Below are 143,728 nucleotides of genomic sequence, written 5' to 3'. Positions count from 1 at the left end.
CAGGAGGAGCATCAAATGGTGTTCAAAGACGTGAAGAGCATGAAAAGGTGTGCAATATAATAAGAGCTTCAAAAGGTGTCAAAAATATGAGGAACATGAAACGGTCTGAAAAATAGGAGGAGCATGATTTGGTATTGAAAAACAGAAAGAGCCTGAAAAGGTGTGAAAAATATGAAGAGCTTCAAAAGGTGTCAAAAATATGTGGAGCATGAAACGGTTTAAAAAATAGGTGGAGCATGAAACGGACTTCAAAAACATGAAGAGCCTGAAAAGGTGTGAAAAATATGAAGAGCTTCAAAAGGTGTCAAAAATATGAGGAGCATGAAACGGTCTGAAAAATAGGAGGAGCATGAAGTGGTATTGAAAAACAGAAAGAGCCTGAAAAGGTGTGAAAAATATGAAGAGCTTCAAAAGGTGTCAAAAATATGAGGAGCATGAAAGGGTTTAAAAAATAGAAGGAGCACGAAACGGTCTTCAAAAATATGAAGTGCCTGAAAAGGTGTGAAAAATATGAAGAGCTTCAAAAGGTGTCAAACATATGAGGAGCATGAAACAGTGTTCAAAAACATGAAAAGCCTGAAAAGTTGTGAAATATATGAAGAGCTTCAAAAGGTGTCAAAAATGTGAGGAGCATGAAACGGTCTGAAAAATAGGAGGAACATGAAGCGGTGTTGAAAAACATGAAGAACCTGAAAAGGTGTGAAAAAATATGAAGAGCTTCAAAAGGTGTCAAAATATGAGGAGCATGAAACAGTCCGAAAAATAGGAGCAGCATGAAGCGGATTTGAAAAACATGAAGAGCCTTAAAAGATGTCAAAAATATGAAGCACTTCAAAAGGTTTCAAAAATATAAGGAGCATGAAACGGTCTGAAAAATAGGAGGAGCATGAAACGCTTTTCAAATCGTGAAGAGCCGGAAAAGGTGTGAAAAATATGAAGAACTTCAAAAGCTGTCAAAAATATGAGGAGTATGAAACGGTGTTCAAAAACATGAAAAGCCTGAAAATGTGTGAAATATATGAAGAGCTCCAAAAGGTGTCAAAAATAGGAGGAGCATGAAGCGGTGTAGAAAAACCTGAAGAGCCTGAAAAGGTGTGAAAAATATGAAGATCTTCAAAAGGTGTCAAAAATATGAGGAGCATGAAACAGTCTGAAAGAGAGGAGGAGCATGAAACGGTGTTGAAAAACATGAGGAGCATGGAAAGGTGTGAAAAATATGAAGAGCTTCAAAAGGTGTCAAAAATATGAGGAGCATGAAACTGTCTGAAAAATACGAGGAGCATGAAACCGTGTTGAAAAATATGAAGACCATGAAAGGGTGTGAAAAACATGAAGAGCTTCAAAAGGTGTCAAAAATATGAGGAGCATGAAACGGTCTGAAAAATAGGAGGAACATGAAACGGTTTGACAAATAGGAGGAGCATGAAACGGTGTTGAAAAACATGAAGAACCTGAAAGGTGTCGAAAATATGAAGAGCTTCAAAATGTGTCAAAAATATGAGGAGCATGAAACGGTTTGAAAAATAGGAGGAGCATGAAACGGTGTTGAAAAACATGAAGAACCTGAAAGGTGTCGAAAATATGAAGAGCTTCAAAATGTGTCAAAAATATGAGGAGCATGAAACGATCTGAATAATCGGAGGAGCATGAAAGCGTGTTGAAAAACATGAAGAGCACGGAAAGGTGTGAAAAATATGAAGAGCTTCAAAAGGTGTCAAAAATATGAGGACCATGAAACGGTCTGAAAAATAGGAGGAGCATGAAGCGGTGTTGAAAAACATGAAGAGCCTGAAAAGTTGTGAAATATATGAAGAGCTTCAAAAGGTGTAAAAAATATGAGGAGTTTGAAACGGTCTGAAAAATAAGAGGATCTGGTTTCCTCAGTGTGTATGCCCAGAAGTGGAATTGCTGGGTCATATGGCAGTTCTATTTCCAGTTTTTTAAGAAATCTCTACACCGTTTTCCATAGCGGCAGTACTAGTGTGCATTCCCACCAACAGTATAAGAGGGTTCCCTTTTCTCCACTCCCTCTCCAGCATTTATTGCTTGTAGACTTTTGGATAGCAGCCATCCTGACTGGCATGTAATGGTACCTCATTGTGGTTTTGATTTGTATTTCTCTAATAATGAGTGATGCTGAGCATCTTTTCATGTGTTTGTTATCCATCTGTATGTCTTCTTTGGAGAAATGTCTGTTTAGTTCTTTGGCTCATTTTTTATTGGGTCATTTATTTTTCTGGAATTGAGCTGCAGGATTTGCTTGTATATTTTTGAGATTAATCCTTTGTCTGTTTCTTCATTTGCTATTATTTTCTCCCAATCTGAGGGCTGTCTTTTCACCTTACTTATAGTTTCCTTTGTAGTGCAAAAGCTTTTAAGTTTCATTAGGTCCCATTTGTTTAGTTTTGCTTTTATTTCCAATATTCTGGGAGGTGGGTCATAGAGGATCTTGCTTTGATTTATGTCGGAGAGTGTTTTGCCTATCTTCTCCTCTAGGAGTTTTAGTTTCTGGTCTTACATTTAGATCTTTAATCCATTTTGAGTTTATTTTTGTGTATGGTGTTAGAAAGTGTCCTATTTTCATTCTTTTACAAGTGGTTGACCAGTTTTCCCAGCACCACTTGTTAAAGAGGTTGTCTTTTTTCCATTGTATATCCTTGCCTCCTTTGTCAAAGATAAGGTGTCCATAGGTTCGTCTAAAAGAGACACGTGCACCCCAATGTTCATCGCAGCACTGTTTATAATGGCCAGGACATGGAAGCAACCTAGATGCCCGTCAGCAGATGAATGGATAAGAAAGCTGTGGTACATATACACCATGGAATATTACTCAGCCATTAAAAAGAATTCATTTGAATCAGTCCTAATGAGATGGATGAAGCTGGAGCCCATTATACAGAGTGAAGGAAGCCAGAAAGATAAAGAACATTACAGCATACTGACACATGTATATGGAATTTAGAAAGGTGACAACGATAACCCTATATGCAGAACAGAAAAAGAGACACAGAAATACAGAACAGACTTTTAAACTTTGTGGGAGAATGTGAGGGTGGGATATTTCAAAAGAACAGCATGTATGCTATCTATGGTGAAACAGATTACCAGCCCAGGTAGGATGCACGAGACAAGTGCTCCGGCTTGGTGCACTGGGAAGACCCAGAGGAATCGGGTGGAGAGGGAGGTGGGAGGGGGAATCGGGACTGGGAATACATGTAAATCCATGGCTGATTCATATCAAAGCATGACAAAACCCACTGGAAAAAAAATAAAAAAAATAAAAAAAAATAAAAAAAAATAACAATAAAAAAAAAATAAGGGGAGCATGAAACGGTGTTCAAAAACATGAAGAGCCTGAAAAGGTGTGGAAATTATGAAGAGCTTCAAAAGGTGTCAAATATATGAGGAGCATAAAACGGTCTGAAAAAAAGGAGGAGCATGAAATGGTGTTGAAAAACATGAAGAGCCTGAAAAGGTGTGAAAAATATGAAGAGCTTCAAAAGGTTTCAAAAATATGAGAGGCATGAATGGTCTGAAATATAGGGGGAGCATGAAGCGGTGTAGAAAAACAAAAGGTGTCAAATATATGAGGAGCATGAAACGGTCTGAAAAAAAGGAGGAGCATGAAATGGTGTTGAAAAACATGAAGAGCCTGAAAAGGTGTGATAAATATGAAGAGTTTCAAAACGTGTCAAAAAGATGAGGAGCATGAAACGGTCTGAAAAATAGGAGAAGCATAAAGCGGTGTTGAAAAATATGAAGAGCCTGAAAAGGTGTGATAAATATGAAGAGTTTCAAAACGTGTCAAAAAGATGTGGAGCATGAAATGGTTTGAAAAATAGGAGGAGCATGAAACGATGTTGAAAAAAAATGAAGAGCTTGAAAAAGTGAGAAAAATATAAAGAGCTTCAAAAAGTGTGAAAAATATGAAGAGCGTCAAAAGGTGTCAAAAATGAGATGAGCATGAAACGGTCTGAAAGTAGGAGGAGCATGAAGTGGTGTTGACAAACATGAAGAGCCTGAAAACGTGTGAAAAATATGAAGGGCTTTAACAGGTGTGAAAAATATGAAGAGCTTCCAAAGGTGTCAAAAATATGAGGAGCATGAATCGGTCTCAAAAAATAGGAGAGAGCATGAAGCGGATTTGAAAAACATGAAGAGCCTGAAATGGTGTGATAATTATGAAGCACTTCAAAAGGTGTCAAAATTATGGGGAGCATTAAACGGTATGAAAAATAGGAGGAGCTTGAAACCTTGTTGAAAAATATGAAGAGCATGAAAAGGTGTGAAAAATATGAAGAGCTTCAAAAGGTGTCTAAATATGAGGAGAAGGAAACGGTCTGAAAAATAGGAGGAGCATGAAACGGTGTTCAAAAACAGGAGGAACATGACAAATTGTGAAAAATATGAAGAGTTTCAAAAGGTGTCAAAAATATGAGGAGCATGAGACGGTCTGAAAAATAGGAGGAGCAAGAAACGGTGTTCAAAAATATGAAGAGCCTGAAAAGTTGTGAAAAATATGAAGAGCTTCAAAAGGTGTCAAAAATATGAGGAGCATGAAACGGTCTGAAAAATATGAGGAGCATGAAACGGTGTTCAAAATCATGCAAACCCTGAAAAGGAGTGAAAAATATGAAGAGCTTCAAAAGGTGTCAAAAATATGAGGAGCAAGTAACGGTCTGAAAATTAGGAGGAGCAAGAAACGGTGTTCAAAAATATGAAGAGCCTGAAAAGTTGTGAAAAATATGAAGAGCTTCACAAGGTGTCAAAAATATGAGGAGCATGAGACGGTCTGAAAAAAAGGAGGAACATGAAACGGTGTTCCAAAACATGAAGAGCCTGAAAAGGTGTGAAAAATATGAAGAGCTTCAAAGGTGTCAAAAATATGAGGAGCATGATACGGTCTGAAAAATAGGAGGAGCAAGAAACGGTGTTCAAAAATATGAAGAGCCTGAAAAGTTGTGAAAAATATGAAGAGCTTCAAAAGGTGTCAAAAATATGAGGAGCATGAGACGGTCTGAAAAAAAGGAGGAACATGAAACGGTGTTCCAAAACATGAAGAGCCTGAAAAGGTGTGAAAAATATGAAGAGCTTCAAAAGGTGTCAAAAATATGAGGAGCAAGTAACGTTCTGAAAATTAGGAGGAGCATGAAGCCGTGTTCAACATCTTGAAGAGCGTGAAATGGTGTGAAAAATATGAAGAGCTTCAAAAGGTGTCAAAGATATGAGGAGCATGAAACGGTCTGAAAAATAGGAAGAGCATGAAATGGTGTTCAAAAACATGAAGAGGCTGAAAAGGTGTGAAATATATGAAGAGCTTCCAAAGCTGTCAAAAATATGAAGAGCATGAAACGGTCTGAAAAATAGGAGGAGCATGAAATGGTGTTCAAAAACATGAAGACATGGAAAGGTGTGAAAAATATGAAGAGCTTCAAAAGGTGTCAAAAATATGAGGAGCAAGTAACGGTCTGAAAATTAGGAGGAGCATGAAGCCGTGTTCAACATCTTGAAGAGCATGAAATGGTGTGAAAAATATGAACAGCTTCAAAAGGTGTCAAAGATATGAGGAGCATGAAACGGTCTGAAAAATAGGAAGAGCATGAAATGGTGTTCAAAAACATGAAGAGGCTGAAAAGGTGTGAAATATATGAAGAGCTTCCAAAGCTGTCAAAAATATGAAGAGCATGAAACGGTCTGAAAAATAGGAGGAGCATATAACGGTGTTCAAAAACATGAAGAGCCTGAAGGGTATGAAAAATATGCAGAGCTTCAAAACTTCTCAAAAACATGAGGAGCATGAAACGGTCTGAAAAATAGGAGGAGTATGAAACGGTGTTCAAAAACATGAAGAGCCTGAAAAGGTGTGAAAAATATGAAGAGCATGAAAATGTGTGAAAAATATGAGGAGAATGAAACTGTGTTCAAAAACATGAAAATCCTGAAAAGGTGTGAAAAATATGAAGAGCTTCAAAACGTCTCAAAAACATGAGGAGCATGAAACAGTCTGAAAATAGAAGGAGCCTGAAGCGGTGTTCAAAAACATGAAGAGCCTGAAAAGGTGTGAATAATATGAAGAGCTTCAAAAAGTGTCAAAATATGAGGAGCATGATACGGTCTAAAAATAGGAGCAGCATGAAACTGTGTTGAAAACATGAAGAGCCTTAAAAGGTGTGAAAAATATGAAGAGCTTCAAAAGGTGTCAAAAATATGAGGAACATGAAACGGTGTTCAAAAACATGAAGAGCCTGAAAAGGTGTGAAAAATATGAAAAGCTTCAAAACGTGTCAAAAATATGAGGAGCATGAAACGGTCTGAAAAATAGGAGGAGCACGAAATGGTGTTCAAAACCATGAAGAGCCTGAAAATGTGTGAAAAATATGAAGAGATTCAAAGGGTGTCAAAAATATGAGGAGCATGAAACGGTCTGAAAAATAGGAGGAGCAAGAGACCGTGTTCAAAAACATGAAGAGCCTGAAAAGGTTTGAAAAATATGAACAGCTTGAAAAGGTGGCAAAAATATGCGGAGCATGAAACGGTCTGTAAATAGGAGGAGCATTAAGCTGTGTTGAAATTCAGGAAGAGCATGAAAAGGTGTGAAATATATGAAGAGCTTCAAAAGATGTCAAAAATATGAGGAGCATTAAACGGTCTGAAAAATAGGAGGAGCATGAAGCGTTGTTGAAAAACATGAAGAGCCTGAAAAGGTGTGAAAAATATGAAGAGCTTCAAAATTATCAAAAATATGAGGAGCATGACACGGTCTGAAAAATAGGAGGACCATGAAGCGGTGTTAAAAATCATGAAGAGCCTGAAGGTGTGAAATATATGAAGAGCTTCAAAAGGTGTCAAAAATATGAGGAGCATGAAACGGTCTGAAAAATAGGAGTAGCATGAAGCGCTGTTGAAAAACATGAAGAGCCTGAAAAGCTGTGAAAAATATGAAAAGCTTCAAAAGGTGTGAAAAATATGAGGAGCAGGAAACGGTCTTAAAAATAGGAGGAGCATGAAGCGGTGTTGAGAAACATGAAGAGGCTGAAAACGTGTGAAATATATGAAGAGCTTCAAAAGGTGTCAACAATATGAGGAGCATGAAACGGTCTGAAAAATAGGAGGAGCATGAAGCGGTTTTGAAAAACATGAAGAGCCTGAAAAGGTGTGAAATATATGAAGAGCTTCAAAAGCTGTAAAAAATACGACGAGCATGAAACGCTCTAAAAAATAGGAGGAGCATGAAACGGTGTTGAAAACAGGAAGAGGCAGAAAAGGTGTGAAAGACATGAAGAGCTTCAAAAGGTGTCAATAATATGAGGAGCATGAAACGGTCTGAAAAGTAGGAGGAGCATGAATCGGTGTTAAAGAACATGAAGAGCCTGAAAAGGTGTGAAATATATGAAGAGCTTCAAAAGGTGTCAAAATATGAGCAGCATGAAACGGTCTGAAAAACAGGAGGAGCAAGAAACAGTGTTCAAAAACTTGAAGAACCAGGAAAGGTGTGAAAAATATGAAGAGCTTCAAAATGTGTTAAAAATATGAGGAGCATGAAACGGTCTAAAAAATAAGAGGAGCATGAAGTGGTGATGCAAAACAAGAAGACCCTGAAAAGTTGTGAAAAATATGAAGCGCTTCCAAAGGTGTCAAAAATAAGAGAAGCATGAAACGGTCTGAAAAATAGGAGGAGCATGAATCAGTGTTGAAAAACATGAAGAGCCTGAAAAGCTGTGAAATATATGAAGAGCTTCAAAAGATGTCAAAAATATTAAGAGCATGAAACGGTCTGAAAAATAGGAGGAGCATGCAGCGGTGTTGAAAACCATGAAGAGCCTGAAAACGTATGAAAAATATGAAGAGTTTCAAAAGGTGTCAAATATATAGGAGCATGAAACTGTCTGAAAAATAGTATGAGAATGAAACGGTTTTGAAAAAGATGAAGAGCATGAAAACCTGTGAAAAATATGATGAGCTTCAAAAGGTGTCAAAAATATGAGGAACATGAAATGGTGTTCAAAAACATGAAGAGCCTTAAAAGGTGTGAAAAATATGAAGAGCTCCAAAAGGTGTCAAAAATATGAGAAGCATGAAACGGTCTGAAAATTAGGAGGAGCATGAAGCGGTGTTGAAAAACATGAGGAGACTGAGAACGTGTGAAAAATATGAAGAGCTTCAAAAGGTGTCAAAAATGAGATGAGCATGAAATGGTCTGAAATATAGGAGGAGCATGAAGTGGTGTTGAAAAAAATGAAGAGCCTGAAAAGGTGTGAAATATATGAAGAGCTTCAAAAGGTGTCAAATATATGAGGAGAATGAAACGGTCTGAAAAATAGGAGGATCATGAAGCTGTGTTGAAAAACATGAAGAGTCTGAAAAGGTGTGAAAGATATGAAGAGTTTCTAAAGATGTAAAAAATATGAGGAGAATGAAACGGTCTGAAAATAGGAGGAGCATGAAGTGGTGTTGAAAATCATGAAGAGGCTGAAAGGGTGTGAAAATTATGAAGAGCTTCAAAAGGTGTCAAAAATATGAGGAACATGAAACGGTCTGAAAAATTGGAGGAGCAAGAAGTAGTGTTGAAAAAAATGAAGAGCCTGGAAAGGTGTGCAAAATATGAAGAGCTTCAAAAGGTGTGAAATATATGAAAAGCTTCAAAAGGTGTCAAAAATGAGATGAGCATGAAACGGTCTGAAAAATAGGAGGAGCATGAAACGGTGATCAAAAACATGAAGAGCCTGAAAAGGTGTGAAAAATATGAAGAGCTTCAAAAGGTGTTAAAAATATGAGGAGAATGAAACGGTCTGAAAAATAGGAGGAGCATGAAGTGGTGTTGAAAAACCTGAAGAGCCTGAAAGGGTGTGAAAATTATGAAGAGCTTCAAAAGGTGTGAAAAATATCAGGAGCATGAAACGGTCTGACAAATAGGAGAAGCATGAAGTGGTGTTGAAAAACATGAAGAGCCTGAAAATGTGTGAACAATATGAAGAGCTTCAAAGGTGTCAAAATTATGAGGAGCATGAAACGGTCTGAAAAATAGGAGGAGCAAGAAACGGTGATCAAAAACATGAAGAGCCTGAAAAGATGTGAAAAATATGAAGAGCTTCAAAAGGTGTCAAAAATATGAGGAGCATGAAACGGTCTGAAAAATAGGAGGAGCATGAAGCGGTGTTCAAAAACATGAAGAGCCTGAAAAGGTTTGAAAATATGAAGAGCTTCAAAAGGTGTCAAAAATGAGATGAGCATGAAACGGTCTGAAAAATAGGAGGAGCATGAAACGGTGATCAAAAACATGAAGAGCCTGAAAAGGTGTGAAAAATATGAAGAGATTCAAAAGGTGTGAAATACATGAGGAGCATGAAACGGGCTGAAAAATAGGAGAAGCATGAAGGGGTGTGGAAAAACATGAAGAGCCTGAAAAGGTTTGCAAAATATGAAGAGCTTCAAAAGGTGTGAAATACATGAGGAGCATGAAACTCTCTGAAAAATAGAAATAGCATGAAGCGGTGTTGAAAAAATGAAGAGCCTGAAAACGTGTGAAAATATGAAGAGCTTCAAAAATAGGAAAAATATGAAGAGCTTCAAAAGGTGTGAAAAATTTGAAGAGCTTCAAAAGGTGTCAAAATGAGATGAGCATGAAACGGTCTGAAAAATAGGAGGAGCATGAAGCGGTGTTGAAAATCATAAAGAGCCTGAAAAGTTGTGAAAAATATGAAGAGCTTCAAAAGATGTCAAAATAATGAGGAGAATGAAACGGTCTGCAAAATAGGAGAAGCATAAAATGGTGTTCAAAATCATGAAAAGCCTGAAAAGGTGTGAAATATATGAAGAGATTCAAAAGGTGTGAAATACATGAGGAGCATGAAACGGGCTGAAAAATAGGAGAAGCATGAAGGGGTGTGGAAAAACATGAAGAGCCTGAATAGGTTTGAAAAATATGAAGAGCTTCAAAAGGTGTGAAATACATGAGGAGCATGAAACTCTCTGAAAAATAGAAATAGCATGAAGCGGTGTTGAAAAAATGAAGAGCCTGAAAACGTGTGAAAATATGAAGAGCTTCAAAAATAGGAAAAATATGAAGAGCTTCAAAAGGTGTGAAAATTTGAAGAGCTTCAAAAGGTGTCAAAATGAGATGAGCATGAAACGGTCTGAAAAATAGGAGGAGCATGAAGCGGTGTTGAAAATCATAAAGAGCCTGAAAAGTTGTGCAAAATATGAAGAGCTTCAAAAGATGTGAAAAATTTGAAGAGCTTCAAAAGGTGTCAAAATGAGATGAGCATGAAAAGTTCTGAAAAATAGGAGGAGCATGAAGTGGTGTTGAAAACAATGAAAAGCCTGAAAAGGTGTGAAATATATGAAGAGCTTCAAAAGATGTCAAAAATATGAGGAGAATGAAACTGTCTGCAAAATAGGAGAATCATGAAATGGTGTTCAAAAACATGAAGAGCCTGAAAAGGTGTGAAAAACATGAAGAGCCTGAAAAGGTGTGAAAAATATGAAGAGCATGAAAAGATGTGAAAAATATGAAGAGCTTCAAAAGGTGTCAAAAATATGAGGAGAATGAAACGGTCTGCAAAATAGGAGAAGCATGAAATGGTGTTCAAAAACATGAAGAGCCTGAAAAGGTGTGAAAAACATGAAGAGCCTGAAAAGGTGTGAAAAATATGAAGAGCTTCAAAAGGTGTCAAAAATATGAGGAGCATGAAACGGTCTGAAAAATAGGAGGAGCATGAAACGGTGATCAAAAACATGAAGAGCCGGAAAAGGTGTGAAAATTATGAAGAGCTTCAAAAGGTGAGAAATACATGAGGAGTTTGAAACGGGCTGAAAAATAGGAGAAGCATGAAGTGGTGTGGAAAAATATAAAGAGCCTGAAAAGGTGTGGAAAATATGAAGAGCTTCAAAAGGTGTGAAATACATGAGGAGCATGAAACTCTCTGAAAAACAGAAGGAGCATGAAGCAGTGTTCAAAAACATGAAGAGCCTGAAAAGGTGTGAAAAATATGAAGAGCTTCAAACGGTGTCAAAAATATGAGGAGCATGAAACGGTCTGAAAAATAGGAGGAGCATGAAGCGGTGTTCAAAAACATGAAGAGCCTGAAAAGGTCTGAAAAATATGAAGAGCTTGAAAAGGTGTGAAATATATGAAGAGCTTCAAAAGGTGTCAAAAATGAGATGAGCATGAAACGGTGTGAAAAATAGGAGGAGCATGAAGCGGTTTTAAAAAAAATGAAGAGGCTGAAAAGGTGTGAAATATATGAAGAGCTTCAAGAGGTGTCAAAAATATGAAGAGCATGAAATGGTCTGAAAAATAGGAGGATCATGAAGCGGTGTTCAAAACATGAAGAGCCTGAAAAGGTGTGAAAAATATGAAGCGCTTCAAAAGGTGAGAAAAATATGAGGAGCAGGTAACGGTCTGAAAAATAGAAGCGGCATGAAATGGTGTTCAAAAACATGAAGAGACTGAAAAGGTGTGAAAATTATGAAGAGCTTCAAAAGGTGTGAAATACATGAGGAGCATGAAACGGTCTGAAAAATAGGAGAAGAATGAAGTGGTGTTGAAAAACATGAAGAGCCTGAAAAGGAGTGAAAAATATGAAGAGCTTCAAAAGGTGTCAAACATATGAAGATCATGAAACATTCTGAAAAATAGGAGGATCATGAAGCAGTGTTCAAAAACATGAAGAGCCTGAAAATGTGTGAAAAATATTCAGAGCTTCAAAATGTGTCAAATATATGAGGAGCATGAAACGGTCTGAAAAATAGGAGGAGCATGAAACGGTGATTAACAACATGAAGAGCCTGAAAAGGTGTGAAAAATATGAAAAGCTTCAAAATGTGTTAAAAATGAGATGAGCATGAAACGATCTGAAAAATAGGAGGATCAAGAAACGGTGTTGAAAAACATGAAGAGCCTGAAAACGAGTGAAAAATATGAAGAGGTACAAAAGGTGTCAAAAATGAGATGAGCATGAAACGGTCTGAAAAATAGGAGGAGCGAGAAGCAGTGTTCAAAAACATGAAGAGCCTGAAAAGGTGTGAAATATATGAAGAGCTTCAAAAGGTGTCAAAAATATGAGCAGCATGAAACGGTCTGAAAAATAAGAGAAGCATTAAGCGGTGTTCAAAAACATGAAGAGCCTGAAAAGGTGTGAAAAATATGAAGAGCTTCAAAATGTGTCAAAAATATTAGGAGCAGGAAACGGTCTGAAAAATAGGAGGAGCTTGAAGCGGTGTTGAAAAACATGAAGAGCATGAAAAGTAGTGAAAAATATGAAGAGCTTCAAAAGGTGTCACAAATATGAGGAGCATGAAACGGTCTGAAAAATAAGAGGAGATGCAGTAGTGTTCAAAAACATGAAGAGCCTGAAATGTGAGAAAAATATGAAGAGCTTCAAAAGGATTGAAATACATGAGGAGCACGAAACGGTCTGAAAAAAAGGAGGAGCATGAAGCGGTGTTCAAAAACATGAAGAGCCTGAAAAGGTGTGAAAAATATGAAGAGCTTAAAAAGGTGTCAAAACTATGAGGAGCATGAAACGGTCTGAAAAAAAGGAGGAGCATTAAGCGGTGTTCAAAAATATGAAGAGCCTGAAAAAGTGTGAAAAATATGAAGAGCTTCAAAATGTGTCAAAAATATTAGGAGCAGGAAACGGTCTGAAAAATAGCAGGAGCATGAAACGGTGTTCAAAAACATGAAGAGCCTGAAAATGTGTGAAAAATATGAAGAGCTTCAAAATGTGTCAAAAATATTAGGAGCATGAAACGGTCTAAAAAATAGGAGGAGCATGAAGCTGTGTTGAAAAACATGAAGAGCCTGTAAAGGAGTGAAATAAATGAAGAGCTTCAAAAGGTGTCAAAAATATGAGGAGCAAGAAACGGTCTGAAATATAGGAGGAGTATGAAGCGGTGTTGAAAAACCTGAAGAGACTGAAAACGTGTGAAATATATGAAGAGATTCAAAAGGTGTGAAAAATATGAAGATCTTCAAAAGGTGTCAAAAATATGAGGAGCATGAAACAGTCTGAAAAATAGGAGAATGAAGCGGTGTTGAAAAACAAGAAAAACCTGAAAAGGTGTCAAAAATATGAAGAGCTTCAAAACGTGTCAAAAATATGAGGAGCAGGAAACGGTCTGAGAAATAGGAGGAGCATGAAACGGTGTTCAAAAACATGAAGAGCCTGGAAAAGTGTGAAAAATATGAAGAGCTTCAAAAGGTGTGTAATATATGAGGAGCATGAAACGGTCTAAAAAATAGGAGGAGCATGAAGCTGTGTTGAAAAACATGAAGAGCCTGTAAAGGAGTGAAATAAATGAAGAGCTTCAAAAGGTGTCAAAAATATGAGGAACAAGAAACGGTCTGAAATATAGGAGGAGTATGAAGCGGTGTTGAAAAACCTGAAGAGACTGAAAACGTGTGAAATATATGAAGAGCTTCAAAAGGTGTGAAAAATATGAAGATCTTCAAAAGGTGTCAAAAATATGAGGAGCATGAAACGGTCTGAAAAATAGGAGAATGAAGCGGTGTTGAAAAACAAGAAAAACCTGAAAAGGTGTCAAAAATATGAAGAGCTTCAAAACGTGTCAAAAATATGAGGAGCATGAAACAGTCTGAAAAATGGAGGAGCATGAAGCGGTGTTCAAAAACATGAGAACCAGAAAAGGTGTGAAAAATATGAAGAGCTTCAAAAGTTGTGAAATATATGCGGAGCATGAAACGGTCGGAAAAGTATGAGGATCATGAACCGGTGTTCAAAACATGAAGAGACTGAAAAGGTGTGAAAAATATGAAGAGCTTCAAAATGTGTCAAAAATATTAGGAGCAGGAAACGGTCTGAAAAATAGGAGGAGCTTGAAGCGGTGTTGAAAAACATGAAGAGCATGAAAAGTAGTGAAAAATATGAAGAGCTTCAAAAGGTGTCACAAATATGAGGAGCATGAAACGGTCTGAAAAATAAGAGGAGATGCAGTAGTGTTCAAAAACATGAAGAGCCTGAAAATGTGAGAAAAATATGAAGAGCTTCAAAAGGATTGAAATACATGAGGAGCACGAAACGGTCTGAAAAAAAGGAGGAGCATGAAGCGGTGTTCAAAAACATGAAGAGCCTGAAAAGGTGTGAAAAATATGAAGAGCATGAAAAGATGTGAAAAATATGAAGAGCTTCAAAAGGTGTCAAAAATATGAGGAGAATGAAACGGTCTGCAAAATAGGAGAAGCATGAAATGGTGTTCAAAAACATGAAGAGCCTGAAAAGGTGTGAAAAACATGAAGAGCCTGAAAAGGTGTGAAAAATATGAAGAGCTTCAAAAGGTGTCAAAAATATGAGGAGCATGAAACGGTCTGAAAAATAGGAGGAGCATGAAACGGTGATCAAAAACATGAAGAGCCGGAAAAGGTGTGAAAATTATGAAGAGCTTCAAAAGGTGAGAAATACATGAGGAGTTTGAAACGGGCTGAAAAATAGGAGAAGCATGAAGTGGTGTGGAAAAATATAAAGAGCCTGAAAAGGTGTGGAAAATATGAAGAGCTTCAAAAGGTGTGAAATACATGAGGAGCATGAAACTCTCTGAAAAACAGAAGGAGCATGAAGCAGTGTTCAAAAACATGAAGAGCCTGAAAAGGTGTGAAAAATATGAAGAGCTTCAAACGGTGTCAAAAATATGAGGAGCATGAAACGGTCTGAAAAATAGGAGGAGCATGAAGCGGTGTTCAAAAACATGAAGAGCCTGAAAAGGTCTGAAAAATATGAAGAGCTTGAAAAGGTGTGAAATATATGAAGAGCTTCAAAAGGTGTCAAAAATGAGATGAGCATGAAACGGTGTGAAAAATAGGAGGAGCATGAAGCGGTTTTAAAAAAAATGAAGAGGCTGAAAAGGTGTGAAATATATGAAGAGCTTCAAGAGGTGTCAAAAATATGAAGAGCATGAAATGGTCTGAAAAATAGGAGGATCATGAAGCGGTGTTCAAAACATGAAGAGCCTGAAAAGGTGTGAAAAATATGAAGCGCTTCAAAAGGTGAGAAAAATATGAGGAGCAGGTAACGGTCTGAAAAATAGAAGCGGCATGAAATGGTGTTCAAAAACATGAAGAGACTGAAAAGGTGTGAAAATTATGAAGAGCTTCAAAAGGTGTGAAATACATGAGGAGCATGAAACGGTCTGAAAAATAGGAGAAGAATGAAGTGGTGTTGAAAAACATGAAGAGCCTGAAAAGGAGTGAAAAATATGAAGAGCTTCAAAAGGTGTCAAACATATGAAGACCATGAAACATTCTGAAAAATAGGAGGATCATGAAGCAGTGTTCAAAAACATGAAGAGCCTGAAAATGTGTGAAAAATATTCAGAGCTTCAAAATGTGTCAAATATATGAGGAGCATGAAACGGTCTGAAAAATAGGAGGAGCATGAAACGGTGATTAACAACATGAAGAGCCTGAAAAGGTGTGAAAAATATGAAAAGCTTCAAAATGTGTTAAAAATGAGATGAGCATGAAACGATCTGAAAAATAGGAGGATCAAGAAACGGTGTTGAAAAACATGAAGAGCCTGAAAACGAGTGAAAAATATGAAGAGGTACAAAAGGTGTCAAAAATGAGATGAGCATGAAACGGTCTGAAAAATAGGAGGAGCGAGAAGCAGTGTTCAAAAACATGAAGAGCCTGAAAAGGTGTGAAATATATGAAGAGCTTCAAAAGGTGTCAAAAATATGAGCAGCATGAAACGGTCTGAAAAATAAGAGAAGCATTAAGCGGTGTTCAAAAACATGAAGAGCCTGAAAAGGTGTGAAAAATATGAAGAGCTTCAAAATGTGTCAAAAATATTAGGAGCAGGAAACGGTCTGAAAAATAGGAGGAGCTTGAAGCGGTGTTGAAAAACATGAAGAGCATGAAAAGTAGTGAAAAATATGAAGAGCTTCAAAAGGTGTCACAAATATGAGGAGCATGAAACGGTCTGAAAAATAAGAGGAGATGCAGTAGTGTTCAAAAACATGAAGAGCCTGAAATGTGAGAAAAATATGAAGAGCTTCAAAAGGATTGAAATACATGAGGAGCACGAAACGGTCTGAAAAAAAGGAGGAGCATGAAGCGGTGTTCAAAAACATGAAGAGCCTGAAAAGGTGTGAAAAATATGAAGAGCTTAAAAAGGTGTCAAAACTATGAGGAGCATGAAACGGTCTGAAAAAAAGGAGGAGCATTAAGCGGTGTTCAAAAATATGAAGAGCCTGAAAAAGTGTGAAAAATATGAAGAGCTTCAAAATGTGTCAAAAATATTAGGAGCAGGAAACGGTCTGAAAAATAGCAGGAGCATGAAACGGTGTTCAAAAACATGAAGAGCCTGAAAATGTGTGAAAAATATGAAGAGCTTCAAAATGTGTCAAAAATATTAGGAGCATGAAACGGTCTAAAAAATAGGAGGAGCATGAAGCTGTGTTGAAAAACATGAAGAGCCTGTAAAGGAGTGAAATAAATGAAGAGCTTCAAAAGGTGTCAAAAATATGAGGAGCAAGAAACGGTCTGAAATATAGGAGGAGTATGAAGCGGTGTTGAAAAACCTGAAGAGACTGAAAACGTGTGAAATATATGAAGAGCTTCAAAAGGTGTGAAAAATATGAAGATCTTCAAAAGGTGTCAAAAATATGAGGAGCATGAAACAGTCTGAAAAATAGGAGAATGAAGCGGTGTTGAAAAACAAGAAAAACCTGAAAAGGTGTCAAAAATATGAAGAGCTTCAAAACGTGTCAAAAATATGAGGAGCAGGAAACGGTCTGAGAAATAGGAGGAGCATGAAACGGTGTTCAAAAACATGAAGAGCCTGGAAAAGTGTGAAAAATATGAAGAGCTTCAAAAGGTGTGTAATATATGAGGAGCATGAAACGGTCTAAAAAATAGGAGGAGCATGAAGCTGTGTTGAAAAACATGAAGAGCCTGTAAAGGAGTGAAATAAATGAAGAGCTTCAAAAGGTGTCAAAAATATGAGGAACAAGAAACGGTCTGAAATATAGGAGGAGTATGAAGCGGTGTTGAAAAACCTGAAGAGACTGAAAACGTGTGAAATATATGAAGAGCTTCAAAAGGTGTGAAAAATATGAAGATCTTCAAAAGGTGTCAAAAATATGAGGAGCATGAAACGGTCTGAAAAATAGGAGAATGAAGCGGTGTTGAAAAATAAGAAAAACCTGAAAAGGTGTCAAAAATATGAAGAGCTTCAAAACGTGTCAAAAATATGAGGAGCATGAAACAGTCTGAAAAATGGAGGAGCATGAAGCGGTGTTCAAAAACATGAGAACCAGAAAAGGTGTGAAAAATATGAAGAGCTTCAAAAGTTGTGAAATATATGCGGAGCATGAAACGGTCGGAAAAGTATGAGGATCATGAACCGGTGTTCAAAACATGAAGAGACTGAAAAGGTGTGAAAAATATGAAGAGCTTCAAAATGTGTCAAAAATATTAGGAGCAGGAAACGGTCTGAAAAATAGGAGGAGCTTGAAGCGGTGTTGAAAAACATGAAGAGCATGAAAAGTAGTGAAAAATATGAAGAGCTTCAAAAGGTGTCACAAATATGAGGAGCATGAAACGGTCTGAAAAATAAGAGGAGATGCAGTAGTGTTCAAAAACATGAAGAGCCTGAAAATGTGAGAAAAATATGAAGAGCTTCAAAAGGATTGAAATACATGAGGAGCACGAAACGGTCTGAAAAAAAGGAGGAGCATGAAGCGGTGTTCAAAAACATGAAGAGCCTGAAAAGGTGTGAAAAATATGAAGAGCTTAAAAAGGTGTCAAAACTATGAGGAGCATGAAACGGTCTGAAAAAAAGGAGGAGCATTAAGCGGTGTTCAAAAATATGAAGAGCCTAAAAAAGTGTGAAAAATATGAAGAGCTTCAAAATGTGTCAAAAATATTAGGAGCAGGAAACGGTCTGAAAAATAGCAGGAGCATGAAACGGTGTTCAAAAACATGAAGAGCCTGAAAATGTGTGAAAAATATGAAGAGCTTCAAAATGTGTCAAAAATATTAGGAGCATGAAACGGTCTAAAAAATAGGAGGAGCATGAAGCTGTGTTGAAAAACATGAAGAGCCTGTAAAGGAGTGAAATAAATGAAGAGCTTCAAAAGGTGTCAAAAATATGAGGAACAAGAAACGGTCTGAAATATAGGAGGAGTATGAAGCGGTGTTGAAAAACCTGAAGAGACTGAAAACGTGTGAAATATATGAAGAGCTTCAAAAGGTGTGAAAAATATGAAGATCTTCAAAAGGTGTCAAAAATATGAGGAGCATGAAACAGTCTGAAAAATAGGAGAATGAAGCGGTGTTGAAAAACAAGAAAAACCTGAAAAGGTGTCAAAAATATGAAGAGCTTCAAAACGTGTCAAAAATATGAGGAGCAGGAAACGGTCTGAGAAATAGGAGGAGCATGAAACGGTGTTCAAAAACATGAAGAGCCTGGAAAAGTGTGAAAAATATGAAGAGCTTCAAAAGGTGTGTAATATATGAGGAGCATGAAACGGTCTAAAAAATAGGAGGAGCATGAAGCTGTGTTGAAAAACATGAAGAGCCTGTAAAGGAGTGAAATAAATGAAGAGCTTCAAAAGGTGTCAAAAATATGAGGAACAAGAAACGGTCTGAAATATAGGAGGAGTATGAAGCGGTGTTGAAAAACCTGAAGAGACTGAAAACGTGTGAAATATATGAAGAGCTTCAAAAGGTGTGAAAAATATGAAGATCTTCAAAAGGTGTCAAAAATATGAGGAGCATGAAACGGTCTGAAAAATAGGAGAATGAAGCGGTGTTGAAAAACAAGAAAAACCTGAAAAGGTGTGAAAAATATGAAGAGCTTCAAAACGTGTCAAAAATATGAGGAGCATGAAACAGTCTGAAAAATGGAGGAGCATGAAGCAGTGTTCAAAAACATGAGAACCAGAAAAGGTGTGAAAAATATGAAGAGCTTCAAAAGTTGTGAAATATATGCGGAGCATGAAACGGTCGGAAAAGTATGAGGATCATGAACCGGTGTTCAAAACATGAAGAGACTGAAAAGGTGTGAAAAATATGAAGAGCTTCAAAATGTGTCAAAAATATTAGGAGCAGGAAACGGTCTGAAAAATAGGAGGAGCATGAAACGGTGTTCAAAAACATGAAGAGTCTGGAAAGGTGTGAAAAATATGAAGAGCTTCAAAAGGTGTGTAATATATGAGGAGCATGAAACGGTCTAAAAAATAGGAGGACCATGAAGCCGTGTTGAAAAACATGAAGAGACAGTAAAGGAGTGAAATAAATGAAGAGCTTCAAAAGGTGTCAAATATATGAGGAGCAAGAAACGGTCTGAAATATAGGAGGAGCATGAAGCGGTGTTGAAAAACATGAAGAGCATCAAAAGGTGTCAAAAATATGAAGATCTTCGAATGGTGTCAAAAATATTATGAGCATGAAACGGTCTGAAAAATAGGAGGAGCATGAAGCGGTGTTGAAAAACATGAAGAGCTTGAAAAGGTGTGAAAAATATGAAGAGCTTCAAAATGTGTCAAAATTATGAGGAGCATGAAATGATCTGAAAAATAGGAGGAGCAGGAAGCCGTGTTGAAAAACATGAAGAGCCTGAAAAGCTGTGAAAAATATGAAGAGCTTCAAAAGGTGTCAAAACTATGAGGAGCATGAAACGGTCTGAAAAACTGGAGGAGCATGAAGTGGTGTTGAAAAACATGAAGAGAATGAAAAGGTGTGAAAAATATGAAGAGCTTAAAAATGTTTCAAAAATATGAGGAGCATGAAATCGTCTGAAAAATAGGAGAAGCATGAAGCGGTGTTGAAAAACATGAAGAGCCTGAAAAGATGTGAAATATGTGAAGAGCTTCCAAACGTGTCAAAAATACCAGGAGCATGAAACAGTCTGAAAAATAGGAGGAGCATGAAGCGGTGTAGAAAAACATGAAGAGCTTGAAAAGGTGTGAAAAAAATGAAGATATTCAAAATGTGTCAAAAATATGAGGAGCATGAAACGGTCTGAAAAATAGGAGGAGCATGAAATGCTGTTGAAAAACATGAAGAGCCTGAAAAGGTGTGAAAAATATGAAGAGCTTCAAAAGGTGTGAAATATATGAAGAGCATGAAACGGTCTGAAAAATAGGAGGAGCATGAAGCTGTGTTGAAAAACATGAAGAGCCTGTAAAGGAGTGAAATAAATGAAGAGCTTCAAAAGGTGTCAAAAATATGAGGAACAAGAAACGGTCTGAAATATAGGAGGAGTATGAAGCGGTGTTGAAAAACCTGAAGAGACTGAAAACGTGTGAAATATATGAAGAGCTTCAAAAGGTGTGAAAAATATGAAGATCTTCAAAAGGTGTCAAAAATATGAGGAGCATGAAACGGTCTGAAAAATAGGAGAATGAAGCGGTGTTGAAAAACAAGAAAAACCTGAAAAGGTGTCAAAAATATGAAGAGCTTCAAAACGTGTCAAAAATATGAGGAGCATGAAACAGTCTGAAAAATGGAGGAGCATGAAGCGGTGTTCAAAAACATGAGAACCAGAAAAGGTGTGAAAAATATGAAGAGCTTCAAAAGTTGTGAAATATATGCGGAGCATGAAACGGTCGGAAAAGTATGAGGATCATGAACCGGTGTTCAAAACATGAAGAGACTGAAAAGGTGTGAAAAATATGAAGAGCTTCAAAATGTGTCAAAAATATTAGGAGCAGGAAACGGTCTGAAAAATAGGAGGAGCTTGAAGCGGTGTTGAAAAACATGAAGAGCATGAAAAGTAGTGAAAAATATGAAGAGCTTCAAAAGGTGTCACAAATATGAGGAGCATGAAACGGTCTGAAAAATAAGAGGAGATGCAGTAGTGTTCAAAAACATGAAGAGCCTGAAAATGTGAGAAAAATATGAAGAGCTTCAAAAGGATTGAAATACATGAGGAGCACGAAACGGTCTGAAAAAAAGGAGGAGCATGAAGCGGTGTTCAAAAACATGAAGAGCCTGAAAAGGTGTGAAAAATATGAAGAGCATGAAAAGATGTGAAAAATATGAAGAGCTTCAAAAGGTGTCAAAAATATGAGGAGAATGAAACGGTCTGCAAAATAGGAGAAGCATGAAATGGTGTTCAAAAACATGAAGAGCCTGAAAAGGTGTGAAAAACATGAAGAGCCTGAAAAGGTGTGAAAAATATGAAGAGCTTCAAAAGGTGTCAAAAATATGAGGAGCATGAAACGGTCTGAAAAATAGGAGGAGCATGAAACGGTGATCAAAAACATGAAGAGCCGGAAAAGGTGTGAAAATTATGAAGAGCTTCAAAAGGTGAGAAATACATGAGGAGTTTGAAACGGGCTGAAAAATAGGAGAAGCATGAAGTGGTGTGGAAAAATATAAAGAGCCTGAAAAGGTGTGGAAAATATGAAGAGCTTCAAAAGGTGTGAAATACATGAGGAGCATGAAACTCTCTGAAAAACAGAAGGAGCATGAAGCAGTGTTCAAAAACATGAAGAGCCTGAAAAGGTGTGAAAAATATGAAGAGCTTCAAACGGTGTCAAAAATATGAGGAGCATGAAACGGTCTGAAAAATAGGAGGAGCATGAAGCGGTGTTCAAAAACATGAAGAGCCTGAAAAGGTCTGAAAAATATGAAGAGCTTGAAAAGGTGTGAAATATATGAAGAGCTTCAAAAGGTGTCAAAAATGAGATGAGCATGAAACGGTGTGAAAAATAGGAGGAGCATGAAGCGGTTTTAAAAAAAATGAAGAGGCTGAAAAGGTGTGAAATATATGAAGAGCTTCAAGAGGTGTCAAAAATATGAAGAGCATGAAATGGTCTGAAAAATAGGAGGATCATGAAGCGGTGTTCAAAACATGAAGAGCCTGAAAAGGTGTGAAAAATATGAAGCGCTTCAAAAGGTGAGAAAAATATGAGGAGCAGGTAACGGTCTGAAAAATAGAAGCGGCATGAAATGGTGTTCAAAAACATGAAGAGACTGAAAAGGTGTGAAAATTATGAAGAGCTTCAAAAGGTGTGAAATACATGAGGAGCATGAAACGGTCTGAAAAATAGGAGAAGAATGAAGTGGTGTTGAAAAACATGAAGAGCCTGAAAAGGAGTGAAAAATATGAAGAGCTTCAAAAGGTGTCAAACATATGAAGATCATGAAACATTCTGAAAAATAGGAGGATCATGAAGCAGTGTTCAAAAACATGAAGAGCCTGAAAATGTGTGAAAAATATTCAGAGCTTCAAAATGTGTCAAATATATGAGGAGCATGAAACGGTCTGAAAAATAGGAGGAGCATGAAACGGTGATTAACAACATGAAGAGCCTGAAAAGGTGTGAAAAATATGAAAAGCTTCAAAATGTGTTAAAAATGAGATGAGCATGAAACGATCTGAAAAATAGGAGGATCAAGAAACGGTGTTGAAAAACATGAAGAGCCTGAAAACGAGTGAAAAATATGAAGAGGTACAAAAGGTGTCAAAAATGAGATGAGCATGAAACGGTCTGAAAAATAGGAGGAGCGAGAAGCAGTGTTCAAAAACATGAAGAGCCTGAAAAGGTGTGAAATATATGAAGAGCTTCAAAAGGTGTCAAAAATATGAGCAGCATGAAACGGTCTGAAAAATAAGAGAAGCATTAAGCGGTGTTCAAAAACATGAAGAGCCTGAAAAGGTGTGAAAAATATGAAGAGCTTCAAAATGTGTCAAAAATATTAGGAGCAGGAAACGGTCTGAAAAATAGGAGGAGCTTGAAGCGGTGTTGAAAAACATGAAGAGCATGAAAAGTAGTGAAAAATATGAAGAGCTTCAAAAGGTGTCACAAATATGAGGAGCATGAAACGGTCTGAAAAATAAGAGGAGATGCAGTAGTGTTCAAAAACATGAAGAGCCTGAAATGTGAGAAAAATATGAAGAGCTTCAAAAGGATTGAAATACATGAGGAGCACGAAACGGTCTGAAAAAAAGGAGGAGCATGAAGCGGTGTTCAAAAACATGAAGAGCCTGAAAAGGTGTGAAAAATATGAAGAGCTTAAAAAGGTGTCAAAACTATGAGGAGCATGAAACGGTCTGAAAAAAAGGAGGAGCATTAAGCGGTGTTCAAAAATATGAAGAGCCTGAAAAAGTGTGAAAAATATGAAGAGCTTCAAAATGTGTCAAAAATATTAGGAGCAGGAAACGGTCTGAAAAATAGCAGGAGCATGAAACGGTGTTCAAAAACATGAAGAGCCTGAAAATGTGTGAAAAATATGAAGAGCTTCAAAATGTGTCAAAAATATTAGGAGCATGAAACGGTCTAAAAAATAGGAGGAGCATGAAGCTGTGTTGAAAAACATGAAGAGCCTGTAAAGGAGTGAAATAAATGAAGAGCTTCAAAAGGTGTCAAAAATATGAGGAGCAAGAAACGGTCTGAAATATAGGAGTATGAAGCGGTGTTGAAAAACCTGAAGAGACTGAAAACGTGTGAAATATATGAAGAGCTTCAAAAGGTGTGAAAAATATGAAGATCTTCAAAAGGTGTCAAAAATATGAGGAGCATGAAACAGTCTGAAAAATAGGAGAATGAAGCGGTGTTGAAAAACAAGAAAAACCTGAAAAGGTGTCAAAAATATGAAGAGCTTCAAAACGTGTCAAAAATATGAGGAGCAGGAAACGGTCTGAGAAATAGGAGGAGCATGAAACGGTGTTCAAAAACATGAAGAGCCTGGAAAAGTGTGAAAAATATGAAGAGCTTCAAAAGGTGTGTAATATATGAGGAGCATGAAACGGTCTAAAAAATAGGAGGAGCATGAAGCTGTGTTGAAAAACATGAAGAGCCTGTAAAGGAGTGAAATAAATGAAGAGCTTCAAAAGGTGTCAAAAATATGAGGAACAAGAAACGGTCTGAAATATAGGAGGAGTATGAAGCGGTGTTGAAAAACCTGAAGAGACTGAAAACGTGTGAAATATATGAAGAGCTTCAAAAGGTGTGAAAAATATGAAGATCTTCAAAAGGTGTCAAAAATATGAGGAGCATGAAACGGTCTGAAAAATAGGAGAATGAAGCGGTGTTGAAAAACAAGAAAAACCTGAAAAGGTGTGAAAAATATGAAGAGCTTCAAAACGTGTCAAAAATATGAGGAGCATGAAACAGTCTGAAAAATGGAGGAGCATGAAGCAGTGTTCAAAAACATGAGAACCAGAAAAGGTGTGAAAAATATGAAGAGCTTCAAAAGTTGTGAAATATATGCGGAGCATGAAACGGTCGGAAAAGTATGAGGATCATGAACCGGTGTTCAAAACATGAAGAGACTGAAAAGGTGTGAAAAATATGAAGAGCTTCAAAATGTGTCAAAAATATTAGGAGCAGGAAACGGTCTGAAAAATAGGAGGAGCATGAAACGGTGTTCAAAAACATGAAGAGTCTGGAAAGGTGTGAAAAATATGAAGAGCTTCAAAAGGTGTGTAATATATGAGGAGCATGAAACGGTCTAAAAAATAGGAGGACCATGAAGCCGTGTTGAAAAACATGAAGAGACAGTAAAGGAGTGAAATAAATGAAGAGCTTCAAAAGGTGTCAAAAATATGAGGAGCAAGAAACGGTCTGAAATATAGGAGGAGCATGAAGCGGTGTTGAAAAACATGAAGAGCATCAAAAGGTGTCAAAAATATGAAGATCTTCGAATGGTGTCAAAAATATTATGAGCATGAAACGGTCTGAAAAATAGGAGGAGCATGAAGCGGTGTTGAAAAACATGAAGAGCTTGACAAGGTGTGAAAAATATGAAGAGCTTCAAAATGTGTCAAAATTATGAGGAGCATGAAATGATCTGAAAAATAGGAGGAGCAGGAAGCCGTGTTGAAAAACATGAAGAGCCTGAAAAGCTGTGAAAAATATGAAGAGCTTCAAAAGGTGTCAAAACTATGAGGAGCATGAAACGGTCTGAAAAACTGGAGGAGCATGAAGTGGTGTTGAAAAACATGAAGAGAATGAAAAGGTGTGAAAAATATGAAGAGCTTAAAAATGTTTCAAAAATATGAGGAGCATGAAATCGTCTGAAAAATAGGAGAAGCATGAAGCGGTGTTGAAAAACATGAAGAGCCTGAAAAGATGTGAAATATGTGAAGAGCTTCCAAACGTGTCAAAAATACCAGGAGCATGAAACAGTCTGAAAAATAGGAGGAGCATGAAGCGGTGTAGAAAAACATGAAGAGCTTGAAAAGGTGTGAAAAAAATGAAGATATTCAAAATGTGTCAAAAATATGAGGAGCATGAAACGGTCTGAAAAATAGGAGGAGCATGAAATGCTGTTGAAAAACATGAAGAGCCTGAAAAGGTGTGAAAAATATGAAGAGCTTCAAAAGGTGTGAAATATATGAAGAGCATGAAACGGTCTGAAAAATAGGAGGAGCATGAAGCTGTGTTCAAAAACATGAGAACCAGAAAAAGTGTGAAAAATATGAAGAGCTTCAAAAGGTGTGAAATATATGCGGAGCATGAAACGGTCGGAAAAATAGGAGGATCATGAAGCGGTGTTCAAAACATGAAGAGACTGAAAAGGTGTAAAAAATATGAAGAGCTTCAAAAGGTGTGAAAAATATGAGGAGCATGAAACGGTCTGAAAAATAAGAGGAGCATGAAGTGGTGTTCAAAAACATGAAGAGCCTGAAAATGTGTGAAAAATATGAAGAGCTTCAAAATGTGTCAAAAATATTAGGAGCAGGAAACGGTCTGAAAAATAGGAGGAGCTTGAAGCGGTGTTGAAAAACATGAAGAGCATGAAAAGTAGTGAAAAATATGAAGAGCTTCAAAAGGTGTGTAATATATGAGGAGCATGAAACGCTCTAAAAAATAGGAGGAGCATGAAGCTGTGTTGAAAAACATGTAGAGCCTGTAAAGGAGTGAAATAAATGAAGAGTTTCAAAAGGTGTCAAAAATATGAGGTGTAAGAAACGGTCTGAAATATAGGAGGAGTATGAAGCGGTGTTGAAAAACATGAAGAGCCTGAAAAGGTGTGAAATATATGAAGAGCTTCAAAAGGTGTCAAAAATATGAAGAGCTTCGAATGTTGTCAAAAATATTATGAGCATGAAACGGTCTGAAAAATAGGAGGAGCATGAAGCGGTGTTGAAAAACATGAAGAGCTTGAAACGGTGTCAAAAATATGAAGAGCTTCAAAAGATGTCAAAAATATGAGGAGCATGAAACATTCTGAAAAATAGGAGGAGCATGAAGCGGTGTTCAAAAACATGAAGAGCATTAAAAGGTGTGAAAAATTTGAAGAGCTTCAAAAGACGTCAAAAATATGAGGAGCATGAAACGGTCTGAAAATAGGAGGGGCATGACGCGGTGTTGAAAAACATGAAGAGCATGAAAAGGTGTTAAAAATATGAGGAGCATGAAATGGTCTGACAAAAAGGAGGAGCAGGAAGCAGTGTTGAAAAACATGAAGAGCTTGAAATGGTGTCAAAAATATGAAGAGTTTCAAAAGTTGTCAAAATCATGAGGAGCATGAAATGGTCTGAAAAATAGGAGGAGCAGGAAGCCGTGTTGAAAAACATGAAGAGCCAGAAAAGGTGTGAAAAATACGAAGAGCTTCAAAAGGTGTCAAAATATGAGGAGCATGAAACGGCCTGAAAAAATAGCAGGAGCATGAAACGGTATGAAAAATAGGAGGAGCATGAATCCCTGTTCAAAACCATGAAGAACTTGAAAAGTTGTGAAATATATGAAGAGTTTCAAAAGGTGTCAAAAATTGGAGGAGAATGAAACTGTCTGAAATACAGGAGGAGCATTAAGCGGTGTTGAAAACTATGAAGAACCTGAAAAGGTGTGAAAAATATGAAGAGCTTCAAAAGGTGTGAAAAATATGAGGATCATGAAACGGTCTGAAAAACAGGAAGAGCATGAAGCCGTGTTGAAAAACATGAAGAGCCTGGAAGGGTGTAAAAAATATGAAGAGCTTCAAAAGGTGTCAAAAATATAAGGAACATGAAACGGTCTGAAAAATAGGAGGAGCATGAAGTGGTGTTGAAAATCATGAAGAACCTGAAATGGTGTGTAAAATATGAAGAGCCGCAAAATGTGTGAAATACATGAGGAGCATGAAACGGTCTGAAAAATAGGAGGAGCATGAAGCGGTGTTCAAAAATATGAAGAGCCTGAAAATTTGTGAAAACTATGAAGCGGTTCAGAAGGTGTCAAAAATGAGATGAGCATGAAACGGTCTGAAAAATAGGAGGAGCATGAAGTGGTGTTGAAAAACATTAAGAGCCTGAAAATGTGTGAAATATATGAAGAGCTTCAAAAGATTTCAGAAATGAGAGGAGCATGAAACGGTCTGAAAAATAGGAGGAGCATGAAGCGGTGTTGAAAAACATGAAGAGCCTGAAAAGGTGTGAAAAATATGAATAGTTTGAAAAGATGTGAAAAATATGAAGAACTTCAAAAGCTGTCGAAAATGAGATGAGCATGAAACGGTCTGAGAAGTAGGAGAAGCATGAAGTGGTGTTGAAAAACATGAAGAGCTTGAAAAAGTGTGAAATATATGAAGAGCTTCAAAAGGTGTGAAAAATATGAAGAGCTTCAAGAGTTGTCAAAAAATATGAGGAGCATGAAACGGTCTGAAAAATAGGAGGAGCATTGTAACATTGTTGAAAAAATTGAAGAGCCTGAAAAGGTGTGAAAAATATGAAGAGCTTCAAAAGGTGTCAAAAATATGAGGAGCATGAAAAGGTCTGAAAAATAGGAGGAGCATGAAGCGGTGTTGAAAAATATGAAGAGCCTGAAAAGGTGTGAAAAATATGAAGAGCTTCAAAAGGTTTCAAAAACATAAGGAGCATGAAACGGTCTGAAAAATAGTAGGAGCATGAAACGGTGTTCAAAAAGATGAGAAGCCTGAAAAGGTGTTAAAAATATGAAGAGCTTCAAAATGTGTGAAATACTTGAGGAGCATGAAACGGTCTGAAAAACAGGAGGAGCATGAAGCGTTGTTGAAAAACATGAAGAGCCTGAAAAGATGTAAAAAACATGAAGAGCTTCAAAAGGTGTCAAAAATATGAGGAACATGAAACGGTCTGAAAAATAGGAGGAGCATGAAATGGGGTTGAAAATCATGAAGAGTCTGAAAAGGTGTGTAAAATGAGAAGAGCTTCAAAAGGAGTGAAATACATGAGGAGCATGAAACCGTCTGAATTATAGGAGGAGCATGAAGTGGTGTTCATAAACATGAAGAGCCTGAAAAGGTGTGAAAAATATGAAGAGCTTCAAAAGCTGTCAAATAAGAGATGAGCATGAAACGGTCTGAAAAATAGGAGGAGCATGAAGCGGTGTTCACAAACATGAAGAGCCAGAAAAGGTGTGAAAAATATGAAGAGCTTCAAAAGGTGTCAAAAATATGAGGAGCATGAAACGGTCTGAAAAATAGGAGGAGCATGAAGCCGTGTTCAAAAACATGAAGAGCCTGAAATAGTGTGAAAAACATGAAGAGCCTAAAAGGTGTGAAAATATGAAAAGCTTCAAAAGATGTCACAAATATGAGGAGCATGAAACGGTCTGAAAAATTGGAGGATCATGAAGCGGTGTTCAAAAACATGAAGAGCCTGAAAAGGTGTGAAAAATATGAAGAGCTTCAAAATGTGTCAAAAATATGAGGAGCATGAAACGGTCTAAAAAACGGAGGAGCATGAAGCGGTGTTGAATAATATGAAGAGACTGAAAAGGTGTGAAAAATATGAAGAGCTTCAAAAGATGTGAAAAATATCAGGAACATGAAACAGTCTGAAGAATAGGAGGAGGATTGTAGCGATGTTCAAAAACATGAAGAGCATGAAAAGGTGTGAAAAATGTGAAGAGTTTCAAAAGGTGTGAAATACAAGAGAAGCATGAAACAGCCTGAAAAATAGGAGGAGCATGAAGCGGTGTTGAAAAACATTACGAAACAGAAAAGGTGTGAAAAATATGAAGAGCTTCAAAATGTGTCAAAAATATGAGGAGCATGAAACTGTCTGAAAAATAGGAGGAACTTGAAACGGTGTTCCAAAACATGAAGAGCCTGAAAAGGTGTGAAAAATATGAAGAGCTTCAAAGGTGTCAAAAATATGAGGAGCATGAAACGGTCTGAAAAATAGGAGGAGCATGAAACGGTGTTCAAAAACATGAAGAGCCTGAAAATGTGTGAAAAATATGATGAGCTTCAAAGGTGTGAAAAATATGAGAGCTTCAAAAGCTGTCAAAAATGAGATGAGCATGAAACGGTCTGAAAAATAGGAGGAGCATGAAGTGGTGTTGAAAAACATGAAGACACTTAAAAGGTGTGAAAAATATGAAGAGCGTCAAAAGGTGTAAAAATGAGATGAGCATGAAACGGTCTGAAAAATAAGAGGAGCATGAAGTGGTGTTGAAAACATGAAGATCCTGAAAAAGTGTGAAATATATGAAGAGCTTCAAAAGGTGTCAAAAATATGAGGAGCATGAAACGGTCAGAAAAATAGGAGGATCATGAAGCGGTGTTGAAAAACATGAAGAGCCTGAAAAGGTGTGAAAAATATGAACAGCTTCAAAAGGTGTAAAAAATATGAAGACATTCAAAGGTGTCAAAATTATAAGGAGCAAGAAACGGTCTGAAAATAGGAGGAGCATGAAACGGTGTTGAAAAACATGAAGAGCCTGAAAAGGTGTGAAAAATATGAAGAGCTACAAAAGGTGTCAAAAATATGAGGAGCATGAAACGGTCTGAAAAATAGTAGGATCATGAAGCGGTGTTGAAAAACATGAAGAGCCTGAAAAGGTGTGAAAAATAAGAAGAGCTTCAAAAGGTGTCAAAAATATGAGGTGCATGAAACAGTCTGAAAAATATGAGGAGCATGAAACGGTGTTCAAAAACATGAAGAGCCTGAAAAGGTGTGAAAAATATGAAGAGCTTCAAAAGGTGTGAAATTCATGAGGAGCATGAAACGGTCTGAAAAATAGGAGGAGCATGAAGCGGTGTTGAAAAACATGAAGAGCCTGAAAAGGTGTGAAAAATATGAAGAGCTTCAAAAGGTGTGAAAAATATGAGGATCATGAAACGGTCTGAAAAACAGGAAGAGCATGAAGCCGTGTTGAAAAACATGAAGAGCCTGGAAGGGTGTAAAAAATATGAAGAGCTTCAAAAGGTGTCAAAAATATAAGGAACATGAAACGGTCTGAAAAATAGGAGGAGCATGAAGTGGTGTTGAAAATCATGAAGAACCTGAAAAGGTGTGTAAAATATGAAGAGCCGCAAAATGTGTGAAATACATGAGGAGCATGAAACGGTCTGAAAAATAGGAGGAGCATGAAGCGGTGTTCAAAAATATGAAGAGCCTGAAAATTTGTGAAAACTATGAAGCGGTTCAGAAGGTGTCAAAAATGAGATGAGCATGAAACGGTCTGAAAAATAGGAGGAGCATGAAGTGGTGTTGAAAAACATTAAGAGCCTGAAAATGTGTGAAATATATGAAGAGCTTCAAAAGATTTCAGAAATGAGAGGAGCATGAAACGATCTGAAAAATAGGAGGAGCATGAAGCGGTGTTGAAAAACATGAAGAGCCTGAAAAGGTGTGAAAAATATGAATAGTTTGAAAAGATGTGAAAAATATGAAGAACTTCAAAAGCTGTCAAAAATGATATGAGCATGAAACGGTCTGAGAAATAGGAGAAGCATGAAGTGGTGTTGAAAAACATGAAGAGCTTGAAAAAGTGTGAAATATATGAAGAGCTTCAAAAGGTGTGAAAAATATGAAGAGCTTCAAGAGTTGTCAAAAATATGAGGAGCATGAAACGGTCTGAAAAATAGGAGGAGCATTGTAACATTGTTGAAAAAATTGCAGAGCCGGAAAAGGTGTGAAAAATATGAAGAGCTTCAAAAAGTGTCAAAAATATGAGGAGCATGAAAAGGTCTGAAAAATAGGAGGAGCATGAAGCGGTGTTGAAAAATATGAAGAGCCTGAAAAGGTGTGAAAAATATGAAGAGCTTCAAAAGGTTTCAAAAATATAAGGAGCATGAAACGGTCTGAAAAATAGTAGGAGCATGAAACGGTGTTCAAAAAGATGAGAAGACTGAAAAGGTGTGAAAAATATGAAGAGCTTCAAAATGTGTGAAATACTTGAGGAGCATGAAACGGTCTGAAAAACAGGAGGAGCATGAAGCGTTGTTGAAAAACATGAAGAGCCTGAAAAGATGTGAAAATTATGAAGAGCTTCAAAAGGTGTGAAAAATATGAGGAGCACGAAACGGTCTAAAAAATAAGAGGAGCATGAAGCCGTGTTGAAAAACATGAAGAGCCTGAAAAGATGTAAAAAACATGAAGAGCTTCAAAAGGTGTCAAAAATATGAGGAACATGAAACGGTCTGAAAAATAGGAGGAGCATGAAGTGGGGTTGAAAATCATGAAGAGTCTGAAAAGGTGTGTAAAATGAGAAGAGCTTCAAAAGGAGTGAAATACATGAGGAGCATGAAACCGTGTGAATTATAGGAGGAGCATGAAGCGGTGTTCATAAACATGAAGAGCCAGAAAAGGTGTGAAAAATATGAAGAGCTTCAAAAGGTGTCAAAAATATGAGGAGCATGAAACTGTCTGAAAAATAGGAGGAACATGAAACGGTGTTCAAAAACATTAAGAGCCTGAAAAGGTGTGAAAAATATGAAGAGCTTCTAAAGGTGTCAAAAATATGAGGAGCATGAAACGGTCTGAAAAATAGGAGGAACATGAAAGGTGTTCCAAAACATGAAGAGCCTGAAAAGGTGTGAAAAATATGAAGAGCTTCAAAAGGTGTCAAAAATATGAGGAGCATGAAACGGTCTGAAAAATAGGAGGAGCAAGAAGCGGTGTTCAAAAACATGAAGAGCCTGAAAATGTGTGAAAAATATGAAGAGCTTCAAAGGTGTGAAAAATATGAAGAGCTTCAAAAGCTGTCAAAAATGACATGAGCATGAAACGGTCTGAAAAATAGGAGGAGCATGAAGTGGTGTTGAAAAACATGAAGACCCTGAAAAGGTGTGAAAAATATGAAGAGCTTCAAAAGGTGTCAAAAATACGAGGAATATGAAACAGTCTGAAATATAGGAGGAGCATGAAGTGGTGTTGAAAATCATGAAGAGATGAAAAGGTGTGTAAAATATGAAGAACTTCAAAAGGTGTGAAATACAAGAGGAGCATGAAACGGTCTGAAAAATAGGAGGAGCATGAAGTGGTGTTCAAAAACATGAAGAGCCTGAAAAGGTGTGAATAATATTAAGAGCTTCAAAAGGTGTGAAATACAAGAGGAGCATGAAACAGCATGAAAAATAGGAGGAGCATGAAGCGGTGTTCAAAAACATGAAGACACTGAAAATGTGTTAAAAATATGAAGAGCTTCAAAAGTGTCAAAAATATGAGGAGCATGAAACGGTCTGAAAAATAGGAGGAGCATGAAACGGTGTTCAAAACCATGAAGAGCCTGAAAATATGTGAAAAATATGAAGAGCTTCAAAAGGTGTCAACAATATGAGCAGCATGAAACGGTCTGAAAAATAGGAGGAGCATGAAACGGTGTTCATCAACATGAAGAGCCTCAAAAGGTGTGAAAAATATTAAGAGCTTCAAAAGCTGTCAATAATATGAGGAGCATGAAACGGTCTGAAAAACAGGACGATCATGAAGCGGTGTTGAAAAATTTGAAGAGCCTGAAATGTTGTGAAAAATATGAAGAGCTTCAAAAGTGTCAAAAATATGAGGAGCATGAAACGGTCTGAAAAATAGGAGGAGCATGAAACGGTGTTCAAAACCATGAAGAGCCTGAAAAGGTGTGAAAAATATGAAGAGCTTCAAAAGGTGTCAACAATATGAGCAGCATGAAACGGTCTGAAAAACAGGACGATCATGAAGCGGTGTTGAAAAATTTGAAGAGCCTGAAATGTTGTGAAAAATATGAAGAGCTTCAAAAGGTGTGAAAAATATGAAGAGCTTCCAGAGGTATCAAAAATGAGATGAGCATGAAACGGTCTGAAAAATAGGAGGAGCATGAAGTGGTGTTGAAAAACATGAAGTGCCTGAAATGGTGTAAATATATGAAGAGCTTCAAAAGGTGTGAAAAATATGAAGAGCTTTAAATGGTGAGAAATATATGAGGAGCATGAAACGGTCTGAAAAATATGAGGAGCATGAAGCGGTGTTGAAAAACCTGAAGGGCCTGAAAAGTTGTGAAATATATGAAGAGCATCAAAAGGTGTCAAAAAATGTGGAGCATGTAACGGTTTGAAAAATAGGAGGAGCATGAAGCGGTGTTCAAAAACATGAAGATCCTGAAAAGGTGTGAAAAATACGAAGAGCTTCAAATGGGGTGAAATACATGAGGAGCATGAAACTGTCTGAAAAACAGGAGGAGCATGAAGCGGTGTTCAAAAATATGAAGACACTGAAAATGTGTTAAAAATATGAAGAGCTTCAAAAGTGTCAAAAATATGAGGAGCATGAAACGGTCTGAAAAATAGGAGGAGCATGAAACGGTGTTCAAAACCATGAAGAGCCTGAAAAGGTGTGAAAAATATGAAGAGCTTCAAAAGGTGTCAACAATATGAGCAGCATGAAACGGTCTGAAAAATAGGGGGGGCATGAAACGGTGTTCATCAACATGAAGAGCCTCAAAAGGTGTGAAAAATATGAAGACCTTCAAAAGCTGTCAATAATATGAGGAGCATGAAACGGTCTGAAAAACAGGACGATCATGAAGCGGTGTTGAAAAAATTGAAGAGCCTGAAATGTTGTGAAAAATATGAAGAGCTTCAAAAGGTGTGAAAAATATGAAGAGCTTCCAAAGGTGTCAAAAATGAGATGAGCATGAAACGGTCTGAAAAATAGGAGGAGCATGAAGTGGTGTTGAAAAACATGAAGTGCCTGAAATGGTGTAAAATATATGAAGAGCTTCAAAAGGTGTGAAAAATATGAAGAGCTTCAAATGGTGAGAAATATATGAGGAGCATGAAACGGTCTGAAAAATATGAGGAGCATGAAGCGGTGTTGAAAAACCTGAAGGGCCTGAAAAGTTGTGAAATATACGAAGAGCATCAAAAGGTGTCAAAAATATGAGGAGCATGAAACGGTCTGAAAAATAGGAGGAACATGAAGCCGTGTTGAAAAACATGAAGAGCCTGAAAAGGTGTGAAAAATATGAAGAGCTTCAAAAGGTGTCAAAAAAATGTGGAGCATGTAACGGTTTGAAAAATAGGAGGAGCATGAAGCGGTGTTCAAAAACATGAAGATCCTGAAAAGGTGTGAAAAATACGAAGAGCTTCAAATGGGGTGAAATACATGAGGAGCATGAAACTGTCTGAAAAATAGGAGGAGCATGAAGCACTGTTCAAAAACATGAAGAGCTTGAAAAGGTGTAAAAAATATGAAGAGCTACAAAAGGTGTGAAATACATGAGGAGCATGAAACGGTGTATAAAATAGGAGGAGCATGAAGCGGTGTTCAAAAACATGAAGAGTCTGAAAAGGTCTGAAAAATATGAAAATCTTCAAAAGGAGTGAAATACATGAGGAGCATGAAACGGTCTGAAAAATAGGAGGATCATGAAGCGGTGTGGAAAAATATGAAGAGCCTGAAAACGTGTGAAAAATATGAAGAGCTTCAAAAAGTGTCAAGAATGAGATGAGCATGAAATGGTCTGAAAAATAGGAGGAGCATGAAGCGGTGTAGAAAAATATTAAGAGCCTGAAAAGGTGTGAAAAATATGAAGAGCTTCAAAAGGTGTGAAAAATATGAAGAGCTTCAAAAGGTGTGAAATATATGAGGAGCATGAAACGGTCTGAAAAATAGGAGGAGCATGAAGCGGTGTTCAAAAATATGAAGACACTGAAAATGTGTTAAAAATATGAAGAGCTTCAAAAGTGTCAAAAATATGAGGAGCATGAAACAGTCTGAAAAATAGGAGGAGCATGAAACGGTGTTCAAAACCATGAAGAGCCTGAAAAGGTGTGAAAAATATGAAGAGCTTCAAAAGGTGTCAACAATATGAGCAGCATGAAACGGTCTGAAAAATAGGAGGAGCATGAAACGGTGTTCATCAACATGAAGAGCCTCAAAAGGTGTGAAAAATATGAAGAGCTTCAAAAGCTGTCAATAATATGAGGAGCATGAAACGGTCTGAAAAACAGGACGATCATGAAGCGGTGTTGAAAAATTTGAAGAGCCTGAAATGTTGTGAAAAATATGAAGAGCTTCAAAAGGTGTGAAAAATATGAAGAGCTTCCAGAGGTGTCAAAAATGAGATGAGCATGAAACGGTCTGAAAAATAGGAGGAGCATGAAGTGGTGTTGAAAAACATGAAGTGACTGAAATGGTGTAAAATATACGAAGAGCTTCAAAAGGTGTGAAAAATATGAAGAGCTTCAAATGGTGAGAAATATATGAGGAGCATGAAACGGTCTGAAAAATATGAGGAGCATGAAGCGGTCTTGAAAAACCTGAAGGGCCTGAAAAGCTGTGAAATATATGAAGAGCATCAAAAGGTGTCAAAAATATGAGGAGCCTGAAACGGTCTGAAAAATAGGAGGAACATGAAGCCGTGTTGAAAAACATGAAGAGCCTGAAAAGGTGTGAAAAATATGAAGAGCTTCAAAAGGTGTCAAAAAAATGTGGAGCATGTAACGGTTTGAAAAATAGGAGGAGCATGAAGCGGTGTTCAAAAACATGAAGATCCTGAAAAGGTGTGAAAAATACGAAGAGCTTCAAATGGGGTGAAATACATGAGGAGCATGAAACTGTCTGAAAAACAGGAGGAGCATGAAGCGGTGTTCAAAAATATGAAGACACTGAAAATGTGTTAAAAATATGAAGAGCTTCAAAAGTGTCAAAAATATGAGGTGCATGAAACGGTCTGAAAAATAGGAGGAGCATGAAACGGTGTTCAAAACCATGAAGAGCCTGAAAATGTGTTAAAAATATGAAGAGCTTCAAAAGTGTCAAAAATATGAGGAGCATGAAACGGTCTGAAAAATAGGAGGAGCATGAAAGGGTGTTCAAAACCATGAAGAGCCTGAAAAGGTGTGAAAAATACGAAGAGCTTCAAATGGGTTGAAATACATGAGGAGCATGAAACTTTCTGAAAAATAGGAGGAGCATGAAGCGCTGTTCAAAAACATGAAGAGCTTGAAAAGGTGTAAAAAATATGAAGAGCTACAAAAGGTGTGAAATACATGAGGAGCATGAAACGGTGTATAAATAGGAGGAGCATGAAGCGGTATTCAAAAACATGAAGAGTCTGAAAAGGTCTGAAAAATATGAAAAGCTTCAAAAGGTGTGAAATACATGAGGAGCATGAAACGGTCTGAAAAATAGGAGGATCATGAAGCGGTGTGGAAAAATATGAAGAGCCTGAAAACGTGTGAAAAATATGAAGAGCTTCAAAAAGTGTCAAGAATGAGATGAGCATGAAATGGTCTGAAAAATAGGAGGAGCATGAAGCGGTGTAGAAAAATATTAAGAGCCTGAAAAGGTGTGAAAAATATGAAGAGCTTCAAAAGGTGTGAAAAATATGAAGAGCTTCAAAAGGTGTGAAATATATGAGGAGCATGAAACGGTCTGAAAAATAGGAGGAGCATGAAGCGGTGTTCAAAAAAATGAAGAGGCTGAAAAGGTGTGAAAAATATGAAGAGCTTCAAAAAGTATCAAAAATATGAAGAGCTTCAAAAGGTGTGAAGTACATGAGGAGCATTAAACGCTCTGAAAAATAAGAGAAGCATGAAGTTTTTTTCAAAAACATGAAGATCCTGAAAAGGTGTGAAATATATGAAGATCTTCAAAAGGTGTGAAAAATATGAGGGGCATGAAACGGTCTGAAAAATAGGAGGTGCATGAAGCGGTGTTGAAAACATGAAGAGCCTGAAAACGTGTGAAAAATATGAACAGCTTCAAAAGGTGTGAAAATATGAAGAGTTTCAAAAGGTTTGAAAAATATGAAGAGCTTCAAACGGTGTCAAAAATGAGATGAGCATGAAATGGCCTAAAAAATAGGAGGAGCATGAAATCTTGTTGAAAAACATGAAGAGCCTGAAAACGTATGAAAACTATGAAGAGCTTCTAAAGGTGTCAATAATATGAGGAGCATGAAACAGTCTGTAAAATAGGATGAGAATGAAACGGTTTTGAAAAAGATTAAGAGCAGGAAAGGTGTGAAAATTATGAAGAGCTTCAAAAGGTGTCAAAAATATGAGGAGCATGAAACGGTCTGAAAAATCGGATGAGCAAGAAGCGGTGTTTAAAAACATGAAGAGCCTGAAAAGGTGTGAAATATATGAAGAGCTTCAAACGGTGTCAAAAATATGAGGAGCATGAAACGGTCTGAAAAATAGGAGGAGCATGAAGCGGTGTTGAAGAACATGAAGAGCCTGAAAAGGTGTGAAAAATTGGAAGATCTTCAAAAGGTGTCAAAAATATGAGGAGCATGAACGGTCTGAAAAATAGGAGGAGCATGAAGTGGTGATGAAAAACATGAAGAGCCTGAAAAGCTGTGAAAAATACGAAGAGCTTCAAAAGGTTTCAAAAATATGAGAAGCATGAAACGACTGCAAAATAGGAGGAGCATGAAGCGGTGTTGAAAAACATGAAGAGCCTGAAAAGGTGTGAAAAATATGAAGAGCTTCCAAAATTGTGAAAATATGAGGAGAATGAAACGGTGAAAAATAGGAGGAGCAAGAAACGGTCTGAAAAATAGGAGGAGCATAAAGCGGTGTTCAAAAACATGAAGAGCCTGAAAAGGTGTGAAAAATATGAAGAGCTTGCAAAATTGTCAAAATATGAGGAGAATGAAACGGTCTGAAAAATAGAGGGAGCATGAAACGGTTTGAAAAATAGGAGGAGCATGAAACGCTGTTGAAAAACATGAAGAGCCTGAAAAGGTGTGAAAAATAGGTGGAGCTTCAAAAGGTGTCAAAAATAGGAGGAGCATGAAACTGTCTGAAAAATAGGAGGAGAATGAAGCGATGTTGACAAACATGAAGAGCCTGAAAAGGTGTGAAAAATATGAAGAGCTTCAAAAGATGTCAAAATTATGAGGAGCATGAAACGGTCTGAAAACTAGGAGGAGGATGAAGCGGTGTTGAGAAACATGAAGAGCCTGAAAAGGTGTGAAAAATATGAAGAGCTTCAAAAGGTGTCAAAAATATGAGGAGCACGAAATGGTCTGAAAAGTAGGAGGAGCATGAAGTGGTTGTGAAGAACTTCAAGAGCCTGAAAAGGTGTGCAAAAATAAAGAGTTTCAAAAGTTGTGAAAAATATGAAGAGTTTGAAAAGGTGTCAAAAATATGAGGAGCATGAAACGGTCTGAAAAATAGGAGGAGCATGAAACTGTGTTCAAAAACATGAAGAGCCAGAAAAGGTGTGAGAAATATGAAGAGCTTCAAAAGGTGTCAAAAATATGAGGAACATGAAACGGTCTGAAAAATATGAGGAGCATGAAATGGTTTTGAAGGAGATGAAGAGCTTGAAAATGTGTGAAATATATGAAGAGCTTCAAAAGGTGTCAATAATATGAGGAGCATGAAACACTCTGAAAAATAGGAGGAGCAAGAAGCAGTCGTCAAAAAACATGAAGAGCCTGAAAAGGTGTGAAAAATTTGAGGGCTTCAAAAGGTGTCAAAAATATGAAAAGCTTGAAGCTTCTGAAAAATAGGAGGAGCATGAAGCGGTCCTTAAAAACATGAAGAGCGTGAAAGGTGTGAAAAATATGAAGAGCTTCAAGGTCTCAAAAATATGAGAAGCATGAAACGGTCTGAAAAATAGGAGGAGCATGAAGCGGTCCTCAAAAACATGAAGAGCGTGAAATGGTGTAAAAAATATGAAGAGCTTCAAAAGGTGACAAAATAATGAGGAGCATGAAACGGTCTGAAAAATACGAGGAGCATGAAGCGGTGTGGAAAAACATGAAGAGCCTGAAAAGGTGTGAAAAATACAAAGAGCTTCAAAAGGTGTCAAAAATATGAGAAGCATGAAATGACTGAAAAATAGGAGGAGCATGAAGCGGTGTTCAAAAATATGAAGAGCCTGAAAACGTGTGAAAATTATGAAGAGCTTCTAAAGGTGTCAATAATATGAGGAGCATGAAACAGTCTGAAAAATAGGATGAGAATGAAACGGTTTTGAAAAAGATTAAGAGCAGGAAAGGTGTGAAAAATATGAAGAGCTTCAAAAGGTGTCAAAAATATGAGGAGCATGAAACGGTCTGAAAAATCGGAGGAGCAAGAAGCGGTGTTTAAAAACATGAAGAGCCTGAAAAGGTGTGAAATATATGAAGAGCTTCAAACGGTGTCAAAAATATGAGGAGCATGAAACGGTCTGAAAATTAGGAGGAGCATGAAGCGGTGTTGAAGAACATGAAGAGCCTGAAAAGGTGTGAAAAATAGGAAGATCTTCAAAAGGTGTCAAAAATATGAGGAGCATGAACGGTCTGAAAAATAGGAGGAGCATGAAGTGGTGATGAAAAACATGAAGAGCCTGAAAAGCTGTGAAAAATACGAAGAGCTTCAAAAGGTTTCAAAAATATGAGAAGCATGAAACGACTGCAAAATAGGAGGAGCATGAAGCGGTGTTGAAAAACATGAAGAGCCTGAAAAGGTGTGAAAAATATGAAGAGCTTCCAAAATTGTGAAAATATGAGGAGAATGAAACGGTGAAAAATGGGAGGAGCAAGAAACGGTCTGAAAAATAGGAGGAGCATGAAGCGGTGTTCAAAAACATGAAGAGCCTGAAAAGGTGTGAAAAATATGAAGAGCTTGCAAAATTGTCAAAATATGAGGAGAATGAAACGGTCTGAAAAATAGAGGGAGCATGAAACGGTTTGAAAAATAGGAGGAGCATGAAACGCTGTTGAAAAACATGAAGAGCCTGAAAAGGTGTGAAAAATACAAAGAGCTTCAAAAGGTGTCAAAAATATGAGGAGCACAAAACGATCTGAAAAATAGGAGGAGCAAGAAGTGGTGCTGAAAAACATGAAGACCCTGAAAACGTGTGAAAAATATGAAGAGCTTCAAAAGGTGTGAAATTCATGAGGAGATGAAACGGTCTGAAAAATAGGAGGAGCATGAAGTGGTTTTGAAAAAAATGAAGAGCCTGAGAAGGTGTGAAAAATATGAAGAGTTTCAAAAGACGTGAAAAATATGAAGAGCTTCAAAAGATATCAAAAATGAGATGAGCATGAAACGGTCTGACAAATAGGAGGAGCATGAAGTGGTGTTGAAAAACATGAAGAGCTTGAAAAGGTGTGAAAAATATGAAGAGCTTCAAAAGGTGTCAATAGTATGAGGAGCATGAAACGGTCTGAAAAATGTGAGTAGCATGAAACGGTGTTCAAAAACATGAAGAGCCTGAAAAGGTGTGAAAAATATGAAGAGCTTCAAAAAGTGTGAAATACATGAGGAGCATGAAACGGTCTGAAAAATAAGAGAAGCGTTATGTTGTGTTGAAAAACATGAAGGGCCTGAAAAGGTGTGAGAAATATGAAGAGTTTCAAAAGGTGTCAATAATATGAGGAGAATGACACGGTCTGAAAAATACGAGGAGGATGAAGTAGTGTTCAAAAACATGAAGAGCCTGAAAAGGTGTGAAAAATATGAACAGCTTTAAAAGGTATCAAAATATGAGGAGCATGAAACGTTCTGAAAAATAGGAGGATCAAGAAACGGTGTTCAAAAACATGAAGAGCCTGAAAAGGTGTGAAAAATATGAAGAACCTCAAAAAATGTCAAAAATATAAGGAGTATGAAATGGTCTCAAAAATAGGAGGAGATTGAAGCGGTGTTGAAAAACTTGAAGAGCCAGAAACCGTGTGAAAAATATGAAGAGCTTCAAAAATGTGAAAAATATGAAGAGCTTCAAAGGTTTGAAAAATATGAAGAGCTTCAAAAGGTGTCAAAAATTAAATGAGCATGAAACGGGCTGAAAAATCGGAGGAGCATGAAGTGGTGTTGAAAAACATGAAGAGCCTGAAAATGTGTGAAATATATGAACAGCTTCAAAATGTGTCAAATATATGAGGAGCATGAAACGGACTGCAAAATAGCAGGAGCATGAAGCGGTGTTGAAAAACATGAAGAGCCTGAAAAGGTGTGAAAAATATGAAGAACTTCAAAAAGTGTCAAAAATATGAGGAGCATGGAACGGTCTGAAAAGTTGGAGGAGCATGAAGTCGTTGTGAAAAACATGAAGAGCCTGAAAAGGTGTGCAAAATATGAAGAGCTTCAAAAGGTGTGAAATCCATGAGGAGATGAAACGGTCTGAAAAATAGGAGGGGCATGAAGCGGTGTTCAAACACATGCAGAGACTGAAAAGGTGCCAAAAATATGAAGAACTTCAAAAGGTGTCAAAAAAGAGATGAGAATGAAACGGTCTGAAAAATAGGAGGAGCATGAAGTGGTGTTGAAAAAAATGAAGAGCCTGAGAAGTTGTGAAAAATATGAAGAGTTTCAAAAGACGTGAAAAATATGAAGAGCTTCAAAAGATATAAAAAATGAGATGAGCATGAAACGGTCTGAAAAATAAGAGGAGCATGAAGCGGTGTTGAAAAACATGAAGAGTCTGAAAAGGTGTGAGAAATATGAAGAGCTTCAACAGGTGTCAAAATTATTAGGAGCATGAAAGGGTCTGCAAAAAAGGAGAAGCATGAAACGGTGTTGAAAAACATGAAGAGCCTGAAAAGGTGTGAAAAATATGAAGAGCTTCAAAAGGTGTGAAAAATATGAGGAGCTTGAAACGGTCTGAAAAATAGGAGGAGCATGAAACGGTGTTCAAAAACATGAAGAGCCTGAAAAGGTGTGAAAAATATGAAGAGCTTTAAAAGGTGTCAAAATATGAGGAGCATGAAACGTTCTGAAAAATAGGAGGATCAAGAAACGGTGTTCAAAAACATGAAGAGGCTGAAATGGTGTGAAAAATATGAAGAGCCTCAAAAAATGTCAAACATATAAGGAGTATGAAATGGTCTCAAAAATAGGAGGAGCATGAAGCGGTCTTGAAAACCATGAAGAGCCTGAAACCGTGAGAAAAATAAGAAGAGCTTCAAAAATGTGAAAAATATGAAGAGCTTCAAAAGGTATGAAAAATATGAAGAGCTTCAAAAGTTGTCAAAATTAGATGAGCATGAAACGGTCTGAAAAATAGGAGGTGCATGAAGCGGTGTTGAAAATCATGAAGAGCCTGAAAAGGTGTGAAAAATATGAAGAGCTTCAAAAGCTGTGAAAAATATGAAGAGCATCAAAAGGTGTCAAAAATATGAGTAGCATGAAATGAACGGAAAAATAGGAGGAGCATGAAACGGTGTTGAAAAACATGAAGAGCCTGAAAACGTGTGAAAAATATGTAGAGCTTCAAAAGGTGTGAAAAATATGAAGAGCTTCAAAAGATGTAAAAAATGAGATGTGCATGAAACAGACTGAAAAATCGGAGGAGCATGAAGTGGTGTTGAAAATCATGAAGAGCCTGAAAATGTGTGAAATATATGAACAGCTTCAAAATGTGTCAAATATATGAGGAGCATGAAACGGACTGCAAAATAGCAGGAGCATGAAGCGGTGTTGAAAAACATGAAGAGCCTGAAAAGGTGTGAAAATTATGAAGAACTTCAAAAGGTGTCAAAAATATGAGGAGCATGGAACGGTCTGAAAAATAGGAGGAGCATGAAGCAGTGTTAAAAAACATGAAGAGCCTGAAAAGGTGTGAAAAATATGAAGAGCTTCAAAGGTGTAAAAAATATGAAGAGCTTCAAAAGGCGTCAAAAATGAGATGAGAATGAAACGGTCTGAAAAATAGGAGGACCAAGAAGCGGTGCTGAAAATCATGAAGAGCCTGAAAATGTGTGAAAAATATGAGGAGCTTCAAAAGGTGTGAAAAATATGAAGAGCTTCAAAAGGTGTGAAATACATGAGGAGCTAGAAACGGTCTGAAAAATAGGAGGAGCATGAAGCGTTGTTCAAAAACATGAAGAGCCTGAAAAAGTGTGAAAAATATGAAGAGCTTCAAAAGGTGTGAAAAATAAGAGGAGCATGAAACGGTCTGAAAAATAGGAGGAGCATGAAGCGGTGTTCTAAAACATGAAGAGCCTGAAAAGGTGTGAAAAATATGAAGAGCTTCAAAAGGTGTCAAAAATATGAGTAGCATGAAATGGGCTGAAAAATAGAAGGAGCATGAATCGGTGGTCAAAATCATGAAGAGCCTGAAAAGGTGTGAAAAATATGAAGAGCTTCAAAAGGTGTAAAATACATGAGGAGCATGATACGGTCTGAAAATAGGAGGAGCATGAAACGGTGTTGAAATACATGAAGAGCCTGAAAAGTTGTGAAAAACATGAAGAGCTTCAGAACGTGTCACAAATTTGAGGAGCATGAATCGGTCGGATAAATAGGAGGAGCATGAAGTGGAGTTGAAAAACATGAAGAGCCTGAAAATGTGTGAAAAATATGAAGAGCTTCAAAAGGTGTGAAAAATATGAACAGCTTCAAAAGGTGTAAAAAATGAGATGAGCATGAAGCGGTCTGAAAAATTGGAGGAGCATGAAGTGGTGTTGAAGAACATGAAGTGCCTGAAAAGGTGTGAAATATATAATGAGCTTCAAAAGGTGTGAAAAATATGAGGAGCATGAAACAGTCTGAAGAATAGGAGGAGCATGAAGCGGTGTTGAAAATCGTGAAGAGCCTGAAAAGCTGTGAAAAATATGAAGAGCTTCAAAAGGTGTGAAAAATAGGAGGAAAATTAAACGGTCTGAAAAATAGGAGGAGCATCAAGCAGTGTTCAAAAACATGAAGAGCCTGACAAGTTGTGAAAAATATGAAAAGCTTAAAAGGTGTGAAAAATATGAACAGCTTCAAAAGATGTGAAATACAAGAGGAGCATGAAACGGTCTGAAAAATAGGAGGAGCATGAAACGGTGTTCAAAAAAAATGTAGAGCCTGAAAAGGTGTGAAAAATATGAAGAGCTTCAAAAGGTGTCAAAAATATGAGGAGCCTGAAACGGTCTGAAAAATAGGAGGAGCATGAAGCGGTGTTGAAAATCGTGAAGAGCCTGAAAAGCTGTGAAAAATATGAAGAGCTTCAAAAGGTGTGAAAAATATGAGGAAAATTAAACGGTCTGAAAAATAGGAGGAGCATCAAGCAGTGTTCAAAAACATGAAGAGCCTGACAAGTTGTGTAAAATATGTAGAGCTTCAAAAGGTGTCAAATATATGAGGAGCATGAAACGGACTGAAAAATAGGAGGAGCTTGAAACGCTGTTCAAAAACACGAAGAGCCTGAAAATGTGTGAAATATACTAAGAGCTTCAAAAGGTGTGAAAAATAGGAGGAGCATGAAGCGTTGTTGTGAAACATGAACAGCCTGAAAAGGTTTGAAAAATATGAACAGCTTCAAAAGGTGTCAAAAATATGAGGAGCATGAAACGGTCTGAAAAATAGGAGCAGCATGAAACGGTGTTCAAAAACATGAGGAGCCTGAAAAGGTGTGAAAAATGTGAAGAGCTTCAAAAGGTGTGAAAAATATGAGAAGCATGAAGCGGTCCGAAAAATAGGATGAGCATGAAGCGGTGTTGAAAACATTAAGAGCCTGAAAAGGTGTGAAATATATGAAGAGCTTGAAACGGTTTCAAAAATATGACGAGCATGAAACGGTGTGAAAAATAGAATAAGCATGAAGTGATGTTGAGAAACATGAAGAGCCTGAAAAGGTGTGAAAAAAATGAAGAGCTACAAAAGGTGTCAAATACATGAGGAGCATGAAACGATCTGAAATATAGGAGGAGAATGAAGTGGTGTTGAAAAATATGAAGAGCCTGAAAATGTGTGAAAATTATGAAGAGCTTCAAAATGTGTCAAAAAAAAGGAGGATAATGAAACAGTGTTCAAATACATTAAGAGCCTGAAAAGGTGTGAAAAAAATGAAGAGCTTCAAAAGGTGTCAAAAATATGAGGAGCATGAAACGATCTGAAAAATAGGAGGAGAATGAAGTGGTGTTGAAAACATGAATAGCCTGGAAAGGTGTGAAAATTATGAAGAGTTTCAAAAGGTGTGAAAAATATGAAGAGCTTCAAAAGGTGTCAAATATATGAGGAGCATGAAACGGTCTGAAAAATAAGATCAGCATGAAGCGGAGTGGAAAAATATGAAGAGCTTGAAAAGGTGTGAAAAATATGAAGAGCTTCAAAAGGTTTCAAAAATATGAGGAGCATGAAACGGTCTGAAAAATAGGATCAGCATGAAGCGGAGTGGAAAAATATGAAAAGCTTCAAAAATGTGAAAAATATGAAGAGCTTCAATAAGTGTGAAAAATATGAGGAGTATGAAACGGTCTGAAAAATAGAAGGAGCATGAGGCGGTGGTGAAAAACATGAAGAGTCTGAAAATGTGTGAAAAATATGAAGAGCTTCAAAAAGGTAAAAAATATGAAGAGCTTTAAAAGGTGTGAAAAATATGAGGAGCTTGACACGGTCTGAAAAATAGGAGGAGCATGAAGTGGTGTTCAAAAAATGAAGAGCCTGAAAAGGTGTGATATATATGAAGAGTTTCAAAAGGTGTCAAAAATAGGAGGAGCATGAAACGGTCTGAAAAATACGAGCAGCATGATGTCGTCTTGAAAAACATGAAGAACCTGAAAAGGTGTGAAAAATATGAAAAGCTTCACAAGGTGTCAAAAATATGAGGAGCATGATACGTTCTGAAAAATAGGATTAGCATGAAGTGGTGTTGAAAACATGAATAGCCTGGAAAGGTGTGAAATATATGAAGAGTTTCAAAAGGTGTGAAAAATATGAAGAGCTTCAAAAGGTGTCAAAAATATGAGGAGCATGAAACGGTCTGAAAAATAGGAGGAGCATGAAGCAGTGTTGAAAAACATGAAGAGCCTGAAAAGGTGTGAAAAATATGAAGAGCTTCTAAAGATGTCAAAAATATGAGGAGCATGAAACAGTCTGAAAAATAGGAGGAGCATGAAGCGGTGTTCAAAAACATGAAGAGACTGAAAACGTGTGAAAAAAATGAAGAGCCTCAAAAGGTGTGAAAAATATGAAGAGCTTCAAAAGGTGTCAAAAATGAGATGAGCATGAAACGGTCTGAAAAATAGTAGGAGCATGAAGTGGTGTTGAAAAACATAAAAAGCCTAAACAGGTTGAAATATATGAAGAGCTTCAAAAGGTGTCAAAAAAATGAGGAGCATGAAACGGTCTGAAAAATAGGAGGAGCATGAAGCGGTGTTCAAAAACATGAAGAGTCTTAAAAGTTGTGAAAAATATGAAGAACTTCAAAAGGATTGAAATGTATGAGGACCATGTAACGGTCTGAAAAATACGAGGAGCAGGAAGCGGTGTTCAAAAACATGAAGAGCCTGAAATGGTGTGAAAAATATGAAGAAGTTCAAAAGGATTGAAATGCATGAGGACCATGTAACGGTCTGAAAAATAGGAAGAGCATGAAGCGGTGTTGAAAAACATGAAGAGCCTGAAAAGGTGTGAAATACATCAAGAGCTTCAAAAGGTGTCAAAAATATGAGGAGCATGAAACGGTCTCAAAAATATGAGGAGCATGAAGCGGTGTTGAAAATCATGAAGAGCTTCAAAAGATGACAAAAATATGAAGAGCTTCGAATGGTGTCAAAAATATTATGAGCATGAAACGGTCTAAAAAATAGGAGGAGCATGAAGCGGTGTTGAAAAACATGATGAGCTTGAAAAGGTGTCAAAAATAGTAGGAGCTTCAAAAGGTGTCAAAAATATGAGGAGCATGAAACGGTCTGAAAAATAGGAGGAGCATGAAGCCGTGTTCTAAAACATGAACAGCATGAAAAGGTGTGAAAAATATGCAGAGCTTCAAAACGTGTCAAAATATGAGGAGCATGAAACGGCCTGAGAAATAGGAGGAGCATGAAACGGTCTGAAAAATAGGAGGAGCAAGAATCCGTGTTGAAAACATGAAGAGCATGAAATGGTGTGAAAAATATGAAGAGCTTCAAAAGGTATCAAAAATATGAGGAGCATGAAACTTTGTGAAATATAGGAGGAGCATAAAGCGGTGTTGAAAAACATGAGAACCAGAAAAGGTGTGAAAAATATAAAGAGCTTTAAAGGTGTGAAAATTATGAGGAGCATGAAACCGTCTGAAAAACAGGAGGAGCATGACACGGTGTTGAAAAACATGAAGAGCCTTAAAATGTGAGAAAAATATGAAGAGCTTTAAAGGTGTGAAAAATATGAGGAGCATGAGACCGTGTGAAAAATAGGAGAAGCATGACACGGTGTTGAAAAATACGAAGAGCATGAAAAGGTGTGAAAAATATGAAGAGATTCAAAAGCTGTCAAAAATATGAGGAGCCTGAAACGTTCTGAAAAATAGGAGAAGCATGAAGTGGTTTGACAAAGATGAAGAGCCTGAAAATGTGTGAAAAATATGAAGAGCTTCAAAAGGAGTCAAAAATATGAGGAGCATGAAAAGTTCTGAAAAATAGGAGGAGCATGAAGTGGTGTTCAAAAACATGAAGAGCCTGAAAAGGTGTGAAAAATGTGAAGAGTTTCAAAATTGTGAAAAATATGAAGAGCTTCAAAAGGTGTGAAAAATATGAACAGCTTCAAAAGGTATCAAAAATGAGACGAGCATGAAACCGTCTGAAAAATAGGAGGAGAATGAAGCGGTGTTGAAAATCATGAAGAGCCTGAAAAGGTGTGAAAAATGTGAAGAGCTTCAAAAGGTGTCAAAAATATGAGGAGAATGAAACGGTCTGCAAAATAGGAGGAGCATGAAATGGTGTTCAAAAACATGAAGAGCATGAAAAGTTGTGAAAAATATGAAAAGCTTCAAAAGGTGTCAAATATATATGGAGCATGACAAGGTCTGAAAATTAGGAGGAGCATGAAGCGGTGTTGAAAAACATGAAGAGCCTGAAAACGTGTGAAAAACATGAAGAGCTTCAAAAGGTGTGAAAAATATGAACAGCTTCAAAAAGTGTCAAAAATGAGATGAGCATGAAGCGGTCTCAAAAATGGTGGAGCATGTAGTGTTGTTGAAAAACATGAAGAGCCTGAAATCGTGTGAAAAATATGAAGAGCTTCAAAAGGTGTGAAATAAATGAGGAGCATTAATCGGTCTGAAAAATAGGAGTAGCATGAAGCGATGTTGAAAAACATGAAGAGCCTGAAAAGGAGTGAAAAATATGAAGAGCTTCAAAAGGTGTGAAATATATGAAGAGCTTCAACAGGTTTCAAAAATATGAGGAGCATGAAACGGTCTGAAAAATACGAGGAGCATGAAGCGGTGTTCTAAACATGAAAAGCCTGAAAAAGTGTGAAAAATATGAAGAGCTTCACTGGTTTGAAAAATAAGAAGAGCCTGAAAAGGTGTGAAAATTGACATGAGCATGAAACGGTCTGCAAAATAGGAAGAGCATGAAGAGGTGTTCAAAAACATGTACAGCCTGACAAGGTGTGAAAGATATGAAGAGCTTCAAATGGTGTCAAAAATATGAGGAGCATGAAACGGTCTGAAAAATAGGAGGAGCATGAATGTTGTTGAAATACATGAAGAGCCTGAAAATGTGTGAAAAATAAGAAGAGCTTCAAAACGTGTCAAAAATATGAGAAGCATGAAACGGTCTGAAAAATAGGAGCAGCATGAAAAGCTGTTCAAAAACATGAAGAGCCTGAAAAGGTGTGAAAAATATGAAGAGCTTCAAAAGGTGTGAAAAATAGGAGGAGCATGAAGCGGTGTTGAAAAACATGAAGAGCCTGAAAACGTGTGAAAAATATGAAGAGCTTCAAAAGGTGTGAAAAATATGAACACTTTCAAAAAGTGTCAAAAATGAGATGAGCATGAAGCGGTCTGAAAAATGGTGGAGCATGAGTTTTGTTGAAAAACATGAAGAGCCTGAAATCGTGTGAAAAATATGAAGAGCTTCAAAAGGTGTGAAATACATGAGGAGCATTAATCGGTCTCAAAAATAGGAGTAGCATGAAGCGGTGTTGAAAAACATGAAGAGCCTGAAAAGGTATGAAAAATATGAAGAGCTTCAAAAGGAGTGAAAGACTTGAGGAGCATGAAACCGTCTGAATTATTGGAGGAGCATGAAACGGTGTTGAAAAACCTGAAGAGCCTCAAAAGGTGTGAAAAATATGAAGAGCTCAAAAGGTGTCAAAAATATGAAGAGCTTCAAAAAGTGTGACAAATGAGATGAGCATGAAATGGTCTGAAAAAGGAGGAGCATGAAGTGGTGTTGAAAAACATGAAGAGCCTGAAAAGGTGTAAAATATATGAAGAGATTAAAAAGGTGTCAAAAATGTGAGGAGCATGAAAAGATCTGAAAAATACGAGGAGCATGAAATCGTGTTCAAAAACATGAAGAGCCTGAAAAGGTGTGAAAAATATGAAGAGCTTCAAAATGTGTGAAATACATGACGAGCATGAAACGGTCTGAAAAGGAGGAGGAGCATGAAGCCGTGTTCAAAATCATGAAGAGCCTAAAAACGTGTGAAAAATATGAAGAGCTTCAAAAGGTGTCAAAAATTAGATTAGCATGAAACGGTCTGAAAAATAGGAGAAGCATGAAGTGGTGTTGAAAAACATGAAGAGCCTGAAAAAGTGTAAAATATATGAAGAGCTTCAAAAGGTGTTAAAAATAGGAGGAGCATGAAGCGGTGTTCAAAAACATGAAGAGCCTGAAAATGTGTGTAAAATATGAAGAGCTTCAAAACATGTCAAAAATATGAGGAGCATGAAACGGTCTGAAATATAGGTGGATCAAGAAGCGGTGTTGAAAAACATGAAGAGCGTGAAAACGTGTGAAAAATATGAAGAGCTTCAAAAGGTGTGAAATATATGAAGAGCTTCAACAGATTTCAAAAATATGAGGAGCATGAAACGGTCTGAAAAATAGGAGTAGCATGAAGCGGTGTTGAAAAACATGAAGAGCCTGAAAAGGAGTGAAAAATATGAAGAGCTTCAAAAGGTGTGAAATATATGAAGAGCTTCAACAGGTTTCAAAAATATGAGGAGCATGAAACGGTCTGAAAAATAGGAGGAGCATGAAGCGGTGTTCAAAACATGAAGAGCCTGAAAAAGTCTGAAAAATATGAAGAGCTTCAAAAGGTTTGAAAATATGAAGAGCCTGAAAAGGTGTCAAAAATGAGATGAGCATGAAACGGTCTGAAAAATAGGAGGAGCGTGAAGCGGTGTTCTTAACATGAAAAGCCTGAAAAAGTGTGAAAAATATGAAGAGCTTCACTGGTTTGAAAATAAGAAGAGCCTGAAAAGGTGTGAAAATTGACACGAGCATGAAACGGTCTGAAAAATAGGAAGAGCATGAAGAGGTGTTCAAAAACATGAAGAGCCGGAAAACGTGTGAAAAATATGAAGAGCTTCAAAAGGTGTGAAAAATAGGAGGAGCATGAAGCGGTGTTGAAAAACATGAAGAGCCTGAAAACGTGTGAAAAACATGAAGAGCTTCAAAAGGTGTAAAAAATATGAACAGCTTCAAAAAGTGTCAAAAATGAGATGAGCATGAAGCGGTCTCAAAAATGGTGGAGCATGAAGTGTTGTTGAAAACATGAAGAGCCTGAAATCGTGTGAAAAATATGAAGAGCTTCAAACGGTGTGAAATACATGAGGAGCATTAATCGGTCTGAAAAATAGGAGTAGCAAGAAGCGGTGTTGAAAAACATGAAGAGCCTGAAAAGGAGTGAAAAATATGAAGAGCTTCAAAAGGTGTGAAATATATGAAGTGCTTCAACAGGTTTCAAAAATATGAGGAGCATGAAACGGTCTGAAAAATAGGAGGAGCATGAAGCGGTGTTCAAATCATGAAGAGCCTGAAAAAGTGTGAAATATATGAAGAGCTTCAAAAGGTTTGAAAAATATGAAGAGCCTGAAAAGGTGTCAAAAATGAGATGAGCATGAAACGGTCTGAAAAACAGGAGGAGCATGAAGCGGTGTTCTAAACATGAAAAGCCTGAAAAAGTGTGAAAAATATGAAGAGCTTCACTGGTTTGAAAAATAAGAAGAGCCTGAAAAGGTGTGAAAATTGACATGAGCATGAAACGGTCTGAAAAATAGGAAGAGCATGAAGAGGTGTTCAAAAACATGTACAGTCTGACAAGGTGTGAAAAATATGAAGAGCTTCAAAAGGTGTCAAAAATATGAGGAGCATGAAACGGTCTGAAAAATAGGAGCAGCATGAAGAGCTGTTCAAAAACATGAAGAGCCTGAAAAGGTGTGAAAAATATGAAGAGCTTCAAAAGGTGTGAAAAATAGGAGGAGCATGAAGCGGTGTTGAAAAACATGAAGAGCCTGAAAACGTGTGAAAAATATGAAGAGCTTCAAAAGGTGTGAAAAATATGAACACTTTCAAAAAGTGTCAAAAATGAGATGAGCAAGAAGCGGTCTGAAAAATGGTGGAGCATGAAGTGTTGTTGAAAAACATGAAGAGCCTGAAATCGTTTGAAAAATATGAAGAGCTTCAAAAGGGGTGAAATACATGAGGAGCATTAATCGGTCTCAAAAATAGGAGTAGCATGAAGCGGTGTTGAAAAACATGAAGAGCCTGAAAAGGCGTGAAAAATATGAAGAGCTACAAAAGGAGTAAAAGACTTGAGGAGCATGAAACCGTCTGAATTATAGGAGGAGCATGAAACGGTGTTGAAAAACATGAAGAGCCTCAAAAGGTGTGAAAAATATGAAGAGCTCAAAAGGTGTCAAAAATATGAAGAGCTTCAAAAAGTGTGACAAATGAGATGAGCATGAAATGGTCTGAAAAAGGAGGAGCATGAAGTGGTGTTGAAAAACATGAAGAGCCTGTAAAGGTGTAAAATATATGAAGAGATTAAAAAGGTGTCAAAAATATGAGGAGCTTGAAATGGTCTGAAAAATTGGAGGATCATGAAGCGGTGTTGAAAAACATGAAGAGACTGAAAAGTTGTGAAAAATATGAAGAGCTTCAAAGGTGTCAAAAATGTGAGGAGCATGAAACGGTCTGAAAAATAGGAGGAGCATGAAATCGTGTTCAAAAACATGAAGAGCCTGAAAAGGTGTGAAAAATATGAAGAGCTTTAAAATGTGTGAAATACATGAGGAGCATGAAACGGTCTGAAAAGGAGGAGGAGCATGAAGCCCTGTTCAAAATCATGAAGAGCCTAAAAAAGTGTGAAAAATATGAAGAGCTTCAAAAGGTGTGAAAAATAGGAGAAGCATGAAGCGGTGTTAAAAAACATGAAGAGCCTGAAAACGTGTGAAAAATATGAAGAGCTTCAAAAGGTGTGAAAAATATGAACACTTTCAAAAAGTGTCAAAAATGAAATGAGCATGAAGCGGTCTGAAAAATGGTGGAGCATGAAGTTTTGTTGAAAAACATGAAGAGCCTGAAATCGTGTGAAAAATATGAAGAGCTTCAAAAGGTGTGAAATACATGAGGAGCATTAATCGGTCTCAAAAATAGGAGTAGCATGAAGCGGTGTTGAAAAACATGAAGAGCCTGAAAAGGTGTGAAAAATATGAAGAGCTACAAAAGGTGTGAAGTACAGGAGGAGCATTAAACTGTCTGAAAAATAGGAGGAGCATGAAGCGGTGTTGAAAAACATGAAGAGCCTGAAAAGGTATGAAAAATATGAAGAGCTTCAAAAGGAGTGAAAGACTTGAGGAGCATGAAACCGTCTGAATTATTGGAGGAGCATGAAACGGTGTTGAAAAACCTGAAGAGCCTCAAAAGGTGTGAAAAATATGAAGAGCTCAAAAGGTGTCAAAAATATGAAGAGCTTCAAAAAGTGTGACAAATGAGATGAGCATGAAATGGTCTGAAAAAGGAGGAGCATGAAGTGGTGTTGAAAAACATGAAGAGCCTGAAAAGGTGTAAAATATATGAAGAGATTAAAAAGGTGTCAAAAATGTGAGGAGCATGAAAAGGTCTGAAAAATAGGAGGAGCATGAAATCGTGTTCAAAAACATGAAGAGTCTGAAAAGGTGTGAAAAATATGAAGAGCTTCAAAATGTGTGAAATACATGACGAGCATGAAACGGTCTGAAAAAGAGGAGGAGCATGAAGCCGTGTTCAAAATCATGAAGAGCCTAAAAACGTGTGAAAAATATGAAGAGCTTCAAAAGGTGTCAAAAATTAGATTAGCATGAAACGGTCTGAAAAATAGGAGAAGCATGAAGTGGTGTTGAAAAACATGAAGAGCCTGAAAAAGTGTAAAATATATGAAGAGCTTCAAAAGGTGTTAAAAATAGGAGGAGCATGAAGCGGTGTTCAAAAACATGAAGAGCCTGAAAATGTGTGTAAAATATGAAGAGCTTCAAAACATGTCAAAAATATGAGGAGCATGAAACGGTCTGAAATATAGGTGGATCAAGAAGCGGTGTTGAAAAACATGAAGAGCGTGAAAACGTGTGAAAAATATGAAGAGCTTCAAAAGGTGTGAAATATATGAAGAGCTTCAACAGGTTTCAAAAATATGAGGAGCATGAAACGGTCTGAAAAATAGGAGCAGCATGAAGCCGTGTTGAAAAACATGAAGAGCCTGAAAAGGAGTGAAAAATATGAAGAGCTTCAAAAGGTGTGAAATATATGAAGAGCTTCAACAGGTTTCAAAAATATGAGGAGCATGAAACGGTCTGAAAAATAGGAGGAGCATGAAGCGGTGTTCAAAACATGAAGAGCCTGAAAAAGTCTGAAAAATATGAAGAGCTTCAAAAGGTTTGAAAATATGAAGAGCCTGAAAAGGTGTCAAAAATGAGATGAGCATGAAACGGTCTGAAAAATAGGAGGAGCGTGAAGCGGTGTTCTAAACATGAAAAGCCTGAAAAAGTGTGAAAAATATGAAGAGCTTCACTGGTTTGAAAATAAGAAGAGCCTGAAAAGGTGTGAAAATTGACACGAGCATGAAACGGTCTGAAAAATAGGAAGAGCATGAAGAGGTGTTCAAAAACATGAAGAGCCGGAAAACGTGTGAAAAATATGAAGAGCTTCAAAAGGTGTGAAAAATAGGAGGAGCATGAAGCGGTGTTGAAAAACATGAAGAGCCTGAAAACGTGTGAAAAACATGAAGAGCTTCAAAAGGTGTAAAAAATATGAACAGCTTCAAAAAGTGTCAAAAATGAGATGAGCATGAAGCGGTCTCAAAAATGGTGGAGCATGAAGTGTTGTTGAAAACATGAAGAGCCTGAAATCGTGTGAAAAATATGAAGAGCTTCAAACGGTGTGAAATACATGAGGAGCATTAATCGGTCTGAAAAATAGGAGTAGCAAGAAGCGGTGTTGAAAAACATGAAGAGCCTGAAAAGGAGTGAAAAATATGAAGAGCTTCAAAAGGTGTGAAATATATGAAGTGCTTCAACAGGTTTCAAAAATATGAGGAGCATGAAACGGTCTGAAAAATAGGAGGAGCATGAAGCGGTGTTCAAATCATGAAGAGCCTGAAAAAGTGTGAAATATATGAAGAGCTTCAAAAGGTTTGAAAAATATGAAGAGCCTGAAAAGGTGTCAAAAATGAGATGAGCATGAAACGGTCTGAAAAACAGGAGGAGCATGAAGCGGTGTTCTAAACATGAAAAGCCTGAAAAAGTGTGAAAAATATGAAGAGCTTCACTGGTTTGAAAAATAAGAAGAGCCTGAAAAGGTGTGAAAATTGACATGAGCATGAAACGGTCTGAAAAATAGGAAGAGCATGAAGAGGTGTTCAAAAACATGTACAGTCTGACAAGGTGTGAAAAATATGAAGAGCTTCAAAAGGTGTCAAAAATATGAGGAGCATGAAACGGTCTGAAAAATAGGAGCAGCATGAAGCGGTGTTCAAAAACATGAAGAGCCTGAAAAGGTGTGAAAAATATGAAGAGCTTCAAAAGGTGTGAAAAATAGGAGGAGCATGAAGCGGTGTTGAAAAACATGAAGAGCCTGAAAACGTGTGAAAAATATGAAGAGCTTCAAAAGGTGTGAAAAATATGAACACTTTCAAAAAGTGTCAAAAATGAGATGAGCATGAAGCGGTCTGAAAAATGGTGGAGCATGAAGTGTTGTTGAAAAACATGAAGAGCCTGAAATCGTTTGAAAAATATGAAGAGCTTCAAAAGGGGTGAAATACATGAGGAGCATTAATCGGTCTCAAAAATAGGAGTAGCATGAAGCGGTGTTGAAAAACATGAAGAGCCTGAAAAGGCGTGAAAAATATGAAGAGCTACAAAAGGAGTGAAAGATTTGAGGAGCATGAAACCGTCTGAATTATAGGAGGAGCATGAAACGGTGTTGAAAAACATGAAGAGCCTCAAAAGGTGTGAAAAATATGAAGAGCTCAAAAGGTGTCAAAAATATGAAGAGCTTCAAAAAGTGTGACAAATGAGATGAGCATGAAATGGTCTGAAAAAGGAGGAGCATGAAGTGGTGTTGAAAAACATGAAGAGCCTGTAAAGGTGTAAAATATATGAAGAGATTAAAAAGGTGTCAAAAATATGAGGAGCTTGAAATGGTCTGAAAAATTGGAGGATCATGAAGCGGTGTTGAAAAACATGAAGAGACTGAAAAGTTGTGAAAAATATGAAGAGCTTCAAAGGTGTCAAAAATGTGAGGAGCATGAAACGGTCTGAAAAATAGGAGGAGAATGAAATCGTGTTCAAAAACATGAAGAGCCTGAAAAGGTGTGAAAAATATGAAGAGCTTTAAAATGTGTGAAATACATGAGGAGCATGAAACGGTCTGAAAAGGAGGAGGAGCATGAAGCCCTGTTCAAAATCATGAAGAGCCTAAAAAAGTGTGAAAAATATGAAGAGCTTCAAAAGGTGTGAAAAATAGGAGAAGCATGAAGCGGTGTTAAAAAACATGAAGAGCCTGAAAACGTGTGAAAAACATGAAGAGCTTCAAAAGGTTTGAAAAATATGAAGAGCCTGAAAAGGTGTCAAAAATGAGATGAGCATGAAACGGTCTGAAAAATAGGAGGAGCATGAAATCGTGTTCAAAAACATGAAGAGCCTGAAAAGGTGTGAAAAATATGAAGAGCTTTAAAATGTGTGAAATACATGAGGAGCATTAATCGGTCTGAAAAATAGGAGGAGCATGAAGCGGTGTTCAAAACATGAAGAGCCTGAAAAAGTCTGAAAAATATGAAGAGCTTCAAAAGGTTTGAAAAATATGAAGAGCCTGAAAAGGTGTCAAAAATGAGATGAGCATGAAACGGTCTGAAAAATAGGAGGAGCATGAAGCGGTGTTCTAAACATGAAAAGCCTGAAAAAGTGTGAAAAATATGAAGAGCTTCACTGGTTTGAAAAATAAGAAGAGCCTGAAAAGGTGTGAAAATTGACATGAGCATGAAACGGTCTGAAAAATAGGAAGAGCATGAAGAGGTGTTCAAAAACATGAAGAGCCTGAAAACGTGTGAAATATATGAAGAGCTTCAAAAGGTGTGAAAAATAGGAGAAGCATGAAGCGGTGTTGAAAAACATGAAGAGCCTGAAAACGTGTGAAAAACATGAAGAGCTTCAAAAGGTGTGAAAAATATGAACAGCTTCAAAAAGTGTCAAAAATGAGATGAGCATGAAGCGGTCTCAAAAATGGTGGAGCATGAAGTGTTGTTGAAAAACATGAAGAGCCTGAAATCGTGTGAAAAAAATGAAGAGCTTCAAAAGGTGTGAAATACATGAGGAGCATTAATCGGTCTGAAAATTAGGGGTAGCATGAAGCGGTGTTGAAAAACATGAAGAGCCTGAAAAGGAGTGAAAAATATGAAGAGCTTCAAAAGGTGTGAAATATATGAAGAGCTTCAACAGGTTTCAAAAATATGAGGAGCATGAAACGGTCTGAAAAATACGAGGAGCATGAAGCGGTGTTCAAAACATGAAGAGCCTGAAAAAGTGTGAAAAATATGAAGAGCTTCAAAAGGTTTGGAAAATATGAAGAGCCTGAAAAGGTGTCAAAAATGAGATGAGCATGAAACGGTCTGAAAAATAGGAGGAGCATGAAGCGGTGTTCTAAACATGAAAAGCCTGAAAAAGTGTGAAAAATATGAAGAGCTTCACTGGTTTGAAAAATAAGAAGAGCCTGAAAAGGTGTGAAAATTGACATGAGCATGAAACGGTCTGAAAAATAGGAAGAGCATGAAGAGGTGTTCAAAAACATGAAGAGCCAGAAAACGTGTGAAAAATATGAAGAGCTTCAAAAGGTGTCAAAAATATGAGGAGCATGAAACGGTCTGAAAAATAGGAGGAGCATCAAGTGGTGTTGAAATACATGAAGAGCCTGAAAATGTGTGAAAAATGTGAAGAGCTTCAAAACGTGTCAAAAATATGAGAAGCATGAAACGGTCTGAAAAATAGGAGCAGCATGAAGAGTTGTTCAACAACATGAAGAGCCTGAAAAGGTGTGAAAAATATGAAGAGCTTCAAAAGGTGTGAAAAATAGGAGGAGCATGAAGCGGTGTTAAAAAACATGAAGAGCCTGAAAAGGTGTGAAAAACATGAAGAGCTTCAAAAGGTTTGAAAAATATGAAGAGCCTGAAAAGGTGTCAAAAATGAGATGAGCATGAAACGGTCTGAAAAATAGGAGGAGCATGAAATCGTGTTCAAAAACATGAAGAGCCTGAAAAGGTGTGAAAAATATGAAGAGCTTTAAAATGTGTGAAATACATGAGGAGCATTAATCGGTCTGAAAAATAGGAGGAGCATGAAGCGGTGTTCAAAACATGAAGAGCCTGAAAAAGTCTGAAAAATATGAAGAGCTTCAAAAGGTTTGAAAAATATGAAGAGCCTGAAAAGGTGTCAAAAATGAGATGAGCATGAAACGGTCTGAAAAATAGGAGGAGCATGAAGCGGTGTTCTAAACATGAAAAGCCTGAAAAAGTGTGAAAAATATGAAGAGCTTCACTGGTTTGAAAAATAAGAAGAGCCTGAAAAGGTGTGAAAATTGACATGAGCATGAAACGGTCTGAAAAATAGGAAGAGCATGAAGAGGTGTTCAAAAACATGAAGAGCCTGAAAACGTGTGAAATATATGAAGAGCTTCAAAAGGTGTGAAAAATAGGAGAAGCATGAAGCGGTGTTGAAAAACATGAAGAGCCTGAAAACGTGTGAAAAACATGAAGAGCTTCAAAAGGTGTGAAAAATATGAACAGCTTCAAAAAGTGTCAAAAATGAGATGAGCATGAAGCGGTCTCAAAAATGGTGGAGCATGAAGTGTTGTTGAAAAACATGAAGAGCCTGAAATCGTGTGAAAAAAATGAAGAGCTTCAAAAGGTGTGAAATACATGAGGAGCATTAATCGGTCTGAAAAATAGGGGTAGCATGAAGCGGTGTTGAAAAACATGAAGAGCCTGAAAAGGAGTGAAAAATATGAAGAGCTTCAAAAGGTGTGAAATATATGAAGAGCTTCAACAGGTTTCAAAAATATGAGGAGCATGAAACGGTCTGAAAAATACGAGGAGCATGAAGCGGTGTTCAAAACATGAAGAGCCTGAAAAAGTGTGAAAAATATGAAGAGCTTCAAAAGGTTTGGAAAATATGAAGAGCCTGAAAAGGTGTCAAAAATGAGATGAGCATGAAACGGTCTGAAAAATAGGAGGAGCATGAAGCGGTGTTCTAAACATGAAAAGCCTGAAAAAGTGTGAAAAATATGAAGAGCTTCACTGGTTTGAAAAATAAGAAGAGCCTGAAAAGGTGTGAAAATTGACATGAGCATGAAACGGTCTGAAAAATAGGAAGAGCATGAAGAGGTGTTCAAAAACATGAAGAGCCAGAAAACGTGTGAAAAATATGAAGAGCTTCAAAAGGTGTCAAAAATATGAGGAGCATGAAACGGTCTGAAAAATAGGAGGAGCATCAAGTGGTGTTGAAATACATGAAGAGCCTGAAAATGTGTGAAAAATGTGAAGAGCTTCAAAACGTGTCAAAAATATGAGAAGCATGAAACGGTCTGAAAAATAGGAGCAGCATGAAGAGCTGTTCAACAACATGAAGAGCCTGAAAAGGTGTGAAAAATATGAAGAGCTTCAAAAGATGTGAAAAATAGGAGGAGCATGAAGCGGTGTTGAAAAACATGAAGAGCCTGAAAACGTGTGAAAAATATGAAGAGCTTCAAAAGGTGTAAAAAATATGAACAATTTCAAAAAGTGTCAAAAATGAGATGAGCATGAAGTGGTCTGAACAATGGTGGAGCATGAAGTGTTGTTGAAAAACATGAAGAGCCTGAAATCGTGTGAAAAATATGAAGAGCTTCAAAAGGTGTGAAATACATGAGGAGCATTAATAGGTCTCCAAAATAGGAGTAGCATGAAGCAATGTTGAAAAACATGAAGAGCCTGAAAAGGAGTGAAAAATAAGAAGAGCTTCAAAAGGTGTGAAATACATGAGGAGCATTAATCGGTCTGAAAAATAGGAGTAGCATGAAGCGGTGTTGAAAAACATGAAGAGCCTGAAAAGGAGTGAAAAATATGAAGAGCTTCAAAAGGTGTGAAATACATGAGGAGCATTAATCGGTCTGAAAAATAGGAGTAGCATGAAGCGGTGTTGAAAAACATGAAGAGCCTGAAAAGGAGTGAAAAATATGAAGAGCTTCAAAAGCTGTGAAATACATGAGGAGCATAAATCGGTCTGAAAAATAGGAGTAGCATGAAGCGGTGTTGAAAAACATGAAGAGCCTGAAAAGGTGTGAAAAATTTGAAGAGCTTCAAAAGGTGTGAAATACATGAGGAGCATTAATCGGTCTGAAAAATAGGAGTAGCATGAAGCGGTGTTGAAAAACATGAAGAGCCTGAAAAGGAGTGAAAAATATGAAGAGCTTCAAAAGGTGTGAAATACATGAGGAGCATTAATCGGTCTGAAAAATAGGAGAAGCATGAAGCGGTGTTGAAAAACATGAAGAGCCTGAAAAGGAGTGAAAAATATGAAGAGCTTCAAAAGGTGTGAAATATATGAAGAGCTTCAACAGGTGTCAAAAATATGAGGAGCATGAAACGGTCTGCAAAATAGGTGAAGCATGAAATGGTGTTCAAAAACATGAAGAGCCTGAAAAGATGTGAAAATTATGAAGAGCTTCAGAAGGTGTCAAAAATATGAGGAGCATGAAACGGTCTGAAAAATAGGAGGAGCATGAAGGGGTGTTGAAAAACAAGAAGAGCCTGAAAAGGTGTGAAAAATATGAAAAGCTTAAAAAGGTGTCAAAAATATGAGGAGCATGAAACGGTCTGAAAAATAGGAGGAGCATTGTAACATTGTTGAAAAAATTGAAGAGCCTGAAAATGTGTGAAAAATATGAAGAGCTTCAAAAGGTGTCAAAAATATGAGGAGCATGAAAAGGTCTGAAAAATAGGAGGAGCATGAAGCGGTGTTGAAAAACATGAAGAGCCTGAAAAGGAGTGAAAAATATGAAGAGCTTCAAAAGGTGTGAAATACATGAGGAGCATTAATCGGTCTGAAAAATACGAATAGCATGAAGCGGTGTTGAAAAACATGAAGAGCCTGAAAAGGAGTGAAAAATATGAAGAGCTTCAAAAGGTGTGAAATATATGAAGAGCTTCAACAGGTTTCAAAAATATAAGAAGCATGAAACGGTCTGAAAAATAGGAGGAGCATGAAGCGGTGTTCAAAACATGAAGAGCCTGAAAAAGTGTGAAAAATATGAAGAGCTTCAAAAGGTTTGAAAAATATGAAGAGCCTGAAAAGGTGTCAAAAATGAGATGAGCATGAAACGGTCTGAAAAATAGGAGGAGCATGAAGTGTTGTTGAAAAACATGAAGAGCCTGAAAACGTGTGAAAAATATGAACACTTTCAAAAAGTGTCAAAAATGAGATGAGCATGAAGTGGTCTGAAAAATGGTGGAGCATGAAGTGTTGTTGAAAAACATGAAGAGCCTGAAATCGTGTGAAAAATATGAAGAGCTTCAAAAGGTGTGAAATACATGAGGAGCATTAATCGGTCTCAAAAATAGGAGTAGCATGAAGCGGTGTTGAAAAACATGAAGAGCCTGAAAAGGCGTGAAAAATATGAAGAGCTACAAAAGGAGTGAAAGACTTGAGGAGCATGAAACCGTCTGAATTATAGGAGGAGCATGAAACGGTGTTGAAAAACATGAAGAGCCTCAAAAGGTGTGAAAAATATGAAGAGCTCAAAAGGTGTCAAAAATATGAAGAGCTTCAAAAAGTGTGACAAATGAGATGAGCATGAAATGGTCTGAAAAAGGAGGAGCATGAAGTGGTGTTGAAAAACATGAAGAGCCTGAAAAGGTGTAAAATATATGAAGAGATTAAAAAGGTGTCAAAAATATGAGGAGCTTGAAATGGTCTGAAAAATTGGAGGATCATGAAGCGGTGTTGAAAAACATGAAGAGACTGAAAAGTTGTGAAAAATATGAAGAGCTTCAAAGGTGTCAAAAATGTGAGGAGCATGAAACGGTCTGAAAAATAGGAGGAGCATGAAATCGTGTTCAAAAACATGAAGAGCCTGAAAAGGTGTGAAAAATATGAAGAGCTTTAAAGTGTGTGAAATACATGAGGAGCATGAAACGGTCTGAAAAGGAGGAGGAGCATGAAGCCCTGTTCAAAATCATGAAGAGCCTAAAAAAGTGTGAAAAATATGAAGAGCTTCAAAAGGTGTGAAAAATAGGAGAAGCATGAAGCGGTGTTAAAAAACACGAAGAGCCTGAAAACGTGTGAAAAACATGAAGAGCTTCAAAAGGTGTGAAAAATATGAACAGCTTCAAAAAGTGTCAAAAATGAGATGAGCATGAAGCGGTCTCAAAAATGGTGGAGCATGAAGTGTTGTTGAAAAACATGAAGAGCGTGAAATCGTGTGAAAAATATGAAGAGCTTCAAAAGGTGTGAAATACATGACGAGCATTAATCGGTCTGAAAAATAGGAGTAGCATGAAGCGGTGTTGAAAAACATGAAGAGCCTGAAAAGGAGTGAAAAATATGAAGAACTTCAAAAGGTGTGAAATATATGAAGAGCTTCAACAGGTTTCAAAAATATGAGGAGCATGAAACGGTCTGAAAAATAGGAGGAGCATGAAGCGGTGTTCAAAACATGAAGAGCCTGAAAAAGTCTGAAAAATATGAAGAGCTTCAAAAGGTTTGAAAAATATGAAGAGCCTGAAAAGGTGTCAAAAATGAGATGAGCATGAAACGGTCTGAAAAATAGGAGGAGCATGAAGCGGTGTTCTAAACATGAAAAGCCTGAAAAAGTGTGAAAAATATGAAGAGCTTCACTGGTTTGAAAAATAAGAAGAGCCTGAAAAGGTGTGAAAATTGACATGAGCATGAAACGGTCTGAAAAATAGGAAGAGCATGAAGAGGTGTTCAAAAACATGAAGAGCCTGAAAACGTGTGAAATATATGAAGAGCTTCAAAAGGTGTGAAAAATAGGAGAAGCATGAAGCGGTGTTGAAAAACATGAAGAGCCTGAAAACGTGTGAAAAACATGAAGAGCTTCAAAAGGTGTGAAAAATATGAACAGCTTCAAAAAGTGTCAAAAATGAGATGAGCATGAAGCGGTCTCAAAAATGGTGGAGCATGAAGTGTTGTTGAAAAACATGAAGAGCCTGAAATCGTGTGAAAAATATGAAGAGCTTCAAAAGGTGTGAAATATATGAGGAGCATTAATCGGTCTGAAAAATAGGGGTAGCATGAAGCGGTGTTGAAAAACATGAAGAGCCTGAAAAGGAGTGAAAAATATGAAGAGCTTCAAAAGGTGTGAAATATATGAAGAGCTTCAACAGGTTTCAAAAATATGAGGAGCATGAAACGGTCTGAAAAATACGAGGAGCATGAAGCGGTGTTCAAAACATGAAGAGCCTGAAAAAGTGTGAAAAATATGAAGAGCTTCAAAAGGTATCAAAAATATGAGGAACATGAAACGGTCTGAAAAATAGGAGTAGCATGAAGTGGGGTTGAAAATCATGAAGAGCCTGAAAAGGTGTGTAAAATATGAAGAGCTTCAAAAGGAGTGAAATACATGAGGAGCATGAAACCGTATGAATTATAGGAGGAGCATGAAGCGATGTTCATAAACATGAAGAGCCTGAAAAGGTGTGAAATATATGAAGAGCTTCAAAAGGTGTGAAAAATATGAAGAGCTTCAAAGGCTGTCAAAAATGAGATGAGCATGAAACGGTCTGAAAAATAGGAGGAGCATGAAGCGGTGTTGAAAAACATGAAGAGACTTAAAACGTGTGAAATATATGAAGAGCTTCAAAAAGTGTGAAAAATATGAAGAGCTTCAAAAGGTGTGAAATTCATGAGGAGCATGAAACGGTCTGAAAAATAGGAGGAGCCTAAAGCGGTGTTGAAAAACATGAAGAACCTTAAAAGGTGTGAAAAATATGAAGAGCTTCAAAAGGTGTGAAAAATATGAGGAGCATGAAACGGTCTGAAAAATAGGAGGAGCATGAAGCCGTGTTGAAAAACATGAAGAGCCTGAAAGGGTTTAACAAATATGAAGAGCTTCAGAAGGTGTCAAAAATGAGATGAGCATGAAACGGTCTGAAAAATAGGAGGAGCATGAAGTGGTGCTGAAAAACATGAAGAGCCTGAAAAAGTGTGAAATATATGAAGAGCTTCAAAAGGTGTGAAGTACATGAGGAGAATGAAACCGTCTGAAAAATAAGAGGAGCATGAAGCGGTGTTCCAATACATGAAGAGCCTGAAAAGGTGTGAAATATATGAAGAGATTCAAAAGGTGTCAAAAATATGAGGAGCGTGAAACGGTCTGAAAAAAAGGAGGAGCAGGAAACCGTGTTAAAAAGTATGAAGAGCCTGAAAAGGTGTGAAAAATTTGAAGTGCTTCAAAATGTGTGAAAATTAGGAGGAGCCTGAAGCGGTGTTCCAAAACATGAAGAGCCTGAAAATGTGTGTAAAATATGAAGAGCTTCAAAACGTGTCAAAAATATGAGGAGCATGAAACGGTCTGAAAAATAGGAGGATCAAGAAGCGGTGTTGAAAAACATGAAGATCTGAAAACTTGTGAAAAATATGAAGAGCTTCAAAAGGTGTGAAAAATATGTAGAGCTTCAAAAGGTGTCCACAACATGAGGAGCAAGAAACTGTCTGAGAAATAGGAGGAGCATGAAGTGGTGCTGAAAAACATGAAGAGCCTAAAAGGTGTGAAAAATAAGAAAAGCTTCAAAAGATGTCACAAATATGAGGAGCATGAAACGGTCTGAAAAATTGGAGGATCATGAAGCGGTGTTCAAAAACATGAAGAGCCTGAAAAGGTGTGAAAAATATGAAGAGCTTCAAAAGGTGTGAAAAATAGGAGGAGCATGAAGCGGTGTTGAAAAACATGAAGAGCCTGAAAACGTGTGAAAAATATGAAGAGCTTCAAAAGGTGTGAAAAATATGAACACTTTCAAAAAGTGTCAAAAATGAGATGAGCATGAAGCGGTCTGAAAAATGGTGGAGCATGAAGTGTTGTTGAAAAACATGAAGAGCCTGAAATCGTTTGAAAAATATGAAGAGCTTCAAAAGGGGTGAAATACATGAGGAGCATTAATCGGTCTCAAAAATAGGAGTAGCATGAAGCGGTGTTGAAAAACATGAAGAGCCTGAAAAGGCGTGAAAAATATGAAGAGCTACAAAAGGAGTGAAAGATTTGAGGAGCATGAAACCGTCTGAATTATAGGAGGAGCATGAAACGGTGTTGAAAAACATGAAGAGCCTCAAAAGGTGTGAAAAATATGAAGAGCTCAAAAGGTGTCAAAAATATGAAGAGCTTCAAAAAGTGTGACAAATGAGATGAGCATGAAATGGTCTGAAAAAGGAGGAGCATGAAGTGGTGTTGAAAAACATGAAGAGCCTGTAAAGGTGTAAAATATATGAAGAGATTAAAAAGGTGTCAAAAATATGAGGAGCTTGAAATGGTCTGAAAAATTGGAGGATCATGAAGCGGTGTTGAAAAACATGAAGAGACTGAAAAGTTGTGAAAAATATGAAGAGCTTCAAAGGTGTCAAAAATGTGAGGAGCATGAAACGGTCTGAAAAATAGGAGGAGAATGAAATCGTGTTCAAAAACATGAAGAGCCTGAAAAGGTGTGAAAAATATGAAGAGCTTTAAAATGTGTGAAATACATGAGGAGCATGAAACGGTCTGAAAAGGAGGAGGAGCATGAAGCCCTGTTCAAAATCATGAAGAGCCTAAAAAAGTGTGAAAAATATGAAGAGCTTCAAAAGGTGTGAAAAATAGGAGAAGCATGAAGCGGTGTTAAAAAACATGAAGAGCCTGAAAACGTGTGAAAAACATGAAGAGCTTCAAAAGGTTTGAAAAATATGAAGAGCCTGAAAAGGTGTCAAAAATGAGATGAGCATGAAACGGTCTGAAAAATAGGAGGAGCATGAAATCGTGTTCAAAAACATGAAGAGCCTGAAAAGGTGTGAAAAATGTGAAGAGCTTTAAAATGTGTGAAATACATGAGGAGCATTAATCGGTCTGAAAAATAGGAGGAGCATGAAGCGGTGTTCAAAACATGAAGAGCCTGAAAAAGTCTGAAAAATATGAAGAGCTTCAAAAGGTTTGAAAAATATGAAGAGCCTGAAAAGGTGTCAAAAATGAGATGAGCATGAAACGGTCTGAAAAATAGGAGGAGCATGAAGCGGTGTTCTAAACATGAAAAGCCTGAAAAAGTGTGAAAAATATGAAGAGCTTCACTGGTTTGAAAAATAAGAAGAGCCTGAAAAGGTGTGAAAATTGACATGAGCATGAAACGGTCTGAAAAATAGGAAGAGCATGAAGAGGTGTTCAAAAACATGAAGAGCCTGAAAACGTGTGAAATATATGAAGAGCTTCAAAAGGTGTGAAAAATAGGAGAAGCATGAAGCGGTGTTGAAAAACATGAAGAGCCTGAAAACGTGTGAAAAACATGAAGAGCTTCAAAAGGTGTGAAAAATATGAACAGCTTCAAAAAGTGTCAAAAATGAGATGAGCATGAAGCGGTCTCAAAAATGGTGGAGCATGAAGTGTTGTTGAAAAACATGAAGAGCCTGAAATCGTGTGAAAAAAATGAAGAGCTTCAAAAGGTGTGAAATACATGAGGAGCATTAATCGGTCTGAAAATTAGGGGTAGCATGAAGCGGTGTTGAAAAACATGAAGAGCCTGAAAAGGAGTGAAAAATATGAAGAGCTTCAAAAGGTGTGAAATATATGAAGAGCTTCAACAGGTTTCAAAAATATGAGGAGCATGAAACGGTCTGAAAAATACGAGGAGCATGAAGCGGTGTTCAAAACATGAAGAGCCTGAAAAAGTGTGAAAAATATGAAGAGCTTCAAAAGGTTTGGAAAATATGAAGAGCCTGAAAAGGTGTCAAAAATGAGATGAGCATGAAACGGTCTGAAAAATAGGAGGAGCATGAAGCGGTGTTCTAAACATGAAAAGCCTGAAAAAGTGTGAAAAATATGAAGAGCTTCACTGGTTTGAAAAATAAGAAGAGCCTGAAAAGGTGTGAAAATTGACATGAGCATGAAACGGTCTGAAAAATAGGAAGAGCATGAAGAGGTGTTCAAAAACATGAAGAGCCAGAAAACGTGTGAAAAATATGAAGAGCTTCAAAAGGTGTCAAAAATATGAGGAGCATGAAACGGTCTGAAAAATAGGAGGAGCATCAAGTGGTGTTGAAATACATGAAGAGCCTGAAAATGTGTGAAAAATGTGAAGAGCTTCAAAACGTGTCAAAAATATGAGAAGCATGAAACGGTCTGAAAAATAGGAGCAGCATGAAGAGTTGTTCAACAACATGAAGAGCCTGAAAAGGTGTGAAAAATATGAAGAGCTTCAAAAGGTGTGAAAAATAGGAGGAGCATGAAGCGGTGTTAAAAAACATGAAGAGCCTGAAAAGGTGTGAAAAACATGAAGAGCTTCAAAAGGTTTGAAAAATATGAAGAGCCTGAAAAGGTGTCAAAAATGAGATGAGCATGAAACGGTCTGAAAAATAGGAGGAGCATGAAATCGTGTTCAAAAACATGAAGAGCCTGAAAAGGTGTGAAAAATATGAAGAGCTTTAAAATGTGTGAAATACATGAGGAGCATTAATCGGTCTGAAAAATAGGAGGAGCATGAAGCGGTGTTCAAAACATGAAGAGCCTGAAAAAGTCTGAAAAATATGAAGAGCTTCAAAAGGTTTGAAAAATATGAAGAGCCTGAAAAGGTGTCAAAAATGAGATGAGCATGAAACGGTCTGAAAAATAGGAGGAGCATGAAGCGGTGTTCTAAACATGAAAAGCCTGAAAAAGTGTGAAAAATATGAAGAGCTTCACTGGTTTGAAAAATAAGAAGAGCCTGAAAAGGTGTGAAAATTGACATGAGCATGAAACGGTCTGAAAAATAGGAAGAGCATGAAGAGGTGTTCAAAAACATGAAGAGCCTGAAAACGTGTGAAATATATGAAGAGCTTCAAAAGGTGTGAAAAATAGGAGAAGCATGAAGCGGTGTTGAAAAACATGAAGAGCCTGAAAACGTGTGAAAAACATGAAGAGCTTCAAAAGGTGTGAAAAATATGAACAGCTTCAAAAAGTGTCAAAAATGAGATGAGCATGAAGCGGTCTCAAAAATGGTGGAGCATGAAGTGTTGTTGAAAAACATGAAGAGCCTGAAATCGTGTGAAAAAAATGAAGAGCTTCAAAAGGTGTGAAATACATGAGGAGCATTAATCGGTCTGAAAAATAGGGGTAGCATGAAGCGGTGTTGAAAAACATGAAGAGCCTGAAAAGGAGTGAAAAATATGAAGAGCTTCAAAAGGTGTGAAATATATGAAGAGCTTCAACAGGTTTCAAAAATATGAGGAGCATGAAACGGTCTGAAAAATACGAGGAGCATGAAGCGGTGTTCAAAACATGAAGAGCCTGAAAAAGTGTGAAAAATATGAAGAGCTTCAAAAGGTTTGGAAAATATGAAGAGCCTGAAAAGGTGTCAAAAATGAGATGAGCATGAAACGGTCTGAAAAATAGGAGGAGCATGAAGCGGTGTTCTAAACATGAAAAGCCTGAAAAAGTGTGAAAAATATGAAGAGCTTCACTGGTTTGAAAAATAAGAAGAGCCTGAAAAGGTGTGAAAATTGACATGAGCATGAAACGGTCTGAAAAATAGGAAGAGCATGAAGAGGTGTTCAAAAACATGAAGAGCCAGAAAACGTGTGAAAAATATGAAGAGCTTCAAAAGGTGTCAAAAATATGAGGAGCATGAAACGGTCTGAAAAATAGGAGGAGCATCAAGTGGTGTTGAAATACATGAAGAGCCTGAAAATGTGTGAAAAATGTGAAGAGCTTCAAAACGTGTCAAAAATATGAGAAGCATGAAACGGTCTGAAAAATAGGAGCAGCATGAAGAGCTGTTCAACAACATGAAGAGCCTGAAAAGGTGTGAAAAATATGAAGAGCTTCAAAAGATGTGAAAAATAGGAGGAGCATGAAGCGGTGTTGAAAAACATGAAGAGCCTGAAAACGTGTGAAAAATATGAAGAGCTTCAAAAGGTGTAAAAAATATGAACAATTTCAAAAAGTGTCAAAAATGAGATGAGCATGAAGTGGTCTGAACAATGGTGGAGCATGAAGTGTTGTTGAAAAACATGAAGAGCCTGAAATCGTGTGAAAAATATGAAGAGCTTCAAAAGGTGTGAAATACATGAGGAGCATTAATAGGTCTCCAAAATAGGAGTAGCATGAAGCAATGTTGAAAAACATGAAGAGCCTGAAAAGGAGTGAAAAATATGAAGAGCTTCAAAAGGTGTGAAATACATGAGGAGCATTAATCGGTCTGAAAAATAGGAGTAGCATGAAGCGGTGTTGAAAAACATGAAGAGCCTGAAAAGGAGTGAAAAATATGAAGAGCTTCAAAAGGTGTGAAATACATGAGGAGCATTAATCGGTCTGAAAAATAGGAGTAGCATGAAGCGGTGTTGAAAAACATGAAGAGCCTGAAAAGGAGTGAAAAATATGAAGAGCTTCAAAAGCTGTGAAATACATGAGGAGCATAAATCGGTCTGAAAAATAGGAGTAGCATGAAGCGGTGTTGAAAAACATGAAGAGCCTGAAAAGGTGTGAAAAATTTGAAGAGCTTCAAAAGGTGTGAAATACATGAGGAGCATTAATCGGTCTGAAAAATAGGAGTAGCATGAAGCGGTGTTGAAAAACATGAAGAGCCTGAAAAGGAGTGAAAAATATGAAGAGCTTCAAAAGGTGTGAAATACATGAGGAGCATTAATCGGTCTGAAAAATAGGAGAAGCATGAAGCGGTGTTGAAAAACATGAAGAGCCTGAAAAGGAGTGAAAAATATGAAGAGCTTCAAAAGGTGTGAAATATATGAAGAGCTTCAACAGGTGTCAAAAATATGAGGAGCATGAAACGGTCTGCAAAATAGGTGAAGCATGAAATGGTGTTCAAAAACATGAAGAGCCTGAAAAGATGTGAAAATTATGAAGAGCTTCAGAAGGTGTCAAAAATATGAGGAGCATGAAACGGTCTGAAAAATAGGAGGAGCATGAAGGGGTGTTGAAAAACAAGAAGAGCCTGAAAAGGTGTGAAAAATATGAAAAGCTTAAAAAGGTGTCAAAAATATGAGGAGCATGAAACGGTCTGAAAAATAGGAGGAGCATTGTAACATTGTTGAAAAAATTGAAGAGCCTGAAAATGTGTGAAAAATATGAAGAGCTTCAAAAGGTGTCAAAAATATGAGGAGCATGAAAAGGTCTGAAAAATAGGAGGAGCATGAAGCGGTGTTGAAAAACATGAAGAGCCTGAAAAGGAGTGAAAAATATGAAGAGCTTCAAAAGGTGTGAAATACATGAGGAGCATTAATCGGTCTGAAAAATACGAATAGCATGAAGCGGTGTTGAAAAACATGAAGAGCCTGAAAAGGAGTGAAAAATATGAAGAGCTTCAAAAGGTGTGAAATATATGAAGAGCTTCAACAGGTTTCAAAAATATAAGAAGCATGAAACGGTCTGAAAAATAGGAGGAGCATGAAGCGGTGTTCAAAACATGAAGAGCCTGAAAAAGTGTGAAAAATATGAAGAGCTTCAAAAGGTTTGAAAAATATGAAGAGCCTGAAAAGGTGTCAAAAATGAGATGAGCATGAAACGGTCTGAAAAATAGGAGGAGCATGAAGCGGTGTTCAAAACATGAAGAGCCTGAAAAAGTGTGAAAAATATGAAGAGCTTCAAAAGGTTTGAAAAATATGAAGAGCCTGAAAAGGTGTCAAAAATGAGATGAGCATGAAACGGTCTGAAAAATAGGAGGAGCATGAAGCGGTGTTCTAAACATGAAAAGCTTGAAAAAGTGTGAAAAATATGAAGAGCTTCACTGGTTTGAAAAACAAGAAGAGCCTGAAAAGGTGTGAAAATTGACATGAGCATGAAACGGTCTGAAAAATAGGAAGAGCATGAAGAGGTGTTCAAAAACATGTACAGCCTGACAAGGTGTGAAAAATATGAAGAGCTTCAAAAGGTGTCAAAAATATGAGGAGCATGAAACGGTCCGAAAAATAGGAGCAGCATGAAGAGCTGTTCAAAAACATGAAGAGCCTGTAAAGGTGTGAAAAATATGAAGAGCTTCAAAAGGTGTGAAAAATAGGAGGAGCATGAAGCGGTGTTAAAAAACATGAAGAGCCTGAAAACGTGTGAAAAATATGAACACTTTCAAAAAGTGTCAAAAATGAGATGAGCATGAAGTGGTCTGAAAAATGGTGGAGCATGAAGTGTTGTTGAAAAACATGAAGAGCCTGAAATCGTGTGAAAAATATGAAGAGCTTCAAAAGGTGTGAAATACATGAGGAGCATTAATCGGTCTCAAAAATAGGAGTAGCATGAAGCGGTGTTGAAAAACATGAAGAGCCTGAAAAGGCGTGAAAAATATGAAGAGCTACAAAAGGAGTGAAAGACTTGAGGAGCATGAAACCGTCTGAATTATAGGAGGAGCATGAAACGGTGTTGAAAAACATGAAGAGCCTCAAAAGGTGTGAAAAATATGAAGAGCTCAAAAGGTGTCAAAAATATGAAGAGCTTCAAAAAGTGTGACAAATGAGATGAGCATGAAATGGTCTGAAAAAGGAGGAGCATGAAGTGGTGTTGAAAAACATGAAGAGCCTGAAAAGGTGTAAAATATATGAAGAGATTAAAAAGGTGTCAAAAATATGAGGAGCTTGAAATGGTCTGAAAAATTGGAGGATCATGAAGCGGTGTTGAAAAACATGAAGAGACTGAAAAGTTGTGAAAAATATGAAGAGCTTCAAAGGTGTCAAAAATGTGAGGAGCATGAAACGGTCTGAAAAATAGGAGGAGCATGAAATCGTGTTCAAAAACATGAAGAGCCTGAAAAGGTGTGAAAAATATGAAGAGCTTTAAAGTGTGTGAAATACATGAGGAGCATGAAACGGTCTGAAAAGGAGGAGGAGCATGAAGCCCTGTTCAAAATCATGAAGAGCCTAAAAAAGTGTGAAAAATATGAAGAGCTTCAAAAGGTGTGAAAAATAGGAGAAGCATGAAGCGGTGTTAAAAAACACGAAGAGCCTGAAAACGTGTGAAAAACATGAAGAGCTTCAAAAGGTGTGAAAAATATGAACAGCTTCAAAAAGTGTCAAAAATGAGATGAGCATGAAGCGGTCTCAAAAATGGTGGAGCATGAAGTGTTGTTGAAAAACATGAAGAGCGTGAAATCGTGTGAAAAATATGAAGAGCTTCAAAAGGTGTGAAATACATGACGAGCATTAATCGGTCTGAAAAATAGGAGTAGCATGAAGCGGTGTTGAAAAACATGAAGAGCCTGAAAAGGAGTGAAAAATATGAAGAACTTCAAAAGGTGTGAAATATATGAAGAGCTTCAACAGGTTTCAAAAATATGAGGAGCATGAAACGGTCTGAAAAATAGGAGGAGCATGAAGCGGTGTTCAAAACATGAAGAGCCTGAAAAAGTCTGAAAAATATGAAGAGCTTCAAAAGGTTTGAAAAATATGAAGAGCCTGAAAAGGTGTCAAAAATGAGATGAGCATGAAACGGTCTGAAAAATAGGAGGAGCATGAAGCGGTGTTCTAAACATGAAAAGCCTGAAAAAGTGTGAAAAATATGAAGAGCTTCACTGGTTTGAAAAATAAGAAGAGCCTGAAAAGGTGTGAAAATTGACATGAGCATGAAACGGTCTGAAAAATAGGAAGAGCATGAAGAGGTGTTCAAAAACATGAAGAGCCTGAAAACGTGTGAAATATATGAAGAGCTTCAAAAGGTGTGAAAAATAGGAGAAGCATGAAGCGGTGTTGAAAAACATGAAGAGCCTGAAAACGTGTGAAAAACATGAAGAGCTTCAAAAGGTGTGAAAAATATGAACAGCTTCAAAAAGTGTCAAAAATGAGATGAGCATGAAGCGGTCTCAAAAATGGTGGAGCATGAAGTGTTGTTGAAAAACATGAAGAGCCTGAAATCGTGTGAAAAATATGAAGAGCTTCAAAAGGTGTGAAATATATGAGGAGCATTAATCGGTCTGAAAAATAGGGGTAGCATGAAGCGGTGTTGAAAAACATGAAGAGCCTGAAAAGGAGTGAAAAATATGAAGAGCTTCAAAAGGTGTGAAATATATGAAGAGCTTCAACAGGTTTCAAAAATATGAGGAGCATGAAACGGTCTGAAAAATACGAGGAGCATGAAGCGGTGTTCAAAACATGAAGAGCCTGAAAAAGTGTGAAAAATATGAAGAGCTTCAAAAGGTATCAAAAATATGAGGAACATGAAACGGTCTGAAAAATAGGAGTAGCATGAAGTGGGGTTGAAAATCATGAAGAGCCTGAAAAGGTGTGTAAAATATGAAGAGCTTCAAAAGGAGTGAAATACATGAGGAGCATGAAACCGTATGAATTATAGGAGGAGCATGAAGCGATGTTCATAAACATGAAGAGCCTGAAAAGGTGTGAAATATATGAAGAGCTTCAAAAGGTGTGAAAAATATGAAGAGCTTCAAAGGCTGTCAAAAATGAGATGAGCATGAAACGGTCTGAAAAATAGGAGGAGCATGAAGCGGTGTTGAAAAACATGAAGAGACTTAAAACGTGTGAAATATATGAAGAGCTTCAAAAAGTGTGAAAAATATGAAGAGCTTCAAAAGGTGTGAAATTCATGAGGAGCATGAAACGGTCTGAAAAATAGGAGGAGCCTAAAGCGGTGTTGAAAAACATGAAGAACCTTAAAAGGTGTGAAAAATATGAAGAGCTTCAAAAGGTGTGAAAAATATGAGGAGCATGAAACGGTCTGAAAAATAGGAGGAGCATGAAGCCGTGTTGAAAAACATGAAGAGCCTGAAAGGGTTTAACAAATATGAAGAGCTTCAGAAGGTGTCAAAAATGAGATGAGCATGAAACGGTCTGAAAAATAGGAGGAGCATGAAGTGGTGCTGAAAAACATGAAGAGCCTGAAAAAGTGTGAAATATATGAAGAGCTTCAAAAGGTGTGAAGTACATGAGGAGAATGAAACCGTCTGAAAAATAAGAGGAGCATGAAGCGGTGTTCCAATACATGAAGAGCCTGAAAAGGTGTGAAATATATGAAGAGATTCAAAAGGTGTCAAAAATATGAGGAGCGTGAAACGGTCTGAAAAAAAGGAGGAGCAGGAAACCGTGTTAAAAAGTATGAAGAGCCTGAAAAGGTGTGAAAAATTTGAAGTGCTTCAAAATGTGTGAAAATTAGGAGGAGCCTGAAGCGGTGTTCCAAAACATGAAGAGCCTGAAAATGTGTGTAAAATATGAAGAGCTTCAAAACGTGTCAAAAATATGAGGAGCATGAAACGGTCTGAAAAATAGGAGGATCAAGAAGCGGTGTTGAAAAACATGAAGATCTGAAAACTTGTGAAAAATATGAAGAGCTTCAAAAGGTGTGAAAAATATGTAGAGCTTCAAAAGGTGTCCACAACATGAGGAGCAAGAAACTGTCTGAGAAATAGGAGGAGCATGAAGTGGTGCTGAAAAACATGAAGAGCCTAAAAGGTGTGAAAAATAAGAAAAGCTTCAAAAGATGTCACAAATATGAGGAGCATGAAACGGTCTGAAAAATTGGAGGATCATGAAGCGGTGTTCAAAAACATGAAGAGCCTGAAAAGGTGTGAAAAATATGAACAGCTTCAAAAGGTGTGAAAAATATGAAGAGCTTCAATAGGTGTCAAAAATGAGATGAGAATGAAACGGTCTGAAAAATCGGAGGAGCATGAAGTGGGGTTGAAAATCATGAAGAGCCTGAAAAGGTGTGTAATATATGAAGAGCTTCAAAAGGAGTGAAAGACTTGAGGAGCATGAAACCGTTTGAATTATAGGAGGAGCATGAAACGGTGTTGAAAAACATGAAGAGCCTCAAAAGGTGTGAAAAATATGAAGAGCTCAAAAGGTGTCAAAAATATGAAGAGCTTCAAAAAGTGTGACAAATGAGATGAGCATGAAATGGTCTGAAAAAGGAGGATCATGAAGCGGTGTTGAAAAACATGAAGAGCCTGAAAAGTTGTGAAAAATATGAAGAGCTTCAAAGGTGTCAAAAAATGTGAGGAGCATGAAACGGTCTGAAAAATAGGAGGAGCATGAAATCGTGTTCAAAAACATGAAGAGCCTGAAAAGGTGTGAAAAATATGAAGAGCTTCAAAAAGTGTGAAATACATGAGGAGCATGAAACTGTCTGAAAAGGAGGAGGTGCATGAAGTGGTGTTCAACAACATGAAGAGCCTGAAAAGGTGTGAATAATATGAAGAGGTTCAAAAGGTGTGAAAAATATGAGGAGCATGATACGGTGTGAAAAATAGGAGGAGCATGAAGCGGTGTTCAAAACATGAAGAGACTGAAAAGGTGTGAAAAATATGAAGAGCTTCAAAATGTGTGAAATTCATGAGGAGCATGAAACTGTTTGAAAAATAGGAGGAGCATGAAAACGTGTTCAAGAACATAAAGAGCCTGAAAAGGTGTGAAAAATATAAAGAGCATCAAAAGGTGTGAAATACATGCGGAGCATTAAACGGTCTGAAAAATAAGAGGAGCATGAAGTGGTGTTGAAAAACATGAAGAGCCTGAAAAGGTGTGAAATAAATGAAGAGCTTCAAAAGGTGTGAAAAATATGAAGAGCTTCTAAAGCTGTCAAAAATATGAGGAGCATGAAACGGTCTGAAAAATAGGAGGAGCATGAAGTGGTGTTGAAATACATGAAGAGCCTGAAAATGTGTAAAATATATGAAGTGATTAAAAAGGTGTCAAAAATATGAGGAGCTTGAAATGGTCTGAAAAATTGGAGGATCTTGAAGCGGTGTTGAAAACATGAAGAGACTGAAAAGTTGTGAAAAATATGAAGAGCTTCAAAGGTGTCAAAAATGTGAGGAGCATGAAACGGTCTGAAAAATAGGAGGAGCATGAAGTGTTGTTCAAAAACGTGAAGAGCCTGAAAAGGTGTGAAAAATATGAAGAGCTTCAAAAGGTGTGAAATACATGAGGAGCAAGAAACGGTCTGAAAAATAGAAGGAGCATGAAGCGGTGTTCTAAACATGAAAAGCCTGAAAAAGTGTGAAAAATATGAAGAGCTTCACAGGTTTGAAAAATAAGAAGAGCCTGAAAAGGTGTGAAAATTGACATGAGCATGAAACGGTCTGAAAAAATAGGAGGAGCATGAAGTGGTGTTGAAATACATGAAGAGCCTGAAAATGTGTGAAAAATAAGAAGAGCCTGAAAAGGTGTGAAAATTGACATGAGCATGAAACGGTCTGAAAAATAGGAAGAGCATGAAGAGGTGTTCAAAAACATGTACAGCCTGACAAGGTGTGAAAAATATGAACAGCTTCAAAAGGTGTCAAAAATATGAGGAGCATGAAACGGTCTGAAAAATAGGAGGAGCATGAAGTGGTGTTGAAATACATGAAGAGCCTGAAAATGTGTGAAAAATATGAAGAGCTTCAAAACGTGTCAAAAATATTAGAAGCATGAAACGGTCTGAAAAAGAGGAGGAGCATGAAACCGTGTTCAAAAACATGAAGAGCCTGAAAAGGTGTGAAAAATATGAACAGCTTCAAAAGGTGTGAAAAATATGAAGAGCTTCAAAAGGTGTCAAAAATGAGATGAGCATGAAACGGTCTGAAAAATCAGAGGAGCATGAAGTGGGGTTGAAAATCATGAAGAGCCTGAAAAGGTGTGTAAAATATGAAGAGCTTCAAAAGGAGTGAAAGACTTGAGGAGCATGAAACCGTCTGAATTATAGGAGGAGCATGAATCGGTGTTGAAAAACATGAAGAGCCTCAAAAGGTGTGAAAAATATGAAGAGCTTCAAAAAGTGTGACAAATGAGATGAACATGAAATGGTCTGATAAAGGAGGAGCATGAAGTGGTGTTGAAAAACGTGAAGAGCCTGAAAAGGTGTAAAATATATGAAGAGATTAAAAAGGTGTCAAAAATATGAGGAGCTTGAAATGGTCTGAAAAATTGGAGGATCTTGAAGCGGTGTTGAAAAACATGAAGAGACTGAAAAGTTGTGTAAAATATGAAGAGCTTCAAAGGGGTCAAAAATGTGAGGAGCATGAAACGGTCTGAAAAATAGGAGGAGCATGAAGTGTTGTTCAAAAACGTGAAGAGCCTGAAAAGGTGTGAAAAATATGAAGAGCTTCAAAAGGTGTGAAATACATGAGGAGCAAGAAACGGTCTGAAAAATAGGAGGAGCATGAAGCGGTGTTCTAAACATGAAAAGCCTGAAAAAGTGTGAAAAATATGAAGAGCTTCACTGGTTTGAAAAATAAGAAGAGCCTGAAAAGGTGTGAAAATTGACATGAGCATGAAACGGTCAGAAAAAATAGGAGGAGCATGAAGTGGTGTTGAAATACATGAAGAGCCTGAAAATGTGTGAAAAATATGAAGAGCTTCAAAACGTGTCAAAAATATGAGAAGCATGAAACGGTCTGAAAAATAGGAGCAGCATGAAGAGCTGTTCAAAAACATGAAGAGCCTGAAAAGGTGTGAAAAATATGAAGACCTTCAAAAGGTGTGAAAAATAGGAGGAGCACGAAGCGGTGTTGAAAAACATGAAGAGCCTGAAAACGTGTGAAAAATATGAAGAGCTTCAAAAGGTGTGAAAAATATGAAGAGCTTCAAAAGGTGTCAAAAATGAGATGAGCATGAAACGGTCTGAAAAATCAGAGGAGCATGAAGTGGGGTTGAAAATCATGAAGAGCCTGAAAAGGTGTGAAAAATATGAACAGCTTCAAAAGGTGTGAAAAATATGAAGAGCTTCAAAAGGTGTCAAAAATATGAAGAGCATGAAACGGTCGCAAAAATAGGAGGAACTTGAAGTGGTTTTCGAAAACATGAAGAGTCTGAAAAGGTGTGAAATATAAGAAGAGCTTCAAAAGGTGTGAAAACTATGAGGAGCATGAAACGGTCTGAAAAATAGGAGGATCATGAAACAGTGTTGAAAAACATGAAGAGCCTGAAAAGGTGTGAAAAATATGAAGAGCTTCAAAACGTGTCAAAAATATGAGGAGCATGAAACTGTCTGAAAAATAGGAGGAGCATGATGCGGTGTTGAAAAATATGAAGAGCTTCAAAAGGTGTCAAAAATGAGATGACCATGAAACGGTCTGAGAAATAGAAGGAGCATGAAGTTCTTTTCAAAAAAATGAAGAACCTGAAAAGGTGTGAAGTATATGAAGATTTCAAAAGGAGTCAAAAATATGAGGAGCATGATACGGTCTGAAAAATAGGAGGAGCATGAAGTCATGTTGAAAAACATGAAGAGGCTGAAAATGTGTGAAAAATACGAAGAGCTTTAAAAGGTGTCACAAATATGAGGAGCATGAAACGGTCTGAAATATATGAGGAGCATGAAGCTGTGTTCAAAAACATGAAGAGCCTGAAAACGTGTGAAAAATTTGAAGAGCTTCAAAAATGTGAAAAATATGAAGAGCTTTAAAAGGTGTGAAATATATGTGGATCTTCAAAAGGTGTCAAAAATTAGATGAGCATGAAACGGTCTGAAAATAGGAGGAGCATGAAGTGGTGTTGAAAATCATGAGGGCCTGAAAAGGTGCCTAAAATATGAAGAGCTTCAAAATGTGTGAAATACATGAGGAGCATGAAACGATCTGAAAAATAGGAGGAGCATGAAGCAGTGTTCAAAAATATGAAGAGCCTGAAAATTTGTGAAAACTATGAAGAGCTTCAGAAGGTGTCAAAAATTAGATCAGCATGAAACGGTCTGAAAAATAGGAGGAGCATGAAGTGGTGTTGAAAAACATTAAGAGCCTGAATATGTGTGAAATATATGAAGAGCTTCAAAGAATTCAGAAATGAGAGGAGCATGAAACGGTCAGAAAAATAGGAGGAGCATGATGCGGTGTTGAAAAACATGAGGAGCCTGAAAAGGTGTGAAAAATATGAAGAGCTTCAAAAGTTGTGAAAAATATGAACAGCTTCAAATGCTGTCAAAAATGAGATGAGCATGAAACGGTCTGAGAAATAGGAGAAGCATGAAGTGATGTTGAAAAACATGAAGAGCCTGAAAAATCGTGAAATATATGAAGAGCTTCAAAAGGTGTGAAAAATATGAAGAGCTTCAAAAGGTGTCAAAAATATGAGGAGCATGAAACGGTCTGAAAAATAGGAGGAGCATTGTAGCATTGTTCAAAAACTTGAAGAGCCTGAAAAGGTGTGAAAAATATGAAGAGCTTCAAAAGGTGTCAAAAATATGAGGAGCATGAAACGGTCTGAAAAACAGGAGGAAAATGAAGCGGTGTTGAAAATCATGAAAAACATGAAGCGCCTGAAAAGGTGTGAAATATATGAAGAGCTTCAAAAGGTGTGAAAAATAGGAAGAGCTTCAAAAGGTGTGAAAAATATGAAGAGCTTCAAAAGGTGTCAAAATGAGATGAGCATGAAACGGTCTGAAAAACAGGAGGAGAATGAAGCGGTGTTGAAAATCATCAAGAGCCTGAAAAGGTGTGAAAAATATGAAGAGCTTCAAAATGTGTCTAAAATATGAGGAGCATGAAACAATCTGAAAAATAGGAGGAGCATGAAGCGGTGTTCAAAAATATGAAGAGCCTGAAACGGTGTGAAATATATGAAGAGCTTCAAAAGGTGTCAAAAATATGAGGAGCATGAAACGGTCTGAAAAATAGGAGGAGCATGAAGCGGTGTTCTAAAACATGAAGAGCCTGAAAAAGTGTGAAATATATGAAGAGCTTCAAAAGGTGTCAAAAATATGAGGAGCATGAAACTTTCTGAAAAAGAGGAGGAGAATGAAGCGGTGTTGAAAAACATCAAGAGCCTGAAAAGGTGTGAAAAATATGAAGAGCTTCAAAAGGTGTGAAATACATGAGGAGCAAGAAACGGTCTGAAAAATAGGAGGAGCATGAAGCGGTGTTCTAAACATGAAAAGCCTGAAAAAGTGTGAAAAATATGAAGAGCTTCACTGGTTTGAAAAATAAGAAGAGCCTGAAAAGGTGTGAAAATTGACATGAGCATGAAACGGTCAGAAAAAATAGGAGGAGCATGAAGTGGTGTTGAAATACATGAAGAGCCTGAAAATGTGTGAAAAATATGAAGAGCTTCAAAACGTGTCAAAAATATGAGAAGCATGAAACGGTCTGAAAAATAGGAGCAGCATGAAGAGCTGTTCAAAAACATGAAGAGCCTGAAAAGGTGTGAAAAATATGAAGACCTTCAAAAGGTGTGAAAAATAGGAGGAGCACGAAGCGGTGTTGAAAAACATGAAGAGCCTGAAAACGTGTGAAAAATATGAAGAGCTTCAAAAGGTGTGAAAAATATGAAGAGCTTCAAAAGGTGTCAAAAATGAGATGAGCATGAAACGGTCTGAAAAATCAGAGGAGCATGAAGTGGGGTTGAAAATCATGAAGAGCCTGAAAAGGTGTGAAAAATATGAACAGCTTCAAAAGGTGTGAAAAATATGAAGAGCTTCAAAAGGTGTCAAAAATATGAAGAGCATGAAACGGTCGCAAAAATAGGAGGAACTTGAAGTGGTTTTCGAAAACATGAAGAGTCTGAAAAGGTGTGAAATATAAGAAGAGCTTCAAAAGGTGTGAAAACTATGAGGAGCATGAAACGGTCTGAAAAATAGGAGGATCATGAAACAGTGTTGAAAAACATGAAGAGCCTGAAAAGGTGTGAAAAATATGAAGAGCTTCAAAACGTGTCAAAAATATGAGGAGCATGAAACTGTCTGAAAAATAGGAGGAGCATGATGCGGTGTTGAAAAATATGAAGAGCTTCAAAAGGTGTCAAAAATGAGATGACCATGAAACGGTCTGAGAAATAGAAGGAGCATGAAGTTCTTTTCAAAAAAATGAAGAACCTGAAAAGGTGTGAAGTATATGAAGATTTCAAAAGGAGTCAAAAATATGAGGAGCATGATACGGTCTGAAAAATAGGAGGAGCATGAAGTCATGTTGAAAAACATGAAGAGGCTGAAAATGTGTGAAAAATACGAAGAGCTTTAAAAGGTGTCACAAATATGAGGAGCATGAAACGGTCTGAAATATATGAGGAGCATGAAGCTGTGTTCAAAAACATGAAGAGCCTGAAAACGTGTGAAAAATTTGAAGAGCTTCAAAAATGTGAAAAATATGAAGAGCTTTAAAAGGTGTGAAATATATGTGGATCTTCAAAAGGTGTCAAAAATTAGATGAGCATGAAACGGTCTGAAAATAGGAGGAGCATGAAGTGGTGTTGAAAATCATGAGGGCCTGAAAAGGTGCCTAAAATATGAAGAGCTTCAAAATGTGTGAAATACATGAGGAGCATGAAACGATCTGAAAAATAGGAGGAGCATGAAGCAGTGTTCAAAAATATGAAGAGCCTGAAAATTTGTGAAAACTATGAAGAGCTTCAGAAGGTGTCAAAAATTAGATCAGCATGAAACGGTCTGAAAAATAGGAGGAGCATGAAGTGGTGTTGAAAAACATTAAGAGCCTGAATATGTGTGAAATATATGAAGAGCTTCAAAGAATTCAGAAATGAGAGGAGCATGAAACGGTCAGAAAAATAGGAGGAGCATGAAGCGGTGTTGAAAAACATGAGGAGCCTGAAAAGGTGTGAAAAATATGAAGAGCTTCAAAAGTTGTGAAAAATATGAACAGCTTCAAATGCTGTCAAAAATGAGATGAGCATGAAACGGTCTGAGAAATAGGAGAAGCATGAAATGATGTTGAAAAACATGAAGAGCCTGAAAAATCGTGAAATATATGAAGAGCTTCAAAAGGTGTGAAAAATATGAAGAGCTTCAAAAGGTGTCAAAAATATGAGGAGCATGAAACGGTCTGAAAAATAGGAGGAGCATTGTAGCATTGTTCAAAAACTTGAAGAGCCTGAAAAGGTGTGAAAAATATGAAGAGCTTCAAAAGGTGTCAAAAATATGAGGAGCATGAAACGGTCTGAAAAACAGGAGGAAAATGAAGCGGTGTTGAAAATCATGAAAAACATGAAGCGCCTGAAAAGGTGTGAAATATATGAAGAGCTTCAAAAGGTGTGAAAAATAGGAAGAGCTTCAAAAGGTGTGAAAAATATGAAGAGCTTCAAAAGGTGTCAAAATGAGATGAGCATGAAACGGTCTGAAAAACAGGAGGAGAATGAAGCGGTGTTGAAAATCATCAAGAGCCTGAAAAGGTGTGAAAAATATGAAGAGCTTCAAAATGTGTCTAAAATATGAGGAGCATGAAACAATCTGAAAAATAGGAGGAGCATGAAGCGGTGTTCAAAAATATGAAGAGCCTGAAACGGTGTGAAATATATGAAGAGCTTCAAAAGGTGTCAAAAATATGAGGAGCATGAAACGGTCTGAAAAAGAGGAGGAGCATGAAGCGGTGTTCTAAAACATGAAGAGCCTGAAAAAGTGTGAAATATATGAAGAGCTTCAAAAGGTGTCAAAAATATGAGGAGCATGAAACTTTCTGAAAAAGAGGAGGAGAATGAAGCGGTGTTGAAAAACATCAAGAGCCTGAAAAGGTGTGAAAAATATGAAGAGCTTCAAAAGCTGTGAAATAGATGAGGAGCCTTAAATGGACTAAAAAATATGAGGAGCATGAAGCGGTGTTCAAAAACATGAAGAGCCTGAAAAAGTGTGAAATATATAAAGAGCTTCAAAAGCTGTCAAAAATATGAGGAGCATGAAACGGTCTGAAAAATAGGAGGAGCATGAAACGGTGATCAAAAACATGAAGAGCCTGAAAAGGTGTGAAAAACATGAAGAGATTCAAAAGCTGTGAAATACATGAGGAGCATGAAACGGGCTGAAAAATACGAGAAGCATGAAGCGGTGTTGAAAAACATGAAGAGCCTGAAAAGGTGTGAAAAATATGAATAGTTTCAAAAGATGTGAAAAATATGAAGAACTTCAAAATCTGTCAAAAATGAGATGAGCATGAAACGGTCTGAGAAATAGGAGAAGCATGAAGTGGTGTTGAAAAACATGAAGAGCCTGAAAAGGTGTGAAATATATGAAGAGCTTCAAAAAATGTCAAAAATATGATAGCATGAAATGGTCTGAATAATAGGAGCAGCATGAAACGGTGTTCAAAAACATGAAGAGCCTTTAAAGGTGTGAAAAATAGGACAAGCCTCAAAACGTGTCAAAAATATGAGGAGCATGAAACGGTCTGAAAAATAATAGGAGCATGAAGCGGTGTTGAAAAACATGAAGAGTCTGAAAAGGTGTGAAAAATATGAAGAGCTTCAAAAGGTATAAAAAATATGAAGAGCATGAAACGGTCTGAAAAATATGAGGAGCATGAAGCTATGTTGAAAAATATGAAGAGCTTGAAAAGCTTTGAAATATATGAAGAGCTTCAAAAGGTGTGAAATACATGAGGAGCATGAAACGATCTGAAAAATAGGAGGAGCATGAAACGGTGTTCAAAAACATGAAGAGCCTGAAAAGGTGTGAAAAATATGAAGAGCTTCAAAAAATGTCAAAAATATGAGGAGCATGAAATGGTCTGAAAAATAGGAGCAGCATGAAACGGTGTTCAAAACATGAAGGGCCTGAAAAGGTGTGAAAAATATGAAGAGGTTCAAAATGTGTGGAATACATGAGGAGCATGAAGCGGTGTTGAAAAACATGAAGAGCCTGAAAAGATGTGAAAAATATGAAGAGCTTCTTAAGGTGTCAAACATATGAGGAGCATGAAACACTCTGAAAAACAGGATGAGCATGAAACTGTTTTGAAAAAGATGAAGAGCAGGAAAAGGTGTGAAAAATATGAAGAGCTTAAAAACGTGTCAAAAATATGAGGAGCATGAAACGGTCTGAAAAATAGAAGCAGCATGAAGCGGTGTTCAAAAACATGAAGAGCCTGAAAAGTGTGAAGAATATGAAGAGCTTCAAAAGGTGCCAAAAATATGAGGAGCATGAAACGGTCTGAAAAATAAGAGGAGCATGAAGCGGTGTTGAAAAACATGAAGAGTCTGAAAACGTATGAAAAATATGAAGAGCTTCAAAAGATGTGAAAAATATGAGGAGCATGAAACGGTCTGAAATATAGGAGAGGTATGAAGTTGTGTTGAAAAATATGAAGAGCCTGAAAAGGTGTGAAATATATGAAGAGCTTCAAAAGGTCTGAAATATATGAGGAGCATGAAACTGTCTGAAAAATAGGAGGTGCATGAAGTGGTGTTCATAAACATGAAGAGCCTGAAAAGGTGTGAAAAATATGAAGAGCTTCAAAAGGTGTCAAAAATATGAGGAGCATGAAACTGTCTGAAAAATAGGATGAGCATGAAACGGTTTTTAAAAAGATGAAGAGCATGAAAAGATGGGAAAAATATGTAGAGCTTCAAAAGGTGTCAAAATTATGAGAAGCATGAAACGGTCTGAAAAATAGGAGGAACATGAAGTGTTGTTGAAAAACATGAAGAGCCTGAAAAAGTGTGAAATATATGAAGAGCTTCAAAAGGTCTGAAAAATATGAGGAGCAGGAAACGGTCTGAAAAATATGAGGAGCATGAAACGGTCTGAAAAATATGAGGAGCATGAAGCGGTCATCAAAAACAGGAAGAGCCTGAAAAGGTGTGAAAAATATGAAGAGCTTCAAAAGGTGTGAAAAATATGAGGAGCATGAAACGGTCTGAAAAATAGGAGGAGCATGAAACGGTGTTCAAAAACATGAAGAGCATGAAAAGATGTGAAAAATATGAAGAGCTTCAAAAGGTGTCAAACATATGAGAAGCATGAAACGGTCTGAAAAATAGGAGGAGCATGAAACGGTGTTGAAAAACATGAAGAGCCTGAAATGGTATGAAAATGTGAAGAGCTTCAAAATGTGTCAAAAATATGAGGAGCCGGAAAAGGTCTGAAAAATAGTAGGAGCATGAAACGGTGTTGAAAACATGAAGAGCCTGAAAAGATGTGAAAAATATGAAGAGCTTCAAAAGGTGTAAAAAATATGAGGAGCATAAAACGGTCTAAAAAATAGGAGGAGCATGAAGTGGTCGTCAAAAACAGGAAGAGCCCGAAAAGCTATGAAAAATATGAAGAGCTTCAAAATGTGTCAAAAATATGAGGAGCATGAAACTGTCTGAAAAATAGGAGGAGCATGAAGCGGTGTTGAAAAACATGAAGAGCCTGAAAAGGTGTGAAATATATGAAGAGCTTCAAAAGATTTCAGAAATGAGAGGAGCATGAAACGGTCTGAAAAATAGGAGAAGCATGATGCGGTGTTGAAAAACATGAAGAGCCTGAAAAGTTGTGAAAAATATGAATAGTTTCAAAAGATGTGAAAAATATGAAGAACTTCAAAAGCTGTAAAAAATGAGATGAGCATGAAACGGTCTGAGAAATAGGAGAAGCATGAAGTGGTGTTGAAAAACATGAAGAGCCTGAAAAGGTGTGAAAAATATGAAGAGCTTCAAAAGGTGAGAAAAATATGAAGAGCTTCAAAAGGTGTCAAAAATTAGATTAGCCTGAAAGGGTCTGAAAAATAGGAGGAGCATGAAGTGATGTTGAAAAACACGAAGAGCCTGAGAAGGTGTGAAATATATGAAGAGCTTCAAAAGGTGTGAAAAATATGAAGAGCTTCAAAAGTTGTGAAAAATATTAGGAGCATGAAACGGTCTGAAAAACAGGAGGAGCATGAAATTGGGTTCAAAAACATGAAGAGCCTGAAAAGGTGTGAAAAATATGAAGAGCTTCAAAAGGTGTGATATACATGAGGAGCATGAAACGGTCTGAAAAATAGGAGGACCATGAAGCGTTGTTCAAAAACATGAAGATCCTGAAAAGGTGTGAAAAATATGAAGAGCTTCAAAAGGTGTCAAAAATATGAGGAACATGAAACGGTCTGAAAAATAGGAGAAGGATGAAACGGTGTTCAAAAACATGAAGAGCCTGAGAAGGTGTGAAAAATATGAAGAGCTTCAAAAGATGTGAAAAATATGAAGAGCTTCAAAAGGTGACAAAAATGTGATGAGCATGAAACGGTCTGAAAAATATGAGGAGCATGAAGCGGTGTTGGAAAACATGAAGAGTCTGAAAAGATGTGAAATATATGAAGAGCTTCAAAAGGTGTCAAAAATATGAGGAGCATGAATCGGTCTGAAAAATAGGAGGAGCCTGAAACGATATTCAAAAACATGAAGAGCCTGAAGAAGTGTGAAATATATGAAGAGCTTCAAAAGGTGTGAAATACATGAGGAGCATGGAACGGTCTGAAAAATAGGAGAAGCATGAAACTGTGTTCAAAAACATGAAGAACCTGAAAAGGTGTGAAAAATATGAAGAGCTTTAAAAAGTGTCAAAAATATGAGGAGCATGAAACGGTCTGAAAAATAGGAGAAGGATGAAACGGTGTTCAAAAACATGAAGAGCCTGAGAAGGTGTGAAAAATATGAAGAGCTTCAAAAGCTGTGAAAAATATGAAGAGCTTCAAAAGATGTGAAAAATATGAGGAGCTTCAAAAGGTGACAAAAATGAGATCAGCATGAAATGTTCTGAAAAATATGAGAAGCATGAAGCGTTGTTGGAAATCACGAAGAGATTGAAAAGGTGTGAAATATATGAAGAGCTTCAAAAGGTGTCAAAAATATGAGGACCATGAAACGGTCTGAAAAATAGGAGGAGCATGAAGCGGTGTTCAAAAACATGAAGAGCCTGAAAAGGTGTGAGAAATATGAAGAGCTTCAAAAGGTGTCAAAATTATGAGGAGCATTAAACGGTCTGAAAAATAGGAGGAGCATGAGGCGGTGTTCAAAAATATGAAGAGCCTGAAATGGTGTGAAAAATATGAACAGCTTCAAAAGGTGTCAAAAATATGAGGAGCCTGAAACGGTCTGAAAAACAGGAGGAGCATGAAGCGGTGTTGAAAAACATGGTGAGACTGAAAAGCTGTGAAAAATATGAAGAGCTTCAAAAGGTGTAAACAATGAGAAGTGCATGAAACGGTCTGAAAAATAGTAGGAGCAAGAAGTGGTTGTGAAAAACATGAAGAGCCTGAAAAGGTGAGCAAAATATGAAGAGGTTCAAAAGCTGTGAATACATGAGGTGCATTAAACGGTGTGAAAAATAGGAGGAGAATGCAGCGGTGTTGAAAAATATGAAGAGCCTGAAAAGTTGTGAAAAATAGGAAGAGCTTCAAAAGGTGTGAAAAATATGAGGAAAAAGAAACGGTCGGAACAATAGGAGGAGCATGAAGCGGTGATCAAAAACATGAAGGGCGTGAAAAGGTGTGAAAAATATGAAGAGCTTCAAAAGGTGTGAAATACATGAGGAGCATGAAACGGTCTGAAAAATAGGAAGAGCATGAACGGTGTTCAAAAACGTGAAGAGCCTGAAAAGGTGTGAAAAATAAGAAGATCTTCAAAAGCTGTCAAAAATATGAGGAGCCTGAAACGGTCTGAAATATAGGAGGAGCATGAAATGGCGTTGAAAAACATGAAGAGCCTGAAAAGGTGTGAAAAATATGAAGACCTTATAAAATTGTCAAAATTATGAGGAGCATGAAATGGTCTGAAAAATACGAGCAGCATGAAACGGTCTGAAAAATAGGAGGAGCATGAAGCGTTGTTGAAAAACATGAACAGCCTGAAAAGGTGTGAAATATATGAAGAGATTCAAAAGGTTTAAAATATATGAGGAGCATGAAACGGTCTGAAAAATAGAGGCAGCATAAAACGGTGTTCAAAAACATGAAGAGCCTGAAAAGGTGTGAAAGTTAGGAAGAGCTTAAAAAGGTGTGAAATATATGAGGAGCATGAAACGGTCTGAAAATTAGGAGGAGCATGAAGCTGTGTTCAAAAAAATGAGATCCTGAAAAGGTGTGAAAAACATGAAGAGCTTCAAAAGGTTTGAAAAATAGGAGGAGCATGAAGCGGTGTTCAAAAACATGAAGAGCCTGAAAAAGTGTGAAAAATATGAAGACCTTATAAAATTGTCAAAATTATGAGGAGCATGAAATGGTCTGAAAAATACGAGCAGCATGAAACGGTCTGAAAAATAGGAGGAGCATGAAGCGGTGTTCAAAAACATGAAGAGCCTGAAAAAGTGTGAAAAATATGAAGAGCTTCAAAAGGTGTCAAAAAAGAGATGAGCATGAAACGGTCTGACAAATAGAGGAGCATGAAGCGGTGTTGAAAAACATGAAGAGCCTGAAAAGGTGTGAAAAATATGAAGAGCTTCAAAATGTGTGAAATACATGAGGAGTAAGAAACGGTCTGAAAAATAGGAGGAGCATGAAGTGGTGTTCAAAAACATGTACAGCCTGAAAAGGTGTGAAAAATATGAAGAGCTTCAAAAGGTGTGAAAAATAGGAGGAGCATGAAGCGGTGTTCAAAAACATGAGAAGCCTGAAAAGTTGTGAAAAATATGAAGAGCTTCAAAAGGTGTCAAAAATATGAGGAGCATGAAACGGTCTGAAAAATAGGAGGAGCATGAAGTGGTGTTGAAAAACATGAAGAGCCTGAAAAGGTGTGAAGAATATGAAGAGCTCAAAAGTTTTGAAAAAAATGAAGAGCTTCAGAAGGTGTAAAAAATGAGATGAGCATGAAACCGTCGGAAAAATAGGAGGAGCATGAAGTAGTGTTGAAAAACATGAAGAGCCTCAAAAGGTGTGAAAAATATGAAGAGCTTCCAAAGGTGTCAAAAATATGAGAAGCATGCAACGTTTTGAAAAATAGGAGGAGTAAGAACCGTTATTGAAATACATGAAGAGCCTGAAAACGTGTGAAGAATATGAAGAGCTCAAAAGTTTTGAAAAAAATGAAGAGCTTCAGAAGGTGTCAAAAATGAGATGAGCATGAAACTTTCTGAAAAATAGGAGAATCATGCAGTGGTGTTGAAAAACAAGAAGAGCCTGAAAAGGTGTGAAAAATATGAAAAGCTTGAAAAGGTGTCAAAAATATGAGGAGCATGAAACGGTCGGAAAAATAGGAGGAGCATGAAGCGGTGTTCAAAAACATGAAGAGCCTGAAAAGGTGTGAAAAATATGAAGAGCTTCAAAAGGTGTCAAAAATATGAGGAGTATGAAACAATCTGAAAATTAGGAGGAGCATGAAGCCGTGTTCAAAAACATGAAGAGAATGAAAATGTGTGAAAAATATGAAGAGCTTCAAAATGTGTCAAAAATATGAGGAGCATGAAACGGTCTGAAAAATAGGAGGAGCATGAAACGGTGTTGAAAAACATGAAGAGCCTGAAAACTTGTCAAAAATATGAAGAGCTTCAAAGGTGTGAAAAATATTAAGCACTTCAAAAGGTGTCAAAAATGAGAAGAGCATGAAACGGTCTGGAAAATAGGAGGAGCATGAAGTGGTGTTGAAAAACATGAAGAGACTGAAATGGTGAGAAAAATATGAAAAGCTTCAAAAAGTGTCAAAACTATGAGGAGCAAGAAACGGTCTGAAAATTAGGAAAATCATGCAGCGGTGGTGAAAACTATAAACAGCCTGAAAAAGTGTGAAAAATATGAAGCACTTCAAAAGGTGTCAAAAATGAGAAGAGCATGAAACGGTCTGGAAAATAGGAGGAGCATGAAGTGGTGTATAAAACTATGAAGAGACTGAAAAGGTGTGAAAAATATGAAGAGCCTCAAAACGTGTCAAAAATATGAGGAGCATGAAAAGGTCTGAAAAATAGGAGGAGCATGAAGTGATGTTGAAAAACCTGAAGAGCCTGAAACGGTGTGAAAAACACGAAGAGCTTCAAAATGCGTCAAAAATATGAGGAGCCTGAAACGGTCTGAAATATATGAGGAGCATGAACCGGTGTTCAAAAACCTGAAGGCCTGAAAAGGTGTGAAAAATATGACGAGCTTCAAAAGGTGTCAAAAATGAGATGAGCATGAAACGGTCTGAAAAATAGGAGGAGCATGAAACGGTCGGAAAAATAGGATTAGCATGAAACGTTGTTGACTAACATGAAGAGCCTGAAAAGGTGTGAAAAATAAAGAGTTTCAAAAGGTGTCAAAAATATGAGGAGCATGTAACAGTCTGAAAAATAGGAGGAGCATGAAGCGGTGTTGAAAAACATGAAGAGCCTGAAAAGGTGTGAAAAATATGAAAAGCTTCAAAAGTTGTCAAAAATATGAGGGGCATGTAACAGTCTGAAAAATAGGAGGAGCATGAAGCGGTGTTGAAAAACATGAAGAGCCTGAAAAGGTGTGAAAAATATGAAGAGCTTCAAAAGGTGTCAAAAATATGAGGAGCATGAAACGGTCTGAAAAATAGGAGGATCATGAAGCGTTGTTGAAAAATATGAACAGCCTGAAAAGGTGTGAAATATATGAAGAGATTCAAAAGGTTTAAAATATATGAGGAGCATGAAACGGTCTGAAAAATAGTGGCAGCATAAAACGGTGTTCAAAAACATGAAGAGCCTGAAAAGGTGTGAAAATTAGGAAGAGCTTAAAAAGGTGTGAAATATATGAGGAGCATGAAACGGTCTGAAAATTAGGAGGAGCATGAAGCTGTGTTCAAAAAAATGAGATCCTGAAAAGGTGTGAAAAACATGAAGAGCTTCAAAAGGTTTGAAAAATAGGAGGAGCATGAAGCGGTGTTCAAAAACATGAAGAGCCTGAAAAAGTGTGAAAAATATGAAGACCTTATAAAATTGTCAAAATTATGAGGAGCATGAAACGGTCTGAAAAATACGAGCAGCATGAAACGGTCTGAAAAATAGGAGGAGCATGAAGCGGTGTTCAAAAACATGAAGAGCCTGAAAAAGTGTGAAAAATATGAAGAGCTTCAAAAGGTGTCAAAAAAGAGATGAGCATGAAACGGTCTGACAAATAGAGGAGCATGAAGCGGTGTTGAAAAACATGAAGAGCCTGAAAAGGTGTGAAAAATATGAAGAGCTTCAAAATGTGTGAAATACATGAGGAGTAAGAAACGGTCTGAAAAATAGGAGGAGCATGAAGTGGTGTTCAAAAACATGTACAGCCTGAAAAGGTGTGAAAAATATGAAGAGCTTCAAAAGGTGTGAAAAATAGGAGGAGCATGAAGCGGTGTTCAAAAACATGAGAAGCCTGAAAAGTTGTGAAAAATATGAAGAGCTTCAAAAGGTGTCAAAAATATGAGGAGCATGAAACGGTCTGAAAAATAGGAGGAGCATGAAGTGGTGTTGAAAAACATGAAGAGCCTGAAAAGGTGTGAAGAATATGAAGAGCTCAAAAGTTTTGAAAAAAATGAAGAGCTTCAGAAGGTGTAAAAAATGAGATGAGCATGAAACCGTCGGAAAAATAGGAGGAGCATGAAGTAGTGTTGAAAAACATGAAGAGCCTCAAAAGGTGTGAAAAATATGAAGAGCTTCCAAAGGTGTCAAATATATGAGAAGCATGCAACGTTTTGAAAAATAGGAGGAGTAAGAACCGTTATTGAAATACATGAAGAGCCTGAAAACGTGTGAAGAATATGAAGAACTCAAAAGTTTTGAAAAAAATGAAGAGCTTCAGAAGGTGTCAAAAATGAGATGAGCATGAAACTTTCTGAAAAATAGGAGAATCATGCAGTGGTGTTGAAAAACAAGAAGAGCCTGAAAAGGTGTGAAAAATATGAAAAGCTTGAAAAGGTGTCAAAAATATGAGGAGCATGAAACGGTCGGAAAAATAGGAGGAGCATGAAGCGGTGTTCAAAAACATGAAGAGCCTGAAAAGGTGTGAAAAATATGAAGAGCTTCAAAAGGTGTCAAAAATATGAGGAGTATGAAACAATCTGAAAATTAGGAGGAGCATGAAGCCGTGTTCAAAAACATGAAGAGAATGAAAATGTGTGAAAAATATGAAGAGCTTCAAAATGTGTCAAAAATATGAGGAGCATGAAACGGTCTGAAAAATAGGAGGAGCATGAAACAGTGTTGAAAAACATGAAGAGCCTGAAAACTTGTCAAAAATATGAAGAGCTTCAAAGGTGTGAAAAATATGAAGCACTTCAAAAGGTGTCAAAAATGAGAAGAGCATGAAACGGTCTGGAAAATAGGATGAGCATGAAGTGGTGTTGAAAAACATGAAGAGACTGAAATGGTGAGAGAAATATGAAAAGCTTCAAAAAGTGTCAAAAATATGAGGAGCAAGAAACGGTCTGAAAATTAGGAAAATCATACAGCGGTGGTGAAAACTATAAACAGCCTGAAAAAGTGTGAAAAATATGAAGCACTTCAAAAGGTGTCAAAAATGAGAAGAGCATGAAACGGTCTGGAAAATAGGAGGAGCATGAAGTGGTGTATAAAACTATGAAGAGACTGAAAAGGTGTGAAAAATATGAAGAGCCTCAAAACGTGTCAAAAATATGAGGAGCATGAAAAGGTCTGAAAAATAGGAGGAGCATGAAGTGATGTTGAAAAACCTGAAGAGCCTGAAACGGTGTGAAAAACACGAAGAGCTTCAAAATGCGTCAAAAATATGAGGAGCCTGAAACGGTCTCAAATATATGAGGAGCATGAACCGGTGTTCAAAAACGTGAAGGCCTGAAAAGGTGTGAAAAATATGACGAGCTTCAAAAGGTGTCAAAAATGAGATGAGCATGAAACGGTCTGAAAAATAGGAGGAGCATGAAACGGTCGGAAAAATAGGATTAGCATGAAACGTTGTTGACTAACATGAAGAGCCTGAAAAGGTGTGAAAAATATGAAGAGCTTCAAAAGGTGTCAAAAATATGAGGAGCATGAAAAGGTCTGAAAAATAGGAGGAGCATGAAACGGTGTTCAAAAATATGAAGAGTCTGGAATGGTGTGAAAAATATGAGAGCCTCAAAACGTGTCAAAAATATGAGGAGCATGAAATGGTCTGAAAATACGAGGAGCATGAAGTCGTGTTGAAAAACATAAAGAGCCTGAAAAGGTGTGAAATATATGAAGAGCATCAAAATGTGTGAAAAATATGAGGAGCATGAAACGGTGTGAAAAATACGAGGAGCATGAAATGGTGTTCAAAAACATGAAGAGCCTGAAAAGGTGTGAAAAATATGAAGAGCTTCAAAAGGTGTGAAAACTATGAGGAGCATGAAACCGTTTGAAAAATAGGAGGAGCATGAAGCGGTGTTCAATAATATGAAAAGCCTGAAAATGTGTGAAAAATATGAAGAACTTCAAAATTTTCAAAAATATGAGGAGCATGAAAAGGTCTGAAAAATAGGAGGAGCATGAAACGGTGTTGAAAAACATGGAGAGCCTGAAAAGGTGAGAAAAATATGAAGAGCTCCAAAGTTGTCAAAATTATGAGTAGCATGAAACCGTCTCAAAAATAGGAGGAGCGTGAAGCAAGATGTGAAAAACATGAAGAGTTTCAAAAGGTGTGACAAATATGAGGAGCATGAAAAGGTCTGAAAAATAGGAGGAGCATGAAACGGTGTTCACAAATATGAAGAGCCTGGAATGGTGTGAAAAATATGAGAGCCCCAAAACGTGTCAAAAATATGAGGTGCATGAAACGGTCTGAAACATACGAGGAGCATGAAGTGGTGTTCAAAAACATAAAGAGCCTGAAAAGGTCTGAAATATATGAAGAGCATCAAAAGGTGTGAAAAATATGAGGAGCATGAAACGGTGTGAAAAATATGAGGATCATGAAGCGGTGTGCAAAAAAATGATGAGTCTAAAAAGGTGTGAAAAATATGAAGAGCTTCAAAAGGTGTGAAAAATATTAGGAGCATGAAACGATTCTGAAAAATAGGAGGAGCATGAAACGGTGTTCAAAAACATGAAGAGCCTGAAAAGGTGTGAAAAATATGAAGAGCTTCAAAAGGTGTCAAAAATATGAGGAGCATGAAACGGACTCAAATATAGGAGGAGCATGAATCGCTGATGAAAAACATGGAGAGCCTGAAATGGTGTGAAAAATATGAAGAGCTTATAAACGTGTCAAATATATGAGGAGCATGATACGGTCTCAAAAATAGGAGGAGCATGAAACGGTCTGAAAAATAGGAGGATAATGAAGTGGTTTTGAAAAATATGAAGAGCCTGAAATGGTGTGAAAAATATGAAGAGCTTCAAAAGGTTTCAAAAATATGAGGAGCATGAAACGGTCTGAAAAATAGGAGGAGCATGAAGCGGTTTTGAAAAACATGAAGAGCCTGAAAAGGTATGGAAAATATGAAGAGCTTCAAAATGTGTGAAATACATGAGGAGCATGAAACGGTCTGAAAAATAGGAGAAGCATGAAGTGGTGTGGAAAAAGATGAAGAGCCTGAAAAAGTGTGAAAAATATGAAGAGCTTCAAAAGGTGTGAAATACATGAGGAGCATGAAACTCTCTGAAAAATAGGAGGAGCAAGAAGTGGTGTTCAAAAACATGAAGAGCCTGAAAATGTGAAAAATACGAAGAGATTCAAAAGGTGTGAAAAATATGAGGAGCATGAAACGGTCTGAACAATAGGAGGAGAATGAAGCGGTGTTCAAAAACATGAAGAGCCTGAAAACGTATGAAAAACGTGAAGAGCCTGAAAAGTTGTGAAAATTATGAGGAGCTTCAAAAGGTGTCAAAAATATTAGGAGCACGAAACGGTCTGAAAAATAGGAGGAGCATGAAGCGGTGTTCAAAAACATGAAGAGCCTGAAAACGTATGAAAAACGTGAAGAGCCTGAAAAGTTGTGAAAATTATGAGGAGCTTCAAAAGGTGTCAAAAATATTAGGAGCATGAAACGGTCTCAAACAAAGGAGGAGCATGAAGTGGTGTTCAAAAACATGGAGAGCCTGAAAAGGTGTGAAAAATTTGAAGAGCTTCAAAAGGTTTCAAATATATGAGGAGCATGAAACGGTCTGAAAAATACGAGGAGCATGAAGCGGTGTTCAAAAACATGAAGAGCCTGAAATGGTGTGAAAAATATGACAAGCTTCAAAAGGTGTGAAAAATATGAAGAGCTTCAAAAGGTTTCAAATATATGAGGAGCATGAAACACTCTGAGAAATAGGAAAATCATGAAGCGGTGTTGAAAAACATGAAGCCAGAAAAGGTGTGGAAAATATGAAGAGCTTCAAAAGGTGTCAAAATATGAGGAGCATGAAACGTTCTGAAAAATAGGAGGATCATGAAACGGTGTTGAAATACATGAAGAGCCTGAAAAGGTGTGAAAAATATGAAGAGCTTCAAATGGTGTCACAAATATGAGGAGCATGAAACGGTCTGAAAACTAGGAGGAGCATGAAGCGGTGTTGAGAAACATGAAGAGCCTGAAAAGGTGTGAAAAATATGAAGAGCTTCAAAAGGTGTCAAAAATATGAGGAGCATGAAACACTCTGAGAAATAGGAAAATCATGAAGCGGTGTTGAAAAACATGAAGCCAGAAAAGGTGTGGAAAATTTGAAGAGCTTCAAAAGGTTTCAAATATATGAGGAGCATGAAACACTCTGAGAAATAGGAAAATCATGAAGCGGTGTTGAAATACATGAAGAGCCACAAAAGGTGTGAAAAATATGAAGAGCTTTAAAAGGTGTCAAAATATGAGGAGCATGAAACGTTCTGAAAAATAGGAGGATCATGAAACGGTGTTCAAAAACATGAAGAGCCTGAAAAGGTGTGAAAAATATGAAGAGCTTCAAATGGTGTCACAAATATGAGGAGCATGAAACGGTCTGAAAACTAGGAGGAGCATGAAGCGGTGTTGAGAAACATGAAGAGCCTGAAAAGGTGTGAAAAATATGAAGAGCTTCAAAAGGTGTCAAAAATATGAGGAGCATGAAATGGTCTGAAAAGTAGGAGGAGCATGAAGTGGTTGTGAAAAACTTCAAGAGCCTGAAAAGGTGTGCAAAATATAAAGAGTTTCAAAAGTTGTAAAAAATATGAAGAGTTTGAAAAGGTGTCAAAAATATGAGGAGCATGAAACGGTCTGAAAATAGGAGGAGCATGAAACTGTGTTCAAAAACATGAAGAGCCAGAAAAGGTGTGAGAAATATGAAGAGCTTCAAAAGGTGTCAAAAATATGAGGAGCATGAAACACTCTGAAAAACAGAAGGAGCATGAAACGGTGTTCAAAAACATGAAGAGCCTGAAAAGGTGTGAAAAATATGAAGAGCTTCAAAAGGTGTCAAAAATATGAGGAACATGAAACGGTCTGAAAAATATGAGGAGCATGAAATGGTTTTGAAGAAGATGAAGAGCTTGAAAAGGTGTGAAATATATGAAGAGCTTCAAAAAGTGTCAATAATATGAGAAGCATGAAACACTCTGAAAAATAGGAGGAGCAAGAAGCAGTCGTCAAAAAACATGAAGAGCCTGAAAAGGTGTGAAAAATTTGAGGGCTTCAAAAGGTGTCAAAAATATGAAAAGCTTGAAGCTTCTGAAAAATAGGAGGAGCATGAAGCGGTCCTTAAAAACATGAAGAGCGTGAAAGGTGTGAAAAATATGAAGAGCTTCAAGGTCTCAAAAATATGAGAAGCATGAAACAGTCTGAAAAATAGGAGGAGCATGAAGCGGTGTTGAAAAACATGAAGAGCCTGAAATGGTGTGAAAAATATGAAGAGCTTATAAAAGTGTCAAATATATGAGGAGCATGATACGGTCTCAAAAATAGGAGGAGCATGAAACGGTCTGAAAAATATGAGGGCATGAAACTGTGTTGAAAAACATGAAGAGCCTAAAATGGTGTGAAAAATATGAAGAGCTTCAAAAGGTTTCAAAAATAAGAGGAGCATGAAACGGTCTGAAAAATAGGAGGATAATGAAGCGGTTTTGAAAAATATGAAGAGCCTGAAATGGTGTGAAAAATATGAAGAGCTTCAAAAGGTTTCAAAAATATGAGGAGCATGAAACGGTCTGAAAAATAGGAGGAGCATGAAGCGGTTTTGAAAAACATGAAGAGCCTGAAAAGGTATGGAAAATATGAAGAGCTTCAAAAGGTGTGAAATACATGAGGAGCATTAAACTCTCTGAAAAATAGGAGGAGCAAGAAGTGGTGTTCAAAAACATGAAGAGCCTGAAAATGTGAAAAATACGAAGAGATTCAAAAGGTGTGAAAAATATGAGGAGCATGAAACGGTCTGAACAATAGGAGGAGAATGAAGCGGTGTTCAAAAACATGAAGAGCCTTAAAACGTATGAAAAACGTGAAGAGCCTGAAAAGTTGTGAAAATTATGAGGAGCTTCAAAAGGTGTCAAAAATATTAGGAGCATGAAACGGTCTGAAAACTAGGAGGAGCATAAGGGGTGTTGAGAAACATGAAGAGCCTGAAAAGGTGTGAAAAATATGAAGAGCTTCAAAAGGTGTCAAAAATATGAGGAGCATGAAATGGTCTGAAAAGTAGGAGGAGCATGAAGTGGTTGGGAAAAACTTCAAGAGCCTGAAAAGGTGTGCAAAGTATGAAGAGCTTCAAAAGGTGTGAAATTCATGAGGAGATGAAACGGTGTGAAAAAGAGGAGGGGCATGAAGCGGTGTTCAAAAACATGCAGAGACTGAAAAGGTGTGAAAAATATGAAGAGCTTCAAAAGGTGTGAAAAATATGAGGAGCATGCAACGGTCTGAAAAATAGGAGGAGCATGATCCGGTGTTCAAAAATATGAAGAGCCTGAAAAGGTGTGTAAAATATGAAGAGCTTCAAAAGGTGTCAAAAATATGAGGAGCATGAAACGGTCTGTAAAATAGGAGGAGCATAAAGCAGTGTTGAAAAACATGAAGAGCCTGAAAAGGTGTGAAAAATATGAAGAGCTTCAAAAGGTGTGAAATACATGAGGAGCATGAAACGGTCTGAAAAATAGGAGGAGCATGAAGCGGTGTTGAAAAACATGAAGAGCCTGAAAACGTGTGAAAAATATGAAGAGCTTCAAAAGGTGTGAAAAACATGAAGAGCTTCAAAAGTGGTCAAAATGAGATGAGCATGAAACGGTCTGAAAAATAGGAGGAGCATGAAGTGGTGTTGAGAAAAATTAAGAGCCTGAAAAGGTGTGAAATATATGAAGAGCTTCAAAAGTTGTCAAAAATATGAGGAGAATGAAACAGTCTGAAAATTGGAGGAGCATGAAGCCGAGTTGAAAAACATGAAGAGCCTGAAAAGTGTGAAAAATACGAAGATTTTCAAAAGGTGTCAAAAATATGAGGAGCATGAAACACTCTGAGAAATAGGAAAATCATGGAAGCGGTGTTGAAAAACATGAAGCCAGAAAAGGTGTGGAAAATATGAAGAGCTTCAAAAGGTGTCAAAAATATGAGGAGCATGAAACGGTTGGAAAAATAGAGGAGCATGAAACGGTGTTCAAAAACATGAAGAGCATGAAAAGGTGTGAAAAATATGAAGAGCTTCAAAAGGTGTGAAATATATGAGGAGCATGATAAGGTCTGAAAAATTTGAGGAGCATGAAGTTGTGTTGAAAAACATAAAGAGCCTGAAAAGGTGTGAAAAATATGAAGAGCTTCAAAAGGTGTGAAAAATATGAGGAGCATGAAACGGTCTGAAAGATAGGAGGAGCCTGAAGCGGTGTTCAAAAACATGAAGTGCGTGAAAAGGTGTGTAAAATATGAAGAGCTTCAAAAGGTGTCAAAAATATGAGGAGCATGAAACGGTCTGAAAAAGAGGAGGAGCATGAAGCGGTGTTGAAAAACATGAAGAGCCTGAAAACGTGTGAAAAATATGAAGAACTTCAAAAGGTGTGAAAAATGTGAAGAGCTTCAAAAGGTGTCAAAAATGAGATGAGCATGAAACGGTCTGAAAAATAGGAGGAGCATGAAGTGGTGTTGAAAAAAATGAAGAGCCTGAGAAGGTGTGAAAAATATGAAGAGTTTCAAAAGATGTGCATAATATGAAGAGCTTCAAAAGGTGTCAAAAATAAGATGAGCATGAAACGGTCTGAAAATAAGAAGGAGCATGAAGCGGTGTTCAGAAACATGAAGAGCCTGAAAAGGTGTGAAAAATATGAAGAGCTTCAAAACGTGTCCAAAATATGAGGAGCATGAAACGGTCTGATAAATAGGAAGACCATGAAGCGATGTTCAAAAACCTGAAGAGCCTGAAAAGGTGTGAAAAATATGAAGAGCTTCAAAAGGTGTGAAAAATATGAGGAGCATGATCCGGTCTGAAAAATAGGACGAGCATGAAGCGGTGTTCAAAAACATGAAGAGCCTGAAAAGGTGTGAAAAATATGAAGAGTTTCAAAAGATGTGAAATATATGAAAAGCTTCAAAAGGTGTATAAAATGAGATGAGCATGAAACGGTCTGAAAAATACTAGGAGCATGAACCGGTGTTCAAAAACATGAAGAGCCTGAAAAGGTGTGAGAAATATGAAGAGCTTCAAAAGGTGTCAATAATATGAGGAGCATGAAACCGTCTGAAAAATAGGAGGAGGATGAAGCGGTGTTCTAAACCATGAAGAGCCTGAAATGGTGTGAGAAATATGAAGAGCTTTAAAAGGTGTCAAAATATGAGGAACATGAAACGTTCTTAAAAAAAAGAGGATCATGAAGCGGTGTTGAAAAGCATGAAGAGCCTGAAACCGTGTGAAAAATATGAATAGCTTCAAAAATGTGAAAAATATGAAGAGCTTCAAAAGGTGTGAAAAATTTGAAGAGCTTCAAAGGTGTCAAAAGGGGATGAGCATGAAATGGTCTGAAAAATACTAGGAGCATGAACCGGTGTTCAAAAACATGAAGAGCCTGAAAAGGTGTGAAACATATGAAGAGCCTCAAAAAATGTCAAAAATATAAGGAGTATGAAATGGTCTCAAAAATAGGAGGATCATGAAGCGGTGTTGAAATACATGAAGAGCCACAAAAGGTGTGAAAAATATGAAGAGCTTTAAAAGGTGTCAAAATATGAGGAGCATGAAACGTTCTGAAAAATAGGAGGATCATGAAACGGTGTTCAAAAACATGAAGAGCCTGAAAAGGTGTGAAAAATATGAAGAGCTTCAAATGGTGTCACAAATATGAGGAGCATGAAACGGTCTGAAAACTAGGAGGAGCATGAAGCGGTGTTGAGAAACATGAAGAGCCTGAAAAGGTGTGAAAAATATGAAGAGCTTCAAAAGGTGTCAAAAATATGAGGAGCATGAAATGGTCTGAAAAGTAGGAGGAGCATGAAGTGGTTGTGAAAAACTTCAAGAGCCTGAAAAGGTGTGCAAAATATAAAGAGTTTCAAAAGTTGTGAAAAATATGAAGAGTTTGAAAAGGTGTCAAAAATATGAGGAGCATGAAACGGTCTGAAAAATAGGAGGAGCATGAAACTGTGTTCAAAAACATGAAGAGCCAGAAAAGGTGTGAGATTATATGAAGAGCTTCAAAAGGTGTCAAAAATATGAGGAGCATGAAACAGTCTGAAAAACAGAAGGAGCATGAAACGGTGTTCAAAAACATGAAGAGCCTGAAAAGGTGTGAAAAATATGAAGAGCTTCAAAAGGTGTCAAAAATATGAGGAACATGAAACGGTCTGAAAAATATGAGGAGCATGAAATGGTTTTGAAGAAGATGAAGAGCTTGAAAAGGTGTGAAATATATGAAGAGCTTCAAAAGGTGTCAATAATATGAGAAGCTTGAAACACTCTGAAAAATAGAAGGAGCAAGAAGCAGTCGTCAAAAAACATGAAGAGTCTGAAAAGGTGTGAAAAATTTGAGGGCTTGAAAAGGTGTCAAAAATATGAAAAGCTTGAAGCTTCTGAAAAATAGGAGGAGCATGAAGCGGTCCTTAAAAACATGAAGAGCGTGAAAGGTGTGAAAAATATGAAGAGCTTCAAGGTCTCAAAAATATGAGAAGCATGAAACGGTCTGAAAAATAGGAGGAGCATGAAGCGGTGTTGAAAAACATGAAGAGCCTGAAAAGGTGTGAAAAATAAGAAGTGCTTCAAAAGTTTTCAAAAATGAGATGTGCATGAAACGGACTGAAATATAGGAGGAGCATGAAGTGATGTTGAAAAACATGAAGAGCCTGAAAATGTGTGAAATATAGGAAGAGCTTCAAAAGGTGTCAAAAATATGAGGAGCATGAAACGGTCTGAAAACTAGGAGGAGCATGAAGCGGTGTTGAGAAACATGAAGAGCCTGAAAAGGTGTGAAAAATATGAAGAGCTTCAAAAGTGTCAAAAATATGAGGAGCATGAAATGGTCTGAAAAGTAGGAGGAGCATGAAGTGGTTGGGAAAAACTTCAAGAGCCTGAAAAGGTGTGCAAAGTATGAAGAGCTTCAAAAGGTGTGAAATTCATGAGGAGATGAAACGGTCTGAAAAAGAGGAGGGGCATGAAGCGGTGTTCAAAAACATGCAGAGACTGAAAAGGTGTGAAAAATATGAAGAGCTTCAAAAGGTGTGAAAAATATGAGGAGCATGCAACGGTCTGAAAAATAGGAGGAGCATGATCCGGTGTTCAAAAATATGAAGAGCCTGGAAAGGTGTGAAAAATATGAAGAGCTTCAAAAGGTGTCAAAAATATGAGGAGCATGAAACGGTCTGTAAAATAGGAGGAGCATAAAGCAGTGTTGAAAAACATGAAGAGCCTGAAAAGGTGTGAAAAATATGAAGAGCTTCAAAAGGTGTGAAATACATGAGGAGCATGAAACGGTCTGAAAAATAGCAGGAGCATGAAGCGGTGTTGAAAAACATGAAGAGCCTGAAAACGTGAGAAAAATATGAAGAGCTTCAAAAATGTGAAAAATATGAAGAGCTTCAAAAGGTGTGAAAAATACGAAGAGCTTCAAAAGTGTCAAAAATGAGATGAACATGAAACGGTCTGAAACATAGGAGGAGCATGAAGCGGTGTTGAAAATCATGAAGAGCCTGAAAAGGTGTGAAAAATATGAAGAGCTTCAAAAGGTGTGAAAAACATGAAGAGCTTCAAAAGTGGTCAAAATGAGATGAGCATGAAACGGTCTGAAAAATAGGAGGAGCATGAAGTGGTGTTGAGAAAAATTAAGAGCCTGAAAAGGTGTGAAATATATGAAGAGCTTCAAAAGTTGTCAAAAATATGAGGAGAATGAAACAGTCTGAAAATTGGAGGAGCATGAAGCTGAGTTGAAAAACATGAAGAGCCTGAAAAGTGTGAAAAATACGAAGATTTTCAAAAGGTGTCAAAAATATGAGGAGCATGAAACACTCTGAGAAATAGGAAAATCATGAAGCGGTGTTGAAAAACATGAAGCCAGAAAAGGTGTGGAAAATATGAAGAGCTTCAAAAGGTGTCAAAAATATGAGGAGCATGAAACGGTTGGAAAAATAGAGGAGCATGAAACGGTGTTCAAAAACATGAAGAGCATGAAAAGGTGTGAAAAATATGAAGAGCTTCAAAAGGTGTGAAATACATGAGGAGCATGATAAGGTCTGAAAAATTTGAGGAGCATGAAGTTGTGTTGAAAAACATAAAGAGCCTGAAAAGGTGTGAAAAATATGAAGAGCTTCAAAAGGTGTGAAAAATATGAGGAGCATGAAACGGTCTGAAAGATAGGAGGAGCCTGAAGCGGTGTTCAAAAACATGAAGAGCCTGAAAAGGTGTGTAAAATATGAAGAGCTTCAAAAGGTGTCAAAAATATGAGGAGCATGAAACGGTCTGAAAAAGAGGAGGAGCATGAAGCGGTGTTGAAAAACATGAAGAGCCTGAAAACGTGTGAAAAATATGAAGAACTTCAAAAGGTGTGAAAAATGTGAAGAGCTTCAAAAGGTGTCAAAAATGAGATGAGCATGAAACGGTCTGAAAAATAGGAGGAGCATGAAGTGGTGTTGAAAAAAATGAAGAGCCTGAGAAGGTGTGAAAAATATGAAGAGTTTCAAAAGATGTGCATAATATGAAGAGCTTCAAAAGGTGTCAAAAATAAGATGAGCATGAAACGGTCTGAAAATAAGAAGGAGCATGAAGCGGTGTTCAGAAACATGAAGAGCCTGAAAAGGTGTGAAAAATATGAAGAGCTTCAAAACGTGTCCAAAATATGAGGAGCATCAAACGGTCTGATAAATAGGAAGACCATGAAGCGATGTTCAAAAACCTGAAGAGCCTGAAAAGGTGTGAAAAATATGAAGAGCTTCAAAAGGTGTGAAAAATATGAGGAGCATGATCCGGTCTGAAAAATAGGACGAGCATGAAGCGGTGTTCAAAAACATGAAGAGCCTGAAAAGGTGTGAAAAATATGAAGAGTTTCAAAAGATGTGAAATATATGAAAAGCTTCAAAAGGTGTATAAAATGAGATGAGCATGAAACGGTCTGAAAAATACTAGGAGCATGAACCGGTGTTCAAAAACATGAAGAGCCTGAAAAGGTGTGAGAAATATGAAGAGCTTCAAAAGGTGTCAATAATATGAGGAGCATGAAACCGTCTGAAAAATAGGAGGAGGATGAAGCGGTGTTCTAAACCATGAAGAGCCTGAAAAGGTGTGAGAAATATGAAGAACTTTAAAAGGTGTCAAAATATGAGGAACATGAAACGTTCTTAAAAAAAAGAGGATCATGAAGCGGTGTTGAAAAGCATGAAGAGCCTGAAACCGTGTGAAAAATATGAATAGCTTCAAAAATGTGAAAAATATGAAGAGCTTCAAAAGGTGTGAAAAATTTGAAGAGCTTCAAAGGTGTCAAAAGGGGATGAGCATGAAATGGTCTGAAAAATACTAGGAGCATGAACCGGTGTTCAAAAACATGAAGAGCCTGAAAAGGTGTGAAACATATGAAGAGCCTCAAAAAATGTCAAAAATATAAGGAGTATGAAATGGTCTCAAAAATAGGAGGATCATGAAGCGGTGTTGAAATACATGAAGAGCCACAAAAGGTGTGAAAAATATGAAGAGCTTTAAAAGGTGTCAAAATATGAGGAGCATGAAACGTTCTGAAAAATAGGAGGATCATGAAACGGTGTTCAAAAACATGAAGAGCCTGAAAAGGTGTGAAAAATATGAAGAGCTTCAAATGGTGTCACAAATATGAGGAGCATGAAACGGTCTGAAAACTAGGAGGAGCATGAAGCGGTGTTGAGAAACATGAAGAGCCTGAAAAGGTGTGAAAAATATGAAGAGCTTCAAAAGGTGTCAAAAATATGAGGAGCATGAAATGGTCTGAAAAGTAGGAGGAGCATGAAGTGGTTGTGAAAAACTTCAAGAGCCTGAAAAGGTGTGCAAAATATAAAGAGTTTCAAAAGTTGTGAAAAATATGAAGAGTTTGAAAAGGTGTCAAAAATATGAGGAGCATGAAACGGTCTGAAAAATAGGAGGAGCATGAAACTGTGTTCAAAAACATGAAGAGCCAGAAAAGGTGTGAGATTATATGAAGAGCTTCAAAAGGTGTCAAAAATATGAGGAGCATGAAACAGTCTGAAAAACAGAAGGAGCATGAAACGGTGTTCAAAAACATGAAGAGCCTGAAAAGGTGTGAAAAATATGAAGAGCTTCAAAAGGTGTCAAAAATATGAGGAACATGAAACGGTCTGAAAAATATGAGGAGCATGAAATGGTTTTGAAGAAGATGAAGAGCTTGAAAAGGTGTGAAATATATGAAGAGCTTCAAAAGGTGTCAATAATATGAGAAGCATGAAACACTCTGAAAAATAGGAGGAGCAAGAAGCAGTCGTCAAAAAACATGAAGAGCCTGAAAAGGTGTGAAAAATTTGAGGGCTTCAAAAGGTGTCAAAAATATGAAAAGCTTGAAGCTTCTGAAAAATAGGAGGAGCATGAAGCGGTCCTTAAAAACATGAAGAGCGTGAAAGGTGTGAAAAATATGAAGAGCTTCAAGGTCTCAAAAATATGAGAAGCATGAAACGGTCTGAAAAATAGGAGGAGCATGAAGCGGTGTTGAAAAACATGAAGAGCCTGAAAAGGTGTGAAAAATAAGAAGTGCTTCAAAAGTTTTCAAAAATGAGATGTGCATGAAACGGACTGAAATATAGGAGGAGCATGAAGTGATGTTGAAAAACATGAAGAGCCTGAAAATGTGTGAAATATAGGAAGAGCTTCAAAAGGTGTCAAAAATATGAGGAGCATGAAACGGTCTGAAAACTAGGAGGAGCATGAAGCGGTGTTGAGAAACATGAAGAGCCTGAAAAGGTGTGAAAAATATGAAGAGCTTCAAAAGGTGTCAAAAATATGAGGAGCATGAAATGGTCTGAAAAGTAGGAGGAGCATGAAGTGGTTGGGAAAAACTTCAAGAGCCTGAAAAGGTGTGCAAAGTATGAAGAGCTTCAAAATGTGTGAAATTCATGAGGAGATGAAACGGTCTGAAAAAGAGGAGGGGCATGAAGCGGTGTTCAAAAACATGCAGAGACTGAAAAGGTGTGAAAAATATGAAGAGCTTCAAAAGGTGTCAAAAATATGAGGAGCATGAAACAGTCTGAAAAACAGGAGGAGCATGAAACGGTGTTCAAAAACATGAAGAGCCTGAAAAGGTGTGAAAAATATGAAGAGCTTCAAAAGGTGTCAAAAATATGAGGAACATGAAACGGTCTGAAAAATATGAGGAGCATGAAATGGTTTTGAAGAAGATGAAGAGCTTGAAAAGGTGTGAAATATATGAAGAGCTTCAAAAGCTGTCAATAATATGAGAAGCATGAAACACTCTGAAAAATAGGAGGAGCAAGAAGCAGTCGTCAAAAAACATGAAGAGCCTGAAAAGGTGTGAAAAATTTGAGGGCTTCAAAAGGTGTCAAAAATATGAAAAGCTTGAAGCTTCTGAAAAATAGGAGGAGCATGAAGCGGTCCTTAAAAACATGAAGAGCGTGAAAGGTGTGAAAAATATGAAGAGCTTCAAGGTCTCAAAAATATGAGAAGCATGAAACGGTCTGAAAAATAGGAGGAGCATGAAGCGGTGTTGAAAAACATGAAGAGCCTGAAAAGGTGTGAAAAATAAGAAGTGCTTCAAAAGTTTTCAAAAATGAGATGTGCATGAAACGGACTGAAATATAGGAGGAGCATGAAGTGATGTTGAAAAACATGAAGAGCCTGAAAATGTGTGAAATATAGGAAGAGCTTCAAAAGGTGTCAAAAATATGAGGAGCATGAAACGGTCTGAAAACTAGGAGGAGCATGAAGCGGTGTTGAGAAACATGAAGAGCCTGAAAAGGTGTGAAAAATATGAAGAGCTTCAAAAGGTGTCAAAAATATGAGGAGCATGAAATGGTCTGAAAAGTAAGAGGAGCATGAAGTGGTTGGGAAAAACTTCAAGAGCCTGAAAAGGTGTGCAAAGTATGAAGAGCTTCAAAAGGTGTGAAATTCATGAGGAGATGAAACGGTCTGAAAAAGAGGAGGGGCATGAAGCGGTGTTCAAAAACATGCAGAGACTGAAAAGGTGTGAAAAATATGAAGAGCTTCAAAAGGTGTGAAAAATATGAGGAGCATGCAAAGGTCTGAAAAATAGGAGGAGCATGATCCGGTGTTCAAAAATATGAAGAGCCTGGAAAGGTGTGAAAAATATGAAGAGCTTCAAAAGGTGTCAAAAACATGAGGAGCATGAAACGGTCTGTAAAATAGGAGGAGCATAAAGCAGTGTTGAAAAACATGAAGAGCCTGAAAAGGTGTGAAAAATATGAAGAGCTTCAAAAGGTGTGAAATACATGAGGAGCATGAAACGGTCTGAAAAATAGCAGGAGCATGAAGCGGTGTTGAAAAACATGAAGAACCTGAAAATGTGTGAAAAATATGAAGAGCTTCAAAAATGTGAAAAATATGAAGAGCTTCAAAAGGTGTGAAAAATACGAAGAGCTTCAAAAGTGTCAAAAATGAGATGAACATGAAACGGTCTGAAACATAGGAGGAGCATGAAGCGGTGTTGAAAATCATGAAGAGCCTGAAAAGGTGTGAAAAATATGAAGAGCTTCAAAAGGTGTGAAAAACCTGAAGAGCTTCAAAAGTGGTCAAAATGAGATGAGCATGAAACGGTCTGAAAAATAGGAGGAGCATGAAGTGGTGTTGAGAAAAATTAAGAGCCTGAAAAGGTGTGAAATATATGAAGAGCTTCAAAAGTTGTCAAAAATATGAGGAGAATGAAACAGTCTGAAAATTGGAGGAGCATGAAGCCGAGTTGAAAAACATGAAGAGCCTGAAAAGTGTGAAAAATACGAAGATTTTCAAAAGGTGTCAAAAATATGAGGAGCATGAAACACTCTGAGAAATAGGAAAATCATGAAGCGGTGTTGAAAAACATGAAGCCAGAAAAGGTGTGGAAAATAAGAAGAGCTTCAAAAGGTGTCAAAAATATGAGGAGCATGAAACGGTTGGAAAAATAGAGGAGCATGAAACGGTGTTCAAAAACATGAAGAGCATGAAAAGGTGTGAAAAATATGAAGAGCTTCAAAAGGTGTGAAATACATGAGGAGCATGATAAGGTCTGAAAAATTTGAGGAGCATGAAGTTGTGTTGAAAAACATAAAGAGCCTGAAAAGCTGTGAAAAATATGAAGAGCTTCAAAAGGTGTGAAAAATATGAGGAGCATGAAACGGTCTGAAAGATAGGAGGAGCCTGAAGCGGTGTTCAAAAACATGAAGAGCCTGAAAAGGTGTGTAAAATATGAAGAGCTTCAAAAGGTGTCAAAAATATGAGGAGCATGAAACGGTCTGAAAAAGAGGAGGAGCATGAAGCGGTGTTGAAAAACATGAAGAGCCTGAAAACGTGTGAAAAATATGAAGAACTTCAAAAGGTGTGAAAAATGTGAAGAGCTTCAAAAGGTGTCAAAAATGAGATGAGCATGAAACGGTCTGAAAAATAGGAGGAGCATGAAGTGGTGTTGAAAAAAATGAAGAGCCTGAGAAGGTGTGAAAAATATGAAGAGTTTCAAAAGATGTGCATAATATGAAGAGCTTCAAAAGGTGTCAAAAATAAGATGAGCATGAAACGGTCTGAAAATAAGAAGGAGCATGAAGCGGTGTTCAGAAACATGAAGAGCCTGAAAAGGTGTGAAAAATATGAAGAGCTTCAAAACGTGTCCAAAATATGAGGAGTATGAAACGGTCTGATAAATAGGAATACCATGAAGCGATATTCAAAAACCTGAAGAGCCTGAAAAGGTGTGAAAAATATGAAGAGCTACAAAAGGTGTGAAAAATATGAGGAGCATGATCCGGTCTGAAAAATAGGACAAGCATGAAGCGGTGTTCAAAAACATGAAGAGCCTGAAAAGGTGTGAAAAATATGAAGAGTTTCAAAAGATGTGAAATATATGAAAAGCTTCAAAAGGTGTCAATAATATGAGGAGCATGAAACGGTCTGAAAAATAGGAGGAGGATGAAGTGGTGTTCTAAACCATGAAGAGCCTGAAAAGGTGTGAGAAATATGAAGAGCTTTAAAAGGTGTCAAAATATGAGGAACATGAAACGTTCTTAAAAAAAAGAGGATCATGAAGCGGTGTTGAAAAGCATGAAGAGGCTGAAACCGTGTGAAAAATATGAATAGCTTCAAAAATGTGAAAAATATGAAGAGCTTCAAAAGGTGTGAAAAATTTGAAGAGCTTCAAAGGTGTCAAAAAGGGATGAGCATGAAATGGTCTGAAAAATACTAGGAGCATGAACCGGTGTTCAAAAACATGAAGAGCCTGAAAAGGTGTGAAACATATGAAGAGCCTCAAAAAATGTCAAAAATATAAGGAGTATGAAATGGTCTCAAAAATAGGAGGATCATGAAGCGGTGTTGAAATACATGAAGAGCCACAAAAGGTGTGAAAAATATGAAGAGCTTTAAAAGGTGTCAAAATATGAGGAGCATGAAACGTTCTGAAAAATAGGAGGATCATGAAACGGTGTTCAAAAATATGAAGAGCCTGAAAAGGTGTGAAAAATATGAAGAGCTTCAAATGGTGTCACAAATATGAGGAGCATGAAACGGTCTGAAAACTAGGAGGAGCATGAAGCGGTGTTGAGAAACATGAAGAGCCTGAAAAGGTGTGAAAAATATGAAGAGCTTCAAAAGGTGTCAAAAATATGAGGAGCATGAAATGGTCTGAAAAGTAGGAGGAGCATGAAGTGGTTGTGAAAAACTTCAAGAGCCTGAAAAGGTGTGCAAAATATAAAGAGTTTCAAAAGTTGTGAAAAATATGAAGAGTTTGAAAAGGTGTCAAAAATATGAGGAGCATGAAACGGTCTGAAAAATAGGAGGAGCATGAAACTGTGTTCAAAAACATGAAGAGCCAGAAAAGGTGTGAGAAATATGAAGAGCTTCAAAAGGTGTCAAAAATATGAGGAGCATGAAACACTCTGAAAAACAGAAGGAGCATGAAACGGTGTTCAAAAACATGAAGAGCCTGAAAAGGTGTGAAAAATATGAAGAGCTTCAAAAGGTGTCAAAAATATGAGGAACATGAAACGGTCTGAAAAATATGAGGAGCATGAAATGGTTTTGAAGAAGATGAAGAGCTTGAAAAGGTGTGAAATATATGAAGAGCTTCAAAAGGTGTCAATAATATGAAAAGCATGAAACACTCTGAAAAATAGGAGGAGCAAGAAGCAGTCGTCAAAAAACATGAAGAGCCTGAAAAGGTGTGAAAAATTTGAGGGCTTCAAAAGGTGTCAAAAATATGAAAAGCTTGAAGCTTCTGAAAAATAGGAGGAGCATGAAGCGGTCCTTAAAAACATGAAGAGCGTGAAAGGTGTGAAAAATATGAAGAGCTTCAAGGTCTCAAAAATATGAGAAGCATGAAACGGTCTGAAAAATAGGAGGAGCATGAAGCGGTGTTGAAAAACATGAAGAGCCTGAAAAGGTGTGAAAAATAAGAAGTGCTTCAAAAGTTTTCAAAAATGAGATGTGCATGAAACGGACTGAAATATAGGAGGAGCATGAAGTGATGTTGAAAAACATGAAGAGCCTGAAAATGTGTGAAATATAGGAAGAGCTTCAAAAGGTGTCAAAAATATGAGGAGCATGAAACGGTCTGAAAACTAGGAGGAGCATGAAGCGGTGTTGAGGAACATGAAGAGCCTGAAAAGGTGTGAAAAATATGAAGAGCTTCAAAAGGTGTCAAAAATATGAGGAGCATGAAATGGTCTGAAAAGTAGGAGGAGCATGAAGTGGTTGGGAAAAACTTCAAGAGCCTGAAAAGGTGTGCAAAGTATGAAGAGCCTCAAAAGGTGTGAAATTCATGAGGAGATGAAACGGTCTGAAAAAGAGGAGGGGCATGAAGCGGTGTTCAAAAACATGCAGAGACTGAAAAGGTGTGAAAAATATGAAGAGCTTCAAAAGTGTGAAAAATATGAGGAGCATGCAACGGTCTGAAAAATAGGAGGAGCATGATCCGGTGTTCAAAAATATGAAGAGCCTGGAAAGGTGTGAAAAATATGAAGAGCTTCAAAAGGTGTCAAAAATATGAGGAGCATGAAACGGTCTGTAAAATAGGAGGAGCATAAAGCAGTGTTGAAAAACATGAAGAGCCTGAAAAGGTGTGAAAAATATGAAGAGCTTCAAAAGGTGTGAAATACATGAGGAGCATGAAACGGTCTGAAAAATAGGAGGAGCATGAAGCGGTGTTGAAAAACATGAAGAGCCTGAAAACGTGTGAAAAATATGAAGAGCTTCAAAAATGTGAAAAATATGAAGAGCTTCAAAAGGTGTGAAAAATACGAAGAGCTTCAAAAGTGTCAAAAATGAGATGAACATGAAACGGTCTGAAACATAGGAGGAGCATGAAGCGGTGTTGAAAATCATGAAGAGCCTGAAAAGGTGTGAAAAATATGAAGAGCTTCAAAAGGTGTGAAAAACATGAAGAGCTTCAAAAGTGGTCAAAATGAGATGAGCATGAAACGGTCTGAAAAATAGGAGGAGCATGAAGTGGTGTTGAGAAAAATTAAGAGCCTGAAAAGGTGTGAAATATATGAAGAGCTTCAAAAGTTGTCAAAAATATGAGGAGAATGAAACAGTCTGAAAATTGGAGGAGCATGAAGCCGTGTTGAAAAACATGAAGAGCCTGAAAAGTGTGAAAAATACGAAGATTTTCAAAAGGTGTCAAAAATATGAGGAGCATGAAACACTCTGAGAAATAGGAAAATCATGAAGCTGTGTTGAAAAACATGAAGCCAGAAAAGGTGTGGAAAATATGAAGAACTTCAAAAGGTGTCAAAAATATGAGGAGCATGAAACGGTTGGAAAAATAGAGGAGCATGAAACGGTGTTCAAAAACATGAAGAGCATGAAAAGGTGTGAAAAATATGAAGAGCTTCAAAAGGTGTGAAATACATGAGGAGCATGATAAGGTCTGAAAAATTTGAGGAGCATGAAGTTGTGTTGAAAAACATAAAGAGCCTGAAAAGGTGTGAAAAATATGAAGAGCTTCAAAAGGTGTGAAAAATATGAGGAGCATGAAACGGTCTGAAAGATAGGAGGAGCCTGAAGCGGTGTTCAAAAACATGAAGAGCCTGAAAAGGTGTGTAAAATATGAAGAGCTTCAAAAGGTGTCAAAAATATGAGGAGCATGAAACGGTCTGAAAAAGAGGAGGAGCATGAAGCGGTGTTGAAAAACATGAAGAGCCTGAAAACGTGTGAAAAATATGAAGAACTTCAAAAGGTGTGAAAAATGTGAAGAGCTTCAAAAGGTGTCAAAAATGAGATGAGCATGAAACGGTCTGAAAAATAGGAGGAGCATGAAGTGGTGTTGAAAAAAATGAAGAGCCTGAGAAGGTGTGAAAAATATGAAGAGTTTCAAAAGATGTGCATAATATGAAGAGCTTCAAAAGGTGTCAAAAATAAGATGAGCATGAAACGGTCTGAAAATAAGAAGGAGCATGAAGCGGTGTTCAGAAACATGAAGAGCCTGAAAAGCTGTGAAAAATAGGAAGAGCTTCAAAAGGTGTCAAAAATATGAGGAGCATGAAACGGTCTGATAAATAGGAAGACCATGAAGCGATGTTCAAAAACCTGAAGAGCCTGAAAAGGTGTGAAAAATATGAAGAGCTTCAAAAGGTGTGAAAAATATGAGGAGCATGATCCGGTCTGAAAAATAGGACGAGCATGAAGCGGTGTTCAAAAACATGAAGAGCCTGAAAAGGTGTGAAAAATATGAAGAGTTTCAAAAGATGTGAAATATATGAAAAGCTTCAAAAGGTGTCTAAAATGAGATGAGCATGAAACGGTCTGAAAAATACTAGGAGCATGAACCGGTGTTCAAAAACATGAAGAGCCTGAAAAGGTGTGAGAAATATGAAGAGCTTCAAAAGGTGTCAATAATATGAGGAGCATGAAACCGTCTGAAAAATAGGAGGAGGATGAAGCGGTGTTCTAAACCATGAAGAGCCTGAAAAGGTGTGAGAAATATGAAGAGCTTTAAAAGGTGTCAAAATATGAGGAACATGAAACGTTCTTAAAAAAAAGAGGATCATGAAGCGGTGTTGAAAAGCATGAAGAGCCTGAAACCGTGTGAAAAATATGAATAGCTTCAAAAATGTGAAAAATATGAAGAGCTTCAAAAGGTGTGAAAAATTTGAAGAGCTTCAAAGGTGTCAAAATGAGATGAGCATGAAATGGTCTGAAAAACACTAGGAGCATGAACCGGTGTTCAAAAACATGAAGAGCCTGAAAATGTGTGAAATATAGGAGGAGCTTCAAAAGGTGTCAAAAATATGAGGAGCATGAAACGGTCTGAAAACTAGGAGGAGCATGAAGTGGTTGGGAAAAACTTCAAGAGCCTGAAAAGGTGTGCAAAGTATGAAGAGCTTCATAAGGTGTGAAATTCATGAGGAGATGAAACGGTCTGAAAAAGAGGAGGGGAATGAAGCTGTGTTCAAAAACATGAAGAGCCTGAAAAGGTGTGAAAAATATGAAGAGCTTCAAAAGTGTGAAAAATATGAGGAGCATGCAACGGTCTGAAAAATAGGAGGAGCATGATCCGGTGTTCAAAAATATGAAGAGCCTGAAAAGGTGTGAAAAATATGAAGAGCTTCAAAAGGTGTCAAAAATATGAGGAGCATGAAACGGTCTGTAAAATAGGAGGAGCATAAAGCAGTGTTGAAAAACATGAAGAGCCTGAAAAGGTGTGAAAAATATGAAGAGCTTCAAAAGGTGTGAAATACATGAGGAGCATGAAACGGTCTGAAAAATAGGAGGAGCATGAAGCGGTGTTGAAAAACATGAAGAGCCTGAAAACGTGTGAAAAATATGAAGAGCTTCAAAAATGTGAAAAATATGAAGAGCTTCAAAAGGTGTGAAAAATACGAAGAGCTTCAAAAGTGTCAAAAATGAGATGAACATGAAACGGTCTGAAACATAGGAGGAGCATGAAGCGGTGTTGAAAATCATGAAGAGCCTGAAAAGGTGTGAAAAATATGAAGAGCTTCAAAAGGTGTGAAAAACCTGAAGAGCTTCAAAAGTGGTCAAAATGAGATGAGCATGAAACGGTCTGAAAAATAGGAGGAGCATGAAGTGGTGTTGAGAAAAATTAAGAGCCTGAAAAGGTGTGAAATATATGAAGAGCTTCAAAAGTTGTCAAAAATATGAGGAGAATGAAACAGCGGTGTTCAAAAACATGAAGAGCCTGAAAAGGTGTGTAAAATATGAAGAGCTTCAAAAGGTGTCAAAAATATGAGGAGCATGAAACGGTCTGAAAAAGAGGAGGAGCATGAAGCGGTGTTGAAAAACATGAAGAGCCTGAAAACGTGTGAAAAATATGAAGAACTTCAAAAGGTGTGAAAAATGTGAAGAGCTTCAAAAGGTGTCAAAAATGAGATGAGCATGAAACGGTCTGAAAAATAGGAGGAGCATGAAGTGGTGTTGAAAAAAATGAAGAGCCTGAGAAGGTGTGAAAAATATGAAGAGTTTCAAAAGATGTGCATAATATGAAGAGCTTCAAAAGGTGTCAAAAATAAGATGAGCATGAAACGGTCTGAAAATAAGAAGGAGCATGAAGCGATGTTCAGAAACATGAAGAGCCTGAAAAGGTGTGAAAAATATGAAGAGCTTCAAAACGTGTCCAAAATATGAGGAGCATGAAACGGTCTGATAAATAGGAAGACCATGAAGCGATGTTCAAAAACCTGAAGAGCCTGAAAAGGTGTGAAAAATATGAAGAGCTTCAATAGGTGTGAAAAATATGAGGAGCATGATCCGGTCTGAAAAATAGGACGAGCATGAAGCGGTGTTCAAAAATATGAAGAGCCTGAAAAGGTGTGAAAAATATGAAGAGTTTCAAAAGATGTGAAATATATGAAAAGCTTCAAAAGGTGTCTAAAATGAGATGAGCATGAAACGGTCTGAAAAATACTAGGAGCATGAACCGGTGTTCAAAAACATGAAGAGCCTGAAAAGGTGTGAGAAATATGAAGAGCTTCAAAAGGTGTCAATAATATGAGGAGCATGAAACGGTCTGAAAAAAAGGAGGAGGATGAAGCGGTGTTCTAAACCATGAAGAGCCTGAAAAGGTGTGAGAAATATGAAGAGCTTTAAAAGGTGTCAAAATATGAGGAACATGAAACGTTCTTAAAAAAAAGAGGATCATGAAGCGGTGTTGAAAAGCATGAAGAGCCTGAAACCGTGTGAAAAATATGAATAGCTTCAAAAATGTGAAAAATATGAAGAGCTTCAAAAGGTGTGAAAAATTTGAAGAGCTTCAAAGGTGTCAAAATGAGATGAGCATGAAATGGTCTGAAAAATACTAGGAGCATGAACCGGAGTTCAAAAACATGAAGAGCCTGAAAAGGTGTGAAACATATGAAGAGCCTCAAAAAATGTCAAAAATATAAGGAGTATGAAATGGTCTCAAAAATAGGAGGATCATGAAGCGGTGGTGAAATACATGAAGAGCCACTAAAGGTGTGAAAAATATGAACAGCTTTAAAAGGTGTCAAAATATGAGGAGCATGAAACGTTCTGAAAAATAGGAGGATCATGAAACGGTGTTCAAAAACATGAAGAGCCTGAAAAGGTGTGAAAAATATGAAGAGCTTCAAATGGTGTCACAAATATGAGGAGCATGAAACGGTCTGAAAACTAGGAGGAGCATGAAGCGGTGTTGAGAAACATGAAGAGCCTGAAAAGGTGTGAAAAATATGAAGAGCTTCAAAAGGTGTCAAAAATATGAGGAGCATGAAATGGTCTGAAAAGTAGGAGGAGCATGAAGTGGTTGTGAAAAACTTCAAGAGCCTGAAAAGGTGTGCAAAATATAAAGAGTTTCAAAAGTTGTGAAAAATATGAAGAGTTTGAAAAGGTGTCAAAAATATGAGGAGCATGAAACGGTCTGAAAAATAGGAGGAGCATGAAACTGTGTTCAAAAACATGAAGAGCCAGAAAAGGTGTGAGAAATATGAAGAGCTTCAAAAGGTGTCAAAAATATGAGGAGCATGAAACAGTCTGAAAAACAGGAGGAGCATGAAACGGTGTTCAAAAACATGAAGAGCCTGAAAAGGTGTGAAAAATATGAAGAGCTTCAAAAGGTGTCAAAAATATGAGGAACATGAAATGGTCTGAAAAATATGAGGAGCATGAAATGGTTTTGAAGAAAATGAAGAGCTTGAAGAGGTGTGAAATATATGAAGAGCTTCAAAAGGTGTCAATAATATGAGAAGCATGAAACACTCTGAAAAATAGGAGGAGCAAGAAGCAGTCGTCAAAAAACATGAAGAGCCTGAAAAGGTGTGAAAAATTTGAGGGCTTCAAAAAGTGTCAAAAATATGAAAAGCTTGAAGCTTCTGAAAAATAGGAGGAGCATGAAGCGGTCCTTAAAAACATGAAGAGCGTGAAAGGTGTGAAAAATATGAAGAGCTTCAAGGTCTCAAAAATATGAGAAGCATGAAACGGTCTGAAAAATAGGAGGAGCATGAAGCGGTGTTGAAAAACATGAAGAGCCTGAAAAGGTGTGAAAAATATGAAGAGCTTCCAAAATTGTGGAAATATGAAGAGAATGAAACGGTGAAAAATAGGAGGAGCAAGAAACGGTCTGAAAAATAGGAGGAGCATGAAGCGGTGTTCAAAAACATGAAGAACCTGAAAAGGTGTGAAAAATATGAAGAGCTTGCAAAATTGTCAAAATATGAGGAGAATGAAACGGTATGAAAAATAGAGGGAGCATGAAACGGTTTGAAAAATAGGAGGAGCATGAAACGCTGTTGAAAAACATGAAGAGCCTGAAAAGGTGTGAAAAATAGGTGGAGCTTCAAAAGGTGTGAAATACATGAGGAGCATGAAACGGTCTGAAAAATAGGAGGAGAATGAAGCGGTGTTGGAAAACATGAAGATCCGGAATAGGTGTGTGTAATATGAAGAGCTTCAAAAATGTGAAAAGTATGAAGAGCTTCAAAAGGTGTGAAAAATACGAAGAGCTTCAAAAATGTGAAAAATATGAAGAGCTTCAAAGGTTGTGAAAAATATGAAGAGTTTCAAAAGGTGTCAAAATTATAAGGAGCAAGAAACGGTCTGAAAAATAGGAGGAGCATGAAACGGTGTTCAAAAACTTGAAGAGCCTGAAAAGGTGTGAAAAATATGAAGAGCTTCAAATGGTGTCACAAATATGAGGAGCATGAAACGGTCTGAAAACTAGGAGGAGCATGAAGCGGTGTTGAGAAACATGAAGAGCCTGAAAAGGTGTGAAAAATATGAAGAGCTTCAAAAGGTGTCAAAAATATGAGGAGCATGAAATGGTCTGAAAAGTAGGAGGAGCATGAAGTGGTTGTGAAAAACTTCAAGAGCCTGAAAAGGTGTGCAAAATATAAAGAGTTTCAAAAGTTGTGAAAAATATGAAGAGTTTGAAAAGGTGTCAAAAATATGAGGAGCATGAAACGGTCTGAAAAATAGGAGGAGCATGAAACTGTGTTCAAAAACATGAAGAGCCAAAAAAGGTGTGAGAAATATGAAGAGTTTCAAAAGGTGTCAAAAATATGAGGAGCATGAAACAGTCTGAAAAACAGGAGTAGCATGAAACGGTGTTCAAAAACATGAAGAGCCTGAAAACGTGTGAAAAATATGAAGAGCTTCAAAAGGTGTCAAAAATATGAGGAACATGAAACGGTCTGAAAAATATGAGGATCATGAAATGGATTTGAAGAAGATGAAGAGCTTGAAAATGTGTGAAAAATATGAAGAGCTTCAAAAGGTGTGAAAAATGCGAAGAGCTTCAAAAGTGTCAAAAATGAGATGAACATGAAACAGTCTGAAACATAGGAGGAGCATGAAGCGGTGTTGAAAATCATGAAGAGCCTGAAAAGGTGTGAAAAATATGAAGAGCTTCAAAAGTTGTGAAAAACATGAAGAGCTTCAAAAGTGGTCAAAATGAGATGAGCATGAAACGGTCTGAAAAATAGGAGGAGCATGAAGTGGTGTTGAGAAAAATTAAGAGCCTGAAAAGGTGTGAAATATATGAAGAGCTTCAAAAGTTGTCAAAAATATGAGGAGAATGAAACAGTCTGAAAATTGGAGGAGCATGAAGCCGTGTTGAAAAACATGAAGAGCCTGAAAAGTGTGAAAAATACGAAGATTTTCAAAAGGTGTGAAAAATATGAGGAGCATGAAACACTCTGAGAAATAGGAAAATCATGAAGCGGTGTTGAAAAACATGAAGCCAGAAAAGGTGTGGAAAATATGAAGAGCTTCAAAAGGTGTCAAAAATATGAGGAGCATGAAACGGTTGGAAAAATAGAGGAGGATGAAACGGTGTTCAAAAACATGAAGAGCATGAAAAGGTGTGAAAAATATGAAGAGCTTCAAAAGGTGTGAAATACATGAGGAGCATGAAACGGTCTGAAAAATAGGAGGAGCCTGAAGCGGTGTTCAAAAACATGAAGAGCCTGCAAAGGTGTGTAAAATATGAAGAGCTTCAAAAGGTGTCAAAAATATGAGGAGCATGAAACGGTCTGAAAAAGAGGAGGAGCATGAAGCGGTGTTGAAAAACATGAAGAGCCTGAAAACGTGTGAAAAATGTGAAGAACTTCAAAAGGTGTGAAAAATGTGAAGAGCTTCAAAAGGTGTCAAAAATGAGATGAGCATGAAACGGTCTGAAAAATAGGAGGAGCATGAAGTGGTGTTGAAAAAAATGAAGAGCCTGAGAAGGTGTGAAAAATATGAAGAGTTTCAAAAGATGTGCATAATATGAAGAGCTTCAAAAGGTGTCAAAAATAAGATGAGCATGAAACGGTCTGAAAATAAGAAGGAGCATGAAGCGATGTTCAGAAACATGAAGAGCCTGAAAAGGTGTGAAAAATATGAAGAGCTTCAAAACGTGTCCAAAATATGAGGAGCATCAAACGGTCTGATAAATAGGAAGACCATGAAGCGATGTTCAAAAACCTGAAGAGCCTGAAAAGGTGTGAAAAATATGAAGAGCTTCAAAAGGTGTGAAAAATATGAGGAGCATGATCCGGTCTGAAAAATAGGACGAGCATGAAGCAGTGTTCAAAAACATGAAGAGCCTGAAAAGGTGTGAAAAATATGAAGAGTTTCAAAAGATGTGAAATATATGAAAAGCTTCAAAAGGTGTATAAAATGAGATGAGCATGAAAAGGTCTGAAAAATACTAGGAGCATGAACCGGTGTTCAAAAACATGAAGAGCCTGAAAAGGTGTGAGAAATATGAAGAGCTTCAAAAGGTGTCAATAATATGAGGAGCATGAAACCGTCTGAAAAATAGGAGGAGGATGAAGCGGTGTTCTAAACCATGAAGAGCCTGAAAAGGTGTGAGAAATATGAAGAGCTTTAAAAGGTGTCAAAATATGAGGAACATGAAACGTTCTTAAAAAAAAGAGGATCATGAAGCGGTGTTGAAAAGCATGAAGAGCCTGAAACCGTGTGAAAAATATGAATAGCTTCAAAAATGTGAAAAATATGAAGAGCTTCAAAAGGTGTGAAAAATTTGAAGAGCTTCAAAGGTGTCAAAATGAGATGAGCATGAAATGGTCTGAAAAATACTAGGAGCATGAACCGGTGTTCAAAAACATGAAGAGCCTGAAAAGGTGTGAAACATATGAAGAGCCTCAAAAAATGTCAAAAATATAAGGAGTATGAAATGGTCTCAAAAATAGGAGGATCATGAAGCGGTGTTGAAATACATGAAGAGCCACAAAAGGTGTGAAAAATATGAAGAGCTTTAAAAGGTGTCAAAATATGAGGAGCATGAAACGTTCTGAAAAATAGGAGGATCATGAAACGGTGTTCAAAAACATGAAGAGCCTGAAAAGGTGTGAAAAATATGAAGAGCTTCAAATGGTGTCACAAATATGAGGAGCATGAAACGGTCTGAAAACTAGGAGGAGCATGAAGCGGTGTTGAGAAACATGAAGAGCCTGAAAAGGTGTGAAAAATATGAAGAGCTTCAAAAGGTGTCAAAAATATGAGGAGCATGAAATGGTCTGAAAAGTAGGAGGAGCATGAAGTGGTTGTGAAAAACTTCAAGAGCCTGAAAAGGTGTGCAAAATATAAAGAGTTTCAAAAGTTGTGAAAAATATGAAGAGTTTGAAAAGGTGTCAAAAATATGAGGAGCATGAAACGGTCTGAAAAATAGGAGGAGCATGAAACTGTGTTCAAAAACATGAAGAGCCAGAAAAGGTGTGAGAAATATGAAGAGCTTCAAAAGGTGTCAAAAATATGAGGAGCATGAAACAGTCTGAAAAACAGGAGGAGCATGAAACGGTGTTCAAAAACATGAAGAGCCTGAAAAGGTGTGAAAAATATGAAGAGCTTCAAAAGGTGTCAAAAATATGAGGAGCAAGAAACGGTCTGAAAAATAGGAGGAGCATGAAACGTTGTTCAAAAACTTGAAGAGCCTGAAAAGGTGTGAAAAATATGAAGAGCTTCAAAACGTGTCAAAAATATGAGGAGCACGAAACGGTCTGAAAAATAGGAGGAGCATGAAGTGGTGTTAAAAAACATGAAGAGCATGAAAATTTGTGAAATATATGAAGAGCTTCAAAAGGTGTCAAAAATATGAGGAGCATTAAACGGTCTGAAAAGTAGGAGGAGCATGAAGTCTTTGGGAAAAACATGAAGAGCCTGAAAAGGTGTGCAAAATATGAAGAGCTTCAAAAGGTGTGAAATTCATGAGGAGATGAAACCGTATGAAAAATAGGAAGGGCATGAAGTGGTGTTCAAAAACATGCAGAGACTGAAAATGTGTGAAAAATATGAAGAGCTTCAAAAGGTGTCAAAAATATGAGGAGCATTAAACGGTCTGAAAAGTAGGAGGAGCATGAAGTCTTTGGGAAAAACATGAAGAGCCTGAAAAGGTGTGAAAAATATGAAGAGCTTCAAAAAGTGTGAAATACATGAGGAGCATGAAACGGTCTGAAAAATAAGAGAAGCGTTAAGTTGTGTTGAAAAACATGAAGGGCCTGAAAAGGTGTGAGAAATATGAAGAGTTTCAAAGGTGTCAATAATATGAGGAGCATGAAATGGTCTGAAAAATACGAGGAGAATGAAGTAGTGTTCAAAAACATGAAGAGCCTGAAAAGGTGTGAAAAATATGAAGAGCTTTAAAAGGTGTCAAAATATGAGGAGCATGAAACGTTCTGAAAAATAGGAGGATCAAGAAACGGTGTTCAAAAACATGAAGAGCCTGAAAAGGTGTGAAAAATATGAAGAGCCTCAAAAAATGTCAAAAATATAAGGAGTATGAAATGGTCTCAAAAATAGGAGGAGCTTGAGGCGGTGTTGAAAAACTTGAAGAGCCTGAAACCTTGTGAAAAATATGAAGAGCTTCAAAAATGTGAAAAATATGAAGAGCTTCAAAAGGTGTGAAAAATATGAAGAGCTTCAAAAGGTTTCAAAAATTAAATGAGCATGAAACGGTCTGAAAAATCGGAGGAGCATGAAGTGGTGTTGAAAAACATGAAGAGCCTGAAAATGTGTGAAATATATGAACAGCTTCAAATGTGTCAAATATATGAGGAGCATGAAACGGTCTGAAAAATAGCAGGAGCATGAAGCGGTGTTGAAAAACATGAAGAGCCTGAAAAGGTGTGAAAAATATGAAGAGCTTCAAAAGCTGTGAAAAATATGAAGAGCTTCAAAAGGTGTCAAAAATATGAGGAGCATGAAATGGACGGAAAAATAGGAGGAGCATGAAACGGTGTTCAAAAACATGAAGAGCCTGAAAACGTGTGAAAAATATGAAGAGCTTCAAAAGGTGTGAAAAATATGAGGAGCTTGAAACGGTCTGAAAAATAAGAGGAGCATGAAACGGTGTTCAAAAACATGAAGAGCCTGAAAAGGTGTGAAAAATATGAAGAGCTTTAAAAGGTGTCAAAATATGAGGAGCTTGAAACGGTCTGAAAAATAAGAGGAGCATGTAGCGGTGTTCAAAAACATGAAGAGCCTGGAAAGGTGTGAAAAATATGAAAAGCTTAAAAGGTGTGAAAAATATGAAGAGCTTCAAAAGATGTAAAAAATGAGTTGTGCATGAAACAGACTGAAAAATCGGAGGAGCATGAAGTGGTGTTGAAAAACATGAAGAGCCTGAAAATGTGTGAAATATATGAACAGCTTCAAAATGTATCAAATATATGAGGAGCATGAAACGGACTGCAAAATAGGAGGAGCATGAAGTGGTGTTCAAAAACATGAAGAGCTTGAAAAGGTGTGAAAAATATGAAGAGCTTCAAAAGGTGTCAATAGAATGAGGAGCATGAAACGTTCTGAAAAATGTGAGTAGCATGAAACGGTGTTCAAAAACATGAAGAGCCTGAAAAGGTGTGAAAAATATGAAGAGCTTCAAAAAGTGTGAAATACATGAGGAGCATGAAAAGGTCTGAAAAATAAGAGAAGCGTTAAGTTGTGTTGAAAAACATGAAGGGCCTGAAAAGGTGTGAGAAATATGAAGAGCTTTAAAAGGTGTCAAAATATGAGGAGCATGAAACGTTCTGAAAAATAGGAGGATCAAGAAACGGTGTTCAAAAACATGAAGAGCCTGAAAAGGTGTGAAAAATATGAAGAGCCTCAAAAAATGTCAAAAATATAAGGAGTATGAAATGGTCTCAAAAATAGGAGGAGCTTGAAGCGGTGTTGAAAAACTTGAAGAGCCTGAAACCGTGTGAAAAATATGAAGAGCTTCAAAAATGTGAAAAATATGAAGAGCTTCAAAAGGTTTGAAAAATATGAAGAGCTTCAAAAGGTGTCAAAAATTAAATGAGCATGAAACGGTCTGAAAAATAGGAGGTGCATGAAGCGGTGTTGAAAATCATGAAGAGCCTGAAAAGGTGTGAAAAATATGAAGAGCTTCAAAAGATGTACAAAATGAGATGTGCATGAAACGGGCTGAAAAATCGGAGGAGCATGAAGTGGTGTTGAAAAACATGAAGAGCCTGAAAATGTGTGAAATATATGAACAGCTTCAAAATGTGTCAAATATATGAGGAGCATGAAACGGTCTGAAAAATAGCAGGAGCATGAAGCGGTGTTGAAAAACATGAAGAGCCTGAAAATGTGTGAAAAATATGAAGAACTTCAAAAGGTGTCAAAAATATGAGGAGCATGGAACGGTCTGAAAAGTTGGAGGAGCATGAAGTCGTTGTGAAAAACATGAAGAGCCAGAAAAGGTGTGCAAAATATGAAGAGCTTCAAAAGGTGTGAAATTCATGAGGAGATGAAACGGTCTGAAAAATAGGAGGGGAATGAAGCGGTGTTCAAACACATGCAGAGACTGAAAAGGTGCCAAAAATATGAAGAGGTTCAAAAGGTGTCAAAAATATGAAGAGCTTCAAAAGGTGTCAAAAATGAGATGAGAATGAAACGGTCTGAAAAATAGGAGGAGCATGAAGTGGTGTTGAAAAAAATGAAGAGCCTGAGAGGTTGTGAAAAATATGAAGAGTTTCAAAAGAGGTGAAAAATATGAAGAGCTTCAAAAGATATAAAAAATGAGATGAGCATGAAACGGTCTGAAAAATAAGAGGAGCATGAAGCGGTGTTGAAAAACATGAGGAGTCTGAAAAGGTGTGAGAAATATGAAGAGCTTCAACAGGTGTCAAAATTATTAGGAGCATGAAAGGGTCTGCAAAAAAGGAGAAGCATGAAGTGGTGTTGAAAAACATGAAGAGCCTGAAAAGGTTTGAAAAATATGAAGAGTTTCAAAAGGTGTGAAAAATATGAGGAGCTTGAAACGGTCTGAAAAATAGGAGGAGCATGAAACGGTGTTCAAAAACATGAAGAGCCTGAAAAGGTGTGAAAAATATGAAGAGCTTTAAAAGGTGTCAAAATATGAGGAGCATGAAACGTTCTGAAAAATAGGAGGATCAAGAAACGGTGTTGAAAAATATGAAGAGGCTGAAATGGTGTGAAAAATATGAAGAGCCTCAAAAAATGTCAAACATATAAGGAGTATGAAATGGTCTCAAAAATAGGAGGAGCATGAAGCGGTCTTGAAAACCATGAAGAGCCTGAAACCGTGAGAAAAATAAGAAGAGCTTCAAAAATGTGAAAAATATGAAGAGCTTCAAAAGGTATGAAAAATATGAAGAGCTTCAAAAGTTGTCAAAAATTAGATGAGCATGAAACGGTCTGAAAAATAGGAGGTGCATGAAGCGGTGTTGAAAATCATGAAGAGCCTGAAAAGGTGTGAAAAATATGAAGAGCTTCAAAAGCTGTGAAAAATATGAAGAGCTTCAAAAGGTGTCAAAAATATGAGGAGCATGAAATGGATGGAAAAATAGGAGGAGCATGAAACGGTGTTGAAAAACATGAAGAGCCTGAAAACGTGTGAAAAATATGAAGAGCTTCAAAAGGTGTGAAAAATATGAGGAGCTTGAAACGGTCTGAAAAATAAGAGGAGCATGAAACGGTGTTCAAAAACATGAAGAGCCTGAAAAGGTGTGAACAATATGAAGAGCTTTAAAAGGTGTCAAAATATGAGGAGCTTGAAACGGTCTGAAAAATAAGAGGAGCATGAAGCGGTGTTCAAAAACATGAAGAGCCTGGAAAGGTGTGAAAAATATGAAAAGCTTAAAAGGTGTGAAAAATATGAAGAGCTTCAAAAGATGTAAAAAATAAGTTGTGCATGAAACAGACTGAAAAATCGGAGGAGCATGAAGTGGTGTTGAAAAACATGAAGAGCCTGAAAAGGTGTGAAAAATATGAAGAACTTCAAAAGGTGTCAAAAATATGAGGAGCATGTAACGGTCTGAAAAGTTCGAGAAGCATGAAGTCGTTGTGAAAAACATTAAGAGCCTGAAAAGGTGTGCAAAATATGAAGAGCTTCAAAAGGTGTGAAATTCATGAAGAGATGAAACGGTCTGAAAAATAGGAGGGGAATGAAGCGGTGTTCAAGCACATGCAGAGACTGAAAAGGTGTGAAAAATATGAAGAGCTTCAAAGGTGTAAAAAATATGAAGAGCTTCAAAAGGCGTCAAAAATGAGATGAGAATGAAACGGTCTGAAAAATAGGAGGATCAAGAAGCGGTGCTGAAAATCATGAAGAGCCTGAAAATGTGTGAAAAATATGAGGAGCTTCAAAAGGTGTGCAAAATATGAAGAGCTTCAAAAGGTGTAAAAAATGAGATGAGCATGAAGCGGTCTGAAAAATAAGAGGAGCAAGAAGAGGTGTTTAAAAACATGAAGAGCCTGAAAACGTTTGAAAAATATGAAGAGCTTGAATCGGTGTGAAAAATATGAAGAGCTTCAAAAGGTGTCAGAAATGAGAGGAGCATGAAACGGTCTGAAAAATAGGAGGAGCATGAAACGGTGTTCAAAAACATGAAGAGCCTGAAAAGGTGTGAAAAATATGAGAGCTTCAAAAGGTGTGAAATACATGAGAAGCGTGAAATGGTCTGAAAAAGAGAAGGAGCATGAAGCTGTGTTGAAAAACATGAAGAGAATGAAAAGGTGTAAAAAATATGAAGAGCTTCAAAAGGTTTCAGAAAAATGAGGAGAATGAAACGGTCTGAAAAATAGAAGGATCATGAAGGGTGTTTAAAAACATGAAGAGCCTGAAAAGGTGTGAAAAATATGAAGAGCTTCAAAAGGTGTCAAAATTATGACGAACATGAAACGGTCTGAAAAATAGGAGGAGCATGAAGCTGTGTTCAAAAACATGAAAAGCCTGAAAAGGTGTGAAAAATATGAAGAGCTTCAAAAGGTGTCAAAAATGAGATGAGCATGAAACGGTCTGAAAAATAGGAGGATCATGCAGCGGTGTTGAAAAACATGAAGAGCCTGAAAATGTGTGAAAAATATGAAGAGCTTCAAAAGGTGTGAAAAATATGAAGAGCTTCAAAACGTGACCAAAATGAGATGAGCATGAAACGGTCTGAAAAATAGGAGGACCATGAAGCGGTGTTGAAAAACGTGAAGAGCCTGAAAATGTGTGAAAAATATGAAGAGCTTCAAAAAAGTCAAAAATATGAGGAGTATGAAACCTTCTGAAAAATAGCAGGAGGGTGAAGCGGTGTTGAAAAACCTGAAGAGGATTAAAACGTGTGAAAAATATGAAGAGCTTCAAAAATGTGAAAAATGTGAAGAGCTTCAAAAAGGTGAAAATCATGAAGAGCTTCAAAAGTAGTGAAAAATATGAAGAGCTTCTAAAGGGGCGAAAAATATGAGGAGTATGATAAGGTCTGAAAAATAGGAGGAGCATGAAGCGGTGTTCAAAAACATGAAGAGCCTGAAAAGTTGTGAAAAATATGAAAAGATTCAAAAGGTGTCAAAAATATGAGGAGAATGATACGGTCTGAAAAATAGGAGTAGCAGGACACGGTGTTCAAAAACATGAAGAGCCTGAAAAGGTGTGAAAAATATGAACAGCTTCAAAAGGTGTGAAATACATGAGGAGCATGAAACGGTCTGAAAAATAGGAGGAGCATGAAGCAGTGTTGAAAAACATGAAAAGCCGAAAAGGTGTGAAAAATATGAAGAGCTTAAAAAGGTGTGAAATACATGAGGAGCATGAAACGGTCTGAAAAATAGAAGGAGCATGAAGCGGTGTTGAAAACCATGAAGAGCCTGAAAAGGTGTGAAAAATATGAAGAGCTTCAAAACGTGTCAAAAATATGAGGAGCACGAAACGGTCTGAAAAATAGGAGGAGCAAGAAGTGGTGTTGAAAAACATGAAGACCCTGAAAACGTGTGAAAAATATGAAGAGCTTCAAAAGGTGTGAAAAATATGAAGAGTTTCAAAAGATGTCAAAAATGAGATGTGCATGAAACGGACTGAAAAATCGGAGGAGCATGAAGTAGTGTGAAAAAACATGAAGAGCATGAAAATGTGTGAAATATATGAAGAGCTTCAAAAGGTGTCAAAAATATGAGGAGCATGAAACGGTCTGAAAAGTAGGAGGAGCATGAAGTCTTTGGGAAAAACATGAAGAGCCTGAAAAGGTGTGCAAAATATGAAGAGCTTCAAAAGGTGTGAAATTCATGAGGAGATGAAAACGTATGAAAATTAGGAAGGGCATGAAGTGGTGTTCAAAAACATGCAGAGACTGAAAATGTGTGAAAAATATGAAGAGCTTCAAAAGGTGTCAAAAATATGAAGAGCTTCAAAAGGTGTAAAAAATGAGATGAGCATGAAACGGTGTGAAAAATAGGAGGAGCATGAAGTGGTGTTGAAAAAAATGAAGAGCCTGAGAAGGTGTGAAAAATATGAAGAGTTTCAAAAGACTTGAAAAATATGAAGAGCTTCAAAAGATATCAAAAATGAGAGGAGCATGAAACGGTCTGAAAAATAGGAGGAGCATGAAGTGGTGTTGAAAAACATGAAGAGCTTGAAAAGGTGTGAAAAATATGAAGAGCTTCAAAAGGTGTCAATAGGATGAGGAGCATGAAACGGTCTGAAAAATAAGAGAAGCGTTAAGTTGTGTTGAAAAACATGAAGGGCCTGAAAAGGTGTGAGAAATATGAAGAGCTTCAAAAGGTGTCAAAAATTAAATGAGCATGAAACGGTCTGAAAAATAGGAGGTGCATGAAGCGTTGTTGAAAATCATGAAGAGCCTGAAAAGGTGTGAAAAATATGAAGAGCTTCAAAAAGTGTGAAATACATGAGGAGCATGAAACGGTCTGAAAAATAAGAGAAGCGTTAAGTTGTGTTGAAAAACATGAAGGGCCTGAAAAGGTGTGAGAAATATGTAGAGTTTCAAAAGGTGTCAATAATATGAGGAGCATGAAATGGTCTGAAAAATACGAGGAGAATGAAGTAGTGTTCAAAAACATGAAGAGCCTGAAAAGGTGTGAAAAATATGAAGAGCTTTAAAAGGTGTCAAAATATGAGGAGCATGAAACGTTCTGAAAAATAGGAGGATCAAGAAACGGTGTTCAAAAACATGAAGAGCCTGAAAAGGTGTGAAAAATATGAAGAGCCTCAAAAAATGTCAAAAATATAAGGAGTATGAAATGGTCTCAAAAATAGGAGGAGCTTGAAGCGGTGTTGAAAACTTGAAGAGCCTGAAACCTTGTGAAAAATATGAAGAGCTTCAAAAATGTGAAAAATATGAAGAGCTTCAAAAGGTTTGAAAAATATGAAGAGCTTCAAAAGGTTTCAAAAATTAAATGAGCATGAAACGGTCTGAAAAATAGGAGGTGCATGAAGCGGTGTTGAAAATCATGAAGAGCCTGAAAAGGTGTGAAAAATATGAAGAGCTTCAAAAGATGTACAAAATGAGATGTGCATGAAAAGGGCTGAAAAATCGGAGGAGCATGAAGTGGTGTTGAAAAACATGAAGAGCCTGAAAATGTGTGAAATATATGAACAGCTTCAAAATGTGTCAAATATATGAGGAGCATGAAACGGTCTGAAAAATAGCAGGAGCATGAAGCGGTGTTGAAAAACATGAAGAGCCTGAAAATGTGTGAAAAATATGAAGAACTTCAAAAGGTGTCAAAAATATGAGGAGCATGGAACGGTCTGAAAAGTTGGAGGAGCATGAAGTCGTTGTGAAAAACATGAAGAGCCTGAAAAGGTGTGCAAAATATGAAGAGCTTCAAAAGGTGTGAAATTCATGAGGAGATGAAACAGTCTGAAAAATAGGAGGGGAATGAAGCGGTGTTCAAACACATGCAGAGACTGAAAAGGTGCCAAAAATATGAAGAGGTTCAAAAGGTGTCAAAAATATGAAGAGCTTCAAAAGGTGTCAAAAATGAGATGAGAATGAAACGGTCTGAAAAATAGGAGGAGCATGAAGTGGTGTTGAAAAAAATGAAGAGCCTGAGAGGTTGTGAAAAATATAAAGAGTTTCAAAAGACGTGAAAAATATGAAGAGCTTCAAAAGATATAAAAAATGAGATGAGCATGAAACGGTCTGAAAAATAAGAGGAGCATGAAGCGGTGTTGAAAAACATGAGGAGTCTGAAAAGGTGTGAGAAATATGAAGAGCTTCAACAGGTGTCAAAATTATTAGGAGCATGAAAGGGTCTGCAAAAAAGGAGAAGCATGAAGTGGTGTTGAAAAACATGAAGAGCCTGAAAAGGTGTGAAAAATATGAAGAGCTTCAAAAGGTGTGAAAAATATGAGGAGCTTGAAACGGTCTGAAAAATAGGAGGAGCATGAAACGGTGTTCAAAAACATGAAGAGCCTGAAAAGGTGTGAAAAATATGAAGAACTTTAAAAGGTGTCAAAATATGAGGAGCATGAAACGTTCTGAAAAATAGGAGGATCAAGAAACGGTGTTGAAAAATATGAAGAGGCTGAAATGGTGTGAAAAATATGAAGAGCCTCAAAAAATGTCAAACATATAAGGAGTATGAAATGGTCTCAAAAATAGGAGGAGCATGAAGCGGTCTTGAAAACCATGAAGAGCCTGAAACCGTGAGAAAAATAAGAAGAGCTTCAAAAATGTGAAAAATATGAAGAGCTTCAAAAGGTATGAAAAATATGAAGAGCTTCAAAAGTTGTCAAAAATTAGATGAGCATGAAACGGTCTGAAAAATAGGAGGTGCAAGAAGCGGTGTTGAAAATCATGAAGAGCCTGAAACGGTGTGAAAAATATGAAGAGCTTCAAAAGCTGTGAAAAATATGAAGAGCTTCAAAACGTGTCAAAAATATGAGGAGCATGAAATGGACGGAAAAATAGGAGGAGCATGAAACGGTGTTGAAAAACATGAAGAGCCTGAAAACGTGTGAAAAATATGAAGAGCTTCAAAAGGTGTGAAAAATATGAAAAGCTTAAAAGGTGTGAAAAATATGAAGAGCTTCAAAAGATGTAAAAAATGAGTTGTGCATGAAACAGACTGAAAAATCGGAGGAGCATGAAGTGGTGTTGAAAAACATGAAGAGCCTGAAAATGTGTGAAATATATGAACAGCTTCAAAATGTATCAAATATATAAGGAGCATGAAACGGACTGCAAAATAGCAGGAGCATGAAGCGGTGTTGAAAAACATGAAGAGCCTGAAAAGGTGTGAAAAATATGAAGAACTTCAAAAGGTGTGAAATTCATGAAGAGATGAAACGGTCTGAAAAATAGGAGGGGCATGAAGCGGTGCTGAAAATCATGAAGAGCCTGAAAATGTGTGAAAAATATGAGGAGCTTCAAAAGGTGTGCAAAATATGAAGAGCTTCAAAAGGTGTAAAAAATGAGATGAGCATGAAGCGGTCTGAAAAATAAGAGGAGCAAGAAGCGGTGTTCAAAAACATGAAGAGCCTGAAAACCTTTGAAAAATATGAAGAGCTTGAATCGGTGTGAAAAGTATGAAAAGCTTCAAAATGTGTGAAAAATATTTACAGCTTCTAAAGGTGTGAAATACATGAGGACCATGAAACGGTCTAAAAAATAGGAGGAGAATGAAGCGATGTAAAAAACATGAAGAGCCTGAAAAGGTGTGCAAAATATGAAGACCTTCAAAAAGTGTGAAAAATATGAGAAGCATGAAGAGGTCTGAAATATAGGAGGAGCATGAAGCGGTGTTCAAATACATGAAGAGCCTGAAAAGGTGTGAAAAATATGAACAGCTTCAAAATGTGTCAAAAATATGAGGAGCATGAAACGGTCTGAAAAATAGGAGGAGCATGAAGTGGTGTTCAAAAACATGAAGAGCCTGAAAAGATGTGAAAAATATGAAGAGGTTCAAAAGATGTCAAAAATATGAGGAGCAGGAAACGGTCTGAAAAATAGGAGGAGCATGAAGCGCTGTTCAAAAACACGTAGAGCCTGAAAAGGTGCGAAAAATATGAAGAGCTTCAAAAGGTGTCAAAAATAGGAGGAGCATGAAACGGTCTCAAAAATAGGAGGAACATGAAGTGGTGTTGAAATACATGAAGAGCCTGAAAAGGTGTGAAAAATATGAAGAGCTTTAAAAGGTGTCAAAAATATGAGGAGCATGAAACGGTCTGAAAAATAGGAGGAGCATGAAACGTGTTCAAAAATATGAAGAGCCTACAAAGATGTGAAAAATATAAGAGCTTCAAAAGGTGTGAAATACATGTGGAGCAATATACGGTCTGCAAAAAAGGCGGAGCATGAAGCGGTGTTCAAAAACATGAAGAGCCTGAAAAGGTGTGAAAGATATGAACAGCATCAAAAGGTGTGAAAAACAGAAGCAGCATGAAACGGTGTTCAAAAACGTGAAGAGCCTAATAATGTGTGAAAAATATGAAGAGCTTCAAAAGGTGTGAAAAATATGAGGAGCATGAAACGGTCTGAAAAATAGGAGGAGCATGAAACGGTGTTCAAAAACATGAAGAGCCTGAAAACGTGTGAAAAATATGAAGAGCTTCAAAAGGTGTGAAATACATGAGGAGCATGAAACAGTCTGAAAAATATGAGGACCCTAAAACGGTCTGAAAAATAGGAGGATCATGAAGCCGTGTTGAAAAACATGAAGAGCCTGAAAAGGTGTGAAAAATATGCAGAGCGTCAAGAGGTGTGAAATACATGAGCAGCATGAAAAGGTCTGAAAAATAGGAGGAGCATGAATCGGTGTTGAAAAACATGAAGAGCCTGAAAAGGTGTGAAAAATATGAAGAGCTACAAAAAGTGTCAAACATTTGAGGACAATGAAGCGGTCTGAAAAATAGGAGGATCAACAAGCGGTGTTCAAAAACATGAAGAGCCTGAAAAGGTGTGAAAAATATGCAGAGCGTCAAGAGGTGTGAAATACATGAGCAGCATGAAAAGGTCTGAAAAATAGGAGGAGCATGAATCGGTGTTGAAAAACATGAAGAGCCTGAAAAGGTGTGAAAAATATGAAGAGCTTCAAAAGGTGTCAAAAATATGAGGAGCATGAAACGGTCTGAAAAATAGGAGGAGCATGAAACGGTGTTCAAAACATGAAGGGACAGAAATGGTGTGAAAAATATGAAGAGCTTCAAAAGGTGTAAAAATATGAGGAGCATGAAACGGTCTGAAAAAGAAGAGGAGCATGAAGGGGTGTTGAAAAACATGAAGAGCCTGAAAAGGTGTGAAAAATATGAAGAGCTTCAAAAGGTGTCAAAAATATGAGGAGCATGAGACGGTCTGAAAAATAGGAGGAGCATGACGGGGTTCAAAAACATGAAGAGCCTGAAAAGGTGTGAAAAATATGACGAGCTTCAAAAGGTGTCAATCATATTAGGAGCATGAAACGGTCTGAAAAATAGGAGGATCAAGAAGCGGTGTTGAAAAACATGAAGAGCCTGAAAAGGTGTGAAAAATATGCAGAACTTCAAAAGGTGTGAAATACATGAGGAGCATGAAACGGTCTGAAAAATAGGAGGAGCATGAAGCGGTGTTGAAAATCGTGAAGAGCCTGAAAAGTTGTGAAAAATATGAAGAGCTTCAAAAGGTGTGAAAAATATGAGGAAAATTAAATGGTCTGAAAAATAGGAAGAGCATCAAGCAGTGTTCAAAAACATGAAGAGCCTGACAAGTTGTGTAAAATATGTAGAGCTTCAAAAGTTGTCAAATATATGAGGAGCATGAAACGGACTGAAAAATAGGAGGAGCTTGAAAGGCTGTTCAAAAACACGAAGAGCCTGAAAATGTGTGAAATAAACGAAGAGCTTCAAAAGGTGTGAAAAATAGGAGGAGCATGATGCGTTGTTGTGAAACATGAACAGCCTGAAAAGGTTTGAAAAATATGAAGAGCTTCAAAAGGTGTCAAAAATATGAGGAGCATGAAACGGTCTGAAAAATAGGAGGAGCATGAAACGGTGTTCAAAAACATGAAGAGCCTGAAAACGTGTGAAAAATATGAAGAGCTTCAAAAGGTGTGAAATACATGAGGAGCATGAAACAGTCTGAAAAATATGAGGACCCTAAAACGGTCTGAAAAATAGGAGGATCATGAAGCCGTGTTGAAAAACATGAAGAGCCTGAAAAGGTGTGAAAAATATGCAGAGCGTCAAAAGGTGTGAAATACATGAGCAGCATGAAAAGGTCTGAAAAATAGGAGGAGCATGAATCGGTGTTGAAAAACATGAAGAGCCTGAAAAGGTGTGAAAAATATGAAGAGCTACAAAAAGTGTCAAACATTTGAGGACAATGAAGCGGTCTGAAAAATAGGAGGATCAACAAGCGGTGTTCAAAAACATGAAGAGCCTGAAAAGGTGTGAAAAATATGGAGAGCGTCAAGAGGTGTGAAATACATGAGCAGCATGAAAAGGTCTGAAAAATAGGAGGAGCATGAATCGGTGTTGAAAAACATGAAGAGCCTGAAAAGGTGTGAAAAATATGAAGAGCTTCAAAAGGTGTCAAAAATATGAGGAGCATGAAACTGTCTGAAAAATAGAAGGAGCATGAAGCGGTGTTCAAAGACATGAAGAGCCTGAAAAGTTGTGAAAAATATGAAGAGCTTCAAAAGGTGTGAAATACATGAGGAGCATGAAACATTCAGAAATATAGGAGGAGCATGAAAAGGTGTTCAAAAACATGAAGAGCTTCAAAAGGTGTCAAAAGTATGACGAGCATGAAACGGTCTGAAAAATAGGAGGATCATGAAGCGGTGTTGAAAAACATGAAGAGCCTAAAATGGTGTGAAAAATACGAAGAGCTACAAAAAGTGTCAAACATTTCAGGACAATGAAGCGGTCTGAAAAATAGGAGGATCAACAAGCGGTGTTCAAAAACATGAAGAGCCTGAAAAGGCGTGAAAAATATGCAGAGCGTCAAGAGGTGTGAAATACATGAGCAGCAAGAAAAGGTCTGAAAAATAGGAGGAGCATGAATCGGTGTTGAAAAACATGAAGAGCCTGAAAAGGTGTGAAAAATATGAAGAGCTTCAAAAGGTGTCAAAATTATGAGAGCATGAAACGGTCTGAATAATAGGAGGAGCATGAAGTGGAGTTGAAAAACGTGAAGAGCCTAAAAACGTGTTAAATATATGAAGAGCTTCAAAAGGTGTCAAAAATATGAGGAGCATGAAATGGTCAGAAAAATAGGAGGAGCATGAAACGGTGTTCAAAACATGAAGGGACAGAAATGGTGTGAAAAATATGAAGAGCTTCAAAAGGTGTAAAAATATGAGGAGCATGAAACGGTCTGAAAAAGAAGAGGAGCATGAAGGGGTGTTGAAAAACATGAAGAGCCTTAAAAGGTGTGAAAAATATGAAGAGCTTCAAAAGGTGTCAAAAATATGAGGAGCATGAGACGGTCTGAAAAATAGGAGGAGCATGACGGGGTTCAAAAACATGAAGAGCCTGAAAAGGTGTGAAAAATATGACGAGCTTCAAAAGGTGTCAAACATATTAGGAGCATGAAACGGTCTGAAAAATAGGAGGATCAAGAAGCGGTGTTGAAAAACATGAAGAGCCTGAAAAGGTGTGAAAAATATGCAGATCTTCAAAAGGTGTGAAATACATGAGGAGCATGAAACGGTCTGAAAAATAGGAGGAGCATGAAGCGGTGTTGAAAATCGTGAAGAGCCTGAAAAGTTGTGAAAAATATGAAGAGCTTCAAAAGGTGTGAAAAATATGAGGAAAATTAAACGGTCTGAAAAATAGGAGGAGCATCAAGCAATGTTCAAAAACATGAAGAGTCTGACAAGTTGTGTAAAATATGTAGAGCTTCAAAAGGTGTCAAATATATGAGGAGCATGAAACGGACTGAAAAATAGGAGGAGCTTGAAACGCTGTTCAAAAACACGAAGAGCCTGAAAAGGTGTGAAATATACGAAGAGCTTCAAAAGGTGTGAAAAATAGGAGGAGCATGAAACGGTCTGAAAAATAGGAGCAGCATGAAACGGTGTTCAAAAACATGAAGAGCCTGAAAAGGTGTGAAAAATATGAAGAGCTTCAAAAGGTGTGAAAAATAGGAGGAGCATGAAGCGTTGTTGAAAAACATGAAGAGCTTGAAAATGTGTGAAAAATGTGAGGAGCTTCAAAAAGTGTCAAAAATATGAGGAGCATGAATCGGTCTGAAAAATTGGAGGAGCATGAAGTGGAGTTGAAAAACATGAAGAGCCTGAAAACATGTGAAAAATATGAAGAGCTTCAAAAGGTGTGAAAAATATGAACAGCTTCAAAAGGTGTAAAAAATGAGATGAGCATGAAGCGGTCTGAAAAATAGGAGGAGCATGAAGTCGTGTTGAAGAACATGAAGTGCCTGAAAAGGTGTGAAATATATAATGAGCTTCAAAAGGTGTGAAAAATATGAGGAGCATGAAACGGTCTGAAGTATAGGAGGAGCATGAAGCGGTGTTCAAATACATGAAGAGCCTGAAAAGGTGTGAAAAATATGAACAGCTTCAAAAGGTGTCAAAAATATGAGGAGCATGAAACGGTCTGAAAAATAGGAGGAGCATGAAACGGTGTTCAAAAATATGAAGAGCCTACAAAGATGTGAAAAATATGAGAGCTTCAAAAGGTGTGAAATACATGTGGAGCAATATACGGTCTGCAAAAAAGGCGGAGCATGAAGCGTTGTTCAAAAACATGAAGAGCCTGAAAAGGTGTGAAAGATATGAACAGCATCAAAAAGTGTGAAAAACAGAAGCAGCATGAAACGGTGTTCAAAAACGTGAAGAGCCTAATAATGTGTGAAAAATATGAAGAGCTTCAGAAGGTGTGAAAAATATGAGGAGCATGAAACGGTCTGAAAAATAGGAGGAGCATGAAACGGTGTTCAAAAACATGAAGAGCCTGAAAAGGTGTGAAAAATATGAAGAGCTTCAAAAGGTGTCAAAAATATGAGGAGCATGAAACGGTCTGAAAAATAGAAGGAGCATGAAGCGGTGTTCAAAGACATGAAGAGCCTGAAAAGTTGTGAAAAATATGAAGAGCTTCAATAGGTGTGAAATACATGAGGAGCATTAACATTCTGAAATATAGGAGGAGCATGAAAAGGTGTTCAAAAACATGAAGAGCTTCAAAAGCTGTCAAAAGTATGACGAGCATGAAACGGTCTGAAAAATAGGAGGATCATGAAGCGGTGTTGAAAAACATGAAGAGCCTGAAATGGTGTGAAAAATATGAAGAGCTACAAAAAGTGTCAAACATTTGAGGACAATGAAGCGGTCTGAAAAATAGGAGGATCAACAAGCGGTGTTCAAAAACATGAAGAGCCTGAAAAGGTGTGAAAAATATGCAGAGCGTCAAGAGGTGTGAAATACATGAGCAGCATGAAAAGGTCTGAAAAATAGGAGGAGCATGAATCGGTGTTGAAAAACATGAAGAGCCTGAAAAGGTGTGAAAAATATGAAGAGCTTCAAAAGGTGTCAAAATATGAGGGGCATGAAACTGTCTGAAAAATAGGAGGAGCATGAAACCTTGTTGAAAAACATGAAGACCCTGAAAAGGTGTGAAAAATATGAAGAGCTTCAAAAGGTGTCAAAATATGAGGAGCATGAAACGGTCTGAAAAATAGGAGGAGCATGAAACGGTGTTGAAAACATGAAGAGCCTGAAAAGGTGTGAAAAATATGAAGAGCTTCAAAAGGTGTCAAAAATATGAGGAGCATGAAACGGTGTGAAAAATATGAGGAGCATGAAACGGTGTACAAAAACATGAAAACCCTGAAAAGGTGTGAAATATATGAAGAGCTTCAAAAGATGTCAAAAATAGGAGGAGCATGAAGCGGTGTAGAAAAACATGAAGAGTCTGAAAAGGCATGAAAAATATGAAAAGCTTCAAAAGATGTCAAAAATATGAGGAGCATGACACGGTCAGAAATATAGGAGGAGCATGAAGTGGTGTTGAAAACATGAAGAACCTGAAAAGTTGTGAAAAATATGAAGAGCTTCAAAAGGTGTCAAATATATGAGGAGTATGAAACGGTCTGAAAAATGGGAGGAGCTTGAAGCGGTGTTGAAAAAGATGAAGAGCTTGAATACGTGTGAAAAATATGACGAGCTTCAAAAGGTGTCAAAAATATGAGGAGCATGAAACAGTCTGAAAAATAGGAGGAGCATGAAGCGGATTTGAAAAGCATGAAGAGCCTGAAAAGGTGTGAAACATATGAAGAGCTTCAAAAGGTGTAAAAAATATGAGGAGCTTGAAACGGTCTGAAAAATAAGAGGATCTGGTTTCCTCAGTGTGTATGCCCAGAAGTGGGATTGCTGGGTCATATGGCAGTTCTATTTCCAGTTTTTTAAGAAATCTCCACACTGTTTTCCATAGGGGCTGTACTAGTGTGCATTCCCACCAACAGTTTAAGAGGGTTCCCTTTTCCCCACACCATCTCCAGCATTTATTGCTTGTAGACTTTTGGATAGCAGCCATCCTGACTGGCATGTAATGGTACCTCATTGTGGTTTTGATTTGCATTTCTCTAATAATGAGTGATGTTGAGCATCTTTTCATGTGTTTGTTATCCATCTGTATGTCTTCTTTGGAGAAATGTCTGTTTAGTTCTTTGGCTCATTTTTTATTGGGTCATTTATTTTTCTGCAATTGAGCTGCAGGATTTGCTTGTATATTTTTGAGATTAATCCTTTGTCTGTTTCTTCATTTGCTATTATTTTCTCCCAATCTGAGGGCTGTCTTTTCACCTTACTTATAGTTTCCTTTGTAGTGCAAAAGCTTTTAAGTTTCATTAGGTCCCATTTGTTTAGTTTTGCTTTTATTTCTAATATTCTGGGAGGTGGGTCATAGAGGATCTTGCTTTGATTTATGTCGGAGAGTGTTTTGCCTATCTTCTCCTCTAGGAGTTTTATAGTTTCTGGTCTTACATTTAGATCTTTAATCCATTTTGAGTTTATTTTTGTGTATGGTGTTAGAAAGTGTACTATTTTCATTCTTTTACAAGTGGTTGACCAGTTTTCCCAGCACCACTTGTTAAAGAGGTTGTCTTTTTTCCATTGTATATCCTTGCCTCCTTTGTCAAAGATAAGGTGTCCATAGGTTCGTCTGAAAGAGACACGTGCACCCCAATGTTCATCTCAGCACTGTTTATAATAGCCAGGACATGGAAGCAACCTAGATGCCCGTCAGCAGATGAATGGATAAGAAAGCTGTGGTACATATACACCATGGAATATTACTCAGCCATTAAAAAGAATTCATTTGAATCAGTCCTAATGAGATGGATGAAGCTGGAGCCCATTATACAGAGTGAAGTAAGCCAGAAAGATAAAGAACATTAGAGCATGCTGACACATGTATATGGAATTTAGAAAGGTGATAACGATAACCCTATATGCAGAACAGAAAAAGAGACACAGAAATACAGAACAGACTTTTGAACTTTGTGGGAGAATGCGAGGTTGGGATATTTCAAAAGAACAGCATGTATGCTATCTATGGTGAAACAGATCACCAGCCCAGGTAGGATGCACGAGACAAGTGCTCCGGCTTGGTGCACTGGGAAGACCGAGAGGAATCGGGTGGAGAGGGAAGTGGGAGGGGGGATTGGGATTGGGAATACATGTAAATCCATGGCTGATTCATATCAATGTATGACAAAACCGATTGGGAAAAAAAAATAAAAATAATAAAAAAAAATTTAAAAAAATAACAATAAAAAAAAATAAGAAGAGCATGAAATGGTATTCAAAAACATGAAGAGCCTGAAAAGGTGTGGAAATTATGAAGAGCTTCAAAAGGTGTCAAATATATGAGGAGCATAAAACGGTCTGAAACATAGGAGGAGCATGAAGCGGTGTTGAAAAACATGAAGAGCCTGAAAAGGTGTGAAAAATATGAAGAGCTTCAAAAGGTGCCAAAAATATGAAGAGCATCAAACGGTCTGAAAATTAGGAAGAGCATGAAACTGTGTTGATAAACATGAAGAGCCTGAAAAGGTGTGAAAAATATGAAGAGCTTCAAAAGGTGTCAAATATATGAGGAGCATGAAACAGTGTGAAAAATAGGATGAGCATGAAACGGTTTTAAAAAGACGAAGTGCCTAAAAGGTGTGACATATATGAAGAGCTTCAAAAGGTGTGAAATACATGAGGAGGTCGAAACGGTCTGAAAATAGTAGGAGCATGAAGCGGCGTTGAAAAACATGAAGAGCCGGAAAACGTGTGAAAAATATGAAGAGCTTCAAAAGGTGTGAAATATATGAAGAGCTACAAAAGGTGTCAAAAATATGAGGAGCATGAACCGGTCTGAAATATAGGAGGAGCATGAAGTGGTGTTGAAAAACATGAAGAGCCTGAAAAGGTGTGAAAAATATGAAGAGCTTCAAAAGGTGTCAAAAACATGAGGAGCATGATACGGTGTTCAAAAATATGAAGAGCCTGAAAAGGTGTGAAAAACATGAAGATCTTCAAAAGGGTCAAAAATATGAGGAGCATGAAACGATCTGAAAAATAGGAGGAGCAAGAAGTGGTGTTCAAAAACATGAAGAGCCTGAAAAGGTGTGAAAATCATGAAGAGCCTCAAAACGTGTCAAAAATATGAGGAGCATGAAACGGTCTGAAAAATAGGAGGAGCATGACGCGGTGTTGAAAAACTTGAAGAGCCTGAAAACGTGTGAAAAATATGAAGAGCTTCAAAAGGTGTGAAATATATGAAGAGCTTCCAAAGGTGTCAAAAATGAGATGAGCATGAAACGGTCTGAAAAATAGGAGGAGCATGAAGTGGTCGTGAAAATCATGAAGCGCCTGAAAAGGTGTAAAATATATGAAGAGCTTCAAAAGTTGTGAAAAAATGAGGAGGTTCAAAAGGTGTCAAAAATATGAGGAGCATGAAACGGTCTGAAAAATAGGAGGAGCATGAAACGGTGTTCAAAAACATGAAGAGCCTGAAAAGGTGTGAAAAATATGAAGAGCTTGAAAAGGTGTGAAATACATGAGGAGCCTGAAGTGGTCTGAAAAATTGGAGGAGCATGAAACGGTGTTGAAAAAAATGAAGAGCCTGAAAAGGTGTGAAAAATAGGAAGAGCTTCACAAGGTGTCAAATATATGAGGAGCATGAAACGTTCTGAAAAATAGGAGGAGCATGAAGCAGTCGTCAAAAACATAAAGAACCTGAAAAGTTTTGTAAAATATGAAGAGCTTCAAAAGTTGTGAAAAATATGAGGAACATGAAACGGTCTGAAAAATAGGAGCAGCAGGAAACAGTGTTGCAAGACATGAAGAGCTTCAAAAGTGTTAAGAATATGAGGAGCATGAAACGGTCTGAAAAATAAGAGGATCATGAAACGGTCTGAAAAATAGGAGCAGCATGAAACGGTGTTGAAAGACATGAAGAGCTTCAAAAGGTGTCAAAAATATGAGGAGAATGAAACGGTTTGAAAAATAGGAGAAGCAGGAAACGGTCTGAAAAATAGAGGCAGCATGGAATGGTGTGGAAAAACATGAAGAGCTTCAAAAGTTGTGAAAAAATGAGGAGGTTCAAAAGGTGTCAAAAATATGAGGAGCATGAAACGGTCTGAAAAATAGGAGGAGCATGAAGCGGTGTTGAAAAACATGAAGAGCCTGAAAAGGTGTGAAAAATAGGAAGAGCTTCACAAGGTGTCAAATATATGAGGAGCATGAAACGGTCTGAAAAATAGGAGCAGCATGAAACAGTGTTGAAAACATGAAGAGCATGACAAGTGTGAAAAATATAAAGAGCATTAAAAGGTGTCAAAAATATGAGGAGCATGAAACGGTCTGAAAAAAAGGAGGAGCATGAAGCGGTGTTGAAAATATGAAAAGCCTGAAAATGTGTGAAAAATATGAAGAGCTTTCAAAGGTGTGAAAAATATGAATAGCTTCGAAATGTGTCAATGATGAGAGGAGCATGAAACGGTCTGAAAAACAGGATCAGCATGAAGCGGAGTGGAAAAATATGAAGAGCTTGAAAAGGTGTGAAAAATATGAAGAGCTTCAAAAGGTGTGAAATAAATGAGGAGCATGAAACGGTCTGAAAAATAGAAGGAGCATGAAGCGGTGTTGAAAAACATAAAGAGCCTGAAAAGGTGTGAAAAATATGAAGAGCTTCAAAAGGTGTGAAAAATATGAGGAGCATGAAACGGTATGAAAAATAGGAGGAGCATGAAGCGGTGTTGACAAACATGAAAAGCCTGAAAAGGTGTGAAAAATATGAAGAGCTTCAAAAGGTGTCAAAAATATGAGGAGCATGAAACGGTCTGAAAAATAGGAGTCGCAAGAAGCGGTGTTGGAAAACATGAAGAGCCTGAAAACGTGTGAAAAATATGAAGAGCTTCAAAAGCTGTGAAAAATATGAAGAGCTTCAAAACGTGTCAAAAAAGAGATGAGCATGAAACGGTCTGAAAAATAGGAGGAGCAAGAAGCGTTTTTGAAAAACATGAAGAGACTGAAAAGGTGTGAAAAATATGAAAAGCTTCAAAAGATGTCAAAAATATGAGGAGCATGAAACGGTTTGAAATATAGCAGGAGCATGAAGCGTTGTTCAAAAACATGAAGAGCCTGAAAAGGTTAGAAAAATATGAAGAGCTTCAAAAGGTGTCAAAAATATGAGGAGCATGAAACGGTCTGAAAAATAGGAGGAGCATGAAGCGGTGTTCAAAAATATGAAAAGCATGAAAAGGTGTGAAAAATATGAAGAGTTTCAAAAGGTGTGAAAAATATGAGGAGCATGAAACGGTCTGAAAAATAGGAGTAGCATGAAGTGGTATTGAAAACATGAATAGCCTGGAAAGGTGTGAATATATGAAGAGCTTCAAAAGGTGTAAAAAATATGAGAGGCATGAAACGACTGAAAAATAGGAGGAGCATGAAGTGGTGTTGAAAAAGGTGAATAGCCTGTAAAGGTGTGAATATATGAAGAGCTTCAAAAGGTGTCAAAACTATGAGGAGCATGAAACGGGCTGAAAAATAGGAGGAGCATGAAGCGGTGTTGAAAAACACGAAGAGCCTGAAAAGGTGTGAAAATTATGAAGACCTTCAAAATGTGTCAAAAAAAAGGACGAGCATGAAATGGTGTTCAAAAACATGAAGAGCCTGAAAAGGTGTGAAAAATATGAACAGCTTCAAAAGGTGTCAAAAATATGAGGAGCATGAAACGGTCTGAAAAATAGGAGGAGCATGAAACGGTGTTGAAAAACATGAAGAGCCTGAAAAGGTGTGAAAAATAGGAAGAGCTTCACAAGGTGTCAAATATATGAGGAGCATGAAACGGTCTGAAAAATAGGAGGAGCATGAAGCAGTCGTCAAAAACATGAAGAACCTGAAAAGTTTTATAAAATATGAAGAGCTTCAAAAGGTGTGAAAAATATGAGGAACATGAAACGGTCTGAAAAATAGGAGCAGCATGAAACAGTGTTGAAAGACATGAAGAGCTTCAAAAGTGTCAAAAATATGAGGAGCATGAAACGGTCTGAAAAATAAGAGGATCATGAAACGTTGTTCAAAACATGAAGAGCCTGAAAAGCTGTGAAAAATATGAAGAGCTTTAAAAGGTCTCAAATATATGAGGAGCATGAAATTTTCTGAAAAATAGGAGGAGCATGAAACGTTGTTCAAAACATGAAGAGCCTGAAAAGGTGTGAAAAATATAAAGAGCTTCAAAACATGTCAAACATTGAGGATCATGAAATGATCTGAAAAATAGGAAGAGCATGATGCAGTGTTGAAAATCATGAAGAGGCTGAAAACGTGTGAAAAATATGAAGTGCTCCAAAGATGTCAAAAATATGAGGAGCATGAAGCGGTCCGAAAAATAGGATGAGCATGAAGCGGTGTTGAAAACATTAAGAGCCTGAAAAGGTGTGAAATATATGAAGAGCTTGAAACGGTGTCAAAAATATGAGGAGCATGAAACGGTGTGAAAAATAGAAGAAGCATGAAGTGATGTTGAGAAACATGAAGAGCCTGAAAAGGTGTGAAAAAAATGAAGAGCTACAAAAGGTGTCAAATACATGAGGAGCATGAAACGATCTGAAAAATAGGAGGAGAATGAAGTGGTGTTGAAAAATATGAAGAGCCTGAAAAGGTGTGAAAATTATGAAGAGCTTCAAAATGTGTCAAAAAAAAGGAGGATAATGAAACAGTGTTCAAATACATTAAGAGCCTGAATAGGTGTGAAAAATATGAAGAGCTACAAAATGTGTCAAAAAAAAAGGAGGAGCATGAAGCGGTGTTTAAAAACAAGAAGTGCCTGAAAAGGTGTGAAATATATGAAGAGCTTCAAAAGGTGTGAAAAATATGAGGAGCATGAAACGGTCTGAAAAATAGGAGTAGCATGAAGTGGTATTGAAAACATGAATACCCTGGAAAGGTGTGAAATATATGAAGAGCTTCAAAAGGTGTGAAAAATATGAAAAGCTTCAAAAGGTGTGAAATACATGACGAGCATGAAACTCTCTGAAAAATAGGAGGAGCATGAAGTGGTGTTGAAAAAGGTGAATAGCCTGTAAAGGTGTGAATATATGAAGAGCTTCAAAAGGTGTAAAAAATATGAGAGGCATGAAACGACTGAAAAATAAGAGGAGCATGAAGTGGTGTTGAAAAAGGTGAATAGCCTGTAAAGGTGTGAATATATGAAGAGCTTCAAAAGGTGTCAAAACTATGAGGAGCATGAAACGGGCTGAAAAATAGGAGGAGCATGAAGTGGTGTTGAAAAAAATGAAGAGCTTGAAAAGGTTTGAAAATATGAAGAGCTTCAAAAGGTGTCAAAAATATAGGAGAATGAAACGGTCTGAAAAATAGGAGGAGCATGAAACGGTGTTCAAAACATGAAGAGCTGAAAAGGTGTGAAAAATATGAAGAGCTTCAAAAGGTGTCAAAAATATGAGGAGCATGAAACTCTCTGAAAAATAGGAGGAGCATGAAGCGGTATTGAAAAACATGAAGAGCCTGAAAAGATGTGAAAAATATGAAGAGCTTCAAAAGTTGTCAAAAATATGAGGAGCATGAAACGGTCTGAAAAAAAGGAGGAGCATGAAGCGGTGTTGAAAACATGAAAAGCCTGAAAATGTGTGAAAAATATGAAGAGCTTTCAAGGTGTGAAAAATATGAATAGCTTCGAAATGTGTCAATAATGAGAGGAGCATGAAACGGTGTGAAAAATAGGAGGAGCATGAAGCGGTGTGCAAAAACATGAAGAGCCTGAAAAGGTGTGAAAAATATGAAGAGCTTCAAAAGGTGTTAAAAATATGAGGAGCATGAAGCGGTCTGAAAAATAGGAGGAGCATGAAATGGTGTTGAAAACATGAAGAGCCTGAAAAGGTGTGAAAAATATGAAGAGCTTCAAAAGATGTCAAAAATATGAGGAGCATGAAGCGGTCCGAAAAATAGGATGAGCATGAAGCGGTGTTGAAAACATTAAGAGCCTGAAAAGGTAGGAAATATATAAAGAGTTTGAAAAGGTGTCAAAAATATGAGGAGCATGAAACGGTGTGAAAAATAGGAGAAGCATGAAGTGATGTTGAGAAACCTGAAGAGACTGAAAAGGTGTGAAAAATATGAAGAGCTACAAAAGATGTGAAATATATGAGGAGCATGAAATGATCTGAAAAATAGGAGGAGCATGAAACGGTGTTGAAAAACATGAAGAGCCTGAAAAGGTGTGAAAATTATGAAGACCTTCAAAATGTGTCAAAAAAAAGGAGGAGCATGAAATGGTGTTCAAAAACATGAAGAGCCTGAAAAGGTGTGAAAAATATGAACAGCTTCAAAAGGTGTCAAAAATATGAGGAGCATGAAACGGTCTGAAAAATAGGAGGAGCATGAAACGGTGTTGAAAAACATGAAGAGCCTGAAAAGGTGTGAAAAATAGGAAGAGCTTCACAAGGTGTCAAATATATGAGGAGCATGAAACGGTCTGAAAAATAGGAGGAGCATGAAACGGTGTTCAAAACATGAAGAGCTGAAAAGGTGTGAAAAATATGAAGAGTTCCAAAAGGTGTCAAAAATATGAGGAGCATGAAACTCTCTGATAAATAGGAGGAGCATGAAGCGGTGTTGAAAAACATGAAGAGCCTGAAAAGATGTGAAAAATATGAAGAGCTTCAAAAGTTGTCAAATATATGAGGAGCATGAAACGGTCTGAAAAATAGGAGGAGCATGAAGCTGTGTTCAAAAACATGAAGACCCTGAAAAGGTGTGAAATATATGAAGAGCTTCAAAAGGTGTTAAAAATATGAGGAGAGTGAAACGGTCTGAAAAATTGGAGGAGCATGAAGCTGTGTTCAAAAACATGAGGAGCCTGAAAAGGTGTGAAATATATGAAGAGCTTCAAAATGTGTTAAAAATATGAGGAGCGTGAAACGGTCTGAAAAATTGGAGGAGCATGAAGCTGTGTTCAAAAACATGAAGACCCTGAAAAGGTGTGAAATATATGAAGAGCTTCAAAAGGTGTGAAAAATATGAAGAGCTTCAAAAGGTGTCAAAAATTAGATGAGCGAGAAAAGGTCTGAAAAATACGAGGAGCATAAAGTGGTGTTGAAAAAATGAAGAGCCT

The sequence above is a fragment of the Dama dama genome, chromosome 12 (genome assembly GCF_033118175.1).
Source record: "Dama dama isolate Ldn47 chromosome 12, ASM3311817v1, whole genome shotgun sequence".
Classification (NCBI taxonomy): Eukaryota; Metazoa; Chordata; class Mammalia; order Artiodactyla; family Cervidae; genus Dama; species Dama dama.
This window is presented reverse-complemented; position numbering follows the sequence as displayed.